At 57.6% G+C, this 140,980-nt stretch overlaps 1 protein-coding gene across 3 annotated transcripts; it reads right to left on the bottom strand.

The window, feature by feature from the left end:
- Positions 1–33,999: 33,999 nt before the first annotated feature.
- On the bottom strand, positions 34,000–123,751 carry RASA3 (RAS p21 protein activator 3). Of its 3 annotated transcripts, none has more exons than XM_057532598.1 (24): positions 123,597–123,751; positions 87,622–87,739; positions 76,010–76,113; positions 67,330–67,424; positions 60,819–60,895; positions 57,127–57,207; positions 56,726–56,798; positions 56,065–56,141; positions 55,194–55,298; positions 53,852–54,008; positions 53,415–53,563; positions 52,777–52,891; positions 51,974–52,048; positions 51,237–51,360; positions 50,800–50,906; positions 49,930–50,007; positions 48,394–48,471; positions 47,860–47,933; positions 46,952–47,058; positions 46,483–46,565; positions 41,426–41,634; positions 41,186–41,289; positions 37,365–37,548; positions 34,000–35,416 (listed from the first exon to the last, which is right to left on the bottom strand). In XM_057532598.1, exons 1-24 carry the CDS (start codon positions 123,649–123,651, stop codon positions 35,341–35,343), a joined length of 2,505 nt encoding a protein of 834 aa, XP_057388581.1. In that variant the 5' UTR covers positions 123,652–123,751; the 3' UTR covers positions 34,000–35,340. The 3 variants fall into 3 exon arrangements, with proteins under 3 accessions (XP_057388581.1, XP_057388582.1, XP_057388583.1); XM_057532599.1 differs by having other exon boundaries at positions 37,377–37,548; XM_057532600.1 differs by lacking the exon at positions 123,597–123,751 and adding an exon at positions 121,328–121,577.
- Positions 123,752–140,980: the final 17,229 nt, after the last annotated feature.

Genomic DNA, 140,980 nt, shown 5'->3' with positions numbered 1-140,980 from the left:
GATTCGTCATGAAATAAGTATGTAATTTCAGCCTATCTTCTCCAGTCAAGTTCAGAACATCTTATCGAACTTGCTCTGACGATCAGGAACTGGGTTCTCCGGAGGCGAGTTACTAACCTGTGGGAAACAAATGAATTCTTTCACAGCCTCTGGTGGCCACTCCTGGGAGCAGTGAAAGGGCTAATTTCCTAAATGGATGCTGGCAGGATTAACACCCTTAATTCCTTCAGGGACACTGGGCTCTCTGTTCCTGGGGTTCTTCCTGCTGTCATTACTCACCCACCCCGACTCTAAGTGGCTCTGCAGTTACAACCCACCATTTGTCCAAGCGCACGTCTCCATCCACACGACGAAGATGCTCGCTGACCGTGAATCAGGTGTGTCCAGGACTTGGAGGCCCGTGGCTTGCTGCCCTCCCCGCTGCCGGTGGGTGGGGGGGGGGAACTAAAGATGGGCCCAGCTCTGAAGCCGGGAGATCGGGGAGCCAAGGAGACTGAGCAGCAGTGCGTCCAAGGAATGGCAGAGAGGGGCCCCGAGTCAGTGGAGAGCCCCTCGGAGGACACGCGTGCCGGCTGTGCTTCCACCTCTGCCGAGCGTGACAGCCCTGCCGCCCGCCCACATCCCCCGCCGTCTTGAGTCCAGAGCGGGCAGCTCTGATCAGGGACAAGCTGCTGTCCCCAGGAAGCCTGCAGTCATCCGGAACTGCTTCCGGGGTTTTCTTTGTCTCTCGCCCTGGGAAGATGCTGAGTGGCCAAGAGCAAGTGGGAGCAGCTGGGGCCTGGGCCAGGCTTGCTGCCCCCGCGGCTGCCTTTCCCTGCGCAGCTGGTACACCCCGTGCACCGTCTCCCTCTTACCGGCGCGGAGGGCATCCTCGAGGCCCGTGCAGGCCTCCGCGTCCTCAGCTGGATCTGCCCACGGCCGAATAAACGATACCCCACTTGGGTTTGAAAGTTCTTTAAGCCCGCAGTGCTAGTTACCGGCAGCTCTCTTGACAGCACTCGGGATCTTATGCCTTGTTGTATGGTTACCGGTAGACAGGTCTCCTCTACCCGGCTAGCCTGAGCAATAGGCCATCCATTTTTATATTTCCTGCACAATATACTGTGGGCAACAACAGGTATTGCTACAGAAATGAATCAGTAGTTGGTCTCTGAATGTTGCATTGACCATACATGGAACTCACTGTGAGTTCATTTACTGGGTTGATAACTATTTGCTGAACAAGCATTTATTAAATAGATGAAAAAGAGTATTATGTCCTCACTTTCAGTAATAGAACATCAAAAAAGGATCAAGAAGGCAATAGAGGACTTCAACCACACTGTAAACCAGTTAGACCAGACTATAAAGAACACTCAGAAAACCAGCAGAACACACATTCTGCACGTGAAATAGTTCGTCCTCAGGAAAGACCGCATGTTAGGCCACAAAACGATTCTCAGTACATTTTTTAAAAAATTGAACTCATACACACTATCTTCTCTCATCACAACAGAATGAAACTAGAAATCAATATCAGAAGGAAAGCAGGAATATTTGCAAATACATAGAAATAACATACTCAAACAAACAATGGATCAAAGAAGAAATCACTACGGAAATTAGAAAATTTATCTAAGAAAATACTTAGAGAAGAATGAAAATGGAAACACAATATAGCAAAACTTATGGGATGCCGCAAAAACAGTGCTCAGAGGGAAATATATAGCTGTAAATACCTACATTTAAAAAATAAAATTAATTTGAAAGAAACACCATGTTCATCGCAGCATATTTAAAATAGCCAATACGTGAAAACAACCTAAATGTCCATCAATAGATGAATGGATAAAGAAATGCAGTGTGTATGTGTGTGTGTGTGTGTGTGTGTGTGTGTGTATTTACAGCTCTTCCTCGACTTACAGTGGGGGTTATGTCCCAATAAACCCATCCTGAGTTGAAAATATTGTAAGTCGAAAATGCATTTAATACACCTAACTACACCATAGCTTAGCCTGGCCTACCTTAAACATGGTCAGAACGCTTACATTAGCCTACAGTTGGGCAAAATCATCTAACACAAAGCCTATTTTATAATAAAGTGTTGAATATCTCATATAATTTATTGAATACTGTACTGAAAGTGAAAAACAGAATGGATAGAAAGAAGTGTCTATCGGTTGTTTACCTCGCGACCTTGGGGCTGACTGGGAGCTGCGGCTGCCACCCTTGCCCAGCATCACGAGAGCCTCATCGCCAGCCCAGGAAAAGATCAAAATCCAAAATTCGAAGCACCGTTTCTACGGAATGTGCATGGCTTTCACACCATCATAAGGTAGAAAAATCGTAAGTCGAACATCGTTAAATCAGGCACCCTCTGTACAATGGAATATTATTGAGCCATGAAAAGAATGAAAACTTATCATCTGCAACAACATAGATGGACCTTGAGGTGTTATGCCTAAGTGAAAGAAGTCAGACAAACACCGTCTGATCTCACTCGTACGCGGAATCTTAAGAAAAAGAAGCTGACGGATACAGAGGTGGGGTGGGCAAAACGTGTGAAGAGGGCCAAAAGCTACAAACTTCCAGTTATAAAATACATAAGTCATGGGGATGTATTACAGCATGGTGACTGTAGTTAATAATACTGTATTGCATATTTGAAAGTTGCTAAGAGAGTGAAACTTAAAAGTTCTCATCACAAGAAAAAAAATTTTGTAACTACGTTTGGTGATGAATGTTCACTAGGCTTATGGTGGCGACCATTTCTCAATATATACAAATATTGACTCATTATGTTATACACCTGAAACCAATATAATGTTATATGTCCATTATAACTCAATAAAATATTTCTTTCACCAAAAAAATAGATCTCAAATCAACAACCGAACTGTACACCTTAAGGAACTAGAAAAAGAAGAGCTAACTAAACCCAAAGCCAGCAGAAAGGAGGAAACAATGAAATAATTAGAGCAGAGATGAATGAAGTAAGAGTACAAAACAACAGAATCAACAAAACTAAAGTTGGTTCTTTGAAAAGATCAACAAAAGTGATAAACTCTGACCAAGAGTCCAGAAATTAGCTACACCGACTAAGAAAAAAAGAGAGAATACATAAATTACTAAAAACAGAAACGAAAGTGGGTACTTTACTACCAACCTTACAGAAGGTAAAAGAATTATAAGAGAATAATACTAGGAGTAACAGGATACTGACAAATGTGATAATCCAGATGAAAAAGACAAATTCTAGAAACACAAATTACCAACATTGACTAAAGAAGAAATAGAAAATCTCAACAGACCTATACAAAGTAGAGATAGAATCAGTAATCAGAGACCTCCCGGCAAAGAAAAGCGCAGGACCAGATGCTCAGTGGCAAATTGTACACCTTGTAGGAACCCGGAAAACATTATGCTCAGTGAAAGACGGTAGACACGAAGGTCACAAACTGTAGGCTTCCTTTTCCATGAAATGTCCAGGGGAGGCAAATCCTTAGAGACAGGATGCAGACCGGTGGTTGCCTGGGGCTGGCAAGTGGCGGGGTGCAGGGATCACTTAATGGTTTGGGGGCATTTTTCTGGGGTGAGTGTTTTGAACAATGTTTAGAACTGGGGAGAAGTCATGGTTACAGCCGTTGTGCCCTAAACGGCACCGGATTGTACACTGTAAAATAGTTCCATTTATGAGTGACCCCGCCTTCCCATCGTGATGGTAGGTTACTGAGATCATTTCGGTTTATACATCAAACCGCTGTACACTTGCTCCCCCTTCAGCCCCGGCTCCTGTTCTGCTGCCACATCAGGGCCCTCAGGGACCAGATCGGCCCCAGAGGTCGAGGTTGTTGCAGATACTGCCTTTTGAGTCTGTCCCCGGATCTGAAGAGCATCTGGCCGTCTCTACCCGACGGCCTTCGACCTTGGGGCAGGGTCAGAGCTTGGCTCTTGTGTCACACTCGACAAAGCACTGCCCCCTTCACCTGTGGGGTAAAGTGCCCCCGGGGGCCTCACTCCACAAGGAGGCCGTTGAGCCCTTGACTGGGCCACGGAGGCAGCTGCTGGCTGCCCGCTGTCAAAGCTGAGAGACGGAAGGAGGGCTCCGGCCGACAACCCCGCGGCCAGGCCCACGGGACAGAGCGCCGCCCCCCGCCGTGCTTCCCCCAGACCTGCCTCCCCGCTCCACCCACCTGCACCCTCCTTCCCTCCCTGGGTCCGGATTTCTTAAGTCTGGGACTTAGACTTCAGGACAAGCGCTGGGCCTTCTCCACATCCCTCCCCCCATCCCCGGGAGGCCTGCCTGGGAGGAAGCCCTCCACCCGTCCCTCACCCCCAGGTGGCCCTCCTGAGGCAGGATGGTCACCCAGCTTTCAGGAGAGCACGTGTACCCAGTGGCCATTTCTGCTCCAGGGAGACACGCAGTAATGACCGCAATGACTCAGAAGATTTGGTCACATCTGCATTTGCCAGAGTTTCCAGCCCCTGAGGCCAAGCTCAGCACCACACGCCGACACCAGCCAACAGCCCCGTGGGCACCGGCCCTCGGCCCTTGCTTCGTGGCGAGTGGCGCTCCATGGCCCCGCTGCTCGGACCACTTCCATGTCCAGCTTTGTCAGCTTCCTGGGCTGAGTCCCCAGCGAGTGTCCCAGAGCCCGCGTCCTGGCCTGGGGGACTCCCCTGCCGTCGTGTTCACACAGACCTGTTTTCCTGGTAAAAGGATGCTCAACTCTGCAATAAAACCCACAAAACTCTGGAGGTTCCTGGAACAGGAAGCACTGTGTTCCTCCAGATGTTGTGAAACCTTCACTCCAGACGTGGCCCCGAGCAGTGAAAAGGGAATTGGAATTTCTGTTTATCCTTTTAAGTGCTGACTGTGTATCACGTCTTCCCAGCCAGAAGGATGCTTGGAGCAGGGGTCACCTGCGGGGGACGGGGGGTTGTTTCCAAGGGCTCTTTCAGGGGACTGAGCCAGGGAAGGAGGTTTGTGCAGGGGGAGCGGCCGGGGGGTCCGTCCATCTGTGGAGCAGAGGGGGAGCGGGCCTGGGTGAGAATTGAGGCCGGAGCTGAGGGTGGCGCCTGGAACAGAGACCCATGGAGCTGGGGAGGGAGGAGGCCGGGGAGACCGCAGCGGGCCCTGGGCCTCCTCACCTGTGAATGCGAACAAGAGGGCTGCCCCCACCCCGGCGGGGCCGCCACCCCAGGAAGCACTTGTGAGCTCCCATCAGCCGCGTGCCAGGAACACTCTTCCCTCAGGAGCCCTAACACCTCGCTGCCCACGAGGGGTCCTGGTCCACTTCGCTCCACGACCTCTGATGCTGGTGTTGGATGTCGCACTCCCCAGGTCACCGTCCCCCCCACCGCGCCCCCGTTCGCTCCAGGACAGGAAAGGGCCTCATGCCAAGGAGAAGGCAGTGTTTGGTTAGGGACAAGTCCAGGGCCCTACCTTGGGAGGCTGGGATTTAGGCCGAGGTCAGAGGAATCTAAGCCCTGGCCGTACTAGCAGGATGGAAGAGCTCCAACCACCAGACGCAGCCTCCGGCTCAGCCAAGCGAGAGGGTTCAAGTCCCACCCCCGGCCGCCCGCAGAGATGCTGGGGCCTCCAGGCCCTCGGGCTCCGCTCCTCCGCCCTCCCCCGGCTACCTGCCTCTGCTGTCCCCGCAGCTGCCCCTCCCTCCCTGCTCCCTCGTCTGGGGCCAGCACAACCCCCGGTAGCGGGCAGCTCACAGCTCCAGCCGCCCCTGTGTCCCAGGCTGTGACCCCGGGAGGGGGCAAGGCGAGGTGGGGTCTGCCTGAGGTCCCGCCAGAGGCCCGCCTGGGAGCAGCACAGCCCGGCGGGCGGAGGTGGCCTGCTCCTGCCAGGCTGGGGCGTCGCGTCAGCAAAATGGATTTGCAGAACCGACTGTCAGGCCGAAAAGGAATCCTTGGCCGTCCTGAGCCTTCACAAGGATGGAATCAAACTGCATTCTTTGAAGAACGTTCAAGGGAAAAGTAATGTTCAAGGGAAAAGTCTGGCTTTTCCCTTGAACATTACGTCTATGAGACTCACTTTGTAACGTTGATGAGAAACATTAGTCAGTAGCCAATCTAAAAAAGAAATGGAAACATTTATCTGAGCCAACCTGAGGATTATAACCCAGGAGACAGTCTTTCAGAAGCTCTGAGGACTGTTCTGCCGGGCTGAGATCAAAGCACAGTTAGATAAGTTTTTGAGACAAAGGGTCTTACGTCAAAGTCACATATTGACAGTGTGCATCGTCTAGCAAGGCGAGCAGTGGGTCACCGTGGCCCTTACAGGATTGAGGAAGGAATGTTATCTCCTAAGGAGTCACCTTGCTGGCGCCAGGAGGAACTTGCTCTTTTTTTTTTGGAGAGCAGGCATTCCTGCGTCTTCTAAGGGGCTCTAGCGAACGTGCAATGCGCGTGTGCAATGCACACTGAAGGGCAGGGCCAGTGGCTCAAGGGCAGGGAAAGTTTTACGTTAAATTTACTTGTCCTGCCTTAACAATAATTTTATTCCATCAGTAGCTCCTGTGTTGGACAGAACTCCATCGTGCGGGTGGAGCGCAGTTTGTGGCCTGAAGCTGTCCAGGCGAGGCGGGGTGCAGGCCTCTGTTCTGGGAGGGGCGGTGGGGGGGAGGAGCAGCCGCTCAGGAGGGGGATGCCAGGAGCCCCTTAGGTGGGGTGAGGAATGTTCTTTGTAAACTGCAGAGCGCTCCAAGACAGAGATCGTGGCTGTTCTGTTACTTCTATGTCGCTTCCCAGGAGTAACCCCCGGGTCACCGGTGTGACCGGCATCCACTGCTCGTCCTCCAGTCGCATCCGAGCAGGACTCGCGGAGTGCGGTCGTGTCATTGTCCCCGGAGGCCCGTGGCCTCTATTGAAGGATTCTTCCTTCTGCTGACCTAAATCCCTCCCATCACAACAGGACGCTGTTCGTTGTGGGTTTCTGTTCACTTTTCAGCTTTTTTGAGCTATATCTGATATAAAGTGCACATATGTAAGATGCACACCTTGGTAAGTTTTGACATCCAGACACACCCGTAAAATCATCACCATAATCAAGACAATCACGAACGCATCTGTCACCCCAGAGTCCCCCGCCCTTCCTGCTCCTCTTGCCGGGGGGAATCACTAACCTTTCCGTCACTATAGGTTAATTTGCATGTTTTGGATTTTTCTATGAATGGAATTATATGTATGTATGTAGTTACGGCCTGACCTTGTTCACGCTGAGCACCCAGTCAGTCATTCCTTGTTAGTGCTGGGTAGCTTTCCACTGTGTGGATGGCTTAATTTACCCACTCACCCTTTAGTGGACAATTGGGTGGCTTCCAGATTTCGGCTATTAAAAGCTGTAATGGATATACATGCACCAGCCTTTGTGTGGACAAACCTAGAAATGGAATGTCTGGGTTTAATTTTGTTAAGAAACTGCCAAACTATTTTCCAAGAGGGTTTTCCTGTCTTACACCCCTGCCTGCTGTCTACAGAGCCCAGGCATCCCACGCCCTCACCTCCGCTTGGCTGTCAGTCTTTTTAATTTTCACCATCCTAGTGGGTTTGTAGTGGTGTTTAGTTATGGTTTTAATTTGCATTTCCCTAAAGATGTTCGGTGTCTGTTTTGTGCTTCTTTGCCTTCCATATATCTTCTTTGGTGACGTGTTTGTTCAAATCTTTTGCCCGTTTTTAAATTGGATTGTTTGTCCTCTTATTATTGAGTTGTAAGACTTCTTTATATGTTCTAGATAAAAGCCTTTTGTTGGATGTATGTTTTGCAAATATTTTCTCCCACTCTATTGCTTGCCTTTTCATTTTCTTTGGTGTCTTTTGAAGGGAAAAATTCAAGATTGATGAAATTTAATTTATTGATAATTTCCACATAGTTTAAACTTTTGTGTCGTATTTAAGAAATCTTTCCCAAAGGAAAGGTTGCTATGATTTTGTCATATATTTCTTCTAGAAGTTTCATGGTTTTAGCTCATACATTTAGATCTAATATCTCTTTTATGTTAATTTTTGAAATTTGTTAATTTCAGGTGAATTTTGTATAATTTTTTTGGAGTGAGCCAAGGGTTTTGAGGGGTTTTCTCTGCTTTGTTCTGTTGCACATGAATGTCCAGATGATCCAGTGTCATTTCTGGGAAGATGATTCTTTTCCTGCGAATTGCCTCAGCACCTTGTCAAAGTCAACTGACCGCATCTGAGTAGGTTTGTTTCTGGAATCTGTTTTGTCCTGATGATGTGTTGGTCTGTTATAACCATGACATGTCAGTCTTGATTACTGTTGCTTAAAATAATCTTGGGATCACGTAATATAAATTCTCCAACCTTATTCTTTTTCATGCTTGCTCTGGTTACTTTAAGTCTTGTGCATTTCTATACAAATTTTAGAATTAGCTTGAATTTGAATTTCTACCGAAAAACCTGTTAGGATTTTGATTGGGATTGTGTTGATTCTACAGATTAATTTGGGGAGATTGTCATCTTGATGATTCTAATAGTATTGAATTTCCACTCCATGAAGTCAGTGTTTCTTTATTTACTTAGGTCTCCTTTAATCTCTCTCAGCAGTGTTTTTACATTCTCGGTGTATGGGTCATGTGTGTATCTTTTGTCAAATTTATTTCTAAGTCTTTGTATTTCTAACTTTGTCTTTTGAATGAATTACAGCTTCACAAGGAGTTGCAAAACAGTACCGAGAGGTCCCACGTACACACCCCTTGGAGTCCCCAAGTGGTGGAAACTTACATAACGATCGTAAATCATCAAAACCAGGAGCTGGATGTTGGCATAGCACAGTTAACTAGACTATGGAGCTCCCTCGGTTGGGCTGATTTTTGCAGGTTCACATTTTCCTTCGGGTGTGTCCTCGTGCAGGGATTCTGTGACATGTAGATTCCACAACCACGTTCAGGACACAAAACTCCTTGGTCCCCACAGAGGACTCCTTTGTGCTGTTCTTCCCCAACCCCTGGTTTCTTCTCCATTGCGATAATTTGTCATTTCAGGAGCATTGTGTAATTGGAATATGCTTCCTTCCAGGATGGACCAAGGCTCTTTTAACCCGGAAGGACCCCTGGGTGTTTCCAGGCTTTAGCTAACACAGTTAAGCTGCTGTGAACATTTCTGTACAGGTTTTGTGTGAATGTAAATTTTTATTTCTCCAGGATAACTCAGGAGTGCAATTGCTGAGTCATGAGGCAGATCTGTGTTTAACTTTTTAGGAAACTTCGAGGCAAACAATGGATGGAGGTGAGTCAAATGTGGGGAGTGGTAGGACATGGACCAAATTTAGAAGAAAGAGTCTCGAATTTTCCTTCCAAAAATCTGCTTTTAAAAAGAAATAGACCTACCATATATGGTAAATCAATTTTCAACAAAGGTGCCAAGACGACTCAATGGGAAAAGAAAGTTTTTCTAACAAATAGTGTTGGATCCGCTGAACATCCTTATGGGGAGAAAAACATTGACCCTTATCTCATACAACACACATGCACACAAATAATTCAAAATTTAAAATTTTGATTCAAAATTTACTGGTAAATGTAAATTCTAAAACTATAAAACTTCTGCAAGGAAACACAGGAGAAAGATCTTTTGCTTGGGGTAGGCAAAGATTTCTTAGAACACAAAAAGCACGAAACAATTTTAAAAATGGATCAGTTGGACTTCACTGAAATTAAAAACTCGTGCTCTTAAAAAGACACCATTAAGAAAAAGAAAAGATAAATCACAGAAACGTACACAACTCTACAACCATCCCACCCCGAGATGTTTACCCAAGAAAGAAAAACATATGTCCACACCAAGGTGTGAACATGAAGCTTCCTTTGGAGTCACTAAAACATGAACAAACCACATGTCTGTCACCTGGTGGACACACACAGGTCATGGTGCCCTACAACTCAGGGCTATTCAGCAATAAAAAGAAGAAAATACGTGTGATGATGGATGTGTCTCAAAATTATGATGCTGAGTGAAAGAAGCCCACGTGTGTGGTTCCGATCATATAAAATTCATAACCTGAAAACTAGTCTGTTTTGCCCAGAGGTGGATGGCTGGCTTCTGGGGATGGGCTGGAGGGGCTGAGCTGCCACCCTTTGGGGTGATGGAAACGGTGATGGTTTCTGGGCCCAAACACACGCCCAGACCTATCAAATTACACACTTCAGGTACCTACAGTTTATTGCACTTTAATTTTAATTCAATAAAGTTATACCCAAGGAAGAAATACTTTAAAAAACATAATTAGGGGACTTCCCTGGCGGTCCAGTGGTTAGGACTCTGCGCTTCCACTACAGGGGACACAGGTTCCATCCCAGGTCGGGGAACTAAGGTCCCGTGTGCTTTGTGGCACAACCAAAACCAAACCAAACCAAACCTGAAAAACTAAAAAAAACAAAAAACAAAAAAATGTGACTAGATGGCCCAGGGTCAGACCCTCCTGCCCATCTGGTTCTGGGCTCTGCCCGGGAAGGCCAGCGTGGCCCTGGGACCGTAGGCTGGGCGCCTTGGACGTGCAGCGGGCTCTGCCTTCAGACGTTTTCATCCACCACCCAGGCCAGCCCTCCCCACAGCTCACGGGAGGCTCCTGCCCACCTGCCTGCAAGCCGGGGCCAGCCTGGCATTCCAGCCAAATCTCTGTCCGCTCCCTGGGCAGCCCCGAGCACGTCCAGCACCACCTCCTGGGGCCTCGCTGACCTGACCCGCCTCTGGCTGCACTGCCCGGGCCTGGATCCGACCTCCTGTCACAGCACCTGGGCCCGCTTGTCACAAGACCCTGGCTGTGGGCCTGCCCGCTCTGCATAGCGCCCCCGCCTCGGATGACGCAGTCAGACTCACGGCTCCTGACGGGTCACTCGTGAAGTACTGACCAGTTGGTGATGTGGTGGCACCTGCTAGGTGCCCTGGTTGAAGGTCTCCTGCAGCCACCAGGAGGGAATGTACGAGAAGGGGACCCACATCCTACAGTGGGACGCGGGTCACCCGGCCCTGGGCAGAGTGAGGGGCGGTGCGGCCCAGGGCAGCAGCCCAGGCTGTGGGGAAGCGTCCTGGGGGCAGGCCTGGGGCCCAGCTCGCCCGTTCTCCTCTCCCCCGCTCAAAGGAGCCAGCGGTTCTTCCCTCTCCTTCTGACCTCAAACCCCTCTCTGTCTTGCCCGAGATCCTGGGCACGAGGGCGGGGGGGGCCTGTCCTCCTCGCCTCCCTGGGGTCTCGACTCCTGGGTCAGGACCTGGTCCCGCAGGCGTGATGCCCCGTGATGCCTTCGCCCCAGGATCTCCAGCTGCTTGGAGGAAAAGTGGAAAACAGCTCCCCAAAGCCTCCTTTGGCCCCAGGCCATTGTTTTTTCTCCTAGCAGACTTGGCCCCCATGTGCTATTTAACCAATAAAAGTTTGGCCGCTGTCCCCCTGCTGTGAAGTGGGGCCCTGGCTGAGGCCAGAACAAACAGAGCCTTGGGTGGCTGGCCTTCGGCCCAGCTGCCGCCTGATTCCCCAGCCCTCGCTTTTGTTGGGTTGTCCTCTTAAATCTCGCAGAAAATCCAGCTTTTTCCTCTTTAGTGGGGAAAAGGATTGGTAGCCTGGTCCCCCTGACAGCTGTCTCTCAGCCGCCAAACTGGGGGCTGCCGGCCACCGGGCATCCTGTGTTCTGTTGCTGTGGCAACCACTGTTTGGTGTAAACTGCGTCGTAGGCTCGCTCCGGGGCTCCTGGTTGGGCTGTGAGCTGCTGGAGGCCGGGGTGTGTGTTTTCCCAACCCCCCCCCCCATCCCCCCGGGCCCTGGAGAAATGCCGGGAACAGAGGGGGCTGCACCGATGCGTTGTAAGAGGGGAAGCAGCCATGAGCCTCCCCCACGCCAGGCCCAGCGCCAGATGTCGGCTAAAACCCAGCAACTTCGCAAACTGTGATCACAGCCGAAAAAGCCTGGTGCTGCAGGAAATATGCACAAATGAATAGCATCTTAAAATCCAGCAGGGCTGTGTAGGACTGAGCTGGTGAAAGGCAGGATTCCGGCCAGCGTGAAGTTCCTCAGCACTGGCAGAAAAGATGTCCACGCACAATAGGTTTTCATCAAGTTCAAAGGGTTTTTCAAGAGCCCAGCATTAGAAAAGACAGACATGACTTAAGTGCCAGGAAGTGCAGGCCCGTCAGGGACCGGCTGGGGGCGATTGCGGGTTCCGAGCAGCAAGGGTCAGGGGGTGATACGGACCCCCGGTCCTGGGCTCTGGCCCCGCTGCCCGCTGAGCCCGTGCATGTCCAGGCCGAGGCCAGATGTCTGCGTGTCACAGCCCCGAGCCGCTGGGCAGGCTGCAGAGTCCTGGCTCGGACTGCGGCCCCGGCCTCCGTGCAGACTCCTAGTAGACAAGCGGGTCCCCAGGTGACTGCAGCAGCCCCGGGCGAGGGGCCTCTGGCTGCTCAGTAAATGACCACAGGCTTCGCAGTTCAAGATCCTGCCGACTCAGCGCCTTCCCACCTGGAGCTGGGGGTCAGCCGTGGCCTCACTGGCCCTCGCGGGCCGCAAGGTTGTGTCCACCAGACGCTCCGTGAAGGCCGGCCTCCCTTGCCAGCATCAGAGGCCCAGCCTCCGAGTCCAAATCCAGCAGTGCAGCATCTCCCAGCCTCGCCTGTCTCTGGGCCCCGACCTCCCCCTGACCAGGACCCGGTGTGTAGACCGGGCCCACCTGGATACCCTGGGACAGTCTCCCATCGCAGGAACCCCACCTTAATCCCATCTGCCAAGTTCTTTTCACCAGTGAGGCGACGTACCCACCGGTCCCGGGGGTCGGGGCAGGGGGTCACTGCCAGACAGGGTATCTACGTGGCCCACCCTGAACTTTATGTTCCAGGAAAGGTGCTCTCCTCTCCCGTCTCCACATCTTAGCTCAGCCGTCCCCACTGCTCAGCACCCCTTCCCAACGGCCCTCACCTGCTACCTCCCTCCCTTCTGGAAACTCAGCTTAGAGCAGGGCCTTCCTGAGCCCAGGGGGGCCAGCCCCTGCCCTGTGCTCGTGGTCCCCGTGACAGGGTGCAACGCCCAGAACGGGGGTGGGGACACACCTGTGGGCGTGCCGGACCAGGGCCTCCATAGCCCCTCGGTGAGAAGCCTTGAGGCTGCCTCAGTTTCCCCAGCTGTGAATCGGGAACAAGCGCAAGTCCTAACCCCTACAGGAAGGTGGCGGTCAGGCCCTGACTGACCTCTCAGTCTGGAGTCCAGGTTGCCTTATATGTGCTGTGTGGCCTGGGCCAGGGTGCTGACCTCTCTGTGACCCAGCCTGTCACCTGCAAAGCAGAGCTAATGGCAGTCCCTGTTCTAGACATTTTACATGAGGACCAAACAGGTCATCCGCCTGAGGTGCTCATAAGCGTTCCTCCTTGTCGGGGGAAGGAGCCCGGGTCTCAGGGAGCTGGTGTCGGGCAGGGGAGGTCAGCCGGGCGTTCCTCAGGGGGAACGTTTTCACACTCCCAGCGTCAGGGTCTCCTTTCAGGCAAGTGGCTGTGTGTTCTGGACTCACCCAGGGCACCCGAGAGCCGAGGGTGCCCCAGACTCTGGGAGCAGGCCCGGCTCTGCCCCCCTGGGACGTGGGGGTGGCCGTGGGCCCGCGGGGCCTGCCGGAGCCTGCGGGCTGCCTGCCCCTTCCTTCTGCAGGGCCACACCCTCCCCTCAGGCCTCAGTGGAGCCCCCGCGGAGGTGGCCGGGGGCGCACGCATGGTCCCCAAACTGGACCAGCCTCTGCCCGGCCGGCTGGCCTGGAGGACCCCCGGCAGCAACCTGGGTGGAGAGGTTGCCCTTGGGCTCGAGCAGCGTGTCAATTTTCCTATTAGAACGCCCTTTCAGCGTTTCCAATTACGCCTTTAACCTCCCCTTTGAGTGGGGCCCAGGTCCTCGGAAGAGCGGCTGATTCACCACTCCACAGGGGCAGGGAAAACAGTGAGGCGAGCCCGGAACATCTAGTGGGGCCAGAAAGCCAGGAAACGGTCCCGAATTTAGTTAATTAGAGAAGTAAGAGCGTGTCACAGACACAGGGCACACCCTGGAGGCGCTGCCGGTGGCCACAGATGGGACCCTGTGAGCAGCGAATACGTGGTGATGGGTCCTAACCCACAGAGTAACATGTGTGAGAGCCGCGCCGATGGAAATGGCCTCCTGGATAAACAAGTGAGCAGAGACAACGACGGCCCTCCTTTCGGGAGACCTTCCATCGGTAAGTAACGGGGAAAGAGGGACACAGAAAATTAGCTGGGCGAACTCACAGCAGCCGAAGAGAGACCTCAGGGGCGTGAGGACGGACACCCCTCTGGAATCGCTTATGGGGTCGGCGTGGCTCCCATAGCTAGTCCTCGAGTCCACGGTGCAGCCGGGTTGTTCTCTAAGGTGGGCGTCCGAGCACGGGGGGGGCTGGACAGACAGCCCCCTATGGCAAGCAGAACCCTCACCGGGGGGGGGGCCGCTGGTTTAGAGGAGCTGGGCAGGTGGTCAGCTGGGCAGGGAGTCAGCTGGGCAGGGAGTCAGGTGGGTAGGTAGTCAGGTGGGTAGGTAGTCAGATGGGCAGATAGTCAGGTGGGCAGGTAGTCAGGTGGGCAGGTAGTCAGGTGGGCAGGTAGTCAACTGGGCAGGTAGTCAGATGGGTAGGTAGTCAGGTGGGTAGGTAGTCAGATGGGTGGGTAGTCAGATGGTTAGGTAGTTAGCAGGGTAGGTACACAGATGGGTAGGTAGTCATCTGGGCTTAGTAGTCAACTGGGCAAGTGGTCAGATGGGTAGGTAGTTAGCTGGGCAGATAGTGAGCTGGTTCAGTAGTCAGCTGGGTTAAGTAGTTAGCTGGGTTAGGTAGTAGCTAACAAATATGGTCAGCTGGGTTAGATAGTTAGTTGGGCTAAGTAGTAAGGTGGGTTAAGCAGTGAAGGGGGTTAGGTAGTCAGCTGGTTGTGTAGTAAACTGCGTTAGGTTATTAGCTGGGTTAGGTAGCCCGCTGAGTTAGTTAGCTCCGTGTTAACTGAGCACCCCTGCAGGGACAGCCGGTGCCTGAGCTGTTCTCTTTGTCCTGTCCTGTCAGGGCAGAGGTTTAAACCGGAGGCAGGAGTAGAGCTGCTGCTCTAGCAGGAGGGCCACTGGGAAGGGTAGCGTGTGTCAGCAGCTGGGGCTGTGCAGGCCGTCCTGGGACTAGTCAGATGACACACCCAGTGCCCCCTCGCTGCCTGGCTGCTTGGTGACCTCAGTAACACCAGGGCTGCCTCTGTAACACCCTGAACTATCTTGGTGAAAACAGAGAAGCCAGGGTTGGCGCTCCAGGCCAGGGCAGCCCCTGGTTTGGGGGGAGGCAAAGGTGATGGGAGGAGGTGGGACAGGCTGGAGGTCCTGAGGCGGGTGGACACAGCTCAGGGCTATACATGAGTGCACTATATATATATACATATATAGTATATACACCCACAAGGAAGCCGCGGGAAGTGAGGTCAGAGTTCCTTGCTTGGAGGAGGGTCTGTGTGAACCCTGAAACTGAGGGCGTCCTCCGCTCTGGACAAGCGAGAGGCAGGCTTGCTTGTAGGGTTGGGGCCGGTGACCCCGGGGCACCGACCGGGGCTTGCTTACGGCCTCCTGCCTCGTGGGGGGGGGCAGTCAGTCGTGCAGCCCCCAGGGCCCCCGACAAACCCAGAGCCAGCAGCCAGACGGGCTCAGGGAGGCAGGTACCACCGGCCGCCTGAAGAAGCAGGAGGTCTTATTCCCGCCCAGGGCGGTCACCAGGCGCCAGGCAGATGGCTCCTCGGGGAGCGGGGAGCCCAGGTCTGATGGTCTGTCCCTTCACCGCAGCTGATGGAGTCCAGGACGCGTGAGGGCTTGGACAGATGTGAGGGTAGCTGACGGTAGCCCGGGCAGGGCTCGAAGCAGCGTGCAGGGGTTGGGCTCCCGAAGGACCTGCTGGAGGCCAGGCGCTCCCCGGCCCAAGCGCCCGTGCACACGTGGGCTCAAGGACGTCCCGTGTCTCCCGCTGGCTGCACCCTGGCGTCCACGTCTGAGTCTCCAGCTTCTACGTCACGGCCCCGCGGAGCGTGTCTGTGGCTGACAAGAGCAGGCCCCAGACACAGAGCCAAGCGGATGAGCAGGGGGGTGGGGGGGTGGGGGGGCGTCCTCCGCGGCTCTGCTACCCTGGGGCTCCCGGGTCCTTCCCCGCTGCCACAGTCCCCTGGGGGCAGGGCTGCGCCATGCCGTCTCCACGCCTGGGGAGGGACAGCACAGAGCCCCGGGCGGGGGTGATCTGTGCTTTCTTGGCTCGCCGCCTGCTCCGCAAGTCTGGGCTGCCAGCACTGGCCGCTCTTCCTGCCCTTCCCAGGAACCAACGTCAGGTCTTGGGACGCTGGACGCCCCAGAGAGCAGCGCCAGCCCCGGCCGGGCTCAGGATGCTCCGCTGTGGGGTCTGGGGGAACCACTTACTCCCGAGAACTGGCGTGAAGTTCTCAAAAACCTGTCCAGATACATCATAGCTGGAATACCAGGCAGCCCCTCACACCGACCCCGAGAGCAGGCGAAACTTGTGGGTGGCAGGGCCGTCTGGGCCCCCTGGGTGGGATGCGTCCTGACACCGGCCAGGGCTCCCGCCTGTGGGGCAGGACGACTGCCCGGCACCCCTGGAACCTCCGTCCCCGCCTCTGTGAGCCTCAGTGCTCCTGTCTGTAGAATGGGTTCATTCCACTCCCTGGCTTGTCTCAGGCTCCATCAGAGTGGAATCCATCCAAGTGCTGCTGCTGTCGCCCCAGGGCACGCTCCCCGGCTCCCCAACACCCTGCTCCGCACAGGACAGCCTGATCCACAGTCGTGCTTATCAGGACCGGGAAGACCTTTGCCCACAGACTGTCACAGCGAGCCGGGTCCGTGGAGGAAGCGTCCTGCGTCCTGCGTTGTGAGCGCCACACTCCTCTGAAGACCCATCCCAGGTCCAGGCAGATGGAGGGGGACCGAGGCGGAGTCCAGCCAGACCTCGCTGGGCTTCCTGCAGCCCAGCGCACGTAACTGAAGAAGAAGTCAGCGCCTGGAGGAACTCCCCCCACCCCCAAACCCCGCCCAGGACAGGGCTCTCCTCCGCTCCTGCCCTCAGGGCTGCCCCCTGCCCGCCCCTCTCCCAGGCAGCTGGTAGAGTCCTCAGGCAGGTTGCACTCTGGGAAGGGACAACTCATGGGACAGGAGGGGATGCTTTCCCGCTGCACGGCCCGGGCTGGTCCTGACAACCTCTGCGTGTTGCTCTGGTGAGCCTCTCACCTCCAAAGGCCTTAGCAAGTGCCCCCCTCCCCCGGCGGCCAGGCCGTCCTTACTCAGCTCCATCCTCCTACAAGTGGGCCCTCCATGCCGGATGTCACTAGGGACACCAGGGAGTCCAGAGAGACTCAGGGCACCTGGGGACATGGGGATACTGGGGGACATGGGCACCTGGGGACATGGGGACACCTGGGGACACTGGAGGGATTCTGGGCACAAGGGCCTCAGGATGCTGCCGTGTGAGTGACCTTTGCGTTTGTGTTTTGCTGTGTGAAGCACGTCACGGCATCACGGGAAGCATCTATTTGGGGGGTGGGTTTCCACGTGAGCCAAGTGTCGTCCACCCTCGGAGGCGCCCAGGACTCTAGATAGAGGTGCAGGTCTGTCTGTCCTACGGAGCTCGTGGGGTCATGGGTCGCGAGGTCATGGTGCGGGGAGGGCCAGTGGCCAGGACACTTGACCGCCGGGCTGCGTGTAAGCTACATGCCTTAGACTGGAGGGCGTGGCAGCCGTGCACACGGGGCCTGGGTCAGGCCTCACTCTGCCCGACAACAGACGGCCCCCACCGCATTCCCATTCTGGCTGCTGCTTTAGTGAGCAGATGAGAGTTAAAATCTCTAACGGTGATGAAGCATCAGGCCACGGCCGCCTCCTGGTGAAAGGTCTCGGAGGATGACGTCCCCGCTGAAGAACAGAGAGAGGCTGTGAGGGCGCCAGCCCGCCACCAGGGGGCGTGCGGGGCAAGCGCGGCTGCCGTTCGAGGCGGGATCAGGGAGGGCGGGGACGCGTCCCTGTCACGTCCCTGTCCTTGGAGCAGCAGGAAAAGACTAGGAATCAAGGGCAGCAGCAGCAACAGCATACGCTGGTTGGCGCGTGGGCACGGCGGCCTCTGAGGGCAGCAGCCGGTGGGAGGCGCCATGCTAGTGACCCTTCCCCACGCGCAACTCCCGGCCTTCCCGCTGCCAAACTGGGGCGATAATAGGGCCCACCTTGTGGAATCAGTGAAGTGAGACCCGCCGAACGTCTGGAGGTGTCACATGGTCACCGCTGCTCGCCGCGCGCTCCCCGAGCCCCTTCCTCGCCCAGCCCGCCATCCACGTTCCACGTGACTCTGCGCGCTCTTTAGCAGGTGTGCACCGTGCCCTGGGAGGTGTGGCCCCGGAGCATCACTTTTCAGATGATGGAGCTCATTTTCGTGGGGCTGCGTGCAGATCAAGCAAGACGCACCGCACGCCCACTCTCGTTTCCCCCTTGGAATGGAAGCTCCGCGAGGCCAAGGTTCGTTCAACCGTCGCCATGTCCCCAGCACTTGGAACGGTGCCTGGCACGTGGTAGGCTCTCAGCAAACATTTACGATGATGTTGGGGAAAGGGCGTATGACGTAAGGAAAACTTGTAAAAAAAAAAAAACTGGTGCAGTGTGATGCCAATTTTGTAAAAAAGCTTTATTTACCCATCTCCATATATAGCTCTCTCTACATACATCAAGAGAGAGAGGAAACACTCAAGAGAAATAGATGGAAATTCTAACAGTGATAATCTGAAGGTAATCTGACGAGATGACAGGCTGAATGCTTTTTGCTGGTTCCCACATTTCCCACAGTGAAAACGCATATGTGATTTGGGGGAGAATACTAATATTGGGAGAAGCAAGCAGGAGGCACTGACGTGGTGCTCCAGGGCCCAGGCAGGACGGGCGCCAGAGGCATCGGGGCTGTTCCTGCCCTAGGTTGGGGGGGGGCCCTGTAGCCTCTCATTCACTGGTGTCTGAGTAGCTGGGGGGCCAGCGGGGACGGAGGAGGAAGCTGGGTCAGGCGACAGGGGGCCCAGCCTCTGGTGAGCTTGCATAGGCGCCCCTGCAGGCTGAGTCGGGGGACCCTGAGGACCGGGGCCTCCGAGCAGGGGGAGGCTGGGGGGTAACCCTCCCTAAATGTAAACACCCGTCTTCTGCCTGCAGGCCGCAAAGGCCAGGCTGGCCCCCCGCCGAGCTCCAAGCGCCGCGATGGGCAGAAGCAGCTCCGACGGCCACCAGGGCGGCTCAGGCGGGAGACTCCGGCTTCCCTCCTGGTCTGACGTGAGCGCGTTGAGTGGCCAGCGGTGAGCTAATGGTTCTTACTGCCCTAGATTGTACAGCTTCCCTCCAGGTCGTCAGCTCTTTTTAAATCCGCAAGGCCCGCGTCACGCCCTCGTCACCCCTGGGACTGGCGTGCCCCCTGGCGGGATGCAGAGGTGGGCGACGCAGGGCTGTGGTCGGGCTCCACGGGGAGCGCCCGCTCTATGGGCCTCGGCGGGCCTGGGGGCGCCAGAGCGGAGGCCCCCAGGGCCGCGTCCACCCGCCGGGCTGGAGCTTGGCCCGTGGGCAGGAGACAGGAGCCCCCACCTCCACACCTGCGGCCGGCCCTGCAGGTTCCCACGGCGCCGCCCCGACCGGCTCCCCGCAGGTACCCCAGCCGACACGGGAGGTGGAAGGTCACCACCAAGCCAGCCGGGTTGTGCACACATGTGAGGCCGCCCTGCCCCCCGGGGGCCCCTCCATGGCCAGACAGGTGGCACGTGGCTCTGAATGAGGCCAGCTGTCCGTGGTGGCCAGAGATGGACACGGACAGACCAAGGGCGAGGGCTGGCCGGGGGCCGGTCACCCTCCTGGCCTGTTGTGGCTGAACCCTGGGACTCCAGCCCAGAGAGCCGCCTCCTCCGGCAGATTCTCCAGAAGCTCCTCTCGGTGCCCTGCTCGGTGGCCAGGTGCCGGAGCCAGGAGCTGCCACCCAGCGGGCAGGGACAGGGGGCACTTGCTCGGGAGGGTGTGCATGGTGAGAACGCGCAAGTGTGCCTGCTGCTGGGGACCCGTGGGCCACCGCGTCCTTAGTCTTGGGCTGAACCACAGGAATGGCCTGGGACAGGCTGCTGCGCCTCCGCTGGTTGAACAGAGGAGCCTCGAAGCCCGTCGGGTCTCCCTGGTGCGGCTCGCCGGCTCCTGACACCCCTCCCCGCTCCCGCAAGCAGCACCTCCCCGCGGCTTCATCTCCTCCATGGGGCCCTCGGGGCTCCCAGTCCCAGCTGCAAGGACGCCTGCCCCCGGTGCTTGGGGACCAATGCCTGGGGTCCCGCCATGCCCTGGTGGCAGCCCTCGTTGGGGCTGAGTGCGGGGCTGCGCGACCACTGACCTGGGAGGTGCGGCCACCCGTGCCGTCCGTCCCTGAGCTGCATCTCCCCCTTAACTTACATTTCACGGGACACGGTGCGTGGAAAGAAGGGACGGGGCCCCTGGAGAGGGACAACGTCTTCCGTTCGCGCTTTACTGAGCCCTTTTTAAAGGTGGTGTCATCACTTCGCGGTGGTGGGGACGTCACACGTGGGGTGGTCACGGCACCAGGTCTGCGTGGCGTCTCTCAGGGCAGCTGTCTTCGTCCCTCGCCCCTCCCGGCCTGGCCGACCCTAGGAGACAAGTGGAGACCTCGGTTAGACCCCTGGCCAGAGGGGGCGGGGCTAGGGCGGGACCCAGGAGGCGGCCTAGCCCCGCCCCCTCTCTACTTCCTGCCCCTCCAGGCACCCCCTTCGGGCCCAGCCCATCTCCGAGCGTGAATTACCTTCTCCCGGCTGCTATGAGCTCTCCCCCACCTTCTTCCTGGTGAAGTATGGGATGCAGCACACCCAGCTGGTCCCGGTCCTGGAGGCAGAGCGGGGCGGGGTGGGCGGGTGAGAGAGGTACCCCCACCCCATCCTGCCAAGGCCAGGGGGGCCGAGGGCCTGCCAGCCAGAGGCGGCTCCCGGCCGGTGCAGAGCCCGGCTTGCCCTCCCACCGCCACCCCGGTGTCTCCAGCCCAGGAGGGACCCCTTGAGCACAACAGACCTTGAAGGTCAGCGGAGCCGAGCCGCCCCCTCCCTCCACTGCCCAGCTGCGAAGAGGCGCTGCAGGTGGACGGTGCCCAGCCCAGCGTTGCCCGAGCATCGCAGCCCGTGCCTGTCCCTGTGCGTGGGCTCTGGGGGTTCCACTTCCAACCAGGCTCTGGGATGAGGTGGCCCCCTTCCCTTCGCAGGGACCTCCACGGCTCGGTGCCAAAGCCCCCCAGCGGGCAGCTAACGGGCTGCTAGTGCCCGGGTGCCCTAGGGGGCTGGCTGGATAGAGGCGGCTTAGCTCTGAGGGAAACTGAGGCTGCAGGTGAGCAGGGCAGACAGGAGGCCCCGCCCGGCAAACGTCCAGGCCAGGCCCCTGTGGAGCAGACCCTGTCCTGCTGTCCAAGCAGCCTCCAGCAGCTGAGGCTTGGCTCCTGGGCACGGCCCGTCTGCAGGTTCTCTGGGGCAACTGAGCACGGGAGGTGGGGAGCCTGACCAAGAGGCCGAGAGGGTGGGCCTGGGCCCGCCTGGCCTGGGGCAGAAAAGGAGCTGCCAGGCTGCGTCCGGTGTGGCTGAATCCATCACCACGTCCATCAAGAATTGATGAGAAAAACAGACGTCTGCTTAGGAAAGACCTTCCCACGTCAAGCATAGATTTGGTTTAATTTTTTTTTTTTAATTTTTAAATTTAAAAAAAATTTTATTTTTGGCCATGTCACGCAGCTTGCAGGATCTTAGTTCCCCAACCAGGGATTGAACCTGAGCCCTTGGCAGTGAAAGCACGGATACCTAACCGCTGGACCACGAGGGAATTCCCCAAGCATAGATTTGGGAGCGTGCCGGGCAGTCCTGACATCTTGGTGAAAGCCACACGGCCGGCTGTGTGAGCAGAGATCAGGAGAGACGTGGGGTGACACTTCCTAACAGGAACGCTCTCCCCCAAAACACACAACCTGGGGAAAGGCAGTAACAGCAACTGCCAAATAAGCAAAGGGCTGTAACACTATAAACATTCACAGCTGGCAACCCAGGAAAACGGCCCGAAGAAGGCCCTGTTCTCCCGAGGTCCGGCCTCTGCTCCTGATCTTCCTTTGGGGCCACGTGCTCCCATGAAGTCCCCACTGTTTCCGAGAGGTGGCACTTGCATATTTAAAAGTTTTCCTCTGTGTTGTGCTATTTCACATTGTTTCATTTATTCTAAATGACCGCGTATCGGTTTTACAAAGTAAATAGAGAAATTTTTCTTTTAAAAACTGTGCAAGCAAATTAGCCAAGACATTAATGTGGTTGTTAATTCAGAGTGGTGGAAAGTGGATAAATTGCTATTTTCTCCTTTCTGTTTCTCTGTATTGTTTAAAATACTGTAGATCCACGGCCCTGGGCGAGCGTTTCACCTGCTCCCAGGCGGCTCGCAGCCTCACAATCTCTACCCATAGGGTGAAGGCGGTCAGGACAAACGTCTCCCGCCCCCACCCCCAGGTCCCTCTGCCCTGCTGAGCCAGCAGCCACGTGTGACGGGTCTCCCCACTGCCTGCGGGACCAAGGGCTGTGACCTCGGCAGCCAAAACCCCGAGCTGCACGGTGAGGAGACCCTCCCACTCTCACCTCCTCTTCTTCTTTCCACCTTTCCCTCCCTCCTACTCTGGCCCTTTTGTTGGCTGACAGGGTGGGGAGAGGGGTCTAGCTAGGGGTGAGGTGGGACTCACGGGGATCCTGCCTCGCCCCTCCAGCTGCAGTAAATGCCTGGGTCTCTGCGTGTGCCCAGGAGGAATCAAAAGCCCGGGGCTCGCTCTGCCCACCAGAAACCCTGATGGAGGAAAAGCCTCCCACCTTCCCGAGTGTGAACCCCTCACTCACTCGTCCTCTGAAAAATCCCCCATGTCCATCTGGGACCGCTTCTCTTCTTTCATGGCACATGTGATCACCTGTGGGATGTGGTGGGAGTAGTTGAGGGGACAGGGGAGGGGGTCATGACAGGGACCCAGGCCGGACCTGCTGAACCTGCCCAAGGACGAGATGGGGCGTGGAGACTGCCCTGAGCGTCCTCCCACGAGACGGGGCACCGTCAAGTGGGAATTTCTAACTAGGGGACCCTGACCAAGGAACTGTGCCCTTGATGTGAGCTACCATGACCTCTGGACTGTAGGTCAGAAGACCTGGGCCCTAAGTCCCAGCTCTGCCCCTGACTGATTCTTCTTGAGTGCTTGAAGCCTGTGCTGCCCCCGTGGTAGCCTTGTGTGTGGAGGCGGTCAATGACCAGCTCTCTTCATCATACAGCAAGTTCTGAGGGCAGATACAGAAGGTGCAATCTGGAAAAAACCAACCCCCAGGTAGGGGCTTACATTTGCCAGGAGAGAATTTCAAAAAACTTCCAAAGAGATGGCTGCTCACTATAGCAAAGAAATGGAGAGTATTTGTGTTGGAAAGGCCCAATCAGGCCATGGGGTTAACCCCTTCCTTTCACAGAAAATGGTGATGATGATGGTGATGATGTGACAATGGTGCTGGTGATAATGGTGATGATGATGGTGATGGTGGTGCAGGTGGTGACAGTGGTGATGATGATGGTGAAGACGTGATGATGGTGGTGATGATGGTGGTGATGTGACAATGGTGCTGGTGATAATGGTGATGATGGTGATGGTGATGGTGGTGATGTGATGATGGTGATGATGATGGTGGTGATGTGATGATGATGGTGATGATGGTGGTGATGATGGTGGTGTTGATGGTGAAGATGTGATGATGGTGGTGATGTGATGATGATGGTGATGATGGTGGTGTTGATGGTGATGATGGTGATGATGTGATGATGACGGTGATGATGATGGTGGTGATGTGATGATGATGGTGATGATGGTGGTGATGATGGTGAAGATGTGATGATGATGGTGATGATGACCATGGTGGTGCACGTGGTGGTGACGGTGATGATGGTGATGATGGGGATGGTGATGGTGGTGATGACCATGGTGGTGCACGTGGTGATGATGGTGATGATGGGGATGGTGATGGTGGTGATGACCATGGTGGTGCACGTGGTGGTGATGGTGATGATGGTGATGATGATGGTGATGATGGTGGTGATGATGGTGGTGATGATGGTGAAGACGTGATGATGATGGTGATGATGGTGGTGATGTGATGATGATGGTGATGATGATGGTGATGATGGTGGTGATGATGGTGAAGATGTGATGATGGTGGTGATGGTGATGATGGTGATGATGGTGATGATGATGGTGAAGATGTGATGAAGGTGGTGATGATAGTGATGATGACCGTGGTGGTGTAGGTGATGGCAATAGTGATGAAGATTATGGGGATAGTGATGCTGATGGCGATGAAGATGATGATTGGGGTGGTGGTTTTGATGATGTTGATGGTGATGAAAATAGTGATGACGGTGGTGGTGGTGTAGGCAGTGAAGATGATATCTAATGCTGGGACTTTCTGGGTACCAGGCAGTGTTCTGAGGGTGTCACAAAACAACGCTGGGCTGTGGGTGCAACTAAGATCCCCATTTTGCAGATGAGAAAACTGAGGCATGGAGAGGTATGGTGACTTGTTTGAGCATTCACTGGAGAGCTGTGGAGGCCGGGTCTCCCAGCTCCTCAGCTTGTGCCCTTTCACCACCACAGCACAATCTCACAAGAGGTTCTCAGGGCCCCTGGGTACCTCGAGGGTTGACCCAGGCCCTGGAATCTATGGAGGTGCAGGAATGTGTGTGGGTTGGCGTGAGGGAAAATGAGAAAGAAGCGAGGTGCTCTCTGGTCCCCTGGCCAGTCTTCAAACCCTGGGGCCGATCTCTGCCTCAGCCTCCAGCACACCCATGCCCGGGGCAAGCTCCTGGGGTGAGGTGGGAATGCCGCATGGCCCCAAGCAAGGCGTTTCCTGGTGGGTGGTTTGGCTTTGTCAGCTTTGGGTTTTTTACCTCCTCTGCTCGGTCTCCCAGATCAATCTCCACAAACACAGGTGGTTTCTGTGGATGGAAACCAAAGAGGCGTGGATGGTGGGCTTGGGTGAGCCAGGGAGACACACAGATTCCTGGGAGGGAGCGTGGGCTCTGGGCCCGTGGTGGCCAGGGTCTGGGCATTACACTGAGACCACCAGACACTGGCCGTGTGTGGCGGGACCTGCTGGCAGTGTGGTTGATGAGGTGTCCCCTGGCAGAGGGAGGGGACGGATGTGGCCTCCCCTCTCCCTGCTCACCTCCCATCAGGTCCCTGAGAACTCAGAGGGTCTCCCCCACCTTCGCCCCCTGAGAATCAGGGCCAGTGATGCCCAGAGCTGGGTGGACCCTCCAGGCCCACTGCAGGCCTGCTCACCTGGGCAGCGCCCAAGCTCTGCCTCTGCAGACCCCCTGCCCCGCTGCCCGAGCTGCAGAGACACACAGTGAGCCGTAAAGGCCTGAGGGGCTCAGGTGCAGTGGCCCCCAGGTCTCTGACCAGGCACCTTGGCTTGGCCCAGTGGTAGCAGTTTAGTCAACACTGGGAGAAGTGTTTTGGGGAGTGGAGGGGACCCCAGGGGCCCTGGACGCAGGCCAAGCCCAGCTCCCTCCACCCCCGCACGCGGATCGGGAAGGGGAAGGAAAGCTTCTCTCGGACAGGGTCCTGTGAGCACCGCTGCCCCCGGGCTGCGGCGGGCGGGGCTGGGGCTCCCTGACAAGGGCAAGCTGAGGGTCACCTCCCGTCGGGGCCCCCGCCCCCTCAGCAGCTGTGCTGTTTGGCAAGCCGGGGTTAAGGTGCCCCGGCATCAGCCAGGAGCACAGAGCCGGACGCTGAGGCAGCTCAGGCGGGGCCTGGTCCAGCCGGCGCGTCCACGGCAGGACTGAGCCTGACAGGCCTCCCTTTCTGACTTCTGTTACTAAAGTGAAAAGCTCTTGCCTCTTTTTGCAGAAGGTCACCCAGCTGTACGGACTCTGGCTCCCCTTCCTGTAAGAAGACACCAAACAGATAAACAGAGGCAGGACTCCAACGGGCTGGGCCGGCAGCGCATGCACATCAAAGGACCACGGCCTGACCTTGGCCTCCAGGGCGCACTTGTCTGTGCTCTCCCTGCCGTCCGGCTCCTCCTGGCCGCTGGCCTCGGGCTCTGCCTCCTTCCAACCCCCCGGCACCTGCCCAGCGGCGTCCTGGCGCTGCTCCAGCTTGTCTTCCTCCGGGTTTGCCTGGCTGCAGCGGGTGGAAGCGGGGTTTGGAGACGACGCCTTCCTCCCTCCTGGGCACCAGTGCCCCTGGGTCAGCAGGGCGGGGCTGGCGGGCAGTGGGCGAGGCAGACCCAGGTAGAGAGGTGGGCAGAGCGGATAAGGACACGGCAGGGCTGCTGAGCTGGTCTCCCCGAGGAGCCATCACCCCGACCTGCCCCAACATGAGGGATGCCAGCAGCCCCGGCAGGCTCTCGGGCGAGATGCCTTCTGCCCAGAGATCCGAGGGGGAAGGTCTGCAGCGATAGGCGCCGGCCCCAAGATGCTGGGCCGGGGGGATGCCGGTGGGGGGCTGCTTGAGGCCCTGAGAGCCCCCTGGGTCACCGGTCCCCGACCCTCCCATCTGAGCCTCGAGGTCTTTTCCAGACGCCCTGGCCTCCCTCGGGCCCGCCGCCAGGTCTCGACCCTGGCGCCCACTCCCACCCCGGCCTGCCGTGTCCTCCTCACGTCTCTGCACAGCCGCCTCTGCTGGACCAAGGCCACTCACCAGCGGGCATCTTCCGCGTCGCTTCTGAGGTCCTTCCCCTGATCTTCAGACTCTGAGGAGGAAGCAGCGGGTCTGTCGTCAGCCTGCGAGGATGCTGACGGGCCACCTGCGGGGTGTGGGCGCTGCCGCCCCAGTTCTGACCGGCATTCTCGCGCATCCCCGGCCCAGGAGGCCGCCCGCCCCGACTCTTCACATCAGCGCTCTGCAGGCCGGTGCAGGGCATCGAAGGCCCCGAGCTGGGCCAACGCCCCCCCCCCAGGGTCCCTGCCCGCTCCGTGGCACGCGGCGGGAGGCCTTGGCGTTGCCTTTACTGTCACTGTGCCGGGCGCGGGACCCCTTGCGTCCTCCTGGTGGCAGCAGGTGGGGTTGGAAGCAGCAGGAGCTGAGGGCCAGGGCGGGGGCCTCAGCCTGCGGCCAGTGGAGAGGGCGACCCAGCCCCGGAGCTGAGACCTGAGCCACACCATCCCCTCCAGGACGCTCCTCCTGGCTCCTCTGAGGGGCGATGCCGGCGGTGGGAGTCCTCTGGCTGGGAAAGGTCTTTGTCCGGTGAGGAGAAAGGGGCACAGGATCCAGCCCGGCCTCACGCATGGAGCGGTTGTCAGTAAACAATTACGGGGAAGCTGCATTTTGGTGACCTCGGCGGGACAGCGTGAGCCTCGTGAGCTGTGAGCTCTGAGCAAGACACCGGGGTTTCCTGGTGAAACGCAGGCTTCTGCTTCTCAGAGGTCGCAGACCTCAAGGGGGTTTCCTACCCCCTTTGGGACCTAAGAGAAAGCCCCCGAGGGAGGGGTCTCGAGGTCGCAGACGCTCCAGGTCCCGTTTCTGTGCAGTCACCTCTGAGCCCAAGATGCCCGAGATGACGGTGCCCGTAGCTGCTCCAGACTCTCCCTAGAGCGGCCTGGTTTCCACCCCCCACCCTGACACACAGCCTGGACCCCTGGCCCCGATGAAAACACCGCCCCAGGGAGACTCCAAGCTTTAAATAATGTTTTTGACAGGAGACCCAGCAGGGTGCCTCTGCAAGCCGCTATCCTGGAGGATTTCCTACAGAATTTGGTGGCCAGATCAGCTACGCGGGGCCCTTTCAGCTCACAGGCCTCGGGGGAGGGGGAGAGGGCCCGGCTCCTGCAGGTGCCCTGCTTTCTGTTCCTGCTTTGTCGCTGGTCCTCGCTGTCTTGCATGCTGTCCCTCCCCTGGACCGTGTCCCCCGACCCCTGCCATCCTCCAGCGCCATCCTTCATGGGGACCTGGGCCCCCTGCCCAGTGTTAAGCGACCTTCCTTGGAGGGAGCCTTCCGTCACGCCCATTCTCCCTGGCACTCGGCACCGGCCCTGGGCCGGGTCGTCCGCGCACTTTCCTTGTCTCTGGTCTGAGTTCCCTGTGGGTGAGAACTAGGTGCTGTGTGTCCTCCTCAATCCACGGTCCACACACGGGCTCCGGGACGTCTGCTGACCTGCGGCTGTGCCGCCATCCCCAGGCCGGCCCTGGCCACCTGGAAACAAAGCCCTGAAGGCCAAGGGTGGGGCGATCTTGGGTCTTCAGAGAATATTTCAGAACTTGGCAGCTCTCGCTGCATCGACCTCAGATGGAAGGGCCCGAACGGTTCGGCTCAGTGGTTTTCTGGCAGGGATCTACGGTGGACTTCTTCCGGAAAATCTTCAGCAGCCCCTAGCCCGTGCGTGCACACGTGTGTGCTTGTGCATGTCTGTGTATGTGTGCAAGTGTGTCCGTTTTTAGAAGACACAGGGCTGCCCCAGATAGGTCTTCAAACCTGCTCCTTCCTGTAACGTGTATTTGGCAGCAAGGAAAGAATCAGTAAAAAGAGAGCCTGGTTTTTCTTTGCTCCAAAGCAGCTGTGGAATGAGAAACACACACGTGCCCCCAGTGCACTGTTATCCTAATCAGTGTGTTCGTGGGTTCCCCCTTTGTCCGCTTTCGAAGAAGGCCCTGCGTTTGTCGGGGTTCGGGGCGCACCTGCAGGGCTCAGGCGGTAAGGCTCCAGGCAGGGCGCGAGGGCGCAGCTGCGGCTGGGCCTCGCGCGCGGCTCGGGGGAGGAACAGCAGGCCGGGCAGATCTGCCGCCGCACGCGAACAGACTACTTCCTTTGCTGCGTTTCTTCAGCTGGCCTCGCAGGGATCGCCAAGCCACTTACAGGTCACTGTCTGGACCTCGAGCCGCCCCGGAAGTCGGGCTTCGCGCCGCGGGGAGCGGAGGGCGGGACAGGCGCGGGCCGGGGCGGGGCCGACACCGGCGTGAACCCTCTGCCCGATCGGCCTGACGCCACCTCGCGGCCAGGGCGCCCCTCGCCCCCTGCGCGACCGCGAGCGGCCTCCACCCTGCGGATGTCAGCAGGCCCTGTTCGCCGAGGCCTGGGCCCCTCCGGAGCCGCTCCGGGGCACCCCTGCGGGGGGGCGTCGTTGGGGCGCCGGGCCCGGAGGCTCTGCGGCAGAGAGGCCGGCGGCTGCGGCCTAGCGTCCCAGGCAAAGGCTCAGGGCCCGGGCGCGAGCTCAGCCGTGGACCCGCGGGTTCGCGCGGCCCCTCCGGGCGCGGACTCCTCCCCGCCCGGCTGGGGGGCGTGTCCCACAGGCGCTCGGCCCCGCCTCCTGCGTCTACGTCACCTTGGCACCTGCGGCCCCGGCGCCACCAGCGTCCTGGCTCTTGCTTGCAGGTGTGAGCGCCCAGGCCTGGCGCGTGCCCCGCCCTCACTCGGGAGGCCGCACCTCGTCTCCTTTGACCATGTGGACGGCGAGCAGTGCTCCGCGTGGCTCCGGCTCCGGGCGGCTCGTCCCCTCCACGCTGTCCGGGAGCCCCAGCGGGCCCGGCGCCTGGGGCGGGTGTGTGCCCGGGGGCCGGACAGTGCGGCGCTCGGTGCGTCCCTGCCATCCACCCTGTCTCGGCAAACCCAGCGGTGCTGGCTGGGAAGGTCCGTGGCCGGCACTGCTGGGGACACACCGTGGCTACTTGCAATATTTCCTGAGCAGGTTATAGGTTGGTTTCCTCTCTGGGGAGCTCGGCCCTCCCGAGCCTGAGAAGGAGCGGCTGTGCTCGGACTTTGAACGGTCAGAGGTAGTGGAGATGCAGCGGCCCCTGTGCTGTGACCGGCCGGCTCCTCCTTCCCCTATCCTCCAGAAATAACACAGCTTTGGATTTTTAAGCTGAGAGAAGAACAAATATTTTTATACAATGACCTCTTAAAATCGCTCCTAGGGCTTAAACAAGCAAACCGCATTTCCCGCTTACTGTGTTTTGTTTCCTAACAGTCACTTAGACTTCCTAAACGACAGTCTCAGCGAAGGGCACTTGCTGGTGTGAACCACAACTGCTGGGGTCCTGCCGACGACTGGCAGTCACTCCGTTTCTCCGCCAACTCGGGCCCGCTGCCCTGGGGTAGCTGACCTTCCAGGGGCAGGTCCACGTAAGGACCAGGGCGTTTCGGGCACCCGTCCCCACTTCGGCCACACCATGGCCCGCTCGCAGGGTTAGAAACATGCCGGAGTGGGACACGTGGCTGACACAAGGTATAAATGTGCACACTTTACAATGTAAAGGCCACATTAGTGCCGAGCAAACGCGCGGCCCCCAGCCCCGTGGGTTTGCTGCTGCCCCTGGCCGTGAGGTCCCTGGCTCTGGCAGCGGGATTGGGGCTCACCCCAGGGCCTCATCATAAACCTGAGACACTTCGCATGCTGGCCCTCACATGCCAACGGTCTTCCCAATGTCCCCAGTGCCTTCACAGGCCATGGGGCCCAGGTCTCTGTCTGTCCTCACCACCTCCTCCTGCCCTCGACAGAGCTTCCAACTGCCCCCCTGCAGCCCCAGGCTGGCCCTCCGCTGGCCCCCGGGATGTCCCCACAGTCCCAGGCTGGCTCTGCCCCCTCAGACCTCAGTGCCTGACACGCCCCACCCTGGCCTTTAGGATCTTAGGAAGGGGCAGTGGGTCCGGGGCGGGGGTGGGTGTATGGCCCTCGCTGGCCCGGGGAGAGTGGTCTGCCCCGCCCCGCCCTCGGCCCTACCTAGCTCCTTGCACAGCGTCTTGATGCAGCTCGGGGGGTCCCCCTTCTGGTGCAGGCCGCCCACACTCCGGCTCCTCTGGAGCTCAGCCATCTCGCTGGCCGCCTTGAGGTGTCCGGGGCTCACGGCCGAGGGAGGGGCCCCGGGGCCCAGCCGGTGCCTCCTGTGTGCGGCCGTGGTGTCCTTCTCCATCCTCCCTGCCTTCGGGCCACGGGAAAGAAGAAGGAGGCCGGCTCTCACGCAGCCCTCAGACGGAGCGCATGGCTTCCACCCCCTCCACGGGGAGCTGCCCTTGTGTGCCCGGGCCCCGTTGCTAGGTGGCCCCTGTGACATCACTGCAGAGACAGAGGCCAGCCCCCTGGTCCTTTCCGCGGCCCTAGGTCGGAGTGGCCTCCTCCCAGGGCCTCCGGCCTCTCAGCAGAGACGGCAAAGGGCCAGGCGGCCAGGGGTCTTCATGCGGCTCTGCAGGCGCTTCTGGTGTTGGGTCTGCTGAGCCTTCAGGCGAATGTCTTGATTCCTAGCAGGGACGAAGGACTCGGAGGTCACGGCGGTGACTCCACTTGGCGGCCTGGGCCCTGGGTGGCGTCCTGCGTCCTCCCCCCTCCAGACGAGGGGAGATTCACGCAAACGCAGCTTCGGAGGGCAGCCGTCTGCGGACAGGCACCTCTGAACTGTGCCGAGGAAACCCTTCTCTGCACTTTCAGTCGAGCTGTTTGCTGACACTGCCGTGACCAAAGGCTCGCTCGGGCGGCTTCCACAGTAGACATTCGCTTTCTGGGTCAGGAGCCCGGAGGTCTGAGGTCCAGGTGTGGGCAGGGCTGGCCTCCTGAGGCCTCTCTCCTCGGCCTGTAGATGCCCGTCTCCTCCCTGTGTCCTCATGGGGTCGTCCTCTGTGTGTGTCTGTGTCCTGACCTCTTCTTAAAAGGACAGCAGCCAGACTGGGTCAGGGCCACCCTAGCGACCTCATGTAACCTTAATCACCTCTTTAAAGGCCCATCTCCAAAGGCAGTCACTTTCTGAGGTCCTGGGGACCAGAACTTCATACATGAATTTTGGGGTGACACAGTTCAGCCTATAACACAGCCTAACAGAAAGTTTCTGATAATCTATTCAACACAGCTTTTTCTTCTCATCTGGGACCACAGGGAACAAATCATAGCAGGTGTTTCCTGAGCACCCAGCCGACAGCACTAGGTGTGTCATGAATGTTCAGAATGAAGTAAAAGTGACTAACTCCCTTTTTCCACGTGCACTTCCATTCCCTAAACGAGCTCCCAGCTTCTCAGCTCACAGGAGGCCTCGGGTCCGCCAGCCAGGGGCCGGTGCAGGTGCCGCCGTGGGTGCTGCTCGGAGGCTCTGGGCCTCGGGGGGGGGGGGGGGGGGGACGGATGAAGCCAGGACAGCGGGCAGCTGAACCAGCTCCCTCTTCAGGTAACAGGTGGTCTGGACAAAGAGTCAGTGGGCACAGATCGGGGTCGCAAAAGATTGGGGTCCTAGGAGCGGGGCTTTGGGCCCTCATTCTCCCAGGTTTTCTCTTCTCAGTCCTCCCACGTACCCCAACGTGGGCAGAGCTCGTTACCTGCCCCCGCCAGCCCCAACCCTCTCCGCTGGGCCTGGTCCTGCGTGTGAATCTGAGCCGCCCAGGCCCCTGGGAGCCGCCCTGCGGCCCTGCCGTGGACGCTCGTGTTCGGGGCGTCCGAGCCTCTTGGCCCCCACCCGGAGCAGACAGGAGCCGCCGGAGAGCAGCAGGACGGCCCTTCCTCCCCAAGGCCACGTGCACCTGGGAAGCAGGCTCATCACCACTGCCCTCGGCTCAGGGCTGTGGCACCCCGAAGGCCTGACCCGGCTTCTCCGGAGCCAGATCCCACCCCCCTCCCCCCACGACTCTCTCATACCAGGCGACCGGGGCTGGAGTTAAAAAGACAACTGAGCAGAAACCAAATGGAGAAAAGACAGGAAAAAGGAGATGAGAAGAGGCATTTTTCCCGGGGGGCGGGGCGGGTCCCCCATATTGTGCAGCCAGCTCTTCCCCCTCCCCCTTTCGAAGGGGAGCAGCCATATCTGCTCAAAGGCACTGAGCTCCCTCTGTCTCCCCTCAGGCCACCAGCCTCCTGTTCCCCCTCCCTCGGGACACTGACCTGTGTCTGGCCCTCGAGCGCACACCCCGCTGCTGAGTCCTCGGAGACATGAGGGACCCTGCCTTTCCCACCCTCCTTGAGCTTGACACCATCTCTGTCCGCCCTGAGGTCCCCATGGCCCTCACAGGGCCCCACTCCACACCTTTCCATCCCAGAAGCATTGTGGCTTCCAGCACAACCCAAAGCCCCACAACTGGATCTCACCTGTCACCAGAGGGACCTCACCTGTCATCAGAGTCACCTCACGTGTCGTCAGGGGACCATACCTGTTGCCAGAGGGACCACAGCTGTCATCAGCAGCACCTCACCTGTCATCACGGGGACCCCACCTATCATAAAGGGGGACCTCACTTGTCATCAGAGGGGCCTCATCTGTCACCAGGAGATCCAACCTGTCGTCAAATAGACATCTCCTGTCATCAGGGGTACCACACCTGTTGTCAGAGGGAACTCACCTGTTGTTAGGGGGACCTCACCTGTCATAGAGGGACCTCACCTCTCATCAGGCGGATCCCACCTGTCATCAAAGGGACCTCACCTGTCGTCTGAGGGACCTCACCTGTCGTCAGGGGGACCACAGCTATCATCAGGGGGATCACACCTGTCATCAGGGGAACCTTACCTGTTGTCAGGGGGACCACACCTGTCATCAGAGGGACCTCACTTGTCGTTAGGGGGACCTCACCTGTCAGGGGAATCTTACCTGTTGTCAGGTGACCAAACCTGTTGTCAGGTGGATCCCACATGTCGTCAAAGGGACCTCACCTGTCGTCAGGGGGATCACACCTGTCACTAGCGGGACCTCACCTGTCATAGAGGACCTCACCTGTCATCAGAGGGATCACACTTGTTTTAAGGGGGACCTGTCCTATCATCAGGGGGACACCCTCTATCATCAGAGGGACCACGCCTGTCATCAGGGGGACCACATTTGTTGTCAAGGTACCTCACCTGTCATCAGGGGGACCCCACCAGTCATCAGGGGGACCTCACCTGTCATCACAGGTATGTCGTCCAGCTCCCTCCTGCCCCACTCTACCACACACCCACATCTCCACGTGTGCATTATCAGTGGGCGCTCATGTGAAACCAAGCCAGTCTCAAAAAGAATAAAAGGTCTGTTTTAATTGGCCAGTAAAATACATCACAAATCATTAGTATCTTATAAACAGAAACATTAAATTACAAATCCATATGAAAAACTGCAGTTTGGAGCAGCCTAACAGCTGCGTATACGGAGCTTTTTTTTTTTTGCAACATTTTCCTCCACCATTTTTGTGACAACAGGCAATGTTACCATCTGCCATCTAGATCTCAAGTCTGAACAACAGACGGGCACGTGGCACCTGGTCCTAGGGGTCTGAAAGGGCCTTTCCAAAGCCAGGCTGCAGCCGAGGCTTTCGGGGGGGTCAGCAGAAGCTCGTCGGGACCCCCAACCCCAAAAGCACAGCAGCCCTGGCAGTCCCCAGGGCCTCAGAGACAGCGAGCACCGCCCCTGGCCCGGCGTCCGCTCCCAAGCCTCCCAGTGCGGGCCCAGGTTTCTCCCTGCCTCCCTCCCTCCGTTTTCTCTCGGGGACCTTTGCTTGGCTGCCCGGAGACACCACCACTCCCTTTGCTGTCCTATGGAAGCACCTCCCTGGAATGGTAGAGGCCTGGATGTTCTGAGTTACTTTATATCAAAGAGCTAATTAAAAACGGTCCTTTAAAAACATTAAGAAAAACAGCTTGAAAATAATGCACATTTCTATTTTTACAACCTTCCCCAAACTCCCACCAGGCTGGCAAACGTGGATTCTACTTGTAGCCCCACTGACAGCAAACAACACAACTCTGCTCGACGTGGCGGCTGCGTGGGCGCGTATCGGCAGCAGGCAGGGGGGCTCCCACCTCGGGAACGAAGGCTGGGACCCCTAGGAAACCTCTCTGCAGAAGGACCCCGCGTCCCCAGAGAGCGAGGGCATCCTCAAACTGGGAACTCCGTGCGGTTCCGACCCTCTGGCCAGGACCGATACAAACGTCGAAAGCTGGAACCAGGAGGCCTCGTGCTGGCGGCCTCCCGGGCAGCTGGCTCATAGGAACAGAATAACGCTCACAACGTCCCCGCTGAGGCGAAGCAGAACGTTCGTGCCGGAAGGCTCCACGGTGCGGGCGCCACAGACCAGCAGAGACAGACGTGCCCGCGGCACAGGGCCCACGCTCCGCAGGCCGCGGTGTCGCCGGCACCCTGTTCCCGAAAGGCCAGCTCAGGCTGCCTGCCACCGGCGTGATCAGGTGCACAGCCCCCCGGAAATGGCCCGGGAGCCTCAGCAGTTCACAGGCTCGACCCCCGTCGGCTCGCGCGCTGAGCAGCTGCCCTCTGGCCTGGTGTTCGCTCCTTCCTGAACACGGGCTCTCCCGGCGCGGCGCAGGGTGCCGTCCTGGGACAGGGCGTCCCGCGGGCTTCACATGGAATGGGCGGGGGTCTCAGACTGCTGCCCGATGTAGCTTTGGAAGCTCTTGTCTCCGATGGGGTGCTCCCTGCGGGGGTGGAGGGAGAGCAGCGTGAGCGTGGGCCGCCCTGTGGCTGGTGCGCCTCTGAACTGCCATCGCCTGTTGTTGTTTTTTTAAATTTTTATTGGGGTATAATTGCTTTACAATGGTGTGTTAGTTGCTGCTGTATAACAAAGTGAATCAGCTATAGGTATACATATATACCCATAGCCCCTCCCTCTTGCGTCTCCCTCCCACCCTCCCCATCCCACCCCTCTAGGTGGTCACAAAGCACCGAGCTGATCTCCCTGTGCTATGCGGCTGCTTCCCACTAGCTATCTATTTCACATTTGGTAGTGTATATATGTCCATGCCACTCTCTCACCCGGTCACATCTCACCCCTCCCCCTCCCCGTGTCCTCAAGTCCATTCTCTACGTCTGTGTCTTTATTCCTGTCCTGCCCCTAGGTTCTTCAGAACCATTTTTTTTTTTTAAGATTCCATGTATATGTGTTAGCATACAGTATTGTTTTTCTCTTTGTGACTTACTTCACTCTGTAGGGCAGACTCTAGGTCCATCCACCTCACTACAAGTAACTCAATTTCATTTCTCCTTATGGCTGAGTAATATTCCATTGTATATATGTGCCACACCTTCTTTATCCATTCATCTGTCGATGGACACTTAGGTTGCTTCCATGTCCTGGCTACTGTAAATAGTGCTGCAGTGAACATTTTGGTACATGACTCTTTTTGAATTATGGTTTTCTCAGGGTATATGCCCAGTAGTGGGATTGCTGGGTCGTATGGTAGTTCTATTTTTAGTTTTCTAAGGAACCTCCATACTGTTCTCCATAGTGGCTGTATCAGTTTACATTCCCACCCACAGTGCAGGAGGGTTCCCTCTTCTCCACACCCTCTCCGGCTATCGTTTGTAGATTTCTGATGGTGGCCATCCTGACCGCTGTGAGGTGGTACCTCCCTGTGGCTGTGGTTTGCATTTTCTCTCACGATTCGTGATGTTGAGCATCCTTTCATGTGTGTGTTGTTGTCGTCACCTTTTCCTACCTTTGCTTGTGAGGCGTGTTCACCGTAATAAACACGAGAAGCGTGGACTAGCAAAGGAAGAAGTTAGCCCACAACTGCCTACGGAAGCACACACTGTGACCCCGGTCTCAACGTGTGGGGCGCGTGTGCTCATGTGTGGGGAGACCGTGACCTCCTGGAGCGAGCACCGTGCGCTGTGCCCCGTTAGCTGACAGACGCTGGCGCGGCCGTGAGTCACGGGCTCTGCCGTGTTTAAGAAAAGGCGTTTTCAGACGGTCGACGTGGGTTCTGACAGAGGGTGTTAAAGGGTCTAGAATGTGATGTGAACGTCTGTGGAGCTGGCAGCAGACACGGTCGGCGTCCCCAGAGGTGCTGGGCACCCTCGCAGCCTGGCCGAGTCGGGGTCTCTCCCAGAGCGCCCCTTCCCTTCCCAGACCCAAGCCACGTCTCCCCTGGAAGGAAGCAGCCAGCAGGGAGGGGGCTGGGCCCACGCAGGGCTCCTGCCTCAGGTGTTGGGTGGGCTCTGCCGCGGGTCCGTGGGCTCCGAGTGCTCACAGGCTCTCGTCACCCACACCCTTAGAGCAGGAGGAGGGCGCCGCTTGGGTGGCTGCCCGGAGCCGGAGCTGCGGCCCCTGGCACAGAGCGCAGGTGGTCCGGCTGCACCTGCCTCTCTGCGGCCGACCCTCCTCCCAGGACGCGGGGGGCGCGGGGGTCCAGAGCCAGCCCGGAGAGGCAAAAGGTGCTTCCCAGGGGCAGGGACGCTGGCCCACAATGGAAGCCTGATTTCAGAAGCACGTGGGTCGCGAGGCGGGGGCAGGAGGCGCCTCCGGGGACCCGGTCCAGAGGGCCCTGAGGGGGAAGCGAGACAGGGGGCCCGCCCCGCCCCACAGGCAGGTGGCCCCAGGCGGCCCCTCCCTGGCTCCCCACGCCTCCGAGACCCCGGACTCACTGGCTCCCGTACTTGGTCTTCTTGAACTTGTCCCGTTTGTACTGGGCGTGCTCCTGCTCCAGGGCCACGACGCCGGCAATGACCTGCTTCAGCGTCTTGTAGGTCTCCTGCGGGTCGTCGATGATGAACGTGGAGTACTCCTCCCGCTCTGGGCCGTCGTACACAGACCTGCTCCCACAGGCCTCTGCGGCGTCAGGGGCAGGGGGGCCGAGGTCAGCTTCGGGGAGCTGCACAGGCCGCCCCCCAAGCGCATGGGGAAGGGCCGACCGCTCACGCAAACGCACACGAAACAGGAGCCGCTAAGAGTCGGGCCGACCCTGAACCCCGGAGGAGCCTGCGGCGCCGGAAGCTGGGCCGGGAACCGCAGCCCCGAGGGTCCAACGCTGAGCACCAGGGCCCAGCCCCTCTCCAGGGTGACCAGGCTCCCAGACGGCTGCTCCTGGAGCCTGGGCCAGGCTGGTTCAAGGGCCGGTGGGGTCACCCAGGGTCAGTCTGGGGAGATGCGTTCGAGAAGCCCCACCTTAGAAAGGGGTGGCGGGCTCCCTCCCACGTTTACGAGGACGCACCACGCGGGGACCTGCAGGGCGCAGGGTAGGCAAGAAGCCACGCTGGCGGCCGCCGCCTGTCGGCCGGTCTGTGCTAGCAGCTTCTTAGGGCCTCCATCGCCCCACCTGCTCAACAGGTACCTTTCTCATCCGGCCACCTCACTCCTGCTGAAAACCACGCTGTGGCCTCCGGGCCCCCCACCTGCCTACAAACACCCGAGCTGTGTCCTGCACTCCAGGGCCACAGAGAGACCAGGTGCCTGGCCCAGGTGAGCTGGCATCAGGCCCCTTCACCATGGTCTGTGACGTGCTGCTGGTTCGCCATCACAGAAAGCTTTACTGCCTTTACTTCCAACTCAAGGGGAACCTCTTAATTCATACTGAAAAATCACAAGTCTGTGCAAAGGGAACCTGGGAAGATTCAAAATCTCAAAGGAAATGGGAACATGACGCGAGAAAGATAAGGGCTCCACACGCGAGGGATAAAGGAGCGGAGACCGGGGCCGGGAGCACCCAGGGCGAGGGTGAGCCACGCCGGTGACGGCCCTGGAGCCGGGCTGCCTGCATGTCCTCCCCGAGTCCCCTCTGGCTGTAACTGCTTGGCCTTGAGCGAGTCCCTCAAGCTCCCGAGCCGCAGTGAACCCTTCTGGGAAACAGGGCAGCTTAGGAGTAGGATGGGAATCACCGAAGGACCACGATCCCATGCGGGGGGACGGGCGGTGGCGGGGTCGGGACACAGGCAGGGACGCCTGGCCGCCTCAGCTCGGGGGCTGCGTGAACCGCCTCACAGGGGTTGTTCCACGCAGCCCTTGGGCCAGCCTGGCGGGTGGGGCCCGTCGCTGCTGTTTCCCAGAGGAGGGGGTCGTGTGCCCAGTTGGTCTCGCAGCGGATGCCAAAGCAGCTCCGCACTGAGGCCTGTGCGTCGCGGGGAATCCCGTGCTAGGGCACCAAGGAGAGTGGCCAGGGCGGCGGGAGCTGGGACAGACCCGGGAGGAGGTCCCAGGACCAGGCTGGGGAGCAGGTTTTAATTCCGGGCCCAACGTCAGACGCAAGATTCGTGACGGGACCCAGACAGACCCGGAGCACCCACGGGGCCGGGCGGCAAGCTCACCCTGCTCCTCTTTAACGGGGTTCCCCACACCAAGCCTGGGCAACGCTGGAGCGCGTGCTGGTGCCAGCTGGCGGCGGGTACACGTTTCTAAAACAGCCCTGGGAACGAGGAAGAGCACAGGGCAGACGCGGGACAGTCCAAAGGCGGACCTGCTGACCGACAGACAAGCCGCGTCCCAAGGACTGGAGGACGGCGAGCGTGGCCCCTGCCGGTGACAGTGGGGGGCAGATATCAAAGTCGGGAGGACACCCAGTGGCCGGGTGACACAGGACACAGAGGCCCTGCCAGTGAGCCCAATGTCCGTGCCCTGAGATGGGAAGGGCAGGACTGAAAGTGCGCCCTGGTCCCTGCTGAGGGCAGATGGGCCCTTAGCTGATGTGCTGCACCGAGGTGCTGGCTGGGCTGCAGGGGGGTGGGTGGGTGAAAAGGCTTCAGGCTGAATTCACGGTCACGCGTGCAGCGCGGCTCCGTGTCTGTGAAAGTCACCCCGAGACCTTCCCAGGCCCCCTGATCATGCCTGCGGGAAGATGTGGGTGCAGGCTGCCTTCCAGGGCACAGACGGGATGGCCGGCCACCATCACCAAGACCTTGGCCGCGTGATCTCGGTCCAGCAGCCCAGGCCCCACGGCAGCCCTTCAGCACACGATCCCGCCCAGCCCTGCACTGGCCCTGCGCCACCTGAAGCACTGGGCACCGAACTGCAGGGGGACGCTGAGTGGGTGTCCCTGCCGTGAGGGAGGTGGGGGGACAGACTCACAGGCGACCGGAACACAGCCGCCTCCAAGCACGCAAAGGCTGCTGTGCCCGGAGGAGAGGCCTTGGTACGTCGTCAGCCCACGGGCCGAGCGCTCAGGGCAGTTTGGCCGACATAAACGAGGGTCTCAAGGAGGTGAGAGCCCCTGACAGCACAGTATCCGCCTCAAGAAGGCACTGAGGTTCCAGGCAGAGGCTTGAAGACTGTGGAGAGTGACTCAGTGCTTTGGTGCCTCCGGGAAGTGAGCGGTAAGGTCTCCAATCCTGCTGACCTTCTGTGAACCCTTGTTGTTAAGATCACTGCTATCCTGGGCGGGAGGCTGGGTGTTCAAGACCCCTTTCCATTTGATTGTCCATCCATCCACCCATCCATCCACCCACCCACCCATCCATCCATCCATCCATCCACCTATCCACCCATCCACCTATCCACCCATCCATCCACGCATCCAGCAAACAGGTACCGAGTCCCTCCTGTGTGCTAGGCACTGGGATGAACGACACCTGCCTCTCCTCTCAAGGTCATGTGTGTCGCGGGTCTGAACAGATCTGAGAGGGTGTCGTCGTAATGACAGAGATCAGCACAGGCTGCCCGCGGGGGGGCAGGAGAAGCTCGGGAGGGGCCCCCACAGGACACACGGCGTTAGCCAGACGAGGAGCGCATCAGGGGCAAAGGCACGGGTCTGCCGCCTGGTGCTGGGGCGGAGAGGGAGGTGGGGGGTCTGGAGAACATGGGCGGGCAGCTGCGTGCTCACCAAGGCATGGCTAAAGTACCCTCCAGGCTGTGGCCCACAACTGACCAGGAGACGAAAAGGAAAAGAGTCCAACAGGCTTGTTTCCAGGCACCTTCGGAGGGGGCTGCAGGGCCCACCACAGAATCTCTAACAGCAGCTCTGAGAAGCGCCAGCCCCAGTGCAGGGTCAAACAGCTTACCGCCCCCAGCTCGTCTTGCGTCTGCCTCTCCTGCTACAGCCCAAGCGCCCCCCTGGTCTCCTGACTTGCCCCACCTACACTGCTTCATTCTGCAGGGCATGGAGAGCAACGAAATGCAGGAAAACGAAGTTGCATAGATACGCCTGGAGCTGCTGGGCAGGCACAAACACACGCACACTCACACACGGGTCCACACACACACATGTGCACACGTCCCTCTGGAAAACACAGAAGAATGAAATTCCTTGTTTGGAGGCATGGGACGTTATCAAGACACAGGATCTTCTCAAGAATTTGGCAGTTCAGAGGTTGCAAGCTAAATTCCACCTTAAAATTATCCATAGAACCTGTTATCAAAGTAACTGCCCCCCAAATAGCCACTTAACCTGCAGAAACATTTTCCCCATCAGCGCTATAAACGACGACACCGCGCAGCCCTTGGCGGCCCCCAGGGTTCACCCCCATCCGCCCCGCCTCACCTTGCATCTTCTCGAGTTTGCTCATGTACGAGCTGAACAGAGAGTAGATGCGCTCAGTCTCTCGGTCCCCGTCGATGTCCAGCTGGATGTTTGCTGGGAGGCCGCTGCCCAGACACCGCGAGAGCGGGCGGAGAGGAGGAGGGGTCAATTGTGGCGTTGGTTATTTAAAGGTCACTAAAGACGGGGGGCCCCACCCCGCGCTTGTCCCCGACCGGGGCTGGGGCACCAGTCACAGCCTACCTGGTGCAGGGGGAGCAGCCGGCGGCCGTGTCCGAGGAGGCCCTGCAGCACAGCCAGTGGCCGTTCAGGTAGGCGGACGGGTGGTAGACGGCCAGGCGCTTCTGGTTGCACTGGCTCACCTTGGTGAGGATGTCGATCCAGGCCTTGGCCTCCACGCAGTTGTTGGCCTGGATGTACAGTGCCCGCTCGGGCTGGATGACCTGGAACATCTGAGGGGAAGAGCGGGCTCAGGGGGCCCCATGGCAGGGCCTCCTGCCTGAACTGCAGGGGCCGCTCTTGTCCACGCCAACCAGCCTGGGGCCACACAGGAGGCCCGCGTGGCTTGGCTGGGTCAGCCCTGGTCAGCTGGGCCAGGGCGCTGCCTTTCGGGGGCCTTGGGGTCGCCCTGGAAAAGCAAAGGCGCTGCACCACTTGCCTCCCCCAGGACACCTGAAGCGGGACGTGGCCGTTATACAGATGCGTTGGCTTCTCTGGGCCTCCTTCTTCTTTGAGCGAGATGGGCTTTGTACAGACGCCATAGCACACCCTGCCCCCTCTCCCGTCCGCATCCCCAGACTTGCCTCGGGGCCTCTGCATGTGCTGTTGTCCATCTGAAATGTACTCCCCCCCCTCAAGGCTGACGACTCCAGGGACCCCTCCTCCTCCTTCCAAGCAGATGTTACTTCCCCCGTGAGGCTTCTCGGAGCCTCCACTGCCTTTCCTGTTTACTATTCATTCAACAAACATTCCTGAGTACCAGGCACTGCCCTAGGTCCTGGGACACAGTGGCCCAGACATAGTTTCTGCTCTTGTGAGCTCCCAGCCAGCCAGAAAGACAAGAGTGAACACAAAGCACAGGCGCTGTGTGAGGGAGGAGGCCTAACGGAGGGTCAGCAGAGAGCCCTCGCGATAAACGATCCTCCAGCTGCGATCAGACGGCGACCCAGAGTTAATTAAGCTGAGTGGGGAAAGCAGGGAGGTAAAGCAGGCAGCAGGGGACAGTAGGTGCAAAGGCCCTGGGGGCAGCGAGGGTCAGGTGCTCCCAGCAGACGCAGGCCCGGCTGCACACAGAAGGGCAGGGAGGTCGGCAGCCCTGAGCCCTGGGAGGCTGTCAGGCTGGACTTGTCAGAGGGCGTGTGGGAGGCCAGGAGTCGGGACGTCAAAGTCCACGGTGGCCTTTTGCAAGGTGGGGCGGTGTGCCCGGGAGGAGGAACAGGATTCGCAGGATTCTGGGCGGGGTCTGGGTCCAAGTTCCTGAGTGAATAGCCAAGGCCCCCCCAGCCCCACCCTACCCACACATGCACCGTCGCACAGGCCTCAGACTGCGTGATCTGTACGTGGCTGCGCCCCCCGACGGAGGGAAGGCCCTGGCGGAAGCACTCCGCTCTGAGTGCCCTCACAGGCTGGCCCCTCCGCCAGGGCCCGGCAAGCACAGGCCTTCGAAGACGTCTCACAAACGGAGGAGGACGTCGGCCTGGTAGTTAGTGCGTGGAGGCCGCCTCTGGGGAAGGCAGCGGGAAAACACAGGCCGATGAGAAAAGGATTCTGAAATTAGGGACTCACTGTAGCCCTGATGGAACGAAGCAGCTCACGGCTGTTTCCAGGTATTTTCCACGCCGTGCCCCTCTGTGGTCGTCGGGAACGCCACCGGCTGAGAGCGCAGCGTCCCCAGCCCCATCCTGGGGAGGGGTGGGAGGTGCCGTGCAGACACGCGGCAGGACGCGGCCCACCAAGGGGGCAGGACGAGGGTGCTAACCTCCCTCGGGTCCAGAAACCCGCCGCACCTGCCACGGGGCCACTTGCCGGCCCAAAACATGGCCTCGAATTGCCCTGGGGCGGGACCAGGAGCCAAGGTTGGGAGCCGGCGCAGGGCGAGCGCAGCTGCCGTCTCCGACCATCCGTCCAGTGAGCATCCTAACCCTCTGGGGCCGTGGGGCCGGCCTCAGACCAGACGGAGGCCGGACAGACAGACCCAGTGCGGCCGTGGGCACCTACCGAAACCAGACTGCCCCGAGGAGCCGGGAGCGCGAGGCAGACGGACGCGAGGACGGGGAAGGAGGCTGGCAGCCGGTCGGCTCCCGGGGGCAAGCCCGACTCTTCCGGGTCTGTGAGCCAGGAGCGCGTGACCCGCAGAGGCACTGGGGCTCCCGGGGCCTGGAGGGGGCTCGAGGGCGGCAGGTCGGGGGCGGCGACGTGAAGCACAGGAGGGAGGCCGGGTGTGGGGCTGCGCGGAGCGCGCGTCCAGGCTCTGGGGTCGCACGGTCTGGGCCAGGTTCCGCCCCGCGCACGGGTGTGAGCTCCGGGTCGGCATCGTGACCCTTCCTCAGGACGGTCACGGGGAGGAGATGACCCTCAGTGACCTCGGGAGAACGCGGACGCCCCGGGCCGGGACCCCGCTAAGGCCCCCAGCGGCTCTGAGGAGCGAGCGCGGTAATTTGTCTGAATGTTGAAGCGAAGAGCCTTAAACGGAGTCAATCTCCCGAGAATCCCTCCCTCCGCCTTAAAGCAAGGTGTCCCTCTGTGCAAAGGATTCCAGGTTATTACCCTTGGTGGGCTTCTGCAGGGTTCTGCTCGACTGGACCTTCCCCTGAACAATAAAACGTTCCAAGTCAATGCGTCACAAGGGGAATGAATCGTGTGGAGCTTCATCTACCATGTGCCTCGCCCTGCAACCACCCTGGGGACGGCCGTCGTCTGCAGCGGAGGGCTTGAGGGGCTGACCGCCCAGCCACGAGGTTCCCACCTGCTCTGCCTATGTGTGGAAGGGGCGTCCCTGCCACCATGATCCTCAGGGAGACCCCGGCCAGCGGGGCCATCCCTCCAACCGCTCCGGCCTCAGGACAGGAGGGAGAGCCACAGAGAAGAGGTGCCCAGTCTGGGCGCTGGGGAGCTGCCTGCGCTCCTGAGGGAGGCTTCACCCGCGGACCCTGGGTGCGGAGCCCGTGCCGCCAGCCACCCTCGGCCCCGGTCACAGGCTGGGGTCTCTTTGAAGCTGGAAGACTAGGGAATACTTTGTAGGATTTGAAGTTTTAACTCTTAGTTATTATTTACAGCCCCACCTTCCTTCAAAAAAGACTGCATGTGACTTATACAAAATATATCTAATGAAACTGAAAAATATAAAAAATATTTAGAAAATTAGGAACAGGGAAAGAGAAATGGGAACAGACTTGGGAGAAACAGGACCTAAGTGCGCATATTTTCTAATGAAAACAGACAGCCCAGAAAAGCCCTCAGATCGGGCTCCGGGCTGGCGGCCTGGGGAGGTGGGACGCAAGGCCATCGCCCCCCAGTGACCGCGCGAGGCTGCAGGGGACTTCCCCACGAGACCACCCCTTGGAGGGCAGAGGCGTCCTGGCACCCGGTGGGAACCCCGTGCTCCCCCTCGGAGGGGACAGGAGGGGACACGGTGGTGATGGCGGGGGGTGGGCAGGAGTGTTCTCTCCTCCCCAGCGTTCGGAGGTGCTCGGCGACGAGAACTCAGGCACCGTCCCCCCAGCCCCCTCCACCATGGTGCCCACAGTGTCGGGAAGTGAAGGCAAAGTGGGGGTTCCCCAAGCTGTCTGCAAGCATCCGGATGGTCAGCAGAGGCGGACCTGATGGGAGGGTCCCCCAGAGCCTCCGCCCAAAGTCTGACTTTGAAATGACCAAGCTGATTGGTAGCTGCTCGCTCCTGCCGGTCAGGCCACGCGTGGGCTCCTGCAGACGCGGACACCTCCGTGGGGCCCAACTGCGTGGACTGCGTGTGCCCGGAGCGGGGAGCTACAGGGGCAGCAAAAACCGTGCTGTTCCCACGGCCAGATCCGGGCCGCGTGAGCACCCACGTGGTCTCACCAACGAGGGGCTCCGCCCTGAATGAAACAGGGCCCTGCGGGGCCTCACAGCCCAACAAACACCAGGGGGAGAGAAAGGCTCTCGGCAGGAGGAAGCGACAAGATGCAGCGAAGGGACAAGAGAGGCAAAAAACGTGTGGCCGAGAAAGACGGGGCAGAGCTGACGCATCCAGTGGGGCCACGTGTCCCCGACCGACCCCCGGCCGACCCCGGGCCACATATCCCTGACTCACCCTGGGCCACATGTCCCTGACAGACCCCAGGCCACAGGTCCCCGGCCGACCCCAGGCCACATGTCCCTGACTCACCCTGGGCCACATGTCCCCAACAGACCCCAGGCCACAGGTCTCCAGCCGACCCTGGGCCACATGTCCCTGACAGACCCCAGGCCACATGTCCCCGACAGACCCCAGGCCACAGGCCCCCGGCAGACCCCGGGCCATGAGTCCCCAACAGACCCCAGGCCACATGTCCCCGACAGACCCTGGGCCACAGGCCCCCGGCAGACCCTGGGCCACGAGTCCCCAACAGACCCCGGGCCATGGGTCCCTGATACAAGTCACCAGCACTTGTGCCACATCCGAGGGAGTCCCTACAAAACGCATCACCTGAAGCTGCCACACTGACCCCCTGACACACCCAAACCAAGGGCTGTCTCCAAACACTGGCCTTTCTGCTTCAAACATGCCGAGGCCACAAAACACAGAGAAAGGCTGAGGAATGTCCCGGATTAAGGAGACAGCAGAGAACCAAGTACCAGGTGTTGGCCTGGGACAAACAACGGCTTAGAGAATGTCACTGGACAGCTGGATGTTGGGTCAGTAGTAACGCTGCGTGCGGGTTGGGTGTCCTGATTCTGGCAGCTGCACAGAGTTATATAAAGGATGTCCTTGTTTTTAAGAAATACACTGAGGATGCACACGGTTCAGAAAACATATGCACATTTACACGGCGAGAGACGGGAGGAGGCCGGGGACTCGACTCAGCAAACAGGACAAGTGCCAACGACCAACCGCTCGCGGTGAGGGGCTGCAGCCCTTGCTCTATTTTTGGAGCTTGTAGATGCAAGACTCAATCTAAATCAAAAGTCTTAGAGAAACCCCGCGGGTCCTGGCCGACCCGGCAGGCAGGGTCGGGCTCTCTGCCCCGTGGCAGCACCTTGTGGCTGCCAGCCCACAGGGGTCTGGGAGCAGGTGCAGGACGCGGGGCGGCAGCGGGGTCGAGGGGGGATGGGGTGGTACTCACGTTCTTCATCTTGAAGGACTCCTCTTCCAGCGGCTCCACGGCCAGGATGTTCTCGATGGGGATGCCGTAGAGAGGCGGGTCCCCTGTGGCAGAGTGTGCCTGTGAGCCGCCAGGAGGGGCCGGCCTCCCCTCGAAGGCAGGTGACGCTGGCCTCACGCGCTCGCCCCCAACAGGACCCGGGTCCCCGAGAAGCCAACCCCACGTTTCCATGGGGACCTCCTGTGATCTAGATCAGAGCCACCCACACGGGACAAGAGCGTCCACCCCGAGACCCTGATCCCCACACCCACCCCGGAGGTCTGACCCTGCTCCCCAGGATGCCCAGGCCACCCTCTCGGTGCCCCCCTCCCGTGTAAGGACCCGCCCACCCCAGAAAAGCAACCGGTACCTCCACCGGGGCCGAGGCAAGGCTCCGGTCCCTCGTTATAAAATATGTGAAAACAAATAAAAAGCGAACTATTCTTGTTACCTTTGCTTTTCTGGTAGGTAAACTCATGGTTTGTCAGGCGAAACCATCTTTTCTTAAAATTCTTCATCCCAAAGCGTTTTCGCCCTTGTGCCCTCTTAATCATGAACCTGTCGTGAACAGGACAGGCTGGTGGGTGAGCGGCCCAGGGCTGGCGGCATGTCCCCCCTGCCCGCCAGCTCCAGCAGCCCAAAGTCACAAAATCAAAGCCTGCAAAATCACAACAGGTCGCCACTTCCGTACCTGTGATACTCGATGCAGACTGGGGGATTTCAGTATCTTACAATTTTATTTCCAAGTGACAGGACTTAAAAATCAAAAGGCAAAGGTCTCTACTTTTGAAAAGTTTAGCTCCTGTGCTGGCGTCAACTTCAAGTTACGAGTTGGTGATGACCGTGGGGCTATCTGAGCTCCAACAAAGGGCACCCCCGTCACCTCCCACCCTGAAAACATGGACAAGAGATGCTCCCAAAGAAAGTGCCGGCGGCGGGCTTGCAGCCCCGCAGGTGTGCTCTGGAGGCAAAGACAGGAGGCGAGAGGTAGCTGCTCTCTGCGGCGTCCTGTATTCTGAGCCCGACGGGGGACACTTCTGAGCGAGGGGCTGACGGGGGGCAGGGGGGCCTTGCACTCGGGTGAGGGAGCCCCCCGGCCAGAAGCCTCCGACCATTCGGGGGCCGTTCAGTCTCCCCGCCCTTCAAACTCCGCTCCCAGACGGGCACTCCTCCACTCGCAGCCTCGGCAGAGAACAGGCACAGGAGTGAAAACGCGCCATGGCGCAGCCCTGGGGCAGCTCAGGGCGACGGACCAAGGCCCCAGACGGGTCTGGACGCCCTCCGGCCTGTGGGCAGGGATGCCCGCTTGGCGCTGAGCCAGCCTGGGAGCCCCACCCTGCTCTCTCCCGCCAGCCCTACCCTTCCTTAAGCAGGATGGGCTGCTGCACGCTCTTGGGGTCTCTTCTCCCGGAGGATGAGATCAAATCCAAGAACTGAAGTGGGAAAGAAACCGGATGGTTAAAAGGGGAACCTTCGTAGGAACAGTGCCTGGGTGCCCTGCATCTCCTTCTGGGACCAGAGGAGAGAGGAGACTCTGAGAAGCAAGTTGTCGGCCGGGGGTCCCTCTGAGAGGACCATGGGGTCTTGTCTCTGCTGAGACTGAGACGCTTCCAGCCCTACCTGAACCCCCGGCCCCTCCCGGGAAGGGCTGGCCGCACCCACAGCTGTTACCGCTCCTGAGAGGCTGCCAGGCCTCAGGTAACACCTGGAGGTCCACCTGCTCCTCTCGTGGAGCTGGAAGCCATCCCGGCTCCCCTCCCTGGCCCCCGCCCCGAGTTTTGCCCGCACGGGGCCTCCCCGCTCAGTTCAACCACCCACGGCCGTCTGGATCCCTCCCACCGAGTCAGCCGCCTCTGCTGCCGTGAGTCTCTGTTAATCGACGCCGATACTTACGTTTTTCACTGCATCTGCGTACTTCTGCTCGTTGAAAAACTCATAGAATGCAGCCATGTAGGATTCCTTAAAACTGGCCTAAAATGAAACAGGTCACTTAATGAAGGCCTAAGGTCTCCTGGCCTGAACCTGAAAGATCTAGAGTGCAGTCACGGGCGCTGAACAGCGAAACACGCAGGTGTGGGTGCTGTCCGGGGCGCTGAGTACCCCGACCCCAGCCGCAGGGGCTTGCCAAACGCCGCAGGGCGGATTCCACTCAAGCCGTGTTCAAAAAGCGAGCCACACGGGGTCCTTGGTTAGATCTTTGTCATGCACGACTCAACACCTTTCGCGGGCGCGTGGCTCCCAGACGCGGTTGCTGGGATGGGAGGGGTCCTCACCTCCAGGAGCTGGGGCAACGGCAAGAGGGACGCAGGGGGAACCTGTGTCCGCATGAGGGCACTTTGCTACCCTGGGTGTGAAAACGAGCGGGTCTGTGCAGACCTCAGCCCAGCAGGTGCCTGTTTATCTGGGCTTCCAGCCGACAAACGCTGGGGCTGACGGATGGAGGAGAACGTGGGCCCACGGCTTTGTGTCCCTCGGATTCAGAGAAAGCCGAGCGTTTGCCCTGCAGGGGGCTGCTTGTCTGCAGTGCTGAGAGCCTGGTTCACTCCACGCCACAAAGAACAGAATGGGGAGGGCTGGGGTGATCCTGTAGGTCATGGCTCAACCCTTTCCAGACACAGCCTGACAGGCCCGTCCCTGAGGAACAGGCCACGTCACCGCCTGTGTGCGGGGTACCTGGAGCCCACACCGCTGCTGCTGTCACGGGGTGGACCCTCGGGGCTCTGACACATCGTCAGTCTCCAGGAAGCCCCCGTGAAGGGGAGACGCATGTTTGTCACCAAAAGGGGTAAAATGAGCTCAGACCCAGGGAAGGAGGGGGCTATCGCTGGCTCCGTGTAGACGAGCCCTCGGTCACCAGGCAGCACCCCGACTTCCTTAAGGTGCTCAGGCCGAGGACGCCCAGCTGTGTGGCAGGGCTAGGCAGTCCCTACAGCCAAGGAGACACGGTTTGCGGATCCATACATGGCAGCGGGAGCGTTAGCTGCCCATGGGGCACGCACAGGGGACGGTCACTGACCACAGGGGACATCACCGCCCACAGGGGACATCTCCACCCCCAGGGGATGGTCACCACCCACGGGGGATGGTTGCCACCCACAGGGGATGGTCACTGCCCACAGAGGACAGTCATCACCCACAGGGGACATCTCTGCCCACAGGGGACAGTCACTGCTCACAGAGGACAGTCACTGCCCACAGGGATGGTCACTGCCCACAGGGGACATCTCCACCCACAGGGGACGGTCACCGCCCACAGGGGATGGTCACCACCCACAGGGGACGGTCACCACCCACGGGGGACATCTCCACCAAGTGCTGTTGGCCTTTCCCCCCGAAGTGTGGTTTCACAGCCTCTCGCGGGGAGACTGGGCAGCGACTACTCCTTCCTCCTCCTTCGCGTTGAAAAGAGAATTCAAGTCAGCGACTCACAGACTTGGACTTGGACAGGCTGCCGAGGGTCTGAATGGTCTTCGAGACAAGCGTCAGCGTCCTCGACGTCTGCGGGTCCTGCCAGAGACGGGAAGGGGACGGTCTCACAGTTGAGTCGTGAATGAGCCCAGAACCGCCGCCGACAAAACGCACGACACCCCTAAAAGCTGCCCAGAGCGAGCGTCGTCCGTGAGTGAGCAAATGAACTCGCGCACGCAGGATTCTGAGGTCCCTGTGGACCCTCCAACCCGCGTGGTCTGGGAGCTGCTGAAACGCAGGCTCTCAGGCCGCCCGACCCCAGACCCCACGTTTCCAGCAAAGGAGCGGATCCCGCTGGCGACCCTGGGGCTGAGTCTCCTGGGGACCCAGCCTGGGGGCCTCTCACCCTCCACATGGTTCACAGACTTAATTTAAAACCAGCAAAACCAGGAATGGGCCCATCACCCTGGGCTTTCCGCCTAGCACTGTGGCCCCCTGGCACTCTCTCTGCAAGGGCTCGGGCCTCGGGCCTTGCTCACGGTGGGAGCTCAAAAGTCATCTGCTGACCACGTGGCCTGAATGATGACTGAATATCCATGCTCCCTCTTCCTGTGTGTGGGCGTGGGTAGCGTCATGACAAAAGCCCGCAGAGGAAGCCCTGGTCACACCATCCAGCGGTTTTAAAACACAACTTTGATTAAAAAGTCTTGAAACCTTCCTGAGACAAAGACTTAAGGGCATGTGGCACATTCACAACCCAGTCGCCACCTGGGGCTACCTCTGCACCTCCCCGGCTCGGCTCGCGGGAACGGCCCGGGCCACCTGCTGGTCCAGGGGGCCGGAGGGTCAGGAGGGCTGGCTGACTAGTTTACAGGACAGATGCTCACTTACCGTGTGGTGGGGCGTGAGCTGGAAGAGGTTGGGGGACAGGATGGCTGGAGCGAAGAACCTCAGGAAGATGAAGCTGCTCACGGCCGTGTACCTCACGTCCAGGTCATCTGTGGCCAGGACACAGAGACAGCCGACTCACCCGGGCTTCTGGAGCCGCAGGGAATAACCGGGGGCCAGGAAGGAACTGGGAACCACTGGGACAAAGCTCGGCTGTGGCCTCCGGGTGGGGCTGGGGCCCAACTCACACAGGGGCGAGTGCAGACAGGAGCCGGGGGCCCTGTCCGCCGTGCAGCCCCCATGCTGGTGCCTGACCCCGCCCACTGGCTACGGGGTCAGAACCCTCGTTACAGGGCCCTGAACGTCCGTTCTCCGCCTGGAGGCCTCCGTCCAGTGAGGGGTGTGGGCGTCCCCACGGCGTGAGCGCCACGAGCACTCACCTTGGAAGCGCTTGGCGGCCGCTTCTCGCAGGGAGAAGAAGATGTCACACATGACGGTGGGGCAGCTCACCCCCGACTTGGTGATGACGCTGAAGATGCGGTCCACGTACTGCCGCAGGTTCTCCTGCAAAGGGGGGGCTCAGTGCCGTCTGCTCCCGACTCCCCTGGGCGGCCGTGCCCCGCGGCCGCCAGGAGGGGCGAGGGCGGGGCTGGGGCCCCAGAGCAGCAAAGACAGACTTCCCGTCGCGGGTCAGGAGCAGCGCGTTGCAAGCACAGTGACCCATGCAACCAGCCAGGGACGCGGGTGGAGGGAGCACGCCGCGTCCCCCACATCGACCGACAGCCTAGAGGCGGCGCCCGCAGCGATGTGACCTCGCGAATGCCAGGACCGGTCTCTGCTCTTTAGAGGCAAAGACTTGGTGTGATTCGCGTGAAGAAGCCACACGGAAAGATGAAAACAGGGGCTTGGCTGTTTTAAAAATTGGGGCAGAGCTCCGGGAGCAGCCAGAGGTGGCCCAGGTTGGGGACCTGTGTTTGCTGAGCTGAGGGAGATGCCCCCAACCCATGGGAGGGTCCCGGTTATGGGTGGCGGGAGGCGCAGGCCGGGCGCAGAGCAGGGGAGGTGGTGGCTGGCGCCGGGGGGTGGTCCCCCGACGCCGCTGCAGCTCAGGCGCCCGCCACCGCCCGCCATCCGGGGTCGCAGCGTCCAAGGCGCCGGAGGGCGAGCCGGGCCTCACCGTGTTGCTCTCCAGGCTCTCACCGTCCTTCAGCCTCACGGGGTCGATCTCACAGGACTTGTGACTCTGGCAAATCTGCGGAGAGCGTTGAGGACACGCAGTGCGTGAGCCGGGCCGGAGCCCAGGTGGGCGGGGTCACGGCGGGCGAGGCGGGCCTGGTCCAGGAGGGGCAGCGTGAGGCCCGGCCTAGGAGGGGCGGTCCTTCTCGAGACTGCAGCGCGGCGGCTGACGCGGGATGAGGCTTCACCAGTTTATTAGCGTTTTACCTCAAAGTGCTCTCAGGGTTTGGCTCACAGATCAAACCAGAATCTATTCTCAATTCCCTCAAAGGACTGCAAGGACCGCAAAGGACCTGTTTTTTGGTGAAACTGTCTGGGGGAAACAGCCCCTCCCAGGAAGGGGTCAGTAAGAGATGGAGGGTCACTCCTCCCAGGGTGTCTGACCCGGGGCAGGGGTTTGGGGTTGGGGGGGAACAGCAGCAGGGCTGTCTCTCTGCCCTGGCGGATTCGGGGAAGGAGGCGTCCTCGAAGAACCAGCTTTTCTCTTGCGTGTCATTCTGTCTTAGCGGAATGATGGACTTGCTTAAGTATTTTTCTAATTTGAGAAAACAAGGAAGATTCTGGGCTGCTCAGAAGGTCCCCTTGGGAAGCCGGGGAGAAGCTGACGTGGACAGCTTGAGGACACGCAGTGCGTGTCCCCTGTGACGCCCACAGCTCTGGGCTTAGGCGGGGCCCGGGGCTGCGGGCTCTGTGTCGCCTGCCCTTCCCTCGGGACTCTCTGGCCCGCCAGCAGCGCCCCCTCACCTCCTCTATGGTGGGCTTCAGGGTGACGTGCAGGTAGTGCATCCCCGCCAGCTTCATCGTCTCGTCAATGCACTTGGACGTTAGCGAGTTTCCCCGGAAGATGGTATTGGGATCCCTGGAAAACAGTGTCAGATAGAGAGGCATGCAGGGGGCAGGGAGGCCACCTGACCGACGCCTCGCAGTGGGGGCCTGAGCCCTGGGCCTGCCTGCCGTGTAACAAACCCACCGCGGCCACCGCCGGGTCCCCAGGGCGCGCCGGCCAGGCGCCCCCTCGCCTCCTCAGGGCCTGGGGTCAGCACGGGAGGCAAAGCCCAACCTCACGACACCTCCAGCAGGGCATGCTCTGGATCTTTCTGAGCCCACGGTCCCAGGGAGCCACTCCCAGCAGAACCCACCTCCCCGGAAGGGCCGCGGCCCCAGCCTCAGGAATGGAGCTGCCCCCGAGGCACCCGGTGCCCCACTCACCCCTCCGGGCCACGTGCCTCCCCGTTCCCAGGAGAAAAGGCGCATTTTTAAAAGAGCAAGTGTGTCTCTGAAGGAACCCTGACCCGTGTGGCTTCCTCTGGCCGCCCGGACCCCCGTCCAGCCCCTCACCAGGCCGGACCCCCGGAGGGTCTCGGGGCGCGCTCGGCACTCACTGGGTCCTCCGGACCTCGGCGCTGGCGATGGCACTGATGAAGGGCACCACCCGGCCGTAGTGCAGGAAGAGCCGCACCAGCGGGACAGCCGCCTCCTGCTTCTCCCTGCAGACCTCGCCCAGGATGTGGGCCGCGGACGCCGAGACGGGCTGGGGAGACAGGGCGTGAAGGAGGCGAGCCCCAGGCCCAGCCCCCTGCTCCGCGTGCGCCCGGCGGGTCCGCGCCTCCCCCCCCACCCACACACAGCACCGGGGCCGGTGAACAGAGGGCCACAACCCTGGGGTCACAGTCAGAGCGCCAGGCGTGGGCGGCGCCGGGTCCTGTGGCTCTCGCTGCGGGTGCGTGAGGGCTCCCATCCCCAGCAGAGGGAGACCCAGACGGTCCCGAACACACGGCAGGCCCAAGGGGGGGCCACGGTGCGCGGGCCACGCAGGTACCTCCACGTCCGCCGACCGTAGAAGCAGGTCCCGCAGGGGGCTGTAGTAGTCGGAGGAGAAGACGTGGTCTTCGGTGTAAACCACGTTCAAGCGCAGGGACCCCAGGTCTTCCGGCTTCAGGCTCTTACTGCCGTTGTCCCGGGGCTGAAGGAAGTACCTGGTGCAGGACACACGGACCAAACAAGGCAGTATGAGGCAGCAGCTCCCCCGGGGACCCCGCTTGGGTGGTCCTCCCGTCACAGGCTGTGTCGGGGTCTGAGGCAAGGGGACTCGGGAGATTCTGCAGGACACCCCGCTTAGGGCCCTCTGCCTCAGTGGCCCCCACCTGACACCCCCGCAGGGTCCGGGCACCTGGGGGGTCCTCCATCTGATACCCCCGCAGGGTCCCTGCAACTGGGGCGTCCCCCATCTGACACTCCCGCAGGGTTCAGGAAGCTGGGGGGTCCCCTATCTGACACCCCCGCAGGGTCCGGGCACCTGGGGGATCCCCCGTCTGACACCCCCGCAGCGCCTGCACGAGCATCCCCCACAGTTGTGTACTTCGCGCTGATCACACAGAGCCACAGACTCAGACGCTGGGGTGGGGAAGCGGGAGGGTGGGAGCAACAGGTAGGACAGGGGAAGGGGTCGCGAGCAGTTTAGGAAACTGCGGTAAAATAATTCACCCCTGAACACTGACACCCGACAGCGGCCAGCACTGAGCAGAGCCCAGGTGGAATCACTCTCATAAGTGCACGCCGGGGTGGGGGGGGCTTGTGCTGCAGGGCGGGCGGCCCCGGGCACACGGGCACCCAGCGGTGCTCCTGACGGACACTCTCCCTCTCCCGGCGCAGCCGGCGGCCTTGCAGGCACCTGGCTGCTCTGAGCGCACGTGCCGGGCAGCGCGCCGTGGGCTGAGGCACTGGCCACCGGGGGCTGCCCGTCACAGCCCCATCACGAGGCCGGGCTGCTGGCTGAGCAGGGTCGCCTGGGGCACTGAATCAGGAATTCCAGTTTCCCCAGGGCACAACCCAAATTTTACCCACCCGGGTCTGCAGGCATGCAGGGCTCTGGTGTGTGGCGTGGGGTGCGTGCACCTGCCCCCGCCCAAGCGTCTGTTGCGGGGACGTGGGGAGTGAAGCCAGTCTGGGGCCGGAGCGGCCGGGACTGGCATCTGCTCCCTGTCACGCGATGTGATCTGGAAGCCCTGGTGAAAGGGAACCGGGTGCCCTGGAGATGAGAGAGGGAGACGGGGCGCAGGACGCTGGTCTCCGGGACACGCGAGGGTTTTGAGGGCGGTGGGGCACGGCTGGCACGGCCCCCTTCCGTGCGGAGGCTGCTGCGGGGCCCCGGGTGCCCTCACCAGGCCTCGTGGGGGCTGGACTGGCGCAGCACCTTGAGCGGGACCCTCAGCTCCCCCAGAAACTCGTCCCCAAACTTCAGGTTGCTGGCGTTCCAGAGGTCCACCCTGGAAAACAGCAGTTGTGCGGGCCTCTTACCGGGCGGCGAGGAGGGGCGGGGTCCCGGCGCCCCCGAGCTCTCCCCAGAGAACCCGGGGCAGGACGGGACGGGGCCTGAAGGCCACACTGAGCACGGCTGGAGCGTGAGGTGGAGCAGTTCAGGCTCTTGGAGGGACAAGCCCGCCTGCCCGGAGCCCCACCCCCACGGCCTGCCACTGCTCGAGGCCGGGCTCGCGGGAGGGACCCGATTCTGCCCCCTCTGAGCTTCCGAACCTCAGGCGCCTCGGGAAACCCTGACCCACAGGAAAGCAGATTTCAAGTGATGTCAAATCTGGAGAATCCCTACGGTTCTCGTGAGCAGGGCCCATCAGACCTAACGCGGTCACCCCAGCCTCAGGCTTATGATCTGTCCCCTGACATGGGGGCGGTGCTGCGGCCGGCGTGGCAAGAGGGCTGGTGAGTCCCCCAGCGGACGCTGCGACCCGGCACAGCGAGGCCCCCGAAGCAGCGGGACTGCGAGCCAGGCCGGGCCTTGCACACGCAGAGGGGCTCGGAGCCGTCGCCCTTCAGCCCGGAAGACACTGCAAGGCGAACACACACCACCTTTGCCCTTTCGCCACCACCCAACATCCTCACGTTAAAATAACCCAGAAAACTGAAGTTCCTTTCTGTCCACTCCCCAACGTTTAAAGACAAAGCAAAAAGCAAGCAGGAGAGAGGCAAGCAGGCCGCCCCGCCGAGCCGGAATCTCGACCCCGAGGGCCTCCCGCTCACCGGATTTCCAGCTTGTCCACGTCCTCGTCCTCGAAGTCGAAGTGGGACTTGCGGTTGTAGCTGCAGGGCCTGGTCACCTGGGGGACGGAGGGAGACCGTCAGGCCTCTGCTGCCCCTGGCTGCCCGCTCCCCCTGGGAGCAAGGCCCCCTTGTGCTCATCTGGGCCGGCCCTTGCGGGGGAAGAACGGCCACCTGCGCGTCACCGGGGCCGCGGCCGCGGAGCCGGCGGCTGGCGGTTCACATTCTGAGGGGCAGCCGGGGGCTCTCATCTGAATGCACTTCCTCTTCTGCCTCAAGACCCTCACTACTTCCGGTGAGACAAGCCTCCCTCCACTGCTCAGGGAAGACTGGGTGCAGCAGGCAAAAACCAAGAAACCCCAAACCAACCAAACCAAACCAAAAAACATCAATGTCTTGATAATTTGGAAAGTATTAATTTGTCAGCATTCAACTCAAAACCGGGTCATGCTGGAAGCAACAAACAGCCTTTCTGCCCAGGGAAGGAAGGACAGTTCCTAGGAATTCGAGCTGCAGGGCAGGAGGGGGTCTTCACGTGGGGGGACAGCACCCCAGAACTCTCAGAAGTAAGTGACTGAGGGTCTTTTTGCCAAAGACCCTGGGGTGTGCGCTTCAACTGCATTTGTGCCACTGAAACACCAACCTCAAAGTAAAACACTTCATCAAACTGGGGGTTGTTGGTCTTCTTTTTCACTTTTGTCTTCTTTGCTTCCGACCTGTAATCGAGGGGGAAGGATCAGGATGGAAAACAAGCACTGTTGATGACGAATCTCTTGGCTGAGGCTGGGCCACCCAGCACGCACGTCACCACGGCCTACGGGCCTGTCTGTTTGTCTCCAACCCCAGATAGTATGCAAATCAGGGCCCTTTACTGAGCCAAAGATACCCAACGTGAAGATCAGAAAGGCTCTCTTTTTTACAAAGCAACTCTAGGGCAATAAAGGAAACAAAAGGAAGTTAAAATTGCACACCCTCGTCTGGCTCACCTGCTTTCCCGAGTGGGGAATCCGACCTCGCCCCCCTCCCAGCCGAGGCTGTACTTGCCTGCACGGTCCCGCCAGGGTCACCGTGGCGTAGGGGTCACACTGTCCGTTCACGATGGGGAGGCCCTGGCACTCGAGGATGCTGAGGAAAGAAGTGGGAGGTCAGGAGGGGACCCGAGGCCAGCGGGCCATCTCTCAAGGCCACCCTGGGGTCCGGGAGGGCAGCTGTCTCCACAGCTCAGGCCAAGAGCTCCGATGCCCTGCAAAGTGCTTCCCGGGGGCTCCCGTCTAATAAACAGAGATGGACGCGCTGGTAAGCAGTCAGGAGACATCTGGAGGCAGGAGAAGGTGTGTGTGCATCCAGGGAAAAGGGAAAAGCAGCCCGGCTGCGGAGGACACGTTGCTGGTGTCGACTGCAAAAAAACGCACAACAAATAATGTTGAGAATTGTTTTATTTGGTGGACTTTCTGAGGACTCAAGCCCGGGACGCAGCCTCTCAGAAGGCTCGGAGGGACTCCTCTGAAGAGGTCAGGGGGGAACCAGGATATAGAGGAGTTTCTGCAACAAAGACCAGGTAGGCGGAACATCAAAAGATTACTGTTAATGAAAGCAAACCAGACATCTCCAGTTAAGGAATGTAGCGAGGAATGTAGCGCTTCTCTATGTGTGGGAAGGTGCGGGAGTCTGGACTCACTGAAATCGTTCCTTTGATGTGCACCTCAGCTCTCTGGGGCCGGTGTCCTGTGCTTTCCCATCCGGAGTCCCCGCAGGGGCACCGTGGGGGCAGCTGCAGTGGCTGCAGGCTTAGGGGCCACTACACCCTTTGTTTACTGATACGGCAGCTGACATTCTTCGTCCACAGTGGAGATTTTCCCTCCCTTCCTAGGAGCTCGAGAGAGATCCGCCCGGCCCGGTCTGCCAGGTAGGAACTGTGGCGAAGTCTGTGTTATCGGCGGGGACCTGAGGGCCCGGCACTCCAGGGGCTTAGAGCCCTAGGCCGGGCGTTGCCTGCAATGCACTTCTTGGGCCGGGAGACCCCGCCTCAGGCTTCACTCTGTCAACCGCCCCGGCGCCTGGCTCCCTTTGGGTTCTGGACCGCAGTCACTCCCGCTCTTGGACCGCCCTTGTCACTCCTTCGCCTGTCACCCTGGGCTGTCGCTGGACAGCTCCTGCTTCTGGCTGGATGCTGGACGCTGTGAACTTCACGTCGCTGGTGCCCAGATTCTGGGCTCATCCGCGCCGTCAGTGGTTGGGGTCTCTTGTTTGGAGAGCAATTCTCGTCTGTCTGCGGCTCTGCCCGGGAGGTACCAGCAGCCTTGCTCGGGGACAGTGCGGCCCCACCGCCCGGTGTGGCCCCTGGAGTCCGTGCTGAGGGTCGGAGTGAGCGCAGGCTCTCCACTGGGCTGGTGGAAACTCGAATGACCCCCAGCTCTATGGCCCCGTCGCCCCTTTGCCCCCTCGCCTGCCCGGCCCTGAGGGACTCCACCTTGCCCGTTCTCGCAGGTCTGGGGAGTGCCACGAAGTCCCCTCCCCTGCAGAACGTGCCCACCGTGGCCTTGATGCCCCAGCTCCCATCTGTCGCCTCACCCGCCTTGGGCTCTGCTGGGGACGCCTCGCTGGCCATGTCGCCGACGCACCTCCAGGATGAAAGCTGGCCTGCGGCGACCTTTTCTGTTTCCCCACTTGGGGGGCCGATCGCCCTCCGTCTGCACGGCTGGCTCACACGGCGTCAGCTTCTTAGTCCTTTGTGGCGGGAGAGGGGTGAGTCCCTCTGTCCCATCCTGGCTGGAAGCAGAGCCCTAACCCCATACTCGGATGCCGCGGGTCTGAGTGCCCTGCTTCCTCGCTCACTCCTGCACGCCGGGTGGCCTGGGCGGCTTCTGCCCCTCTCGGGAGCCTGGTGGTCCTGATGCTTTACGGGCACTCTTCTCTCCGGGCGAGGGCCCGCCTCCTCCGTTCCTGCTCCCTGGAGCGTGTGGCCCCTTCTCTCTCCATTTCTCCACCACTTTGTTCTGTCCCGCTAGACAGGCTGGCCTTCAGGGACTGGAGTGAATCTTTTCAACTCTTTCTCTTTCCACTCTTCTTTCTGGAATTTCTGCACTTCTCTCCCTGCTACTAACCTGCTCTTGGGTCATCTTCCTCCCTCTGTGAACTAACTCGTCACTAAACAAGTATCTTCAGGCACATTTCCAGGGACAGGCACAGAACCCTGAGCCAGCCAAGAGCTTGTGCAAGGGGCTGACACCCCGAGAAGCCCCCGGGGACTCGGGGGCCTGGCAGCCACAGGGACAGCGGGTGGGTCACACATGGGAGGAACACACAGGGCGACCCGTCGGGTGGGCGGGTGGGAGGAAGTCTCAGGACAAGGGCGACCCTCCCTCAGTCGGGGGGCTGCTGCCTCTGGGGCTGGAAGCATGAGAAGGGGCTCACTCGCCCCCTCCCTGTGCCAAAGCCCAGAGCTCAAGGCAAACGCATTTTTATCACATTCAGCTGTTGATCGGGAAGGTTGGGACAGTGGTGCATTTTGGATCCGCAGAGATAACGGTTTTCCCGGCAGCAGCTCAGATAGGGGAGCAGTCCCTCCCGCAGCTGGCGTCTCGGAGAAGCGCTGCCAGACGCAGGGCAGCAGCCGCCCGTCAATGTCACCCCCACTCCTTACAGAGCACCGTGAGGAAGGCGCTAACCAACACGCTGACTGGCCCCAACTGCAGTTACACATCCCGGAGAAAAAGAAAAACTGACACGCTGACACCTGGATGCAAAACGCACAACAGGAAAACAGGTGTCATGGGCACATTGCACCCCCCTCCCTCAGACGTCACGTCACCAGCTGCACAACCTGGGGGTCACAGCTCAGCTGTATAACCTGGGGGTCACGGCTCAGCTGTACAACCTGGGGGTCACGGCTCAGCTGTATAACCTGGGGGTCACGGCTCAGCTGCACAACCTGGGGGTCACGGCTCAGCTGTACAACCTGGGGGTCACGGCTCAGCTGTACAACCTGGGGGTCACGGCTCTGCTGTACAACCTGGGGGTCACGGCTCTGCTGTACAACCTGGGGGTCACGGCTCTGCTGTACAACCTGGGGGTCACGGCTCAGCTGTACAACCTGGGGGTCACGGCTCAGCTGTACAACCTGGGGGTCACGGCTCAGCTGTACAACCTGGGGGTCACGGCTCAGCTGTACAACCTGGGGGTCACGGCTCAGCTGTACAACCTGGGGGTCACGGCTCAGCTGTACAACCTGGGGGTCACGGCTCTGCTGTATAACCTGGGGGTCACGGCTGCTTGCAGCACATCCGACCAGAGCCTATTTCACTGGAAAAGGTACATTCACACCCCAGGCATTTGTCTAAGCCGATCCCATACACACATGTGCACACTCACACCTACACACCTGCACTCTCACACTCACACCTGCATACACTCACACGTGCACACTCATCAAGCATACAGGGTAGAAGGAGCTCCGATTTCGGGGTTGAGGTCTGAGGTCAGGCCCCAGCTCTGCCCCCATCTCACCGTTTCCACGACCCCAACCCCTTTGCCTAAACGTCGCCCTGAGTAACTGGTTATTTGCAAAAGCCAAATGCGTCACCTCCAGGGTGAGCAAGGATGTGAAGAAAGTCATCTGGGGAATGCCCAAGCCTGGGAATCCTGAGTCATTTGTTTAAAACACATGAGCCAGCCCGCTCCCTGGGGGTTAGACTTAGTCCCGGGCAGACAGGCCGTGGCGCCGTCCCGTGTCTTACCGCGTGGCCAGCTTGTGGCAGACGACACCCGAGTCGGTGATGACCTCACTCAGCCTCAGCTCCAGGTGGACCTTGCCCTGGAAGTGGCAATGACAGGGGTCACAGCGGGGCCACGAGCAGCGGGAGCTCTTGGGCTCCCATCACAGAGTGGTGACACACGACCCTGCGTGGCATCCACGGCGCGTCCAGCCGCCCGGCTCGGGTCCCAGAGAGTTAAAGAAGCTTCCAGCCCACCGGGCACGACGCTGACAGCAGGCACTGTTTCAGAAGAAAGAAAAGGAAAAGGTGCTGGAGGGAGCAGTGTCCCAAATGGGCCTGACGGTCTGCTCTGGGCTGTGTTCACTCACGCGCCGCAGGCCCCGGGCAGGCGTGGGCAGCTCTGCCCAGGCGTCTCGGTGCTTCTGCGTCTGCGGCGGGCAGGGTCGGAGGCCAGCGACCTCAGCCCTGCTCCTTAGGAAGGAAGCGGACGCTCACGCGCGCTCTGGGAGGAGGGGCAGCGCAGCTGGGGTAATGACGCAGCCGAGGCTGTGCTTCCACCCGTCTGTCTGTGCAAAGGGCGCTGGCTGAGGACGGCGAGTGGGCAGGGCGGACACGGCCAGGGCATCATCAGGGCCACGAAGAGAAGCGGGGAGACCAGCTCCCGAAAAGTCCAACAGGCGGATGCATGATGCTCGTGTTTCCGTGAGCGAGCGTTAGTTTAAATTAAACTGACTTTCCTTAGACACGGAGGTGAACTGGATCCACTGTCTCCAAGGTCCTTTCCGACTGAAACCCCTGGACCCCGCGGCCTGGGGAGAGCCTGTGAGGGCCGCCACGTCTCAGGAGAACCCAGGACGCGGTGGGGATGGCTCGCCAGCTGGGGGGTCGATGTGGGGCGCTCAGCCCCGCACGCTCCCGTCACTGCCCCGACAGTCGCCCACTGCAGCGCGGGACCCCGACCCCACGCGGAAGCATCCAGCGCCCCGGCCTGGGCCGTCTGCACGGGGCGTGTGCTGACCTGGCCCGCGGCTCCTGGGCCCGGGGTCCTTGCTGTTCCTCTTCTGCCCCAGGGAAGGCCGCTCCAACAGCGGCCAGACCTTCCCACCTGCTGCTTCTAAGCTTGACCTGAGCCACCAGAGAAGCGTTTCGACAAAACGCCAGCAGCACCGATTATGAGAAAGGGAGAGGCTGGACCGGGACACGCAGCCTGAGGATCGGGGGCGCGGGGAGCACCCCCAGCTAGAGCCCCGCCCGCCAGACAAGAGAAGATAAACAAGAAACCAGGGTCTGGCCGTGAGAAGGGTCAAGGGCGATGCCTCCATCACCCCAGGCCCTCTTGTCTCCTACACACCTCTCGGGCCCCACACTGGTAGGTGACACGAGCTCCCCAGGATAGCCTCTCCCACTCAGAGCAAACCAGCTCCGGGATCGCGAGCTTGGAAGCGAGCAGCTGCCCCGGGCCGCAGCAGCATGGGAGGAGGCCGGCCTCACGCACCAGACGCCTCACCTACGACACTGACACGGGCTCCCGAAGACACGGATGCCTCCCCGTGGGGAGCCCACGCCGCGGGCGGCGCTCACGGCCACAGACGCGTCCAGGCCCCCCAGCTGCGGGCAGGGCTGGGTGCCGGTCTTCCCGGCCTTGCCCTCACCTGCGGGCAGGCAACCCGCGACAAGTCCCGCGAGGTAGGACCAGCCCGCAGGCATCACAGCCGCGCGGCCCGGGCGACACCAGCATCCCGACCCGGAGTCACATCTGAATCTGCGGAGGCTCTGACGGGGGCCGCACTCGCCTAGAGCAGCGGCTCTTCCCACAGCGGCTTGGGGCGTCTGCCCGAGCGCCCTTCACCCGCCAGGCGCGGACACAGGGTCCACCGCGCACCGCGACCCTCGCGCGCGGCAGGCTGGTCCGAGAGCGAATCCTTGGGGCCGGTAACTGGGGCGGGAGTGGCGGGGGGTGGGCGGCCTCCCTGTGCGGGTGGAAAAAACAAAGTCCCCAAAGGCCAGCGGTGCATCCTGAGCCACCCCACCCTCAGCACTGTCCCCAGAGCGGGCACTGCCGTCCTTACAATGAAACAAGAACGCATAGACTGACGGCCTGGAAACCAGCCCAGCAGGAAGCTCAGCTGTCACTGGCGGCCCGGTCAGCCTGGTGTCCTTCGTCGCACCCCAGGTGCACGAGCGCCCGCTCTGAGGCAGACGGTGGACCACGGCCCCTCAGACCGACGCGTCCCCAGTGTTGCTCGATCGGCTTCCGAGAAGCTGCCCCAGCCTCGGGCGCCGGGTGCTGGGCTGAGGCGCCGCCGGCCGTCCGGGCTCCTGCTCCCCATTGGAGGACGGACGCGGACTGTGGCCGCTCGCGCTCCTCTCCTGGGGCAGCGCGTCCTCCAGGAGGGGGCAGATGTTGCCAGCTGATTCGTGCTGTTACATTTCAGGGGGTTTGGGGGAGGCTGATATGAGGTAAATAAAACACACACACACACATCTCGGAGAGAAACCCCTGCAGAACAGCCCAGGATCTGCAGCTCAGAAGCTCACACCCATGCTCACTGCACAAACAATCCCACCGCAAACACCAACGCCCGGGGTGCCGCGGGCCACACCCTGCACAGGGCAGGCAGGAAGTGTGGTTTCCCAGGCTCGGCCTCTGCAGGGCACGCGACCTTCCGTGGATGCACAGCTACACACAAAACTGCCCCCTCTGCTTGTTTTGACCCCAGCGGGAGCCCTCTCCCCAGGGAGGCGGTCACAGGCTCACCTGCCAGGCTGAGGGCAGAGGTGGCCATGCCTCCCATAGGGGCCGGAACCCCGGAGCGGGGGGGGGGTCCAGCTGAATCGTGCTCGTTAACAATTAGCCCAGGCAGGACGTACTGAGACTTGGCCGGAGTCCTCGCATTTATGTTGGTGTATGAGAAGAGAAACCTTAGGACAGAGCATTGAAAATGCTGATTTCATGGTCTTTCCCAGTCTCATTTAAGGAGAATAATGATAAGAAGTTGTTTAAAAAAACAGCTGGGACTGAACTGCATCACCCACCCTCACGGAATATCCACTGGGATAGACCAACCCGGTCTTAAACACGTCAGCAAGTCTAGGAAAATAAAAATCACATCACAGCTGCTCTCAGACCACAGTGGAAATTAAACTAGAACTCAGTGACAGAAAGATAGCTAGAAAATCCCAAAATACGTGGAGGTTAAAGAACACACTTCCAAATAACAAGCAGGCCAAAGAAGAAGTTTCAGGAGAAACTGAAAAATACTTTGAATTCATTTCTTTTCATAAGTGAAAATGAAATAAAACATCAAAATCTGTGAAATGCAGCAAAAGCAATGCTTAGAGGGAAATTTAAAGCAGTGAATGCATATATTGGAAAAGACGAAAGGCAAAAATCAATAATGTAAGTTTCTAACCTTAGGAAACTAGAAAAAGAAGAGCAAATTAAATCCAAAGTGAGCAGAAGAAAAGAAATAATAAAAATTAGAGCAGAAATCAATGAAAATGAAACCTGGAAATCAATACAGAAAATAAACAAACCAAAGCTGTTTTTTTGAAAAGATCAATAAAATTGGTAAAGTTCTAGCCCCGCTAAGAAAAAACAGAAATGAAAGCAGGGCCGTCACTCCTGGCTGCAGAAAACCAGCAGTGGTTCCGACAGGGGATCCGAGACGTCACCCACCTGTCAGCCAGGGGGGCCCAGAGCCCAAGGTGGACCCCACTGTAAGCCGGGGGCTTCAGCGAATATAAGGCGTCAGCCATAGCAAATGCACCCAGGACGCTAGCAATGGTCGGGGGAGGAGTACATGGGGTTCTTCATACACTCCCCTCAACTCTTCTGCAAAGATAAAACTGCTCGAAAAATAAAGTTTATGAATTAAGAGAGAAAAGCACTGGCGGCTCCTGTGCAATTTTCTCAGGAAGGTGTCAGTCTCTGGTCTGCAGCGCCCGTGGCCGCAGGCAGGGGCCCAGCAGCACAGGAGCCATCGCTGCCCCGTCCTCATTATGCACAGGGCCTGTGAGGCCGGGCGGAGGTCAGCGCAGAGCAAACCCGGGCGCCGGCGACTGAGTGCTGGACCTGCAGCCCCGCCGGAGCCGAGAGCATCGGGAAGGGGCAGGGACATGAGGGCGACCAAGAGAAGCAGCCGCGTCCTCGAGGGGAGGCGAGGGCCACCCCCTCCTCTCCTTCTGACACTCCCGAGCCTGAGAAAGACTCTCGGGTCCTTGCAGGTGTATGGCTGCAGGCGCTGATTGTTGGGGAAATCCTCAGACAGGACGGCAGACGCACAGAGGACGTTCCCAGGGCGCCCACTATGAGGCCAGTTACTGCCCTGTCGCTAAAGGTGCAAGAAGAGGCCACGGGCTGGGGGGCTGCGGCTCTGCTGGGGCAGCCCACCTGCCTCTGCCTTTTCGGAACATGTGCTCCAAGAACAAGTCTCACAGGAGCCGCTCAACGCAGAGCTTGCGGCTGCCGGCGTCCTTGGAGGGTCGGGAGGGGCCCTCGCGGACGTGAGCACGCATTCTGGCCACTGCTGCCCAGCGGGGACCACGGGTAGGGCCGTCCCTGCCGACTGCCTCATCCAGAAGGTGCCCAGCCGGGGACAGGGAAGGAGCAGAAGCGACGGGTTCTTTTTAATAAAGTGATTGACCAGAGACCTTTACAAACATCAGCTCCAGAGGGAAGCCAGACGTTCTTTCACTCCTCTTCTTCCCCTAGTTCCGTGACTTGCTGGTCTCTCGTGGGCCCTGGCTTTGTGACACTCCCTTTCTGCTGCCTTTGTGAATCGTGAGCAGATAGTTGGAGAAACCATATGTGTCCCCTGACCTTCGTGGCTGCAGGGACGGTGCGTTAACTGCCCCTTTAAAGGCTGCTGCCCGTGGCACCTGGCAGGTCCCCTCCGGAGAGCACTTGCTCGGTGCCTGGAACTCAGTGGCCGCCACCACCCACAGTCCCGCTTCCGTGGAATCACCAGTGGGTCGGGACCCACGTCACGGGGACCAGCAGGGAATGGCCCGGACGTCCTCAGGCTGCAGGTGGACACACGCGTCATGTTCCCAAGGCTGCGGTGACCCAGCGGCTCTGGATCTGGACAGTGGTAGTTACACAGCCACACGCGTGAGACGCACCCACGGGGACATGCAGGCACACGCGGGGCTGGTGAGACCTGAATGGGGTCGGGGACCCTGTACCAGTTATGCAGATGTCACTGTGCGGGACCCGGAAGGGACATGACCCTGCTTCCTATTTTCAGTCTTTGAGTGTAAACAGGAGAACACACAGCTTGCTAACCATTACTCCCTGTGCAGTATTTCCTGTGGCTTCCTGTGACTCTGTAACCATTTAAAAATTAAAAGTTGTGTTTTTTTTGAAAAGGCAAGAAAAAGGAAAAGCTACACTTGCCAACAAAACAGAACTTAAATCTGGGGACTAAACAGCGGGGTCACTGCGGCCACAGGCGGAATCTCTCAAGCACGACGGTGACGGAGGCAGGCGGGGCCCAGGTGTAAAGCACATACCGCACAGGGGTCCGGAAACTTCTTCCTAAGGAGGCGATTTCCTGGTCACCTGAGCAGCAGCGGCCGCTGTCCTTCTGGCCTTGGGGCTCCGTGACTAGTTCTGAGCAGTCACAGGTCCCCCAATTTCCACAGCACGTGTGGGCCCCTCAGTCGGAATTAACTGAGCGTGAAGCACGCTTACGACGCCCCTTGGGCTAGGCTTCTCAAGGCGTCCCACTGGCTGCCTCTTTGTCGAAGTTTGAGCATCGGCCCCGGTGGCCGCCAGGGGCCTCGGCGGTGGACACCCTGAGCCGCCGGTGTGCAGTTCCGAGCTCGGCCATGGCCCCAGGTCCACGGGGAGGCGCGCTGACGCTGGGCCGGGAGCCCGGGGAAGGCCTCGCGAGGTGCCCACTTGGGGATTCTGTCCGCGACACCTGCTGTTTGACCCTGCTGAGCTCAGAGCAGGCCCGGCTCGGCGCTGGCCCCGGCATTCCAGGCGTGGCCCGGGCTCGGGGACGGGCTTGACCGGAAACTCAGGCCGGGGTCACCAGAGAAGAGAAGATGCAGGCGGCCCCCCCGGCGGGCGTCTCCTGGACCCTGGGCATGGGGAGTGGCCCAGCTGGGGGAGAAACCCCCCGTCCCAGGGTGGGGGCACCTTGCACTGGTCAAGGGGTCACTCCCAGTTAACACATCGCCAGGGTGCTGGGCGAGCCCCAGGGACGCTCAGGCCACGGGGACTTCATCACTCCGGGCACTCCCTTCAGCTCCAGCCCCGCCTTGCTGAGGGCAGGGAGCCCGGAATGCACGCGGGCACCTCCAGTGGGCAAGGCCCACAGCCTTACGTTTTCTCACCTATTCTCTCTTTACCTTCAGTAACCAACGGAACAAACCAAATGCACGAGCCCAGGAGGACATACGCAGGGGACAGCTTGCTAAGCCTCGCTCCCTCTGCAGACCGGAGTCCAGCGTCTATGTCTCTAACCGCCGTCGGGCCCCTCCGCCAAGGCCCCCACGTCCCGCGGGCCCCGCGACGCCTCACCTGCACCTCGGAGTCGGCGTCCACGTGCTGCAGCTGGAACCACGTGTCCCGGTTGTGGTACTTCTGCAGGTCTTCCTTCCGGATGGCCACCTTCCCTGGAGGATCAACGCAGAGGGGACCAGTCACGAGGGCGCCAACCCACCCACCCAGTGGGGCTGGGAGCAGTCGCCACCACTGCCAGTCACTCCAAACGGGAAATCCAGAGCAGATCGTCGGGAAAGAGACGACGCAGTGAGGGCAACAGATGCCACGCTGCATCTCGGAGGTGCCTCGAGGTCACTTCCACGGTGTCCACAGCCTGGGCGTGGACGGGAGCCTCTCCGCCGTCACCCAGGCTGCGGGACATGGGGGCACCCGGCGCAGATCCTACAGGCCAGAGAGCGGCTCCGCCAGGTGCACGGCTCAGGGCCGGAGGGCGGCGTGGGGGATGGGGAGGGAGCAGGCACCCAAGGCAGCCCCGTCACGGCCCCCCCCGCCCCGATGCCCGAGCTGCAGAGGGAGGCAGGGTGGCGTCTGCTGGGAGGGCTCTGCTGCAGAGTCCCTGGACATGCGCGTGTGCCCGTACGAGCTGTAGCTTAGAGTTCACGTGTGTGCACGTCTAGCTCACAGGCAGCGTGCACAGTCGGCTCACACAGAGTGTGCACATGCGTGTGTGTGTGTGTGCACATTTAGCTTAGGCAGCATGTGTGCACACGTGTTCCTGTCGGGCCCGTGGAGTGAGCCGGGTTCTCGCCCGCCTGGGTCTATGAATCAGTGTCTCTCACAGTGTAATCACAGGCCACCTGCATCAAAACAGCTGGAGAGTTTCCTAAATGCAAGTTCCCCGGCCCCACCCTGCGTGAGAAAACAATCTCTGGGGTGGGGCCCTGGAATCTTCGTTTTCACGAGGTCCCCAGGGAACTTCTGTGGGTCCCAAAGTTTAACGACGTCTGCTCTCAATAGTTTTACATTCCTGACATAGGCTTGGTACTTAGGAGCTAGAATTTCAACGAAAATACACACGTAAATATACGTGTGTGATGTACATTACCTGACATAGATTTATAGTATTTAAATATCCATCTACCACCGTCATGCATTGTTCATTCACCTTATTTATTCCAAAGGCATACGTGGCAGCTAGCAAGCACACACCCCACAGCTTGGGGGGACAGAGGGCACCGGGCACTGGGCTGTCCTCCTGTCCCCACATCCCGTGGCCTCGAGCACGGGGACCACGCTGCCCACCAGGGTAGGGGAGTCGGACGCTGGCCCACGTGAGCATCCCTGCGTACACACGTATATGCATGCAATACACACACACACACACACAGTCACACACACGTACACTGTACGTGTACACACACACATACATTGTAAATCACATACAGAAACAGGAACGATAAAGGACAACGTGAAAGTAAACACCTTCTAAGTTCAGTTGTTCCTGGTGTACAGCCCAGGACGCACCGCCTAACTCGGGAGCGCGGTCCAGTTACCAAAGGAGACGCTTTGGGCCCCTGGCGCCGTTTCCCCCTACGTCATCTGCTACTTGGGACGCTCTTCAGGCCACTGCGGAGCCCCGAGCTGGCCGGCCCACCCTGCCCTCACCCAGGACGCAGAGTCCTCTCCGCGAAGGGACTGCTCTCCGTTTCCTGTTTCTTCACAGACTTGTGCTTCTGAGTAGAAGCACCCGGCGGCCTCACGGCGGGGCCTGACGCCCAGCTGGTCCTGCGGTTGCCCACACACGCTGCCCGCCAGCCCCTCGCACTCTCCCCTCGCGTCGCCCTGCAGCAACCCCGGGGCGAGGCGGGGCGCGCTGGTCACAGACGTGGCAGACGTCCGCCCATGGGCTTCGGGCCTCGTCGCTGCGGCTCTGCCCTCCGTGCTTCTCCTACCGCTTCTTCTCCCCAAACGCCCCCGTCCCACGAGGCCCTCTTGCGACGTCACCTCCCCTTCGGCCTCCCCCGGGGCCCGCAGGGCCGTCTCCGTGCTGCGCCCAGAGGCTCACACGAGGCCTCGCTGGGGCCCAGCCACCTGCTGGCCGGTAGGTTTCAGGGAAAGGACGCTGTGCAGTTGGCTCCTGGGGGAGCTCAGGACATCACCCAACGTACACGCGGCGCGTCTCAGAGCGAGAGGCGAGGGCGGCTCGGCCGTGAGGAGGGGGCGTCGGCCCAAGGCCCGTGCGCACACCCCGCCCGGCGGCCTCCACGGTCCCTTCCACCGCTCGGTGCCCCAGCAGCTGCACCTCTCTCCTCTGGCTTGTGCCTCCTCTGGACGTGCCGTCCCTTTGCTAAGATGCACCGCGGGCCCACGTGTCGCCAGCTCCCAGCTACTCGACGCCGAGGTTCCTCCAGAGACGTGCGCTTGAAAGGCGTTAGAAAATGCTTGCTTCTCTCTTGTTAGCCCATCTTCTGCCTAGTTTTGTAGGGGTCCAGCCGGGGAACCCAGGTGGGTGAGAGAAGGGTCTCGCCCTGCAGTCTTCACGCCTGGTCTCCAGACCCGACAGGCGCACCCACCGGGCACAGACGGGAAGCTGGAAACGAAGCAGGGACACGCCGGCCCGAGTGCCGCGGGCTGAGCGCGGCGGGGTCGGGTCTGTTTACCTCCCACCGTCACCTGCCGCAGCCCCGTCTCCCTGCCCACTGTGCCCGCAGCACCTCTGCACGCTCACCTCGGCCCTCCACTCACCTCCCACCGTCACACAGCCTTGGGAAAGGCCAGCCCTCTGTCCACTTGCGAGGTGGACGCAGCACAACTGGCTCCGAGGGTCAACACCACTGCCCACATCGACCTCGCTGGCTCAGCTCTGGCCGCGCAGAACCATCTGCAGCCAAGCCCTGCCCAGCCGCAGGCCTCACAGGGCAGGGAGGCCACGGCATGCAGAGTCCGTAGGCGGAGGGCAGGGGCAGAGGGCAGAAAACACAGAGCACACAGGCTGCAGAAAGAGGGTGTCCCACAGGGATTCAGAGAACTGGAGCTACAGGTCACACAGGCCTCTCTCCAGCCAGCGTCAAGTCCCAAGGACTAACCCCACCCTAACCCCGGCCCATCCCAGGCCCCTCCCCTCCCACCACTCCTGGTCTTGGGGGCATCCCGCCGAGGTCCTGACGTGGGTCCCACCACCTCTAACCACCTGTCACCAGGCAGAGCCCCTGGCTTTCTCTCTGCTTGGCTCCTGCAAAACTCCACCCCTTTCCCCGATGGGAATATAATTTTGAGTCTTGCAGGAATAAAGCCACAAGAAACAAACATTTCTTGGAACTAAATTGGGCAATAATATTCCACTAAAAAGGGATAAAGAAATTTGCAGACTCCACAATTAGTTCAGCTGGATAGGAGGGTTACATTTGAAGTCTGAAATTTTAAGTAACTGCAATGTTTTCATGAGCTTTGATTGGAACAGGGAGGAGACACATATTTAATGCTCATATGACCCCTACAGCTTACACATCATTATTATTCTTTATTTTTGGAAGTACTTAATTTTAAATGGGTAATACCAGAACATAGAACAAAGTCTGAAACATTAGAAAGGATATAAAATACAGCCAAGAATAACTTTCTCCCTCCCCTGCTACACAGGTCCCACCTCAGGGTCACCTCTGTCACCAGCTGCCAGTCTGTCCTTCTAGAGACCGACCACATCAAGAACACATGAACATGCACTCTCTACACGTGAGAGGTAGGTAGTGTTCCCACAGGCTGTCCTGGGGAGCACCTGACCTGCAGACCACAACGCCCACTTAAACGTGCCTGATGTGTCACAATCCACAGCTGTCCCAGTCGATCTGAGTGACATCAGGTCACTATGCCCCCTGGGCCTCACCCTCTGACGAGGACAGAGGTGGTGTGGCAGTCTTTCCACCACTAAAAGCCCTGTGTGTTACTTCCTCTGGTAATGGGTGGGTGCTGTACCTGCCAGGGTCTGTTCAGAAGAGAGAAGCACATCAGGCAGTTCAAGAGGCGGCATGTGACGTGGGGAACCAGGTACGGTAGGTCAGAGGGTGCGGGAAGGTGGGCAGCCAGGGGTGACACCTGCAGGGTGGCGACTAAGGAGGGACAGCCGTATGCCCCCCGCCCCCCGGGCCTGGCAGGGTGCAGAGATGTCATTCTCATCGCTCCTGTTCACCCTGGTGTCCAGCAAGTGCACAGAGGCAAGAGAGAGAAACAAGGGCCTGTAGACTTGAAGGGAAGAAATAAGTCTTTATTCACAGAATCTATAGGAAAAGCTACAAGAAAAGCTGGCAGAGTAGGTGTGTTTAGAATAAAGGTCAATACATAAAATCAATTGTATTTGTGCACACAAGCAATGACAATGGAAACTGAAATTGAAAAGATACCAATAGCACATCCACAAAATGATGCTTTTATGGCTTGAGCTTTTGGTGTACTATCCCAGAAATCTTTGTCTACTCTATCAAAATCATAAAATATAGGGATAAATTATATGTATACACACACACACACACACACACGTGTGTGTGTGTGCTGAAAACACATCACAAAACCCTGATGAGAGAAATTAAAGACCCAAGTACGTGGAGAGACATGCCATGCTGGAGGGTCTGAAGACTCAGTTTTGTTAAGATGCTAATTCTCCCCAAATTAATCTATAGATCAGTGTAATCTCAGTCATTTTGGAAATTGAGAAGATGACTGAAAATGTAAATGACAATTCAAAGGACCTCGAATAGCAAAACAAGTTTGGAAAAGAATAAAGTTGGTGAGCTCACATGACTGATTTAAGACTTGCTGTGAAGATACAGGAATTAAGACAGTTTGGTGTTGGTGTGAGGAAAGGGATACAGGTCGGTGGAACAGAACACAGAAGCCATAAATAGACCATAATAAATAGACCCATGCATATAAAGTCAGTGACTTTCAAAAGGTGCTACGGTAATTCAACTGGACACCTGTAAGGAGAAAAACGAAGCCTGTCATATGTAAAATTCACTTGAAATAGATCGCAACATGAGTGCTAAAACCAAAAGCTTTCTAGAAGAAAATCTTCACAACCCTGTGGTAGGCAAAGATTTCTTAGACATGACATCAAAAATACAAACTATAAAAGAAAAAAATGTTTGATGAATTGGACTTCATCAAAATTAAAAACTTCTGCTCTGCAAAAGACACTCATAAGAAAATGAAAAGACAAGCCACAAGCTAGAAGAAAATATTTGCAAAACATACATCTGATAAAGGACTTGTATCCAGAATATATTTTAAAAACTTTAAAAACTCAATAAGAAAATCCAATTAAAAGGGCAAAAGATTTGAATGATTTACCAAAGAAGAGATACAGATGGTAAATAAACACATGAAAAGATGCCCAACATCATTCTTCATCATGAAAAAGCAGTAAAAGCTACAATAAGATACTACACACATATTAGAAGGGCAAAAATGAATCAAAAATAAAAGTTGATGATACAAGTGCCGGAGAGAATTCAAAATGGTGCACTCAGGAAAGCAGTTTGTCAGTTTCTAATAAAGGTAAACATACACTGCAGGGGAGGAAAAATCTTTTTCCTTCTACTCTTTTAGGTTATCTGGGGCTCTGTAACAAAAGAAAGATTAAGAAGAGAAAAACAAACAGAAGTTTATTAACATATCTCAGATATACATGGGGGAAGCTTGGTGATGAGTATCTCAAGGAGGTGGCTGGAACTCGTAGCATCTTAACCTAAAACAACCACCACCAATTTTCAGAGAAGTGACAAGACCAAGGAAAGGACTCTGAGTTTCAAGGAAGGTAAATGTATGTGGGAGCCAATGGTCCGGAAGGCTCGTTGTGTGGGTTCCTTGGCATAGCCTCTGGGCTGACAAGGGTCTAGGGTCGTCTCGGATTTGGACGAATTTATGTTCTGCTTTTAGGGTAGAGAGATTTCCTTGTGTCTGCTTCTTCCCAACTGCCTTCAGCTCAAACAAATCGCTATGCCACAGTGGCCTATTGGGGATGGCAAATTCTGCTGTCCTTTAAAACCTACAGTACGCCCCAGCAATCTCACTGTTAGGTATTTTCTAAGAGAAATAAAAATATCTGCCAACACAGAGACCTAGGCAAGAATGTGTACGGCCGCTTTGTTCACAACCACTAAAAGCAGGACACAGCCCCACCTCCGTCGAATGACGAGCGGGTAAACAGTGGCACTTCCCCGCAGTGGGCACAGTGTGCAAATTATACCTGGATAACCCTGGCCTATAAACAAAAGGATCAAGGTCTCACTTCACACCCCCCACCCTTTAATAGAGAAACTGCAGGACGCCCCTGCCAGCGGGGCTGGAGGGACAAAGCGGGGAGATGGTGGGATGAGCAGGGCCACAGCCGGAGTTGGGCAGAGGGGGAGGCCTGGCTCCGGGCCCCCAGAGCCCCACCGGCCCACGCCCCGCCCCGGCAGTGGAGCCGGTGGCCCTGACCCAGCACCGCCTCGACCACACCGCACTGCATCTCCACACCCTCCCTGGGACACCCCACCCCTGGACTCGGCCCGCGGGGGGGCCCGCGCGCGGCTGCACCGGGAGAACACATGGCAGATGTGAGAAGCCGGTGACACTATCTATGCTCGTTTCCGTGACACAAATTTATACCCTAGAACTTGGTTTCTCATCCTGGTAACAACATAATTGCTAGTCATAACTTCAAATTATCCCTGGAGATCCAGACAGCCTCTTATTTTTACGGCTGTGAGAACGATGTTGAAAACATCTAAATCTGGTTGCACCCTGACACGTCCCAATTTTAAAGCCACCAGGAATTGCTAAACCATGATTTTGCTGGTTCTCTTTAAAAATAGCGGGTGCCTTAAACAGAATGATTGATAAACATCTTATTTGATTTTTATAAGGGGAAATAACCCCAAAACCAACTATATTTTAAAATATCTTTGCACATCTTAATCACAGATCAGGTTCTGTGATTAAGATGTGCAAAGATATTTTAAAATTCCTTTTTCCTTAGGATTATCACTCAAAAAAGCTCCCATGTGCCTCCAAGGATCAGTCACATTCCTCTTCATTCTGGTATAACCTGAGCCAACGACCCAGCCAGCGCTGCATCTCCCTGTGGGTCTCACCTGTCGCCCAGGTGAGCTCCATCCAGGAACATGTAAACTTCCAACCCACCGCTCTGCTCCTCTCCTTTCCTCCTTGAACAAACCTTGGTGCACCCAGCAGGCGCTAGACGGAGACACCCCCGGGCCCTGCTCCGAGAGCCCCAGGCCACAGGAGGTGCGGTCCAGTGGACACAAAAGAAATGCTGCCACAGGCGACGGTGAGAATAACACACACCGAGGCGCAGCCTCCAGCTGACCAGGGTCTCGGGCCGACAGCGGCAGCCACGTGGGCGTCGGAGAAGGGCCTGAGGTGGGCGTCAGGCTGCGAGGCACCGGGAGAGGGGCCGGGAGGGCCAGAGCCTATGTCTGGGCTGGAGGAGGAATCACCAGAGCTTGATGACAAGCTAAGGGTTCGGGCGCCATCCTGAGGGCAAAGGGAGCAGGCCTGCAGGACGAGCAGCACAGAAGTGGCCCCGCAAACGCGAAAATCCTTCTCGCTTCAGAGTTAAAGCTCTGCTGAGTGGTCCTATCACAGCTCCATCTTAAATGAAGTCAAGTGTGAATGATCTGAGTTGCTGTGTCATCTAGGCCATGTACTTCCTGAACAAACTCTGGTGATGTCTACGTAAAACACAGCAGTTTCCCAGAATGCTATTTGCTGAAAATGCAGACTCTGGGCCCTGCCCCGGACCCAATAACCAGCATCTGCATTTTGACGAGCGTGGGAAGCTCTGATCCACGTGCTGGAAACGCTGCCAGATGCTTCTTCAAAGGACCTCAGCTCCAGAGCTGCCTTCAGACTTTTTTTTGAGGGCTGCAGGCCTGGGCGCAAGCACCCCTGACCAGTCACGTATGGGCAGTGAGTGGAGCTGGTCAGACGCCCCAGGAGCGGGCGGGAGACTGCAGAGTCAGGGGCCTGCCAGATTCAACTGCTCTGTCCAGGAGCAAAGCACCGAGACGCCTCCTGCCAGGAACAGCCAGGCCAGTGACGATCAGCTGGGGTCCCATGGCCACAACTGAGCCCACATGGGGCAGCTCGGGTCTAATTCTGGTGCCACGGGGAACGGATAGGGTTTTCCTGGGACAGAGGTGCACCCACCAAACGGGCAGCTCTGGGCTGCTCCACATCCAAGGTGGGCCTCACTCTCTCCAGGACGCTGGTGGGTGCCTCTGGGACTCTCAATACCTCTGAGACCCCCAGTACCTCTGACAGTATCCCAGTGCCTCTGAGAGCCCCTAATGCTTTTGAGTGCACCCCCAATACCTTGAGGGCACCCCAATACCTCTGAGCACCCCGATACCATCCCAGTCCCCCATACACGGGTGCTGGGTTCACGGATGGGCAAGGCCTGGGGTGGTGGGATGGTTGGAGAAGCCTTCGGGAGTCGTTTGGGGGGACGCCACTCTCGCCTTGAAGGATGGTTTGCCTTTGCCGCGTGTCCCCGTGTCCCCGCGTGAGCTCGTGGGGTGTCACCCCAGAACACAGTGACAGGGCAGCTCCGGGACGGCCAGCAAGGGAGGTGAGATGCTGGCGTGGCTCACCGGCTCAGACGGGGTGCCCGGGAGACGCCCCAATTCTGCCAGAATAAGCCCCGTTCAGAAGAGGCGGAGAAAATGAAGAAAACACCTGGTCGGTCAGTACCTACCTATGATGGAATCCCTCCGGAAAACGTCTCTATCGAAAATGTAAAAGGACAGGTGACGGAAACTCCGCGGAATCTCGCAGTAGAAGTCCTCTCCGTAGAAGGGGCTGGACACAGACAGAGGGGCACCGTTAGATTCTATGAGGCCGTGTCCCCTGTCCTGGGGGCAACCAGTCCTGGGGGGACCCGTCCTGGGGCGAGGATCCGTCCTGGGGGGAATCAGTCCTGAGGGGGGATCCGTCCTGTGGGGGGGGTCAGTCCTGGGGGGTGATCAGTCCTGGGGGGTGATCAGTCCTGAGGGGGGATCCGTCCTGTGGGGGGGATCAGTCCTGGGGGGTGATCAGTCCTGGGGGGATCAGTCCTGGGGGGTCAGTCCTGGGGGGTGATCAGTCCTGAGGGGGGGGTCAGTCCTGGGGGGTGATCAGTCCTGAGGGGGGGGTCAGTCCTGGGGGGTGATCAGTCCTGAGGGGGGGGGTCAGTCCTGGGGTGTCAGTCCTTGGGGGTCAGTCCTGGGGGGTGATCAGTCCTGTGGGGAATCAGTCCTGGGGGGTCAGTCCTGGGGGGTGATCAGTCCTGAGGAGGGGGTCAGTCCTGGGGGGTGATCAGTCCTGAGGGGGGGGGTCAGTCCTGGGGTGACAGTCCTTGGGGGTCAGTCCTGGGGGGTGATCAGTCCTGTGGGGAATCAGTCCTGGGGGGTCAGTCCTGGGGGGTGATCAGTCCTGAGGGGGGGGTCAGTCCTGGGGTGTCAGTCCTTGGGGGTCAGTCCTGGGGGGTGATCAGTCCTGAGGGGGGATCCATCCTGGGGGCAAGATCAGTCCTGGGGGGGATCAGTCCTGGGGGGGGGGTCAGTCCTCGGGGGTGATCAGTCCCGAGGGGGGTCAGTCCTGGGGGGATCCGTCCTGGGGGGTCAGTCCTGAGGGGTGCCGGCTTCCAAGCACCTGCTTCAGGCGTGCACCTGTGACCTCACGTGGGGGACACGAAATTGGGAGCTGGTGGTCCCGGCTGGGCCGAGGGAGGGGAGGGGAGGGGAGGGAGGCGAGGGCAGGTGACAGACATGGAAGGACCTGTACGCAGGAGCTGCATCAGAGCCTCCGCTCGGAGGGGGACGAGCCCACCTGTGGTGCTGCCGTCAGAAGCACCTAACAGGTTTTGCTTGTTTTACTGACCAGCTCAGGTCCAGAGCAGGAAGGGGTACCATGCTGGCCTGAGGTCCAGGTGTGCAGAGAAGGCAGCTGCTCTCCCCCCGCCATGTCCTGGGGGCCAGAGCCCCGAAGGCACGTCCCACAGGGGTCAGAGCTGCTGCCGAGGCCTCGCTAGAAGGCGCACGCGTACGACAGGTGTTTCCAGGGCTGCCCCCGAGACGGCCACACACGCGAGTCCTGACTCCAGTGCCCCTGCCCACGGCCTGGTCCCCATCCCGGCTTTATCTCGGGGGACTGTCCCCACTCTCAGCTGCAAATCAGGATCACCTGGAGAGGTTTCTAGAAAACACACTGCCCAGGCCCCACTCAGAGGGCCCTCATTAGGGGTGGGTCACAGGGTAGCACCTCCAGTCCCACACCTGCCACCTCCTGACACAGAGCCGTGACGCCAGCCGGTTACACGTGGGGGACACAAATCTCACCCCCGGCCCCTGGAGGCACAGGAGCCCCAGGACAGGCGGTGCTGCACCCAGATGGCACTCCCCCCGGTGAGGATGTGGAGAAATTGAACTGCTTGTAGGAATGTAAAATGGGGCCATCACTTTTCCAAAACGGTAAACCCGGAGTAACCATTATAGCCCAACAGCCCACCCCCAGGGGTATGTCCTGGAGCAATGAAAACACATCCACACAAAAACTGGTACGTGCAAGGTTACAGCAGAAACAACCCAAGCGCCCATCAACAGAGGACGGACACACCGAACGGGGCCCCTGACCCACTGACGCCTTCAGCTCTCACGCTGATGCTCAACGAGAGAAGCCAACACAAGAGGCCACACAGGGTGCCGTTCCCTCTACGTGAAATGACCAGAACAGGCTCGTCTGTGGAGACAAAGTGGATCCCTGGTTGCCAGGGGCTGGGGAGCAGGTAAAGGGAACGGGTTTCTCTTTAGGGAGATGAAAAGGTTCTAAAATTGATTGTGGTGATGGCCACACAACTCTGAATATAATAAAAACCACAGAACTGTACATTTTAAATGGGTAAATTATATGGTATGTGAATTGTATCTCAGTGAAGCTATTTTTCAAAAACCAAAAATTTTAAAAATACATAAAGATTTCAGCAACTGAATAACAGAATTAACATTCTAGGGTATATCATGCTTAAGTTATTTTTTCTCTAAAGATATATGGATATAGAAGAAAAATAAAGACACATGTTTTTAAATAAAAGTGGGGTTACATTATTCAACCTGATATACAGTCGGCTTCTTCCTTAACATGAGGCCATGGACCACTTCCCAAGTAAGTAAAGGCCAAACAGCACCTGAGGTGTGAGTGACCACAGCCGCAGGACTCACACCTTCCAACACGCGGACAGCAAGTCCTCCCCCACGTCCACCACCGGGAGCGTCCCTAGCCCTGGTGTCCTCAGGACAGTCCCTGAGGTGGCTTGCTTGGTGGGAGGGCATCCTCCATCCTGGGCTCTGGGACCACGGACCCTCCAGGAAGGTCTCCATCAATGTTTACAAACTCTGCTAAGCTGGTGACCAAAACTACTGCTTTCATTTGACAAGTTTAAATTATTGGTGAGGCTGAATGTCTGTCAAGCGTGTGTGTGAGCACTTTTGTTTCGTTTTGTGTTGAAATGTCTTTGGCTCATTTTCTGTCAAATGACCATCTTTTCACATTCTTTTCAAGTTCAGGATACTAATCCACTGAGAACTTTTAAATTTATGTTGCAAAGTAAAAGACAAGTACCTGACGCCCAACGTACAAGGAATATGTTTGTCGTCCACGAACAGGGACAGGCAGGCGGCCCGGCTGTCCCCACCAGAAGCCCAGGGGTCTCTGCACAAAGGCCTCCTCAGCCCAGTCGTGGCATCTCTCAGGTCGGGGCTGGCATCAGCAGGGCCCACAGGGGCGTGAGGGAGCAAGGCAGGCATCCTGGGGGTGGGACAGGCATGCCCCCTGGTGCCCGCACGCGGCCAGGCCACCCCCTTCTTGGTCGACGGGAAAGCCTGCAGTGTCTCTTCACAGGGGCAGAGTTGGAAGCATATTTCCAAAAGAAAAGGAAGCTGTGGATGGTGGGAAGTGGGGTGAGATCCCCCCACGTGCCTGCAAGACAGACTCTCCTTTCTGGGGGACTCAGAGGGGCTGCACAGCCGGAGCACCCCTGGCTGGCGCCTTTGCCTGGGCATCTCTGCGCACAGGTCAGCAGCAGCAGAGGCAGGATTCATGCCCTGCACGGCTGCAGGCGTGTCCAGATAAAGGGAAAATGCCGCCCAAAGGACTGGATGGCCTTAACTACCACTATCTGACAAGGGGATTAAGACGTGGCCTCTGAGGCCGGCCAGAGCGCTTTCCTCGCTAATTACAGGGAGAAGTTTAAATGCAGTTTCACAGAATTGGGAAAAGAGAAAAAGCCTCCGACAGGGGAAGCTGTTGGCCTCCTGCTCCGCGAGCCCAGATGTGCAGCCGAGAGGTCCCGGCAGGACACCCCCCGCAGGACCGCAGAGTCCTTCCCCGGCCCCCCCAGAGCCCGGCTGGTGCTGCCCTGCCCCCGCCGGGGCCAGACGCGAGGTTCTCCCCGTTTCGTGCTATGTGCTGTGTCCTATGTTGCAAACGCCAGCATCCGTTTCCCAGCATCTGGGGGAGGGGAGCGCGGGGGCCACGGGGACAGCGGGAAGCCTCCCCGCAAGACCCGGATGCACCACAGGGCAGCCCTGGCGGAGCCCAGGCGCCCAGAAGCGGGGACCCGGGGCCCACGCCGAGGCCCAGAGAGAGCTGGAAGCCAGGCAGGCGGGGCCCTTTCTCCGAACAGGGTGCCGGCCGGCTCTGAACAGCCCTGCGCTCGGCTAATAAACGTGCAGGTGGTTAAACCACTCACTAAAACCTGGATTAAAATTCATGAAACCGAATGCTGTATTCAGATGTCCACAGAAGAGCCGGGAAGGGAGGGGACTCGTGCAGCCTGCACCCCGCACGGGCCAGTGCTCGCGGGACCCCAGCACTGGGAGGGCCCGCACCCCAGGCGCGAACCGCCCATGGCTCCCAGAAGCAGGAGAAACCCTGCTTGGTTTCTCCCTCACTTCCTCTAAATGGCGATTTTAAAGCAGCGCGTCCCTCGGCACCTGAGAGCTTGTCTCTGAGGCTTCCAATAAGCTACTGCATCTCACTGGGAGGCCGGGTGCTCAGCCTCTGGTGCTGAAGCCTCCCCCTAAGTCGTGGGGCACGGCCTGAACACAGGGAGAGGCGGCTCCCAGGAGAGAAAGCCGCTCCGTCCACGCGAAGGACGGATGGAGAAACGAGGGCCTGCCCCCCAGCTTCATGCAGATGTGACCGGGGGCCGGAGGGAGGCAGCTGACCCTCCCGGGCAAGGAGGCCTGGAGGTCAGATCACAGTTTTCCTCCAAATGCTGGGGAAGAAGCCTCCCGCCTGGACCCCACCTGGGCCAGTCTTGGCCCGCAGGACAAGGCTGGATCACAGGGCACAAGGGCACCCAGGGCGCCCGCCGACAGGGCCAGCAACACGCTCTTCCAGAAGCACAGGACCCCAGCCAGATGTCTGTGCCAGAGCCCGGCCCTCATGGGTGACCTGCAGCCCAGGGTGGACGGCCACGTGGCCTTGGCGGGTTCCTCACTTCTTCCAGACTCAGTTTCCCCATCTGCTCACATGGGGTGCACCCCACACGGGACTCCCACGTGCGGCCCCTCCCCTCCCCCCCCAAGAGGAATCACGTGTCCTCACCAACAACTCACACCAGGACTGTCCTTTTAAGGCCCGGCCACGCTTCTTAAGGTAACTGAAACCCCCGGACTCCAGAACCTTCAGAAAGGCCCCAAGGGAAGGAGGGTGTCAGGGAGAAGCCTGGGGGCGTGAGGGGGGCAGCAGCCTGGGGAGCTTCTGGGGACCCCAGAGGAACCCATTAACCACAGCATCCCGACACCCAAACTGCCCGGCCCACAGCTCCACGGGGACTGACTGTCTACTCAGGGAGGGTGGACAGGGCAGGCCCAGGGTCTCTCCCTGCAGGGTCCCAGCCTTACCTGGGCCTGGGCACGGCGGTCAGCTGGGCATCTGGGAAGCCCTGTGAGAAGCCCCACATCCTGAGATTCAGGGGCTCAGTGAGGACTGGAGCCCAATGTCGGGGGGATGCTCTGAACTGAAGGCCCACCCTGGACCAGACAGCTCCCCGGGACCGGGGGGAAGGGTCCCCGCCTGGAGCTCCCCGGGACCGGGGGGAAGGGTCCCTGCCTGGAGCTCCCCGGGACTGTTGGGGCGAAGGGTGGTGTGGAACGTCTGGGCCTGAGACCTGCATTTATGTCAAAAAGACTTATTTTTTAAGCTTTAACTTGAGAAATTAGAGAGAAAAGAAACATAAGGAGAGATGATGCTATTTGTACAGTCTCATAATCTCAAAGTTGGTGTTTTCTAGTCAACAACTTGGTTTTCATCAAGAACATCTGAGAAAACGACGTCTTTCTTCCCAAGCCACAGAGCCCCTCTTATGCTGTCACGCCCTAACCCCAAACAACTTCTCCCTCCCGGAGACAAGACCCGAAGACCGCGGACGCCACCACACAAAGCTCTATTTTCTGAGCAATTTGCATCTCTCGGAAGGAACAGAGAGACCCTCTCAAGTCACGACCCACATGCTCCTTCTGATTCCAAACCGGAAGTTCGCGCCCACCCGCGGGGAACAGCCTTTCATTCGGGAAAATTCTTGGCGAGAATGACGGGATTAGAGATTCTGTAATGTCACCCAAATCGATAAGCGTGGTAATGAGCTAGCTCCTTCCTCACTGTGCTCTAGAAAGTGGTTATTTTACTAACTTCTAATTTTATGTAAAAAAAAAAACCTACCAACAAAAGAACAAAAATACTGCCCATAATCCCACTACCCAGAAAAAATAACCACATTGGCGTTTAAGTCCTCACATACCAGACCATTTTTAGAGCTATGCCAGTTTTTTAAACAAAAAGGAATCTTACTGTGAACTCAACTTTGTAACTTGCCTTTGTTGCTTGACAGACACAACCAAACTCTGCGAGAGGCAAGCAGGCTCGGTCGCGGGGTCAGGGCCGTCCGGTCCAGAGGCCCACAGAGGTGGGAGGGAGGGGCTTCTGGGCTGGATATGGGGGGGGGGGGGCGGTCCAGGCAGGAGGCTCAGCACAGCCTCAACAGAGCTGCCCTGGGGGAAAGTGAGGGTCAGAGTAGGAGCCCCTTCCTACCTGTCGTGGGGAGAGGCGGGCGATGTCATCCTCAAAATCATCACTTACATGGACAAAAGGAAATGCAAAACGGGCCCTGCATGGAATATGCCTGCAAACGACTGGACCAACCCAGCTCCTAGGAGCTCTTACGTTCAACTGTAGCACGAACGTGCTCCTTGTACTGGAGAGGACGGCGGCTGTCTCCACAGGCAGCCTCAGCTCCGCTCTGCCCTCCCGGGGGCCCCGGGATGCCCTCCGCAGACGCACTGTAGCCCCAGGCGGGTGGCCGACCCGCCTGGACCCTGACAACCCAGTTTCGTAGAGCCTTTCCGTTTAAACAAACGGTGAAGAAATGATGGCTTGCCGTTTAAATGATTAAACATCATAGCTGTGAAAAGTTAAACGTGAACACCGTCCACTTGCACCATCAGGAAGATACTGTTCTCAGGAGGACAGAACTTTCCCCGAATCACCGTCCTGGAGGAGGGACGGGCCGGAAAAGGCTCCTTCTCCCCGAGGTGTCCGACCCAGGGGGTTCCCCCAGTAAATCCGCATCAGCAGTCCCCTCTCAGTGCCCCCTGTCCCACGCCAGACATGCAGGAAAGGAAGGCAGGGACGGTGACACCTGCTCATGGGTGAGCGGCGTTCTGCAGACCCAGGGTGTGGGGACACCCACAGAGCCAGGCCGCAGCCCGATGCCCGGACCCCTTCGCCCGGAGAAAGGAGGGAAGGGGGCGTGTGTCCGCCCTCTCGCCCTCATGCTCCATCTGCACTCCAGCCTGAGGGAGGACAGACCACGCTGGGTGGCACTGACCCGCTGCGGCCACCGAGGCCCCTCTGACTATGAGCCCCAGGCGGGGCACCAGGTCCTGCCGGCTCTCTCAGGTCCAGAGATCAGACGTAGGCTCTCTGTTTCCTACAGCAACTTTGCCAAACAAATGATCAACCCTCACAGGCGATGCTGAGCCTGGAGGACGATCCGGGAGTTAGGGCCACAACACAGCAAGGCGTGCAGCTGCTCCGTGCGGGCAACACTGAACCCCGACGGCTGCCGGTGCCGGTGGCCTGTCCAGGGCACAATGCCCTCCTTGTCACCCAGGCATGCCCCCTTCCCTCCACCCTCGCAGCTGCCATCTGGGTCTGGGTCTTGTGCCGCTGGGCTCTGCCCCCCAGATTCGGCCCCTCAAGAACTGAGCTGCATTAAGACACCACCTCCCGTGACCTCCACCTGTGGTCTCTGGCCTTAGGAATTCCCACAGGACGTGTTCAAACATCCCTCTACCTTCTGTGTCTCTAAACCTCTCTCACACTTTCCATTCCTTTGTGTCTCTGGGGTAGATTTCTTTTTTTTTTTTTAAGATTTTTTTGATGTGGACCATTTTAAAAATCTTTATTGAATTTGTTACAGTATTGCTTCTGTTTTATGTTTTGGTTTTATGGCCACAAGGCATGTGGGATCTTAACTCCCTGACCAGGGATCGAACCTGCACCTCCTGCATTGGAAGGCAAAGTCTTAACCACTGGACCACCAGGGAAGTCCCTCTGGGGTATATTTCAAATGTACCTTCCACTTTACCAATTTTCCCTTCAGCTATGTCTAATCAACTATTTAATTCATTCACTGAGTTTTCCATCTAAATTCTTGTGATCTGCATTTTTAGAAATTCTATTTGATTCTTTTTCAAATTGGTGCAGGCATTCTTCATCGTTCCTTATCCTGCTCATGTTTTCAATCTTGTCTCATTACTTTTAAGTTCACTAAACTTTGTTAGCTGACATTCTGCAAACATTGCAGGTCTGATTCTGCTGTCTGTTGTTTCTCTTGGAAAATGCACATGATGCTTTATTTCTGTGTTCTTTGTGCATTTTCTCCTCTGAGCTCAAGCTCCCTGAAACGTTATACTGGAGAATCCTGAGACCTAGACTGAAGGAGAGGAGTGGATTTGCTTTCGACTGCCCTGTCATTGCCTCAGCAGGCGTTACAAACTACTAACCCAAGACTGCATTAATGTATGTGTGTGGTTTTGTGGTGCGGATTCCAGCTACACACTCACAAGAGCCAGCTTGTGATTTCAAGTACTCAGCATCAAGTGGAGGCACAATTTTCCTTGCTAACTTCTTTTATGGAGCAGGTTATTTTCTTTTGCCCTTACACTGTAGAGTCAAGGTCTGGGGCTACCAGCTTGCCCCTCACCAGTATAAATAGGGGTTTTGCCTCAATACTAAATGGCCACATACACCCACATTTTAAAATCATTTTTAAAATTGAAGTATAGTTAATTTACAATGTGTATTAGTTTCAGGTGTACAGCAAAGTGATCCAGGAATATATATTCAGAATATATATATATATATATATATATATATATATATTCAGAATATATATATATATTACTTTTCAGATTCTTTTCCATTATAGGTTCTCGCAAGATATTGAATATAGTTCCCTGTGCTATACAGTAGGTCTTTGCTGTTTATCTATTTTATATATAGTATTGTGTATGGTTAATCCCAAACTCCTAATTTATCCCTCTCCCCTCCTCTGCTATGCCCTTTGGTAACCATGTTTGTTTTCTATGTCTGAGTCTGTTTCTGTTTTGTAAATAAGTTCATTTGTATCATTTTTTTAGATTCCACATATAAGCGATATCATATATTTGTCTTTGTCTTACTTCATTTAGTATGATAATCTCTAGGTCCATCTGTGTTGCTGCAAATGGCATTATTTCATCTTTTTTATGGCTAAGTAATATTCCATTATATATATATATGTACCACATCTTCTTTATCCATTCATCTGGTGATGGACATCTAGGTTGCTTCCATGTCTTGGCTATTGTCAATAGTGCTGCTATGAGCATTGGGGTGCATGCATCTTTACGAATTATGGTTTTCTCTGGATATACACCCAGGAATGGGATTACTGGATCATATGGTAGCTCTGTTTTTAGTTTTTTAAGGAAGCTCCATACTGTTCTCCATAGTGGCTGCACCAATTTACATTCCCACCAACACGTAGGAGGGTTCCATTTTCTCCACACCCTCTCCAGCATTTATTATTTGTAGACTTTTTAACGATGGCCATTCTGACCTGTGTAAGGTGGTACCTCATTACAGTGAGGTTTTGATTTGCATTTCTCTAATAATTAGCGATGTTGAACATCTTTTCATGTGTTTGTTGGCCATTTGTACGTCTTCTTTGGAGTAATGTCTATTTAGGTTTTCTGCCCATTTTTTTATTGGGTTGTTTGGTTTTTTGTTATTAAGCTGTATGAGCTGTTTGTATATTTTGGAAATTAATCCCTTGTCAGTAGTATCATTTATAAATACTTTCCCCCATTCTGTAGGTTGTCTTTTCACTTTGTTTACGGTTTCCTTTGCTGTGCAAAGCTTTTAAGTTTAATTAGGTCCCATTTGTTTCTTGTCTCATATTTTTTTAACCTCTTCGAATTATTTTGTGTAGGTTTGTCTCTTTATTTGCTGTCAGCTTTAACTTTCTGTTTACAGCACTCCCTGACTTATCTGGTATATTAGATAAGCACTCAATAAATATTAATTGAGCTAATGAATAAATTAACCTTTCAAAAACTAAGCTTATTAAAACTGTCCGAGGAAAGCAGGAATGGTCTGTGAAGGGTTAGACGCTCTGATGAGTTGGGAGAATCACCGCGGCGTACTCACTAGAGTTAACTGGCTTCTGGTGACAGTGTTTGGGGGCTGCCCCTGATTCTGGCTGTATCACAGGTAGCTGACTTCCCAGAAGAGACAATATTACTACACCACTATTTTTATTTAGCTCTCAGCCTCCCTTCTCTGCTCCAAAAGCACATTTTCTTGTGCCACCAAAACCAGACACTATGATTTCTACTTCTAAACTTGTAAGAAATATTTTCAGGAATGGTCCCTATTTCTCGGCCTCAATTAAAGCAGAGGTTCCCCAATTCCCTTCCCAGAGACCCTCAGCCGGCCGGTCTGCGGGGAGCCCAGCTTTGCAGGGACGGACGCTGATTCTCCAGGTTTACAACCCTCCAACATGGACCCTTCTCCTGGGGAGCTCACGGAAATAACCCTGAGGGCGATGGCAGCACCTTCAACATCAGCCCCAAAGCCACACGCGACTCCTGACAGCCTCCTCAGTCTTCCCGTTCTCCTTCAAGAAATTACTTCAGAGAATCCGGAGGGTGCATTCAAATAACACAGGGCCTCAGGAGCGGCCCTGCCAGTCTGGGCAACAATGGGGCAGACGGAGGAGGGAAGTGTCTCCATGTTTCGGGGGCAGGAGGTCTTAACGGTTTCTAAAAGTTAAATTCATTAAGTCATCAGAACGTGCTGTTTGTTCCCACTTAGAAGCAGCAATATGCAAGGATATAATTCATCTGCTAAAAATGTTCTCAAGCCCAAGATAGCTCTTTGGATGGACCCGTACAACCCGCAATTCTAAGCCCGAGGGTGGGGCCACTGTCAGCACCGGCTCCAGAACCGCTTACTCTGGTTGGGACTCCACCCGGCTTTGCTGTGCTTCACCCAGACTCACGCCACCATCCCTGCCCGCCTGCCTGCCAGGGCGGCAGAGGCCCCCCTCACCTACCCACTCCCTCTCCCGGAGACATGCTGTGACCACAGGTGCCACCACTTCCTACCCCAGGGTGGGGTCCGGGGCCAGCAGGCCTGGAGCTGGTGGGAAATGCAAATCACCGCCCCACCCTCCCCGCCTGGGGCGACACCTGGGCTTTAACAGGCTCTCCGAAGCGTTCCTACACAAGCTGGGGTTGAGGAGCATGGACTTGTTTCTTAGGCTGCAAACCTCTCAGTCTTAAGGCTTAAATGCTTCCCTCTCTCACCTGACCCCTCTCTTCCTCAAATCTAGCAACAATGCTTTCTAGGTCTCTGATCTCTGTGAACAGTTACTTCCACCCCCGTCTTGAGCCTCTTTAGAAAAAGGAAGATGGTAAAAAAAAGCTTCCCAAATATTTATGCTCTGAAATCCTTGATTTGTCCTCTTTTGTTGCACTATATACTGCCCAGCTCATCTCGACTTAAGACAGTCCTCACCCACCTCTCAGCCGACAAATAAGTCTATGTGCTCTGTCATTCCCGCTCTGCCCCGGTCATCATGGGCATTTAGGGACCATGAGCCCGTAACTGGCCCGGGAGCCCGTTCCCCTCTCAGGCCGAGAGAGAGGATAAGGATCGAGCGAGGGCTCCCTCCACACAGAAGCAACTGTCAGCACCAAATAAAGCGGCAGCGGACGTTACCAGAGCGACTTCTCCACGATTTTGGTCCTGAACACCTCCTCCTGGTCTAGGTTCACGGTGCAGTAACAGTCTCGCATCTTGTTTGGCCCCGGGTAAGTGGGAAGGTTTTTGGCTTCACCTAAAAAGCAAATGTAAATCTATCATCAGTTTAGCCTGGAATTATTTAGTCTCCTTGTTAACCGCAGACACCTTTCCCAATGACGGATTCATTTCACAGCAAGCCTCCTGCTCACTTCTGCACGTTCATTAGCTCTTCATCAGGTCTCGGTCTTCTTGCCACCAAAGCGCTGATGAGAAAACCATCTGTGCTGTTACAATGCAAGGTAACATATACATTAACCTCTAAAGCAATGGATTCCTATAAAAGTAGTAATCCATTGGCCTAGGAATTAAGGATTGTTTCGTTTTACCTACATTAGTCCCTTTAATATTTTTAATGTTTAAATTATGGTAAGAGACACAGAAATGAAAATGTACCCTCTCACCCACCTTCACACATATAGCTCAGCAGCACCCACAGTTAAGTCTATTCACACCATGGCACAATCAGTCTCCAGAACTCCTTCACCTCGTAAAACTGAGACTGCACCACTAAACAACACGCCCCGCGCCCCCGCCACCACCCGGCCCCTGCCGCCCACCTTCTGCCCAGGGACCTCACAGAAGTGGAACCGCACACTGCCTGTCCTTCTGCGTCTGGCTTATGCCACTGAGCACAACGCCCTCAAGGCGCTTCCACGTCATGGCCCGAGACAGGATTCACTTCTTTTCCAAGGCTAACGTTTTGCTTATCTATTCAGCCCCCGGGTCCCTTTTTATTTTGAATTTAATTTGATAGTATTAGGTCAAAGTTGGGGCAGTAATTAAGGAGAAGGACTCTTCTTTTACTGATGAGTAAGCTACGAACTCCAGCTGTTCAGAAGCCGGTGAGGAGAAGTCTGGGGGCGGGGAGGACCAGCCACGGGCCATGCTTCCCCGACATGCGCTGGAGAAAAGGGAGGAGCTGCCAACAGCCCCGTGGAATCCTGGACGCCATGTCGTCTTTGATCTTGGGTCTGACGGAAGACCATTAGTGAAGCCGCAGCTGCTGGACCCTCTGCCGGAAGCGGGGAGTGAGCTGGGGCTGCAAGTCCAAGCAGCCCCTTTGCTTGTGGACCGATCGGGAGCAGAGGGGCTTGCAGCCGGGCAGGAGAAGCCCCCTCCCCGGAAGGAACCCCCATTAATGAGCTCCCGCCTCCCAGGGGCCTCCTGTCCCCTGGCTGGGCATTTGCAGGCACCAGACCTGGGGCCAGGAAGGGGGCCGGGGCTGAGCACCCAGCACCCACCAACGCAGCCCAGGCACGGCCGACACCTGTTAGTACCACCCAGGGCCGCACTACCTCCTCTGGTTAAAACTGAAGGAAAAGCAACAACAACAGAAAGCAACCCAAAACCTCAGAGCTCAGCTCCCAGAGGAGCCACGCCCACACCCCACAAACACACTTGACGCCGCTCTCGGGGAAACACGCAGTGGGCAGCTTCCTGCTGCCACCTCCCAAGGGTGGAGGTGAGCTTGACGGGCGCCAAGTCTTTCTCTCACACTTCTCAGTAACCTTCTTGCTCGGGACGGAGGAGAGCAGCAATTAACAGAAGTGGCTCAGTAACTGGGTGGATGTTTTCTGGGCCAATAAATTGAGTGTTTTGAGGCTTCCTAGCAGCCCTAGCTGTGCTCTGCACAGGCGGACCCGCTGCACACGCGGCCGGGACACCGGGCCTCTCCTCTGGGCCTCGGCTTCCCCAACCGTAAAAGCAAGACAGCACACGCCTCCCAGCCTCCTCTAACTCAAAAGGTTCTAGGAATTTTTCTTTTGGGAATCATCAGGGAGTCGTCAGTGACTCTCAGGTGGTGAAGAAAAAGAAATAACAAATGAATGTTTTCCTAGGGGTGCGATTATCCTCATAGCACCTCACGCCGCAAGGCCCCGGGAAGCGCCAGTCCAGGAAGAGTCAGGCACAGAACCACGGACCATCTGAGAAGGGGCGCGTGATCCCTGCCCGGCTTCGAGCCCGTTGTTAAGTGTCCAAAGACAGACTTTCCGATGGCTCCTGGCAGATGTGAGCAGTCACGTGTGCACACACAGGTGCGTGCAGGAGGCGTGATGACCCACGTCCGAAGGGGCCCAGCGGCTTCCCGCCCGCTTTCCAAACTGATTTACGTTCACAAATCTTCCCCCTCAAACAGCCCGGCTCTGCTGACTTTCCAGCTGACACCTCTAGGATGTGACCCTATTTCCTGCTGGAACTTTTTGTGCAACAAATGAGATATTTAGCTGCAAGTTCCTGTGTTTCTTAAAAGTAGAAAAAACCCTTTTTTTTGAAAGTCTTATTGGAGATGGCCATTGGTGGAAAACACAGAACTGGGATTTTTTTTCTGTTTATTCTCAGAAGAACCTCAGAACACAAGCAGCGGCAGCTGACACTTCTCTTCAAGGACAGAAGAGACGGACGCGCTTCCCCTGAACAATCGGGTTAACAGCTGCGAGATGCTGAACTACCTTGTGTGGCCGTGAACGCGGCCTGGCTCCCCGCCTCCGACCCCTGGCCCTGCCCAACCCCCGCTGGTTACAGAAACATCCCGGTTGCTATGACAACGGCGACACCAGAGCACCAGCAGGCAGAGCCGAGCCAACGTTAACAAGTGGCTCAGGCCAGGAGGGCGGGGAGTGGGCCGCCACCCCGTCCTGGCTGCGTCGTCTGCCCAGGGTCCTCCAGCTGGGAACCCCACCGTGGCCCAGGCGGCTGGGCGGGGCGTGTCCCAGCCACACTCAGAGCAGATGACGTCTCTTCCATGCGTGTTACTTGTGCCAAAGGCCGGAGGCCGCTCCCCTCCCTAGATGCAGATTAGGGGCCTTTCGTTTCCCTCAAAGGAGAGCCATGACCCTTTCTCCAGTGTGTGGAGACATTTACCTAAGAAGGTAAAGCCATGCCTCGTATACATTTGTTGAATGACTGGATGGATAAATGCCTGCAAGGAAAAAGGAAAGTAAACTCTGGTTTCAGTCTACGAGCCAAGTCACATTTTCATACGCCTCCCTGCTGTTATCCACGTCTCCAAAACGTACACCGTTCACCCACCAGAACTGTCTGCTGGCGGATTTGATACAGACAGTAAATTGGCGCCCAGTGCCATCTCTGAACACTGAATTTACTAACAGAAGTGAAAGGTAGCACTTAAAAATCGGTAATGAAACAGCACTGAAACAGCAAACCTGTTGCTGATTACAGGCGTCACACTCGGGATGATCACAGCCAGAGAGCCCCAGACCCACAGGCAGCTGGGTCTCCAACCTGACCCGGTGGAGGGAAGAGCCACGTGTGGATGTCCACGCCTCCCGCAGGGCTGTGGGCGGTCTTCGTGGCACCGCTAAGTTCTGCCCTGACGAGGAAGCCCACTGCCCTTGAGGGGTAACAACGCTGTCTGCACCCCAAGAGGGGTGTTGGAGGTCTAACCAGCCTGGGCACCGCACGTCAGCCCGCTCACCTCCGAGGGGCTCTGTCTTGTCCGCTGCCCTCGAGAAGAGGGTCCTCAACCACCCCAAGAGAGACTCCCAGCCGTGAGCCTGGGGCCTCAAGTCTGCCACGTCCACGGAGTGTTGGAACTTTGCTCTTCCCTACTCAGTGTGTTGGTTTTCACCTCAACTACAGGCCAACCTCTGCAATTAACACCTGAACAGGTACTCGAGCCCAGTGCACTAGTCCTGTAAAAGCGACCCTCCCTGGCCCAGGGCCTCTGCGCACAGAGGCAGGACACGTGCAGGAATTACAGCCCCCGATGCTCCCGTCTTTACATGGGCTTTCTGGTCATTCTAAACACCTAACGGGTCTACAAATTCTGGCAGCCAACACAGCTCATTATACCTACATAAAAGCCTATTGGTCTCAAAAGATCAGTTTCATGATTAAAACATTCTATTTCCATGAATATATTTTTGACTGCCTTGCTATTTTACTTTAGCACTTGATATTAAATAGAACAAAAGTCCGTAAAACCTGATGAGATTGGATTTTATAACCAAGTTACCAACAGCCTCCTCTACTGAATGCTGATTTACAAGTCAGGAGAGCTCCAGGCTGAGCTGCCGGACCCCGCAGGGCTCGGCTGATGTCTGCCCCCGGGGAGGGGCATGACCATGACACAGGAAGATTTCCTAACACGCATCGCAGGTTTCCTCCAATTTCCAAAAAGAATAGGTGGCAACATGAAAGACAAGTTTAAAATAAGGCTGTTAAAATGGAAATTAAACGTTTAACATATGGTAAGAGGGAGGAAAATTACACCTATCCAACCCCACCGTGAGTGGTTCCGAGTTTCCCGGTAGCTAAGGAACAAATGGAAATATGGCGGAACACACATTTCTCACGATTTACCTAAAAATGAAACACACCAGCTCTCCAGGAGGAAACACCATGAAAAGAGGGACTGGCATGTCTTCTGAGAAAATTTTACAAAAGATGCAGAAACATGCTCAAGGGTTGCTTCTTTTCTGTCCTCAGCAGGTGGGGACTCGAGTGACGACCTGTGAGAATCGCTTGGCACAGGAGGGGACGCTGACGGGGGCCGAGGACGCTGGGCGGCCAGGAGTCCCAGGAAGAGCCCGGTGAGGCCCCATTCCGCACGCAGACACGACAGGGTCGCACCTCAGGCCCGGGGACTGCGGGGCGGAGGGACCCCGGAGGAGCCTCTGGTCACCCCCTCCTCGCTGTGGACCCCACGCCCGTGCCTGGTCTCGTTTCCTCTCTGCGTCCAGCACCCCAGCAGCGCCGGGCAGATGATGAGCGTCCCTGAAATGTTTGTCCCAGGGACTAAAGGAGAGAGTCTGTGATGAAGTGACCACGCACGGCAGCTTCTGAAGACACTCGCCAGAGACACGACGTGGGGACAGTCACAGCTCCTGTTCTGCTCCTCCGAGGGGGACTCCCGTGTCCCTCCCTTTGGTCTGGGCTGGCCTCAGGGCCCTGACTGACCAGCAGTGACTGCCCGGCTTCCTGGGAGATGTCAGAGCCACGTGCCTCCACCCCGGCCACTGGACACCCTCTGCGCCCTGAGCCGCAGGCCAGGCCCCGAGGCCACCGCTGGGGGGACAATGCAGGTGCCTGGGCAACCCGGGCCAGCCTAACTTCCCAGCGCCCCACACGGGTGACGGACGCGTCTTGTGCCTGTGGGGCAGCCCGCCCACCAGCTGCCCAGCACGGCTCCGTCCAGGCCTCACGTCCAGCCCAAATCCCTGGCCCCAGCGTTGCGAGATGTGAGAGCACAGCTGTGAGACGCTCTCGGGGCTCTCAGCAAAGCAGCTCTCCACCGGGCCCCTCCCTGCACCCGGCGAGGACTGAAAGGCGTGACTAGCCCGGCAGCGGAGAGCCCAGGAGACACCCAGAGTCCCTCCAGGTGAGGAGACCCTGCCCTGCACCCCTGCTGCCTTCTGACCCTGACTCAAAGTTCCTCCGACTCTAATGGGAACAATAATGAAGTGCGGCAGCCGAGCCGCCGGGGGACACCCGGGCTCCGGCAGCACCGTCGACAGCTGGGCGAGTGCGGCTGGGGGCTGGACCGCCAGCGATGACCGAGGGACTTCCGGGCTGGGAGCTGACCCTCAGGTCGCAGCTGGGGGCTGGCGGTGAAGGCAATGCGCTCCCTACACGGTGATTTTTCAATTCTGAATTAGTGGACGCCATTCAAAACTGGTGATTTCACATTTTTCTAATCCAGGACTCCCACTCCTTTAGAAAACTCAGAAGATCCAGCGGTGCTGGGCCACGTCCCCGTTTTAACGGTCCCTGGCCGGGTCGGGGCAGCCCCTCCCAGGGGCACCTGCCCGCCCTCCTCAATGTGCCGTGACTGTCAGATTCTATCTTGTCGCCGCCCAAAAGCCTTGTGGAAAGAAGCGCTGACAGGAGCCCCCGCTGCACGTGGCCTGCTCTTCCTGCCTGAGGCCTCCACCCGCCCTGGAAGCGTCCGTCTCTCCCCATGGCCCAAGCACCGGTCACCTTGAGGGACGGGAATTTCTGGCTGGATGGACGGCCCTGCAGGGCTTGCGGGGGTCCTTTGGGGCACAGATCTGTGGCACCCCTGCAATCACAAAATGCAGGGCTGGTACCACCTGCCGGGCTGCTCGGCCCGGTGCCCCGACACCCGTGGGAAGCCCCCAGCTTCCGAGCCGGCGGAAAATGCCGGGTGTTGCAGGGGTTGGGTGGGCGTCTCCTCCACCCTGGGCTGTCCGCTCGCCCTCAGTGCTCCTTAATGCAGAGCCCGGCAGACCCCCTAAGGCAAGGGGGGTGGAGCACCTTAAACACTTCTCTGCTTGAACTGAGAAGGCCTTACAATCTAAAGAAAAGTGCAGTTTAGGCTTCTGGACAAGAAAGAACGCCTATGGCACGAAGAACAGCGGTGGAAAATCACCCATTTCTCCATGTTCAGCCTGATTTTGTGGACAACAGCACAGCCCCAGAATTATTTAGATCGTCCATCTGAATTGAATTCAACCTATTCAGCACCGAAAAACACACAGAATATTAGCTAATTTTGCTTTTACTTAGAGGCTGGTCTTTTCCCATCGGGAAAAAAAAGCAAGTGCTCTTCTCTTGTGCTTTTCCAATTAAGCTAGAAATGAAAATAGTGTTCTTGGACAGTAACGCAATCCTGAAATAAAAGCTGTAAAATTAAGCCCGGGGAAAAAGAAGCCACTCGTTTCCTTTAATTTTAGAATGCTGTGGTGAATGGGTATTTCTGATTCCTCGGAACCTGAAAATTTGTGCCTCTGTTTAGGACATACTTTTTCACCTAATGCTGCATTTCTAAGGGCTGCTAAGGCCAGAAAAAAGTAAGCAGCACTTACTCTGCCACCCTAACCCTGGGGACACGCCTGAGGGGCCGCGGGGGACGGTGGAAACGGGGCAGCAGGCACCCCAGCAGGCACTCGGGGGCACACGGCCCCCCCTCCAGGGCTCCCCTGGGGGCAGGACGAGAGGGAGGTGCGCTACGTGACACACACGCTCACTCAATCAACAGCACTGTCAAAGGTCCCATGATCGAGACACAGCATCTGACAGACGTGCTGGTCGCCACTGCCCCGTGTGCCGGGTACCCCGAGCAGCTGTGCCTCTGCTCTCGCCCCCGGCCTGCGACCAGCCTCGGGACCCTCCCCACCCGAGCTCCGGGCACCCGCGCCTCGTCCGGGTGGGAATTCCCTCCCCTCTCTCCTCTTGACTGTGAGCCCCTCGAAAACAGGAGCAGAGCCTGAAGAAGCTGGGGTCCTCCCGAGAACCACTGTTTGACAGACTTGAATACGTTTGTAAACTGCAAATCTCCCGATTCATTTTCACACGAGAAGATGTTAGTTAGCTGGTTACTAAGATCAATGAAGAAGCTTCTGGAAAACAAAGTAGGGAAAACACCTAAGAAATAAACAGGGATCAAGAACATCATTATGTGCGACATCACGATGACTAAAACAGCAGCTGAAGACTGTCGGAGCTTCGCCCCAAGTCAAGACCCCCTCCCCCCACCGGCCTGGCTGCACGGCCCCCCGTCCTCTGCTCCTCTGTGCTGTGCTTTTACTAACTGCACAGGAATTTCTAGGAGGTTATCAGTAAAGGCGTGCGGTCAGAATTTCAAGGTAGCTGAGAGGGTGAAGGAGAAAAAAGAAACAGAGATGGCAGGGGTATTACTAGATTTTTTTTTTTTTTAATGAAACAAACTAAGGTGAGGATATTGTGGAAACTTCGGGAAGAGTGAGGACCCCTGCATACGAGCTCCACAAGGGCAGGGAGGCCACCCGCTAGGGTCCCTGCACATGTGGGCAGCGATCAGGAGGTGCCCGTGAGCACAGAACACAACACAGCCCTAAGGACGTTTCTGTGCCACGAGACCTGGATGTGAGGGGTGAGGAAGGGACCCAGAGGAGAGCCAGGAAAGGTGGGGACACCCGGGCCGACGCCTGGCAGTGGACATGGCCAGACAGCCATGCCCGCAGCCGGCCGTTGGCTGCGACAGCCACCCTGCACGTGCCTGGCATGTACAGGTGTGTACGTGCGTGTTTTGATCTTTGTTTTTTAACAGATTTATCGCAATAGGATAGGTGGACCATAAAATTCACCCATTTAAAGTGCACAATTCCATGCTTTCAGCACATTCACAGGGTTGTGCAACTATCACCCCTCACACGCCACACCCCACTCCCAGGTCCTGGCAACTTTGTTCCGCCCAAGGGTCCTCACGGTTTGACCAAGTGTCAATTCAGGGTTCAAGCTGCCTTCCCCTCACGCCTGCAGGGCCCCGTCCCAGCTGTGGGAGCAGCTCGAGTGCATTAAAGGGTCCACATTTCAGTCCCATCCTCAGCCTCCTTCACAGGCTGCAACGTGCCGGGTCCTGCTCCCGCTGGAGATTCGGGGTACACGGGAGCTGGCACGGCACCCAGGCAGCAGCGACCACCAGGCCGCGTGAGCGCCGCCCGTAAGGAGCCGGGCAGAACCCCCTCGGCTGGGGCTGCTCCGCCTCCCACTGACCGACAGGTCCCTTCCTGGGACCGAGAAGGCAGCAACAACAAGTTCTCAGAATTAGCCTTTCTGGCAGAAGGGCAGTTTGTAATTTTCATACACATGTATCGCATTGCCAAACAGCTCTCTGGAGCAGCGATTCACAAGCCTACCACCGCATTTGAAAACGCTCTTTCCCAGATCCTTGCTAGAACTGAGTCATCGAAATCATGCATCTTTGCCAGTCTGAGAGGTAAAAATGCTGTGTGTGCTTTGCCCTCCGTGTGTTAAGAAGGGCTCTTTTTGAAGGACCCGATTCCATTCCATTTATTCGGGAGTTAAAGCCACTCCCAGCCTCTCCTGTCCCTCTTCTCTGTCCTCCGAAGGACAAGGTCCCCCAAACCAGCCGTGACAAGGCCAGCATACCCAGCTCTGACGGAGGCTGTGAAAGCAAGGTTTAGGGAGTTGAGATCTCCTTTGTTGTCAAATTCTGATTTTCCAACTGCGTCTAGATCCACCCTCCTGACTAGCCCTACAATATCCTGTGGTGCACGGACTGGAGGGGCTGAGACCCCCGCACGGCCAGACGCGGCAGGGGGTCCGCCCACCCTCCAGCAGGTCCCGTGGTGAAGGCCAAGGACCGTCACCTCGGGTTAAGGGCTGCCTGGCACCGCTGCAGTCCAGGTTTCTGGATTCTGACAGCAAAACATTCTTCATAGCTTGCATTAGTGTTATTTTGAATTCAAGGAGGAAAGACAATCTGGAAAATATGAATTTGGGGAAAGTCGCCAAGTGCAGTGCAGCCATGAGCCCCGCTGGCCTCAATGAGCAAAGGAAGACGCCTGGCCTCCAAAGACCCCCACTCCACTGGCAGAGGAAAGATCTAGGTTCATTTTTCAGAAACAATCCACATACGACCCCACCCTGTATATTTTGGTACTATTTTGGCTTTTCTTTTTCCCACACCTTTCTCTGAAAGAGTCCTGTCTTGAACTTGAGGAAGAAAACACAAAGCGGTGCAGCCACGGTGGGAAGAAAAACTTAAACACAGAGTCACCAACCAGCCCAGCAATTCCACTGGAAAGAAGTGAAAATAGGTGCTCAAACAAATACTTGGGGACTTCCCTGGTGGCACAGAGGTTAAGAATCCGCCTGCCAATGCAGGGGACACGGGTTCGAGCCGTGGTCTGGGAAGATCCCACATGCCACGGAGCAGCTAAGCCCGTGCGCCACAACTACTGAGCCTGCGCTCTAGAGCCCGTGAGCCACAACTACTGAGCCCACGAGCCACAACTACTGAAGCCCACGTGCCTAGAGCCCGTGCTCCACAACAAGAGAAGCCACCGCAATGAGAAGCCCGTGCACCGCAACGAAGAGTAGCCCCCGCTCGCTGCAACTAGAGAAAGCCCACGCGCAGCAACGAAGACCCAACGCAGCCAAAAATAAATAAATAAATTTGTTTTTTAAAAAACAAAAATACACACGTGTACGTGAATGTTCACAGCAACTCTATTCATGCTGATAACACACGGTGTATCCTCCGTGTTGCCAGGGGGTCGGGATAAGACATGTCCCTATAGGCGACTCAAAAGCTCTAGAACTAGAGCACGTAGTGGCACAACATGTAAACGCACTAAATGCCGCTGAATTGTACACTTAGGAATGGCTAGACTGCTGAATTCTATGTTATGTGCATTTTACCACATTTTAAGCAAAACGAAGAAAAGCTGGCTACAGGTGTGGACAGGGCGGTGGTTGTTGAGTGTCACCGTGTGTCACTCATGGCCACGCACCTCCCCAGACCCTTCTCTGGAGAGAGAACGGGTGGGAATAAATAAATACCTCTTTTGGAGTGTACATTTGATTTCGTTGTTTTTCATTTGTACTTTTTTCTTGGGGTACAATGCACACTCAGCGAACACAGCTCCGTGAGTCTCCCTATGCGCACGGCCGGGTAGACGGGAGCGTTTCCGGCGCTCAGCGTGCGCTCAGGCCCCTCCCCACCCGGAGCCTGGCCCTCATCAGTTTGGCCAACTCTGTACCTCACAGAAATGGAGCCAAACCCACCAACCCGTTAGGGGTTGCAAAGTGGTAATAGTCTTTGATTTTGGTTTATAAGCTGAAGTAATTTTATAAGAGAGCCCCTCTTCTGCCGTTTACTGACCCGCTGGTGAGGTCCACACACCCAGGGTAAACACTCGGTAACTGCCTTTTATTTACCAAGTTTTCAAATAATGAATTACCTCCCTGTTGTCCTCAGGTGGATAATTTGAGTTTTTTGTAATTTTTTTGCGACTATTGCTTTTTATTGAGATGTAATTTATACAGCATAAAATTCAACCTTTTGAAACGTACGATTCAGTGCTTTTTGGTACAGGGTTGCACGGCCGTCAGCACTAATGCCCAAGACCTTCACCACCTGAAACAGCAGCGCAGCCCCGTGAGCGCTCCCGCCCCAGCCCCACGTCCACGCGCCCACCTGGCCTGCCTTCCCCAGACGTCTCGTGCGACGGGAGCGTGGCCTTGGCCGCGTGTTCCAGGCTCCCCCGCGTGTGGCCGGTGTCAGGCGGCATCTCTAGGGTGTGGGCGCAGCCTCACCAGGACATGCGCCAGGTGACCGGCGTGCGGCTGGTTGCCAGGACGAGCGGCTCCCCACGGCTGTCCACCCGGCGGCTCTGGGCCGGGGGCCAGACCAGCAGCAGCGGCATCACCGGGCGCCTGGTTGGAAAAGCAGACTCCCAGGCCCACCGGCCCCGCGGCCTCAGGACGCGGCGCCTGGCTCACGAGCCGGCCCACGTTTGAGAACCGCTTACAGCCCCAAAGCCGGCGCCTCCCTGCCCATGCCTCGCTCTGTATTCCAGAACATTCCACGGCGTTCTAGCTGTCCCAGGAAGCACGCTTCTCCCAGTCACGGAGGCTCAGGGGCCTCCCCGGTGGCTCACACGGGCGTGCGTGTCACCTCCATGACGACCCCTCCCGCCCCACCGCTCCAAAGCGGCCTACTCCCCCTGAACGAGGCACAGCCCTCAGCCGGGCCCTCGAGGCCCCCACGGTCCCCGCCGCCAGTGCGTCCCTGCGTCCAGACCCCTGCGTCGCCCACCTCCCCACCCTGAGGCCCACCCCCACCCCCCGCCCCCAGCGCTCTGCCATTTCCGCGGAGGTCACGGTGTTTCCTTTCCATCCCTCATGGTCCCACAGGAGGGCTGCGCCTGCAGGGCCCAGGCCTCCCCGTTCGAGTTGCTGGGCGGTTCTCGGCAAACGCGGGAACAAGGAGGGTGCCTGGTGCTAACGGGGACCCGCCTGCGGGGAGGACGGCCCTGGCTCCTCACCCGCCTTCTCTCAGCTGAGCAGCAAGCACGCGTCTGACGGCACGCACCACCACGCAGAGGAAGTCAGGGGCAGGCGAGGGCGCCCGGAAGGGCGAAGGGGCGTCGCTGCCGAGCGCAAGTGCCCGAGGGTCCGAGGGGCAGGCCCCCGTGGAGACAGAAAGGCGGGCAGGAGTCTGGAAGGTGGAGGCTGAGGTGACGCCCCTGGGGGTGACAAGGGGACGCGGGAAGGGCAGGCACAGGGGAGGCTGGCTTGAGTCAGAGAAGGCGTGACACCCCGGGAACGTCTGGGAACACAGGCTTCCTTGAGCCTGGGGCCCAGGAGAGAGGCAGCTGGAAGGCACGCGGGTGGGGTGGGGGGAGGCGGGACCCTGCCAGGGGTTCCGAGAATGAAGTAATAAAAGCTTCAAAACTATTTCTAAAGGGCTGTGGGCTGTGCTCTCAGCCGTGATTCATATGCACGAGTGTCTCCGGCGGGAAGGATCTCAGGCCCACCCTGCACGCCAGGACCACGTGTCCCTGGGTGACTCAGGCCTGGGCCGGCAGCCGCTGTGCACTCCCCACCCTCGGGGACTGAATACGCCGCAGACCCAGCCCCATGGCAGCCCCCTGGGCTCCACATCTCAAGAGCTGTTTAAAACTCCAAAGTCCTTTTCAACACCACTGTCGGTCTAAGGAGGCGCGAAACACCGCCAAGTTTACGGTCTCGGCCGCTAGACACACCTCCTACTGTGTGGAGGGGGAGGGAGGGGCCGTCAGGACCAGCGGCAGCAAAGGGCTCGACAGCTGGGCCCCGCCAGGCACAGCCCCCAACACCCACTCCACGGGGAACTGAGGCCCGGAGGCACCGCGCAGAGTCGAACCAGGGGGCGTCTGGGCTGCTCCCCACACTGCGGGCGCGTCTCGGTCAGAGGACACAGGCCGCGTCTGCCTTCACCCGAGCCCGAGGGCTGTGCGCACAGCGTCCTCCCGCCAACAACTGCTGTGCCCCAGGCTTCCCGGCTCGACTCCACCATCTGTGGCAACGGCCTGCTCGCCAGCTGGTGGAGGACCACCCCGAGGAAGAGCCCAGGACCCACCCGGGCACGAGATGCTGCAGAAGTGCGATCCAGAATGGTCCTGATCCTGGCGGCCACGTGGGCGCGGCATCACTGCGGCCCTTGTCCCCGTGGCCACCCCTGACCGGCCAGCGGGGGGACCTCCACGCCAGGACGTGGGCCTCCAGGGTCGGGCTCCTGCCCAGCCATTCCCGCTGCAGACTCACTAGGTCGCAGGGAACAGACGGGCGCCGGCCTGAGTGGGGACCAAAGCAAGCCAGAGATGCTCTTGCTCGTCGCGGCCTCACCCCCCACCTGCAGGGCTCCACGCAGCGCACAGGCCTCGCCCTGGAGGCCTGAGACAGGGACCCACCTCCGCGGGAGCCCCGCTGTCATCCCTTCCAGGTCTGGGGGCAGAGTCCCTGTGAGCGACCAGAGGTCTCGTAGAACAAGCGAACAGCAGAGGGTCGGTCTGAGGACGGGCTTTCCCGGAAGGTGTGCGTGGCTCTGGGTTCTCGAGGGGTAGACGGCCCGGCCCAGAGCAGTGAGCGGCCAAGGCAGGGCCCCTCTGAGCTCGCCAGCTTGGCGGTGCCCACACTGTGCGGGGTCCGGCAGGAGGAGAGGCAGGCTGACCAGCTCAGGCGCGGCAATACCCCGGGCCTCAGATCTCGGCACGCGCACCGTCGCTTGGCGCCAACCGGACTGTGGTCCGCCACTTGAGACCCCTTCAGGGCAATCCCGGTCCCATCAAACCACGAGGGTCTGAGAGACTCGGAGACGCCAACAAACACAGAATCCCAGGATCCCAGGCACGCTGGGTCCGTTCCCAGCACCCCAGACTTCAGCGCCCCAAAGGGAGCCCCGGCTCACGGCGCACGGACCGGGCCTGGGGGGCTCCTGTCACGAGGTGGCCAACTGCCAGGTGCAGCCACGCTGGAAGGTGGGCCCAGGGCCCCCGCACTCCAGCCACGGCGCGGCCCCCGGGTCCGCGAGCACAGGCCGTGAGCCCCACAGAAACGCCTCCTCAGACCTGGTCGTCGGGCGTGGGTGACCGCGGCGACCATCATCCCGCTTCAGTGAACCTGCCGCAGAGACGGTCTCTAATCTGCTGTCCCTGCAGAGAACCGCAAACCTAAAGCCTGCGCTGGCCTCTGGATCTGAGTCTTCGTGGCAACTTTAGGACAGGAGGAAACGGCAAAATTAAGACTTTGGTTTTTCCTTCCTCATTCATTACTGGGAAGAGCGGCCAAGACCGAGATCAGGCTCCATGTCAGAGAGACGGTGGCGTGTTCGTCCCTTCGCTCCTGAGCCACAGCCACGGCAAACCTGCGGCTCACACGGGGCGCACACGGGTGGCCCGCCTTCTGCCACCCCGAGGCTTCCCGCCACCCCGGGGCAGGAGGCCCCGCCCACAGGTGCGCAGCGAGGAGGGAGTGGGCGGTCCTGGCGCGGGGCAGAGGGCCCCCCACCATCTGACAGGCCTGCGCCCCAAGCTGTGTGGACCACGGGGGGCGGGTCCGTTCACAAGAGCAGCAGAAGCTCGGGGCGCAGGGAGCGGGTGTCGGCCCTCCGACGCCCGCGCTGAAGCTCCTCACCCCTGGGTCTGCCCAGCAGCGCGGGCTCCGGGAAGGGCGCCCAGGGCGAGGGCCTGTGGGGAAGGGAGCTCCGGGGCCACCTGGCCGAGGGCAGAGCAGCCCTGCAACCGCGGCCCCTGCGTGGGAACTGCCCCCCACTGGCCACCCACCTCCCCCAAAGCCACTGTCACATCAAGGGGCCACGGCTGACAGAGCAGAAATCCACCTCTGCGTCTTCACCGGCCTGAGGTGGGGACATGGCGCCCACGCCTCACTGCAGAGACCCCGTGTCCAGGAAGCAGCAGACATGCCCGCAGATCCACGGCCTCCCCTGACGCCTGGCTACCATTCCCACAGCCGCCGTTTCTTCTCGAGCTTTCAAAACCATGTTTTAAAGGCCATGAATACATCAACATCTAGGTCTCCTGAGGCAGGGGTCCCCAACCCCCAGGCCACAGACCGGTACCGGTCGGTGGCCTGTTAGGAACTGACCGCACAGCAGGAGGTGAGTGGTGGGCGAGCATCTGCCGCCCCCATCGCTCGCGTTACCGCCTGAACCATCACCCCCACCCCCGTCCGTGGAAAAATTGTCTTCCGCGAAACCGGTCCCTGGTGTCAAAAAGGTCGGGGACCGCTGTCCTAATGAAATAATCCATAAAACAAAGATTTATGAAGGATCAATGTTTATTATAACGATATTTATGTTGGCCAAAAGAAAGGGAACAGTTAAGTGTCCCAAAACAGGAGATTCCAACAGCCTGGGCCCGGCCTCCAGAGCCGACGGCAGGACCCCCGGCGTACAGAGCACAGGACAGGCGAGGGCCAGGGGCTGCAGGAGGGAAGGGGGCTGCGACACGGCAACCAGAGTGGAGTTTACCAAGAACTTCCAGTAACGCACAGAAATGTTTGAAGGGAAAATTTAAGGGGCATACGTAATACACATGTATATATGTGTGTATTTAATACCTAATAAGTATATGTGCACACACAACATATCTCCATATGAAAAACAAAAATGGAGAGGAAATAAATGAACAGAAGGACCAACATGTTAACAGTGGCAAAGCTTTCAGCGGGGAAATGAGTCACTTTTTTCTCAACCCTGAAAACTTAAGAACTAGGTTTTCTAAAATGTCTATAGAGCATGCACTATGTTTGAATAGAAATGCTTATAAATTTAAGAGCATCTGAGATTTATTTTAAATATAAATTTTAGGTCTAATCTCTCTTTTGCCAGCTATTCCTTCCTTTTACATTAAACACTGACAGAGTCAATTTATTATGTGTAATGATAACAGCCATTTCTGATAAGTAAGTTTAAATGTAAAATGACAGAGTATAATTCAGGGCTTTGTGAACAAATGCCCCCATTTATTAACTCTAAACTAGAAATTCACTCACAAATCCCACTGAGGCCGAGAGCTTCCAGCTCCAGAGGCTGAGTCCCTGGCAGATGGTAAATTAACCACTTAATCTTATTAAGTGTTTTCTGCTTAAGTCCTGAACCAGCTGGGTCCAAACTGTGACACATGCCAGGAAGTCACCTGTCCCGTCTCAGGGCACACGGGCACGTGTCCACGGCCACCGAAGGACAGGCACAGGCTCTTTTAGAAGCTCTATGTCTGAAACTGAGTTTTATAGAGAAACTCTTTTTTCGTCCTCTTTTCGAACACTTTTTAGTACAAAAGAAATACATATTCATTGTAACCAGTAACGCTGCGTAAGCACCTACAGAAAAGGTTCGTCACCAGCCTCCCTCTGCCGGCCCCGCAGCCCTGAGCTACACCAGCCCTGCTGGTTCGCTTCCAGGCCCTGCACTGCAACCTCACAGCCCCACAGGGAGGAAATGTCGGAGGTGGGGGGAGAGCCTTAACTTGGCCACTGAAACAGGATCACTGATCACGGCTCGGCGAGAGCGGTTTTCTCTTTACCACGAGGCACGTCTGCTTCCACCCATGGATCCAGGGACGACCCGGCCGTCCTCAGGACGTGGCACCAACACGGAGTGTCCACCCCGCTACCGCGTGCAGGCAGGGCTGAGGGCGAGGCTGAGCCACCAGGGGAAAGTGTCTGCGAGCACGTGGCCCGGGCCCCGCTCGCCTGTCCCCCCCTTCCCGGCTGGCCTGTCCCAGGCATGAGTGCTTGGCCGCTGTGAGGTTATCACTTAGACAGAAATCTTTATTCTTCTATAATCAGATCGGTCTATCTTTTTAGTTTACTGACTGCTTAGTTCTCCCACATTCCAGAGGTTATTCACAATATTCTCCAAAATGTTTCTGATATCTTGCTTTAGTTTTTCACTTTGTAACCTTTAATCCATTCGGCATTTGTTTTATATGGTGTGAGTTAGGATGTAACTTTTTTCAAGCCGGATGCCAAAGAAGGCAACTCCCACATTCTCCAGGGAACTAAAATACGTCTTCATTTTGGATTAGGTGCCCGTATACGTTTTGATCTGCTTCTGTATCCTCTGTGATATTTTCTGTCTATTAGGAATCTAAGAATATCTACCTAACGTTTTAAAGAGTCGACCATGTCTGTCTACTAACAGGTGACATGTGCAAGTGGACAACCCCGTCACTTGTCATCCTCCAAGTGATAATCACATTTCCACACACTAACTTGTACACCAGCTAATAAACCAACACTGAACGCTCCACACATACTCTTTAATTTATTCTAATCTGAATTTAACCATCCACTTCCCGCTTAACAGTCTACGGTGCCTGAGCAAAACACAAAACTCTACAGAAACTTCTCCGGCCGCGTGCCGTCTGGGCCCCAGCACCTCACCTGCGGACACTCGCCCTCCCCAGAGCCGCTCCTGCTCTCAGCACTTCTATTTCAGCACCCAGAATCTGAGCCCTTGGCCGGCCTGGCCTAGCCTGCCCGTTCGTTAATCAACCAAGGGCCAATTCGCCATTTTCCATGAATTAAAATAAACTGCACTCATAGAAGAGCCCTGTCCTAACGCCACCACCACCTCTAAGTAATGAAAAGTGCTTCCAGCTGCAGAAGCCGTCTGGCGGCCCCTCCCCAGGGCAGTGACGGAGGAGCAGCCCCGATGGCCGGGTCAGAGGACCGGGGCGAGAGGACCGGAGAGGGCGGAGGTCAGGCAGGGAGACGGGGATGAAGGCCAAAGGGCAGGGCGGGGCGTCAGGGAAGGTGGAGGCCCAAGGGCAGAGGGAATGCTCCCTGAATTAGCAACACAGGAAGCAGCTACCACTGTGTGTGTTGTTACAATAGTGGGACAACGGCCCAGGACATCTGAAACCCAGAAAAAAGGAGCGAAGAGAAGCAGAAGCCTATGGCCCTCGCACATCCCGAGTGCCCTGGATTTTTTCCCGCATTTTCTGTTCCACTGGCTGGTGATCGGCAGATGTAACGTTTTGTCCCCACCTCCCTCAAGCGCGGCCCAGCGGTGCCACTTCCCACCCCCGTTACCCGCCCTTCGAAGGTCTGCGGTCCTGCCCCTCACGCCCCACTCCCAACGCGGGCGTCCCCCCATCTTCCCGGGAAGCTCCAGGCCTCCGGGGTCAGGGCTCCCAGCGTGGCTGTGCTTCCCAGGACAGAGCCAGCACAACGCTCCGCACCAGCGGCCTCCCCGCTGTCACCTGAGACCAGCAGCAGCCTGTGTCCCCGTCGGTAAAGAGGGGACATAACCGCCTGCGAGATGCCTGGTTCCTGGCACTCTCACAGGGCAGGCGCTCCACCGGGACCATCCGAGCCCTCCTCCTCCCGCTCCCGCCACAACACAGGGGCCGTGGCTGTCATCACCTTGCTCGGCCCTCTTGGTGCCAGACCAGCAGGGAGAGGCTCCTGCTGTGTGTCCGGACCCACCGGGTCCACAACCCCACACTGGAGGTGGGTCCACGGGGGGTGTCACGACCCCTGATCACACCGACAGCACTTCGGCTTGCGTGTTTCTGAGCCGAGCCACACGTGCCGTGTAAGTCAGAGTCCTTCCACAGAACTCTGGTTCCACAGTTATCACCGTGAAGGTCCAGTTCATCACAGAGAGGCGTCCAGAATAACAGAAGCAGCAGCGAACAGACGGGTGACCCCTCACTTCAGAGCTGCAGGAAGGAGGCTCGGGGCTGCGTGGACGGTCAGGGCAGATCCAGATCCAGACGCAGGCGCGCGGTGCCCACAACCTTCAACGGGGTCAGAATCCCAGGCGTTTCCCAGGGACACTCTTCTGCGGAGCCCTCGGGTCAGAACACAGGCCACGCGGGCCGGCCAGGCTCCTGGGCCCTGAGAGCCTCCCCACGACCACAGGACATTCGGCCGCCTATTGCGGTCCAAACCTCTGGTGCCGCGATCTTGTCTAGAGAAAAGCTTTGGGTAGACAGCAGGCGCCCTGCAGCACTGGGCACCTTGCTCGTGGTCCCTTCACGGTTCTGCTTTGTCACAGGGCTCTCCCCGCCAACCCAGAAGCCCAGCCAGGCCCTCGGGGCCCGTTCCCGGCCGCCTCTCTCTCGACGTCCCTCCAGAGCTTGGCCCAGGTACACCCGGCTCTCGCCACCGACTCCCAACCACCGACAGCTCCAGGCGCAGGGCCGGCCACTGCGCGGCACAGGCTGAGAGGCCGAGTCACGTTCTCCCAAGCTGAGGCCGCCTCTAAACCTGCCCCACTCACCGGGCCCCAGGGTCGCGCGCCCACGCGGGTGAAACAAAGGCCCTCAGCCTCTACCCGCCACCCGCAGACCCCTCTCCGCTCCGGCTCCCAGAGCAGAGGCTGCAGCCGGCCCCGGGCGCGGGGGTGCCCTTTGATTCGGGGGTCTCCCAGCTTTGAAACGGGCCGACAGGTCGGAACCCACACGGACGTGCACACGCGGAGCGCAAACGTGCCCCGCTTCGCGGATGCCGGCTGACGGGGTGGGGCGACCCAGGCCCAAGGCACCCGACGTGGAATTACAGCTGTTCACGTTCTCACTTTGCTTTTCTATGTTCCCCACACCTTCTTCAGGGAAGATGTTTACTTTTGAACACACACACACACACACACACACACACATACACACACACGGCATCCAGAGGGCACTTGCTTCAGTCCTCAGGGGACGAGCGTGGGGAGTGGGTAGGCGAGACCCCGAGACGGAAACGCGAGGGGAGAGGGGAGGGCGACGCAGCAGGAGCCCCTCCGCCCCTCAGCCCTCGCTGCCCTCCTCCTCCTCCTTCTCCTTCTCCAGCCCACGGAAGCAGGTCCTCGGGGTGGGGGGGGGGACCCGGCACTGCTGTTGTCCTAAAGCTCTCTAGGGCAGCCTGGGTACAGCTGCCTGACTGCCCGTGGGCGTCAGGGGGACACAGAGGCAGGCCCCGGCCCCGTGGGCATCTCCTGTGGGTCGGGGGACGCATCCCCCGACTCGGTCATCAGCCCGCATGCACCTCACCGCACAGGGACGCACTGCTCTGGAAACTAAGAAGCTGAGCCCTGGCTCACGCCTGTCTGGGGCCCGTGGAGACTGGTCAGCACGCGGGACGGCACTGAGACCCTGACCTGGGCCTGCAAGCTGCCGGCGTGACAGCCCAGAGGACGTGGGACCAGCACCGCCACCACTCAGGGCTGCTCCAGGCGAACCAGGTAAAACTACAGAACGGAACACTGTTGATGCCACAGACGAGCTGAGAGAAAATTCCAGGGGGCTGGCGGCTCCAGGAAAGAAGCACCAGGTCCCACACCCCACGCTTGCACGCAGGGCCAGCCTCTCAACAGCACCATAAAAAGCCTCGGTGTTCCAAGTACATTCATGACCATCTCCTTCCAGAATAGTCTCTAGCCACACGAGCTGTTCAAAGCACCTCAGGAGTAAGAGCAGAGCGTGTGGAGCCTCCGTCCACGGCCGGTAATCGCGGCCTCCCTGATGCAGTCTGAGCAAAACCGGCGCTTCTGGGGGCTGTCAAACCCCGAGCTTTGGCCGGGGTCACCATGCACAGCAGCACAGAACGCAACCATCCTAAACCTGTCTCGCTGACAGAGTCCACCCTCCCTCTAATCCCAAAGAACGGGGGAGGGGGTGGATTTTAGTGGAAGCAGCAGAAGCCAAAAGCAGATCAGATCGTGGGGTCCCACCCCCTCCTGCAGACGCAGGGCTGGGTGGGGAGGTGGGGGGCGTCCGTCCAGAGCTGCCACAGCCACTGGCCTCCGTGGGAGCCGGAACCTGGCCGCAGGGCAGGGAGGATTTCCCCCCACCCCCCGCCCCGGGAAAGCCGGGCCCAGGGCCAAGCGCAGCCTTCCCGCCGATGACAACGCAGGATGACAAGGCAGGACGCACGCGGGTGCCCAGCTCAGCTGTAAGGGAGCAGACCTTGGACCTGGGCCCTCGGACCCCCTCCGCGTGGGACCCTTAAGCAAGACCACCAGGCCCCGCCCCAGAGGACCCCCCAGGGAGAGCCCTCCGTGGGTCCACAGCGGGTCGAGGGGGAGAAACTCAGGAGGGGGAGGGTCCCGTCCTCTCCCACGTCCCGGTGGGCCTGGCAGCCTCCTCATCGAGCTTATTCATCGTCAGGCCTCTGGTCCCAAGAGGGTCTCTCCCAGGACAGGCCCCGCCCCTGCACACCACACCCTAATCAGCAGCTGTGGCTTGGGGCGTTCCTGCAACCTCCGAACAAACAAAAGGAACATCAAAGAAACATATCTGAAAGGCCCTGCGGATCCCGTCACCCCATCGGGAATAACCACCATTGCTTTCAGCAAACTTCTAAGAAAGAGAGAAATATGCCAGTGAGAAAACCAGACTGGTAGCCTTTGTTACCCGAATTTCAGGACTGAGACTTGTTAGCTTGCACGCAGTTCCTTAATTTACCCCAGTTTACACCGAGGGCCCCGGGGCCCCCGCCCTTTGCTGTGATGTGAGGAGGCCAAACCGCAGTTTATCTGCAGAGCTTAAAAATGAATTTCCCCTTGTCACGTGCTAATGTGTATTCTGGATTTCCTGGGGTTTCCTTTATTAGACTTGAGTCCAAGTCTATCTCAGAAAGGACTCTGGGTCATCTCGGCCTCGCACTTGTAAGGGGGTGAGGAGGACGGTCAACCGGCGGAGAGGCGTGGAAGTGGGTACGTCCCTGCTCTGGGGCCCTCAGGGACCAGCCACAAAACTGCTCAACGCTGCAAAATGGGCCAGGACTTCATCCTCCCTTTGAAAAAATGCCTTATTCTTGGCTGGTCTTTACACTGCATGGGCCAAAATGAGTGGAACATTATTATATATTTGATTTTACTTATAAAAGCAACTTGTTTTTCTTCCTTCTTCACTAACCTTTGTTTACTCTGTTTTTTTTTTGGCTGCGTCAGGTCTTAGTTGCGGCACACAGGATCTTTGTTGAGGCATGCAGGATCTTTCGTTGTGGCATACGGGCTCTTCACTGCAGCGTGTGGGCCTGTAGTTGTGGCGCGCGGGTTCCAGCGCATGTGGGCTCTGTAGTTTGCGGCACGAAGGCTCTCTAGTCGAGGCGCGGGAGCTCAGTAGTTGTGGCTCGCGGGCCTAGTTGCCCCGCGACGTGTGGGATCTTAGTTCCCTGACCAGAGATCGAACCCGCGTCCCCTGCATTGGAAGGCAGATTCTTTACCACTGGACCACCAGGGAAGTCCCAAACCTTTGTTTACTCTTATCCGTTAATAAAATTGGGACAAGTTTTTTGGAAAAGCCTGAGAGTGGGTTAAACACATCCTCCAAACTTGTTTGGTGTTGATTTCTCAGCGGCCTCATGTCCACGTGTGGGGAGAACCAGACTCTCTAAATCACTGGTGAAATGATCCATGTCACCCGAGCAGGGGACACGGGAGCTAGATTCTCCCCCCACCACCCCCCCCCCCCCCGGCTAATGTCTGCGTGCAGAGAGCACCCCCGGCCCATGGAGAGGTCACTGCTGCAGGGGGCACGGCGACAGTGAAGCATGCCCCGCCCACAGAGGCGGGTAAATGTTTACACCCTTGTCCCACTGCGAGAGGCTGAGCATCTCCTGGGCAAGGTCAGCACAGGGGGGTCAGAACAGCTGCCCCTACCCAACTGTGCAAGTCCTGCCCGTAGCGCCTGTGTTTGGGGGCTACAAAGACATCACAAGACAGCACCCTAGATTTACAAAATAGTTAACTGATTCATTAATACCCACTTCCTGTCATAAAAGCATTGTGCCATAGAGATGAAACCACAGAATGATCCAGAAAAAACAGCTACAGAATTCACAACACGGTAAGTAACCAGCTGCCACCTGACGTCCACAGTACGTCCAGGGGGACCGCTCTTCCCACTTCTTCCCAGACCCACGCAGCCCTGGGTGAGCTTTCAGCCAGGCCAGGTGCTCTGTGCCGGCCCGGAAGCCAGAGGCACCTGCTACTCACCCCTCCCCGCCTCCCTCGGGACACACAGCCCCTAGTTACGCCGCTACAGGCCCCTGCTCCTGCAAAACCACACTCGAATGCGAGGTTGCGCTTCTTGGTTAACACTTCGCCTTTAAGTCATCGGCGGCTGCCCGGAGAAGCGCCGACGCTCCGGAGAGAACGCACGGGCTCGGAGGCAGCCCGCGGCTGAGCTGGTGTCATCCCGGGGTCCCCTCGTGGGGTCGGGTAACGCAGCTCCGACCACACGGCCAGGGAGGGTGCCGCCAGACCCCGGGGCGGCCACACAAGCCCACGCCCTCCCGGCGCAGCCCTTCCGCACACAGCCACGTGCTCCCCAGGAGTCCGCGGCCGGTCCTGCCTCCCACCGCTCATGAACACAGCTTTGGCTCACGGACCCGACCTGGCGACTCGAGCAGGGCCAGACCCTTCTGAGCCTCACTCTCCTCCAGCGTGAAGTGAGGGAGCTGGAAGGACGGTGACAGTTACACTCAACCCTCTAACCCTGCGAAGTAGCTATTAGTATCCTCATTTTTCAGACACTGAAACTAAGGCACAGAGAGGTTAAGTGACTTGCCACAAGCTGCAGAGCGGGAGTGTCACCAGCAGACTGGCCACAGTGCCGCTGCCCCAGGGTCTTGCCGGCCTCGTCCACACCCTGAACCGTCAGGCAGTGTGGCGGGTCCACACCGCAGGCGTCTCTCCCCCAGGCGAGCCTGGGATCTAGCTGCTCCCTGCCCGCACGCTCCTGAGGAGAGGCAGAGAGCACAGAGGACACACGCGCGGTTTTCACCGATGCCGCTCTCACAGCCCCCTCTCCCGGGCACGCCCCGGGCACAGTCAGGCACTGAGCTGCGGTGGGGGGGGCGAGGGGGTTCCGCCCACTAGGTCCACACTCCCCGACCCCCAGCGTGACAAACAACAAGTCCCCGAGCATGGCCACCTGTCCCCGGGGGGCGGTTCCCTGGCTAGAACCGGGGCACTGGAGGAAAGTGGCGACGCTTTCCGCGTGGCCGGGAGTTCAGGACGGGTCTCTCGGGGCCCGATGGGGAGACTGTCCCCCCCCACCACCGCAGGACGTCTGCTCTCAAGGCAGGAACCACGCTCACTGGTCACCCAGGAACAAGCGCATCTTGGAGAACCCGCGGGTCGTCCTGCTGGTTTTCGCTCTGCTCCTCGGGGGCAGAGCCCAGCAAGCTCCCTGGAGACAGGAGACCCCGGGGCCAGGGGGACCTTGCAGAAGGGGGCCTGCTGCGCCCTCACTTCACCTGCAACTCGTGTTCTCAACGGTGCTTCTCTTCTGTGCCCCGCTCCACACCCTCTCTACAGGGACCCCACAGGTTACAAAAACCCTGAAAAGGAAGAGACAGAGGACCAGACCGCGAGCTGGGGCACAGCCCAAAAGCCTGGCCAAGGGGGCGGCCGGGTCCCCTGAGCAGGCCCGCCCTGCCCAGGGCCCTACTTTACCTAAGGTGGTTTGCGACCCAGAAATTCAGACACACTAAAACAGACGTACAGTGTCCTGTCCGCCACCCTCCCGGCCTCTGCTTTCCAAGGAAGACGGCACGTTTCAAGGACCCCAAGACGCCTTCATAACAAGACAGACTATTGTCGTCTGCTACTAAGAGCGGGAAGCAGTGACTATCAAGGGGCCACTGAAGAGGCGTCCCCTCCCAGAGCTGTTAACCAGGGGGCAGGTACACCTTCAGACAGACTAAGCCTTAGAACAGAAAACGATAAGTTAACGTTTAGTTTAGTTTTTTTTTTTTTTTTGTCTTTGATTGTAACCATTTGTTTATTTACCGTTCTCCCAACTACATAGTGAGCAGTTTACAAAGGTACTCAATAAACACTTTTTTTTTAAATTAATTAATTAATTTATTTATTTTTGGCTGTGTTGGGTCTTCATTTCTGTGCGATGGCTTCCTCTAGTTGCGGCAAGCAGGGGCCACTCTTCATCGCGGTGCGTGGGCCTTTCACTGTCGCGGCCTCTCTTGTTGCGGAGCACAGGCTCCAGACACACAGGCTCAGTAGTTGTGGCTCACGGGCGTAGTTGCTCCGTGGCATGTGGGATCTTCCCAGACCAGGGCTCGAACCCGTGTCCCCTGCATTGGCAGGCAGATTCTCAACCACTGCGCCACCAGGGAAGCCCTAGTTTAGTTTTAATGATAAAAGTAAGCGCTGCCCTTGTTCAACGGGGGTCCCTTTATATATTTAGAAATTAATTCTGCACATACAGTTTCTATTACTTCTAAGAATTCTCCAGGTTTGAAAAATACATCGTGTGCGGAGTGTGTGCGTGCGCACGTCTGCACGCGTGTGCATGTGTGTGCATGTGTGTGCGGGCATGTATCTGTGTGTTCTCCTGGGAGAATAGGAAGAGCAGGGAGACCGCTTCCAGTCTTCCTTAGCGCCTCCCCAAGACCTGAAAATCCCAGGTATTATTATTCCCATAAATGCGCAACTAGGTTGATGGGTTTGTCTTATTTATCCTTTGATCTGTAAAGTCTTGGAAGGCAAGGCCAACATTTCCCTCGCATCCTGTGAAATGCCCAATTTATGGCCCCACGGGCCCACGTGCAGCATCTGCAGGTGGCGTCCAACTGCCGTGGGACAACCAGGGAGGCAAAGGTCACCCCCCCACCCCAGCCCCGGGGCCGACTTCACCTAAAGGTCAGCCCGTGCCATGCAGAATCGCCCCCTAGACGATCCCTGAGCACTTTTTGCAAGGAGGAGAGCTTTTGGAAACTAGCTTTTCCCAACCAGTCTTTGTGATTCACACGTTAGGTCAGGCTCAAAGTTCCCGCTGCTGCCTCAGGGTGGCCCTTACACTGTCCTCCACGTGCCCTGATGCACAAAATCAGCACGTGTGTACACGCCCCCAACACGCCCCAGGTCAGATGCACAGAACCCTCCCACACTGTTCTGAAATATTCTGTCCGAAAAGGGTGTCTCCACCTCTTTCAGGCCCCGGTGACAGTAAACCCGGACTGGCCTCCTGCACGTGAAGGGCTGAAGAGATCTGTGTGCTGGGGGCCAACACCCACTGCCCCCCAGCGAGCTCCTTCTGGCCACAAAAATTCCTCCTTAAGAAAACCCAACATTCTTATATTATTCACCAAACTGGTGGGTCCTTGCACAGATACTGATAGGGAAGCGGGCTGGGCTGGGGAGAGGCAGGAGGAGGTCTAGTAACAGTTAGACCTAAATTGCTACTAATTACAGTGAATCGTGTGCAGATGAAAAAGAGGCAGAAGAGCCTCATTCAGGACCCAGGCTCTGCCTGGTCCCTCCTCTTCCCTCCTGACTGGACAGCCTGCCTGTCTGGGAAGGACACAGGCGGAGAGGGAAAGGCCCTCGAAGAGAAGGCCAGAACACCCTCCGCCAAACCAATAAACAGAAAGTCAAGAGACTGAGCGAAACCGTAGCGACCAGGGGTTTTCTGTCCCCGAGACCCTTCCTTCCGGTCAGGATGAGCACAAACACATCCTCGGGTCCAAACGCTGAGAAATCCTTTCTCCAAATACGGAGGCGGAGCTGAGTGGAGCAGGAAATGATGAAGAGAGAAAGGAACGCCACAGACTCCAGATGGACGGGGCCAGCTGGGGCTCAGGAAGCACAGGGTCCTCTGCCCTTCCCCTCCCGACGCCCCAGGAAGCATCGCCCAGGAGCTACAAGGTCTCCGGGAGCACGGCCAGGAGAGCCGGGGGCCATGGGGCATCTGCAGCCCACCGGGCTCGGGCGGCTCGGGTCCCACCAGGCAGGGTGCCCACTTCCAGGGAGTTGGGCTCTCTCACCCGTACAGCCGGGCAGGAAACAAGAGCCTCACACCTCGGGGGGCGAGGAGGCCCCCCGGCAGCCCCCCAGCCACTATGGCTCACGCACCCCCGTCTGAAGTACTTCCCTGTTCACCTTAACATCCTCTCACTTGATCCCAGCATACTCTCCCGGACAGCCCAGCCCGGCCCGGGGTCCTCGGAGCCCCTCAAAGTCTGAGAGCTCCCACCTGAGCGCAGCCAGGAGAGAGAACGGTCCAGAAACGAACAGGAAAAGAAGCTACAGGAAAAACCCGGCTTGTGGGCCTAAAATGTGAAAGGTGTCTGATGCAAATACAAAATATTAAAGAATCAAAAAGTGCAGAAAAGACGCTCGAGTCACAGAAAGCAGAAAGGCAGGCGTCCCAGCAGCGAGGCCCCATAGCAGGCGTGGGGACCTGGCCAAGCCACCCTCAGGGCTCTCAGATGGCAGGTGCCGCCAAACATTCACCCCCAGACCCCCGGGGTCGGGCCCACGCGGGCCCCATGACTCTGCAGCGTGTCTGCAGCCCCCACCGCGTCGGGCAGATGAAAGAACAGCACGAATGCTTGAGAAACAGGAAGCTCTTCTAAACTCCGCACGCCTTGCTGCGCAGACGAGGCCAGTTCCCTGGCACCACGGGTCCCGCCAACGGGAAAGAGCCAGCAGGAGCCGCTGTGGGCCTCCCGGGCCTCCCCCGCCATCACTGCGCGGTGACACGACACCACGCACCTCTGCCCCGAGACAGGCTGGGGACGGGTGTGTGCGTGTGTGCGCACACCCGTACTACGACGTGAGGGGCCCCCGTGAGAAGGTCAAGGCGAACCACCCCTCCCTCAACGGAGCGCTCTGCCTCATGGGGTGCAGGCCTTTCTCAGGGGAGCCCGGGGACACCTCGCTCCTCCAGAAGGTCCTGGACACACCGCACACGGGTGGGGTGTGTCCTCCGTGGGAACATCACGTACACGGTGTCTTCTGCCCTTGAAACTCACCCCTACAAAGTAGATACAACACCCAGTTGTCAGATCCTAAGTTAAAAACTGCTTATGGAAGTCAGCCCCAGGACAGGCCAGCAGGGCCCCCTGAGAAGGGTGAGCTCGCAAGCCGCAGCCCTGAACAATCTGGAATTCCCCAGCCCGCCCTCACCCCAAAGGCCATGGGAAAACCAGCCCCATCACAGCAGCCCACTGCAGACCTCTACAACAAGGCAGCTTGGCCAGGTCCCCTGGGGTCTGCACACTGATGGGATTTCTGGAACCAGCTCGGGTTCCAGGATCTCTGCAAACAGCTCTGTACCACCATCTGAGCCCAGCTCTGGGAAGTCCCCAGGTGGCTGGGTCCAAACAAGCAGAGGCCCAGAGGCTCCGGGCCTGGGGCTGAACCACCTCCGGCTGGAGTTTAACTGCCCCACTTCACCCCTCACCCCTGTTGCCTGCCTGGCCGGGGGGCTTTTCCTGCATCAGGCAACCTCTGGGCCTGGGTCCCAGCCCAGCAGGAGGAAGAGATGGTCAGAAGCCAGAGGGCAGGCGTCAGGAAGACACAGTGCTGCTGCCGCCCCCAGGGCAGCCTGCAGTCTGTCCACGCAGAGGCTGGCCCCCTGTTTAAAGCATGGTCTCAGGTGAAATTGCTCAGGTGTCCAGCAGCTCAAGACTCTCAGGTGGGAGGTGGTCAGCAGGCCCTGAGCCCCGGGCGTCCTGGCCTCTCAGGACCACAGGTTCAGGCGCAGGTGTCACTCTCCTGAGAATATCCCATAAATGCTTGTTCAAAGATTCTCAGGGAAGGAGAGGCCTTGGTGGGAAGTGAGCTGTCTACTGAGGAAGTGACTTGATAACACACCCAAGAAGGCCGTTCCTCACTGACCACAGGAGTGCCTGGGCCTTGGTAATTTCGAGTTCATTACAGGACAACTGAGGCAGTCGCAACCTCTCCTGCTGTGTGACTTTGGGAAAGTGCCCTGGCTTCTCTGAGCCTCGGAGTGGGGGGGCAGTTAAGACACGTGCCTGCACAAAGCGCAGAGTCGATACCAGACTCTGACAGCACCGCGTCCTGCAGGGGCACCTGCTGCTCCCCGGCGTGTCCAGGGCTCCACGGGCAACGACGGATCCGGCATCGTGGAAACGGACAGAGTGCACAAAATCAGACCAGTCCCACAGAGCGAAAAAGGAAAATGACATCTTTTTCCTCAGAGGAAAAACCACACAAGACAAAGCTACAGAGAAGATCCAGGGGCACACGAAGCTGCCCTCAACCACGGGGGGCTCGGCCGTGGGGGCTCCTGGGGGGGTCCAAGGGGCGTCACAGGAAGGAGAGACGGGTCCTGACTCCACACACGGATCACACCCGACGGGACCCACTGTTGAGTCCAAATCAAAGCTCCAGAGAAAGGCAGGCCAGTTATCAGTCCCCCACTCGGTTAAATGTCCCGAAAACCCAGAAGCCCAGGCCCACTCCTGGGCTCCCGTCAGCCCTGGGGGGCGGCCGAACGGGGAGCTGGTCCCAGGAGAGGCCGGCGACCAGGCCCTGGTCCTGGCGCTGCCGCAGGCACCAACGGCACTGGGGGCCGCCAAGCCGAGAGCGAGGTTGTGTCCGGAGCACGAACGGGGCGGCCTGGCTGGGGAAGCACGGCCGCCACCCGAGGCTCCAGGCTCTGAGTCACCCTGAGTCCAAGAGAGACGCGGCGACTTTGCCTGCCTTTGGATTTTATCCCGTTGGCAATGGGGGCCGAGACAGAACACTTCTTTACACTTTGGACATTATTCAGACAACAGGAGGAGGAACTATGCGAAGAGGGAAACAGGCACTGGTCTGACTTAGGAGTGAAGGGCACAGAGTTCGGATCAAACCCTGAGCGGGGGCGGTCCCGCCTCCCCCAGGCCCCCACGGCAGGTCTCAGGCGTAGACACGTGGCCTCACCAACAGGGCCCTCGCCCTGAGGCTGACTGGCCCTGCCACGGGCTGCAGGCTGACTTGAAAACGCAAACGAGCGAGGCCAAACCTCAGGACAGACCGGGCTGGCCCGGGATCTGCCCAGCATGCAGAAACACGCCCCGTGTTTGCAGACGCTCGGAGGACTAGGGTCACGACCTGTGGTCCCACTGTCCACTTGTTGATCCATCAATTCCGGCAAAGAAGCTTCCGATAACAAGCAGCTCTGAGTCCGACCCAAGAGCCGTTGTGTGGAAACGACACGTGGGTCCCGGCCCACGGCGTGAGCAGGGACGCGCATTCGGGAGACACTCGTCTGCTTATTTCTAAGGAGGATCACGAAACGTGCATTTACACCGCAATTTGAATGTGTTCACTGTTGATTTTGGAAGTTGCCTCACACTTAAAGAAAAGCACAGGGTCATTTGTGTGGATGGTGGGACTTTAAATTCCCTCTCATCCGGGTCAGGGTTTCCTGAACACAGGGCTGCAGCCCGAGCCGCCCGCGTGTCTGGGTCCGTTCAAGGTCCCCTCCCGGGCCAGCCCTCAGCCCGTTACTCACTCGCTCTTAGACCTGATGGCAGCCCCACACTTTTCCTGCACTGAGTGAGCCTCGTGTAATCTAGGAAATTATTTTATCTTTCTGGGCCTCAGTGTCCTCTACAGACCATTGTTCATTCCATTTTTTAAGTGGTTGTGACTTTTAAACTCTTTATTTACCTATCTGTAGACACAATAGTAATATTCTTGCTTTTTCAAACAGACCTTTTATTCCCTCTTCCTACAGAACCATTTCCACAATCCCCAGCCCTGGGGGTCCAAGTGACAGACGTGTGTGGGTCTCATTTCCACATCTGCACACCCGTATCTGTTGCCTTGCTCTTCTCTGGGACCTTCGGAGACACGCTCTGCATGCTGCTTTCTTTCCAGTCACACCCCACGGGCTTCCTGCATGTCACATGGCCGGGCCGGGCTCCAACTTACTTCTCTGAAAGCTGCATAATATTCCAGGCTGTGGAAGCTCCATAATGTAATTGCCCCTTCAACTGGCATTTATCAACACTCTGTCTCCCCATTTTGCTATCTGAACATCCCACCGCCTGGGCACAGCTGGAACACAGACCCCCATGCTGACACTGGGTGCAGGGGACAGACAACCAGCGAGCCCTCCCCACTCCTGCCTCACCACCTTCTCCTGACTTGCTGAGCTGGATCTCTAACCCGTTACAAGATTAAGAGAACAAGCAGCTTCAAACTGTCCCAGCAGTAACACCTTGCCACCAGGACTGGAGCGATGCGAGTGCCTGTGGTCACACAAGCTCGCTGAGCTGCACAGAAAGGGCTTCACTCTCCCCTATGACAAAGGAAGAAACTGAAGCAGAGTGGGCTCAGATGTGCCTGAAGTTGCAGAGGTAGCGAGAAAGGTGGCCGGGACTCAGTCTCAGGTCCCAGCCTCCCCTCCTGAGCCGCCTGGGCCCAGCATGGACCCTCCTCGCTCGGAAGCAGCTGGGGCACCTGCGGCCTCCACTTTCCAGTGTGACTTGCAAACCTCACTTCTCGGGCTTAGCTGCTCCCACTGTGGTTGTTTCTAAAGCGTGACACTCCGATGTCCTGATTTCCCAAATACTCTCCGGAAGGTGTGAGTGTCGACACACGCAAGTGCCTCGTTAGCTTCAGAGAAACAAATCCAGACGTTTTCTGCCAAATGGTGTTTTGCAGCCCCATGACCCGTCCACAGGGCCCCACCACCTGCAGACCCTTTTCCCTGCGTGCCCGGGGCTACGTGGGCTGCAGGTGGCCCCGCTCAAGGGGTCGGCTCTGGATCCCGTGCCCTGTTGCATCGCACCTTCACGAGTTCTGTCCCCTCCAGCTTCCGCGCAGCACCTGCACTAGGGGCTGTGTGCGCACGCCCCGGTCCTCCCACAGGCGCCAGTGGCCCGTGCCCTCCCCTCAGGGGCACCGGCGGCCCCTCCTGTCCAGGCGCATTACCAGGCAGGAGGACGCACGCGAGGTGAGCTCCCGCCCCCCGCAGGCCAAGACCCTGGGCAGGTGACTCCACGTGGGCTTGTGAGAGCTTAGGTGGAATGAGGGAAGGCGCGCGCCAGACCCTGAAGTCTGCACCCTCCCCACCTCACACGTCAGCACACGCCGCTGCCTGGAGAAGCCCAGACCCACGGGCAGCGCCAGTCTGCACACCGGTCCTCAGGGGCCAAAAATAGCCCGCGAGCTGAGCTCCCAGGTTAATAGAATATCCAGGCTAATTTTAGCATCAGAGAGTTCCAGAGAACATGAAGCCCCTGATGCCAAGAACCGTGCATGGCCGGCGCGGCTCCCCTCCCACCGTGTCACGCACACCCTCACGCGGACACTGGCCATCATGCTCACAGAACGTGTCCTCTAACGAGCCTGTGACGCCTGGCTGCTCACCACCACTGCAGCTTATAAGCTGGACCACCCCGCCCGAGCTCTACAGACCCCGGGACCGGCACACCACTGCTTCCCGCCTTGGAAACTGGGTTAAAAAATCACACTTTCGGCAGCACGGACCCAGAACCCTGAGCTCCCAAGCCCTGTGGTCTGGGGCTTCTTCTCCAGGCCGCCCAGGGTCCCTCCCTGCTCCCCGCTTCCCTGACCTGAGGGGCCTCCTGCTTCTGGGGGGTGATGTTTGCGGTGCGGCGGGCCTACAGCCAGCTGCCGCAGGGCCACGTCTGGCTGAAAGGAGGCACGTTGCTTCCCCTGTGCTCGCGCTGGACCCGGACCACCTTGGCCCTTCTTGGTGACGGGTTCTAATCTGAATGAGAAGGAACAGGAGCAGGTGCTCTGAGCCCGGGGAGAACAGGGGGGCCGCTGCTCTGGGTCCAAGAAGGAAGGTCTGCCCTGTGGCCTCACATGGGACTCACCACGCAGACCCAAGCTGCCCTCAAACCTGACAACGACGAGACCCACTCACAGACCAAGAGGGCTTTTCTCACCCTCAAGTGCAAGGCCAGGATTTTCTCTTTTTTTAGCTTGAGAGAAATACCTTTGTATATTGCTCTTAATTGAACACATTTATCAAGATGACACTTTTAAAAACAAGGAGTAACTATCATGGAAAAGGGAAATATCACTGAAAAGTAAAGCTACGTTGCAAGGCCTAAAGGAGTGCCGAGTCCCAAACGACCCTGCTGGGCAGAGGTGCTCTCGCCGGGAGTCTTCACCCGTCGCCGCCTACAAATCTTCATGTTGCTTCCTTTCCAGGGCTAAAGCCCTGACTCATGGAAAGCCAGAGGAGCACACTTCCTCAAGCAGCCTCATAGGAAGTGTGTTCAGTCTTACATGACATGAGGTACTGCTGTTTCCAAAGATAGACCGCGGCTAAGATTTTCAAGTGTGCAGAAGAACCGTCCAAAATAACTGCGAGATTTAAGTGGGGGAAAGACACAAGTTCTTCAGGACAAGGACTTGAAATAGTTACAATAAAAATACCCTACTTTTATTTGGCACTTTCTTATGTATTATCTCATTTGCAAAAGGTGGAAGGAAAAAGAAAGGGGAAGAGGGAAAAAAGGAAGAGATTCTTCTCATTTTCCCCAGCGTTAGCCTCTCAATGACCACGTACCACCACACGTTCCAGACTTTCTAATGACTAAACGGCCAAGGCCTCCCCACTAAAAACTCTTCAGCCCCCCGAAATGTTCTGCCTTTCCCCTCAGCAACAGGAATGGTGACACTGCTGATGGTATAACTGCAGGGAGAATTTCTCTGTCCCTTTCTGGGATGAGGGGCTCCCACCGGATGCTGCAGACAATGACTGCCGGCATTTCGCAAATGGAAAAACGAGGCCATGAAAGGGGGGGCGGGGGGGCGCCTGCCCTGGGTCTTCCAGCCGGCAGGCCGGCAGGCCACCAGCAGACACGGGCACGCAGCCAGCCGGCCCGGAGACAGGGCTCAGCATGAATGGCCAGCCGGCCAGGGTCTCCCGGAACGAGGAGGCGAGCATGCCTGTGATTCCTGGGCAGCCACCCCTCCTCCAGGTCATCTCTGGTGTCCTTCCTCGTCATTGTACCTTCACGGCTGGGGCACTCAGGCAAGTCAGAGTTAAGACTGGCCACAGAAGAGGACTAAGGAAAGAAACGGAGAGCTCGGGGCACCACCCACCAGGCCCTGTCTACTCACAGTGGAACAAGAATAAGCCCCAGGCCAGTCCCCACAGCTCACCTCTGGGGCCGGCCCCGGCTCTAAGTCGGCAGCACAGCCCAGGACACCTCTTTGCTCCAATGCCTGTGCTGTGCGCAGGCCCTTGCTCCCTGCAAGCCCCAGCAACGAGGGTGGGACACAGATGTCTCCCTCCTGCAGCCCCTAGATGCAGGTGAAGACCCTTGGAAAGGGGAGAAGACAGGGGCTTCTGAGAGCTGCAGCCGCGTCCAGGGAGTTGGACCACTGCACAGACGTTTCTGCTCGTCCTCTCTGCTACAGCCCCCGCATATGGGGGCGGGGCTCCGAAGGTTCTAATAATACCCCGTGCCCACACGGAGTTAGACCAGCAGATGTTCAGTGGCTGCACTAATCCTCAGCTGAGCTGGGCGTTTCTCTCACTTGTTTAAACTGAAGCACAAAAGAGGGAAAGCCTAACCGAGCAGCGTCTTCAAGCCCCTTCCTTCCACACATGGCCCCTGTGTGTGAGGTCCAGAACCTCCCGTGAGGGCGCCCTGCCAGGCCAGCAGATCTCCTCAGTACCATTCTCGAAAGAAGTCAATCCTCTCTGCTTAACAGACCACCGTCCCAGAGCCCTCCTGAGTCGAGTCCAGGCTGGCCGCGCGGGGCCTGAACCCCAAAGTCCCCGGACCCCTTCCTGCCTGCTGCACCCAGAAGCCTGGCACAGCCCTCACAGCCATGCCCCACCCCTTCCTGTACCCTGATTGAGGAAGCACCTCAAGGCCTCTGGGTTGGCATCCCCCTCGTGCTCACTGGACCCTGGCACTGAGAGGCACTTTCCCTGCCACACTTCAGGTGGAGTGCCATGTTGAACCTCTCAGCAGAAAGTGACAGCGGATTTCAACCAAGTAAACAAGAGAAACCCTCTCCAGGCAGGCTCCTCGAGGCTGAAGCGCGGCCACATCCTATCTGCAGTGCTTCTGAGCCAAATATCAACAGCGGCTCAGCGATGATCCATAAACCAAAATAAAGCAGACAGGAAACAACACGCTGATTTGGGGTAGCTGGGATTCCTAAGCGGCATCGAATGTCACCAGCAACTGACGCTCCAGCAGTCACTGGGCGCCTGGCTTGGTTCCCGGAGCCCCTTTTTCACATGGGAATGCGGAGGACCCGGGCATTCAGTGGGCAAGAAGGGCCCGAGGACGGGCAACACACCAGGGTCTCCGGAGCCCTCTCCAACAGGAGCTGTCCTCTCAGCTGGCACATGAACGGCATTAACGTGCAACAGTCACTCCAGGAACCGACCTTGTTTTGGGGGGAAGAAACTTGCACGTCACCCTCCCAAGTTAAGACAGAACTGGGAAAAAGCAAGTCTCTCCAGATAAACCCAGGAAGTCCAGATATAGCCTTCCAGCCCACTCCAGAATCTGCACTTCCCTCCCCCAGCTCTTGGGTCCAGTGAGAAAGGCAGACTGCTCTGGGGACACGACCTGAATGGCAGGCCCTGGTGGCCAAAAGCTCCCGCAGCCAGTTCTCAATGGAAGGGGGAGGGGTGGCTCTTGTGGCGACCTGCCCTGAGGGAGCCCTGGGCCAGAGCGCTCCACAGTCACAGGCAGACACACACACACACACAAACACGCAGGAACACACACATGCCCACACATCCACCTACACAGTCGCGCGCACACCCAGGCTCCAGCCAGCCGCCCGCTCGGCCCCTCGCCCCTGGGGGAACGTGAAAGAGCTTCCACGTCCCTAGCAAAGAAAGGGTCTGGGTGCCGCACTCAGCGAGGCTCGGAACCCCGGGGTTGGTGTTTTTGGCACCTGAAATGCACTCATCCGGAGAGCCCCCGCGCGCGCGCTCATGCACACGCAGATACACACTCCCAGCGGGGACCCGACCCAAGTCCGGCACTGCACCTCCCCCTGCTGCAGGCGACCCCACCTCCGGAGACCTGGGGCCGCTAGTGGCGTGGAGGCAGCGCAGGGAGCTGCGTCCCCCTGAGCCGCCGGCCCGGCGCGGCCCAGCCCGTCCTTGGGGGAGGTGGGGAGAGGGCAGCGGCCGGGCATCTCCTGGAGATGGGGAGGGAGCCGCGGCCCGGCATCTCCCGGTGATGCGGAGGGGGCCGAGGCCCGCGGCCTCCGGGGAGGTGGGGAGGGGCCGCCGCTGGGGATCTCCCGGGGGTGGGGAGGGGGCCGCAACCCGGGAGCGCACATGGCCAGGAGGCGTCAGGGCCTTGGCCCCCAGGGAAGGGGTCGGGGGCCTTGGGGCGCCCGCCGCAAGCCCCCTCAAAGACCCCACCGCCCCCGCCAGCTCCCGGGAGCTCACCGATCTTGATCTTCACGCTCTGGAAGACCCGGAGCCCCTCTTCTTCCACCGCCATGCTGGGTCTGCCCGGAGTTCGCGCGCCGAGCCCCGCGGAGCAGCAGGAGCCCGAGCGGCGGCGCAGTCCCGGCGCTATGCGCCCTACCCGGTGCCCGCGCGTCCGCGGCACCTCCACCTCCGGCTCCGCCCACGCGCCCGCCCATTGGCCGAGGACGCGGGTGGGGGGCGGGGAGGCTCCGCCCACGGCCCTGCCCAGTTCCCGATTGCCCAAGGCCCGCAGAGGGGCGGGAGCGTTACGGTTCCGCCAACAGCGCGCCCCCAGCTGCCCATTGGCTGAGGGCTAGGAGGCGGGAGCAAGACGGCTCCGCCCACATCCCAAGGCCCGCAGAGGGGCGGGGTCGGCCTCCGAGGAGGCATCGAAGGGACACGGAGGGGACGTCTCGCCCCGCAGGGAGGATCCGGCCGGGAGTGCGGGGGTACCTGGTTGGGCGACGGGGGCCACCGGGCGAGATTTGCTGGCGGGGGGGCGACCGGGCTAGGGTAGGTGGTGGGGGGGGACCAGGCGGGGGCGGTGGAACCTGGCCGGGAGGCTTGGGTGGGGGGCACATGCACAGGGTTTTAAGAAACTGAGACCTACAGGTATCAAAGGAAAAGAATTCCCTGGCCCAGCTCAGCCCCCTCAGAGTAGGGGCTGCCGGCCACCTGGGGCCTGGGGGAGTGCGCAGTCCGGGTGAGTTCCCGATCAGGCTCCAAAGCTGCCCAGCCCCTCCGGCTGCCCTCCTGCCCCTGTGCTGTCCCCGGGCCTCCCTCGGGCCACCCTGGCTCCGAGCTTCTCATACAGGCCAAGTGCACTCTTGTCTGCCCTTGCTGACCCGCAGGCTACCATCCTCAGCTCATTTTCTGTGTCTCCTGATTTCCTGTCCACTTCCTGCTCCTCTGGCTTCATAGCGCCCAACACCACTCACTCACACACACACACACACACACACACACACACACACACACACACGCCCCATGTGTAGACCAGACTACAAGCTTAATAAAGAGAAAGGCCTGTTCTTTTCATTGCTTTACCTCACTTCCTAAAAAAAAATGCTTAGGTACACGTTAAAAAAGATTAATGACCCTTCTTTACCCAGACTACCTGCACCTCCTTCCAGGTCCTCAGTCATCTGCTTGAGTTTATCTTCTCAAGACCTTCGTAGGAGGTGTTTACTCAGGTTCAACACGGAGGTTAGGAAAGCAGCCAGTTAGAGCTGCTGTCTCTAAGCCTGGACCTCGGGCGGCTTCGGTAGCGAGTGCTGTCATCCCTCTGCATGACCAAGGCTTTGCCTCCATCGACGTAACTGAAAAGCGCTCCCAGCTCCCGAGCTTCTGAGAGGATCGGCCGGAGCCCCGGTAGCAGCAGCCTTGTTGTCAAGCTGCTTCTCTGTCCAGCCCACCTTCCCTCACACCCTCACAGGACTTCCCTTCTGAGAACATTGCCAGTAAAGGCCCGCACTCAGACTTCTGCTTCGGAGTCAGTTTCCAGAGGAACCCAGCATAAGATGGTTGGGGCCAGGAGTGTTCTAGGAGCAGCCTCTGTGATGCGGTTTGAGAGCGGGGCACCCACTGGTGGCCGCAGGAGTGCTGAGCGTGGGGGGCACACAGTGGGGGGCACACAGTGGGGTGCAGCGTCTCAGGCATGGGGAGGCTGGGAAGCAGGAAGCACCTCGACTTTGGAATCAGGTGGTTCTTGCTGAGGGCAAGGCAGTGAAAAGATCACCCATTTAAAGAAAAGTGTGACAAAAAGGTTTTCTTGGTACCATATAAAGACACCTTCATCTCCTACACCAGAGAACCAAAAAAGGTGCAGATCAGAGCGAGAACTTAATCATGAAGGTAGCGGTGCTGCAGGGCTGCCTGCAGGCTCAACCCAAGGAAGGTCGCTGTAACCCTGAGGCTTGGGGGAGCATCATCTGAATTAATACACTCAAAACCTTGAATCCCAGCTTTCCGTAACTCTTCTGGACGTGAAGAGGTGTCGCCCTTCCCCTGTGCTTGGAGGTGATTGCGGGACGGTACCAGTGCTGCGTCCAGCTCCACTCCCAGCCAGGGAAGCACAGCAACATCACCCAGCCAGGGAAGCGCTGGGTCTGCAAACAGACCCGGGAAGCATGCCAGTGGGGGCTGGGTGAGCAAAGGCAGAAGCAGAGCCAGAGAATGCTGGACCCAGGAGAGGCAGCACGTCAAGGGGGACCAGGTTAGAGTTCACTGGTGCGGCGTCATTCAACCATGATGCAGGATTTCACACGCTGGCCAGGACCCCAGGCCCCTAGTATGGCCTTTGAAAGCTTGTAAAAAGCAGCATCCCACACTAAGTGAAGTGGAAATGCCCTGTGGTCATGGCAGACAGCCGAGGAAGGCATCCCAGTGCTCAGAGAGATGGCACGGGAGAGTAAATAAGCTCCACGAGACCAGGAAACCTAGGCAGTGCCTAGGATGAGGAATGGGCCAGAGAGAGCGCAACCGCGGCTGGACGTGCAGGACTGTTCCAAGGGTGGAGACGCTGCCACAGGGAGCATTGGGCTCCCTAGGAGCAGTGAGGATGATGGGGTGGTGACATGATAGAGGCCAGAAGGTGGCATTTAACATCAGAAGCCAGGCAGGGGCAGTTATTGTGCAGCAAGACTGCAGTGGCAGCCCCGGCGCCCTGACCTGAAGAGGCTGTAGTGATGGTCAGTCAAACGCAATGTCAGGGGCAGGACGGAGAGCCGGCCAGCAGCAGTATAACTCAGTTTATGCTGCCAAAGGAAATCGTAGATAGGGCTCGGGGGGGGCTGAAGAAAGCTGCCTCAATAAAACGTCACAACCCTTTACCCAGTTTCCAGGCGTGAGCCGGTTCTCAGCTCTGGAGCCTGCCGACTGGAGGAGAGGACCCGGCTGCACGTGTGGGCAGTGAGGATTCCCCTGGGATGTCCCCAGAGGGGCCTGGGGCCATTTACTCATGTAATTCTACATGGAAAGGGAAACACCTAGACGTTTGAAGGGCTGCTGGGCTGAGGTCCGAGTCGAGGGGTCGTCACGCCCCTGCTAAAGCGAAACTTATGAGGCCCAAGAAACACATGGAACTCTGCTAGGAGCGGCTCACAGGGAGCCCCCAAGTGATCATTTCTCCTGCCACCACAGGTAAGGGACTGGTAGGGATGCATGTGACAGTTGTCAAAACACCTACCTTGGTTCCTTGGTATGTGGGTTAACAGCCATCCCAGCAGGGAAGGCTCAAAAGCAATGACACATCCTGGAGGAAACATGGAGATCAAGACCTCCCTTAAAGACCTAAAGGGTCACATAATTCACCAGTCCCATGTCTGATGCCGGATAGGTTCTGGAGGATGACACTGAACCACCAAAAACTCAACCACGCAGTAGCGCCCATTGCAGCTGCCATGCCAGAGTTGGTGCCACTTCCAGGCCACATGAGCACGGCCTCTGATCCGTGGTATATGGCCATGGAACTGGGAAATGCCCTCTTCTCCATCCCGCATAAGCAGGAGAATCAGAAGCCGTTTACGTCACGTGGCATAGACTCGAGCACACACTTGGAATCTCACCTCATCCTTAGGCTTCCCCGCCCCCTGTTATAATGCAGCCCAAAGAGACCTGGGCGGTCTGGACAGTCTGCAGAGCGTCAGTTTGGTTTGCCGTATCCATGACATCATTTTAATCAGACCAAGTGAGCGAGAGGTTGGCAGCTCATCAGAGGGTTTGATAAGACACGTGTGCTCAGAGGGTAGGAAATAAGTTTATGAGGATGTGGGGCCGCACATCAGTGGGGCCAGATGTCGGTGAGCACCTCGCTTTCCCTCCACGCAACACGGAGACCCACACAGCAGCCTTCCTCTATTCCTTGCCTAAGAAGACTCACCTCCATAGACCTGTGCAGGCACCATGCCTTCTTAAATCTGTGTTCTGCCCAAAGGGATTGATCCTTCTTTTCTAAATTAGAATCTGTTCCCTTAGAGTTGTGATTATAAGAGACAGGAAGATACTGAGGGATTAAAGGAAAAGGTGATGACTTATAGAAAGCATCTATACTCTCTTTTGTTTATAACTTGCTGTTGTCTTTTTCTCTCTTTGATAGAATCCTCTTCTGCAACCCCCACAAAAAATATTTATTGAGAAGCATCAATCTATCAACCAGTGGATATTTATGTATTGGCTAAAACAGCATAATTAGAGAATTTATTATTCATATCTGCTGAGTCTACTTTCAAAGGATTTGAAGTGACATAAAATAAATGACCAGTATACAATGAATTTTAAAAATTTTTGAAGGAAGAAATCATTGTATCAAACATCTGCAGTGAAAACAGCTACTGCAATGAATGTAGAGCTCAGCTCTGAGTTTCCTGATAGTCAAGGTGAAAAGGGAAATATGGAAACATGTTTCCATATTTCCATATATGTTATATATAACCTAATAAAAGGAAGTGTATCCATTTTTTCAGAAAAGACAATATTTTGGCCAACTAAGCAATAGGAGGAATTTTTTAGATAATTCTTTTCATACGGATATTCAACAAGTCAGGGAAGGATTTTTCCATCTCAAATGACTGACCTTTGCTGCTCTGCTCACAACACTGCCTGGCACATAGTAAAAGTCCAACTAATGTTCGTTGAATGAATGTAGTGGTTTCTCCTACTGTCACATGGAAAAGTTGGGAACGTAATGTTCAATCCTCATTCTCTGATAGTTTACTCAGGCCCTTAGGCGTCAAGGAATGTGGCTCTGGTGACCTGATAGTCTAGGAGAGAAAGCATTTGGAGACTCCAGAGAAATGAGTAATAACACCCTCAAATAATCTTTCTCCAATATTTGTCGTTTGGGCCACACTGGGGAGAAAAGCCGTAGAAGGGAGACGCCTGCACTGAAGTTCCCGTTGGATGCTCGAAGCCCAGGTGTTCTGTGCTGCTGGTGGAAAGGAGGCCCAGCTCGGCCCGCCTACAAGGGGACAGCGCCAGAGCCACTGCCAGCACCAGTAGCTCCTCCTGGGACGGGCTGGAGGGCGGGGGGAATAGGGGCCACGCCGCCTCCCTCCTGGCAGCTCGCCGAGGGACCGGGTGCCTAGGAAGTGAGAGCACCTGGTTGGAAGCTGGGAAAAGCCACCGTGTAGCTTCGTCTCTCTCTTCTCCATCGATGGCGACTGGGAGGCCTCGCTTTAAAACTCAGAGCTAAGTGGACCCCTGAGTCCCTGTGGAAAGGGAGCTGCCCTGGAACCGTCTTGATGAACAAGCGTGAGAAATGGCTCCTGTTGTGTAAAACCGACGAGATGTAGGGCTCACTAGCACAGCCCATGCCTGGCCCAGCCTCACTAACAGAAACCCTAACAGTTGATGTGAGACGCCATTGGTCAATATCAGTATACCTGTCAGTTTGAGTTAAGAGTAAAATATAACCCCAGGTACCTAATGGATTTACCTGTTGAATACACTTGTAAATGCCTTGATTGCTTATTATGAAGAACATTTGCTCAAAATATCTACGTTTTTGTCATAGTAAACTTCAACTTGTTATTTTTGACCATAATTAGCCAAATATCAAGTAGCTCTTTGAAGACACCCCTGAAATCAGCAATTAACTAGGCTCCAAGTCTTGCCTTCTTAGCTATGGACGGATGGTGTGTGTTTTTTCTTCTAAAATCTCCATCGAAGGATCCCAGAAGCTAAAAGGAGCAGAGGAGGTAACTGGTCCACACCACGGGAGATGGGGATTTGCTGTCAGTCAGTCCTCACAACAGAATCACAACACAAGCTGCAAAGGAGAAAACCCAGGAGCTCTGACCACAGACACTTCCTGCCCAGGGAGTCAGGCTCCAGAGACCCAGGGACAAAGGCAGCCATGGTCGCAAACTGCTCGGCAGGTTGTTACAACCGCGCAACAGAGATTTTATCAATGGCCGGTAGGAGCTGCTGCTTTTGTGAAACATTAGGTTGGGAGATGCAACGTAATAGTAAAGAAACTGGAAAAGAGCAAAATGATACCTGTGTGCCCTCCATTATATTTTATTTCCTTCAAGGTTTTATTAATATTTATAGACAATCTTGCACAGCGGCCGTACAAGGTGTTTGAATGAGTATGTACTCTGTTTAGCGATTCATTTACTGAGCACGGGGCACGTGTCCAGAAGCTGCGCGATCCCGTGGGAAGAGCAGGAAATCGCTGTCCGCCCCACGGCCTGCCGTTAGCTCCACCTGGAATGGCGCGGGGAAATAAACAGAGGAGACAACCCCAGAAGCTGACGTGGTCTCGAAGCTATGAACACAGTGGCAGCACTGAGTAAGAATGGAAAGCCCATTTCTTTCTTTTTTTTTTTTAACGTCTTTTTTGGAGCATAATTGCTTTGCAATGGTGGGAAAGCCCATTTCTGAGGTTGGGCTGACTCTGGGGATGGGGGAGCTGCCTCGGGACGGCCCGGCCGGGACTGCCCCTCACCCCTTCACGGGCGCTGTGTGGCCACCACTCCCAGCTTCAGGGCCGTGGGTGGCACAGGAGGGAGTGGATGGTGGCAGCTGGCCAGATTGTACAAGCACAGCACCTGGGGGTGTGAACACGTGGCAATCAACTTTGAGCGTGAGAGTGACGGGCTGACACTGCTTTTACTACAGACGTAGCCCACGACACCCCACTTAAATTACCTCTCTTCCTTCCAGATGGTTTGAGGTGAACAGAACTCTTCCCCCCTGATTGTATCGAAGTTTCTCGTCTGTGAAATGGGCCAGCAGCAGCGCCCACACACCCGGCTACCGTGGGGCCCGTGCGCTGCTGTGCGGCGCTCCGCACCCAGGCCAGCTTGGCGGTTTCATCAGCTCCGGGGTGAGGGCAGGGTGCTTTCCCCTCGCCCCCCCATTGCCCAGGAGACACTGGCTGTCCTTCAGCACCGGCGCCGGGCCTGGGAGACGGGGGCGGGGGGGTAGGTGGGCAGACGGCTGCTGTGCCCTGGGACCTTGGGATGCGGTCCCCGCGGGTCCCTCCAGGCCTCCACCTCCTCCCAGGAGTCAGTCCCGCCCGCCCCCGGTGAGCCTGTAGCCGGTGCAGAGGGAGGCCTTACGCTCACCCCAGACCCTCCCCCTGGAGGAAGAAAGTCTCCTTCGAAAGACAGGACGCTCACAAAACCACGCTGTTCACTGACGCCGCAGACCGGAGGCAACCTCCACCCACCCTTCCGCAGGTAGGAGCCAAGCCGACTCTGCTCTGCAGCAGAAAGGGACAGACGACTGATGCAGTAACCCCCGCGACCTCAAGGCCGAGGAGAGCGTGCCACACTCATGCCTGATGCCATTTACACAACTTCTTTTCTTTCTCCTTCTTTTTGGCCGCGAGGCTTGCGGGATCTCAGTTCCCGGACCAGGGATTGAACCCGGGCCCTGGCAGTGAAAGTCTGGAATCCTAACCACTAGGCCACCAGGAACGCCCTACATAACTTTCTTAGAATGACAAACTGCAGAGACGGGGAAGGGACAGTGCGGGTCAGGGCCCAGGGAAGGGGGAGGCGATGGCTGCGGACGTAACAAGGCAGCAGGAGGGACCCTGTGGGGTGGACGCGTTCTGTGCCCTGACAGTGGTGGTGGCCGCATGCGTGTGCCCGTGTGACAGAATCACGCAGATCTACACACACACGTGTGTGCGTGCATGTGCCCTGGTGCACCCCGAGCGGGCAGCGGGCTGTATCTCTCCCAGCTCCTGCTGAAGTCTGTGCAGTCACCACGGTCACGTAAGACGTCACCACACGAGGCCTTGGGGACGGCGACGCGGGATCTCGGTCCTACTCCTTATAATCGCACGTGAACCTACAGTGATCTCAAAGTAACATAATTTTTTAAAAAAGGACAAGACGGTGGTAGATGAGCACTCACTGGCCCCTCCTGTGCTCCTGCTGCAGCCCCGCCGGACCCAGGGCCCCTCCTGCGGGGAGTCTGAGACCCTGCGCCCCGGGAGGGGTCCCCGCACGACCGCTCACCTTGCCCTGGTGTCATGAGACAGTGACGTGTGGGTCCCCGCCCACACCTAGGACAGCCACTGGCGCCAGCGGTTCAGGGGCCCGAGGACAAACCCGGCTCTGCTGGCTTCTTTCCCCTCCAGGGTCTCCTCTTCCAGAGTCTCCTCAAGCTCTCGGGGCATCTCCCTCAGGCAGCAGGTCATGGTCGCAGCCCTCCTGACGGTCACTCTGAAGCTGGACAGACAGGCAGCTGGAGTCCCGGTTCCAGAATTGCTCACACTTCTTGTTAAAAGACCCACAAAAGTAAATACACTTTAGGTCACGACCTGACACACTCACACAAGTACTTATCCTGACGAGATACAATCTGCTCTAAAATTTCATATTCTATTCCAGCTTCTCTTAACCTCGTCTGGTTTACATAATTTTGAAATTGATTTCAGGACCCTCAATTAGCCAGTGAGCCACGGGTGGCCTGGAGGGAGCGGCTCATGAGATCAACCACTCCATTTTCGGGAGTTCCGCCAGCTTGCTGTTAAACAGAACCGTTATTTTAAATTAAATTACGTAAGCTTGGTAAGTTTATAAAACTGTACAAACCCCTGCTCTTGAAGTCGTCACTGGCTATTCCGCGGCGGAAACACCGCATACGATGGGCCCTTTTCGTCTCTTCCCGCCGGAGCGTTGATGCCATGGAAACCGACAAGCCCTGCACGCACCCCTCTCCCCGCTGCCCGGCAGCTGTCGAGCTCTCACCTGCCCGTTGCTGGTCATGACCCACCGTCTGAAACGCCCTATTCCAGGCAGCTCCCCTCGCCTGCCCAGCTCTGTTTTATGTGAAGGGACTGACGGGGCTGTGGAGGGCCCGGCGCCCAGGACTGGCTGGTGTTTGGGCTGGGGGTGCAGGGCTGTCAGGCCCACGATCCTGCCTCTCGACTCCCGCCCTAGCCTGGAGGTGGGCTTCTTGGTCTGGAGGCTGGTGCTTAGCACGGGGTGGCAGTGGTGCCGTGGAGACCGGGCACCAGCTTCGGGGAGGTGTGGGCCCTGGCTTCCTGCCGTCCTGCTGACTCGGGGGCTGTCTTCACTGTCCCTGTCAAGACACCTTGCGGAGGAGGCGTGGGGAGAGGCCAGTGACGGAGTGAGAACGCCCAGCCTTCCGGAGGGTCGTCCTCCAAGCCGCCCCTCAGGACAGCACACGGCGGGAGCTGCATGTGGCTGTGTGTTGCTTACGCGCTCCGTCCGACTCCAGCGCCCAGAGCACTTCTCTGCATGTCCACTGCCGGTTGCTGTACGAGCAGTGCTACGGGAAACCTGAGAGCCCACGCGTGCCCCCCTCCCGTCTCCAGCAGTCCTGTCCCTGAGCGCCTGTATTTTCACAAGGTCCTGGGCAGCCGGACCCCTGCACCACGCCAGCAGAGCACGCACTGCGGCCCGAGGGTTTCCCTGGCATGGGCGGCGAAACTGGGCTCTGCATGTTGGAAGGGGATGAGGTAAGTGAGGCCACAATTTCACTCTCCCACCACAACTCTCTCCCTGCCTTTTTCAGCTTTAATTAAGAACAGATGCAATTAGCGGGGCCTCTTTTCCTCTGGACGAAGAAAGCGGCAAACGCCGTGTGCCCCTAACGAGATCATGACCCTGGACCCCAACCACCCAAAGGTCCCGCCTTCACTGTCCCTGCCCACCCCCATTGTGTAGAGCAGCTTCCTGAAGCAGAAGGAGGGAGAGGCCCCTGGAAGAGCCCCGGGATAGACGGGGCCTCCGGGCTTAGGTGCTGGGTTTGGGGGCCGGGGCAGCAGGAAGCCTCATGGCTCCCAGCTGGATTGTCTTCGTAATTCCGGCTCACACAGCGGACGGGACTCAGAACGTAAATGTATGAGTCTGCTGGACGGAAGAGCAGGAGGCCGGTGGCCAGAGCAGCGCCTGATCACACGGGGCCTGAGACTCGACGGAGGCCGCCGGCCTGGGGTCTGCACAGAGCGGCAGCGGCTGTCAGGTTCCTGAGGGTCGCTTTCTCGCTGCGAGGCGAGGAAAAGATGTTTATCCCTGTGCTGGCTGGGTCGCAGTGACCGTGCTCTAATTCATCCCAAATTTCTAAGCCAATGAAATAGAAATTTACTTTTAAAAATCTACCACAGTGACGCTGAGGCCCCTCCTGAGACTCGCGTATTTATTTTAAAGGTGATGTCCCAGTGGTAACAGGGCCAGGCCGCATCCCCAGGCGTCAGTTAATCCGTCACCATATGTTTGTGTCAGGCGTTCTGTCTCTAAACCGTGGTGAGTGTACGTCTGAAGACGGGAGGGGCTGAAACTCGGGTGCTCGCGGCCGTCCGGCCTCCAGAGCTAATCAGGGCCTGAACGTTTCGCATGCCCTCACCGGAGGATTCTCAGCCAGAGTCGGTGACTCACGGCCCTCCAGTCACTTCCTTCCTGCTCCCTGGAGGGGGCTTCCTGCCAGGGAGACAAGAAGCATTGCCGCCCTGGCCTCCCGTGGCCCCAGAAGCCTGCGAGCAGGTCTCCCACTGTGTGCGTGGCCTGTGCCCTGGTCTGACCTCCCTCCACACATGTGGTACTCGGCCCAAAGGGAATTTAAACGGTGGATCAAAATGAGAATTAAGATGTGTGGCATCATCATCTTTGTTGTTGTAATTGTTTTCTGATTTAGCAACTGTCTGACCCCCAAGGAGCCAGGAGTTAAGGTTTGGTGGATCCCATCAGGTGTCCAGATGGGAAACCCCCGGCACGATTTCTGGACCGCTGAGCAAACCAGAGCACCTCGCTGGTGGATTTCCCCAAATTCCTTTCTAGTCCTCAATGCTGAGTTTAAAAAGGCAACTGAGAAGTCCCAGGGCCGGAAACACATACAGATTTAATTTCTTTAACTCTTAAGTGGGGTTAAGCCAGAACTGAGAAAAGTAAGCAGAGACAACTGCTCCAGCTCAGGATGAGAATCCGGCATTGACATGCCGTTCCTGGCTCTGTCCTCAGCTGCTGGTGTACGTTCGCTTCCTCTGTGTCTCAGTCTCCCCATAAAATAATCAGAAATACAAAAAAGATGGTTGCATGGTATTTTGAAATTCCTATTCAAAAGGGCTGTATTTGGTTCTTTTTGGAGAGGATCTTGTACTTCTGTTTCATCTTTGTTTTCATTTTTTTTGTTCTCTAAACTGAATGCCAACATCTAAACTATATATAGATAGGCATCATTGTGTAATTACCAGTATGAGACTCTCCTAAGATGGACTTAGATATTCAAAGGCTTTTGTACTAACAGATTTTTAAACAACTCCCAACCATGTTCATAATGCCCTTAACGGCTTGATTTCTGCATGAGACTTTCAGAGCTAGTTGGCAAAGCCCAGCTCAACCCAGAGCGTCAAGGATCGCCAGCCATATTTACCTACTCAACACTGTGCTGAAATGCTTAATCCCTGGTTAAGTTACAAGACTCTCTATTCAAAACTCAGAGAAGCCCATGTCACTGCTGATCTCAAAGCTAACTTTTCTCCCAGAATCTGGCCAGTGATGAGGGCAGCGAGGTTCTGTGCACACCTGTCACTGCGGTTCTCAGCTATGTCTCCACCGTGGCCCCGACGGGCTACTGGGACCTGCCAAGTTTCCTGCACCGGCCGTGGCCGGGCTCGGAGCTCAGGTATCGCGTTGCATCGGCTCTGCTGCTCGCAGCTCACGTCCTGCTCAGAGCAGCCCCGTAATCACGTCCTCTGCTGCCATTGCAGGAGATTCCAACGCCAAGACAGCAGACAGTCACTCGTGGAAGTCAGTCACCGGAAGTCGCTGTGATGTGGGGCGATTTCTCAGGTAACAGAAATAACCTATACTATGTGTTTTTTATTTTAAGCCAACTGTGAAGTAATGGGAATACTACAAAAATTTATAGAGCTACTGTCTTTACTTTGTCTCAAATTTCCTCCTTAAGAAACAAAAAAGAGACTGCATTTTCGGCCACACCCATCACTAAACCACCTTACTTTCTTCTCTGTCCTGGTGAAGGCACCCCATAGATTTTTACCAGGACTGGGCAACATTGGTACGTCACCTACAAAGCAAAGTAAAAGCTAAAATGTGACTGAGTAAACGGGCTGAATTTCAGAATATCATCCTTTATTCTTTTTCCTCAAAAATCTGTGCTTACCAGTCTCAGTCTGACTGGAGCCGAAGAGAGTGTCCTTTGTAATTACACACGACCGCGCTGCAGTGCTAATTACGCCAATTATACGTTCCTCTTCATCACTGCTGATGGCGCGATTGACTGTGCGTGCTTTGCACATAGAGACACCTGATGTTTCAGCAACCAAGTCAACCACTGGGTTTACTCAGATTTCTGACGGGGTGATTAGCACGTGCCACCTGCTGGAAACATTGACAATGTCCCCACGTGAAAAGGAAGCCTGGAAGGTGGCCTGGAGCCAGTCGGGCAAACCCAGCTTCCTGAGTCTTGGCAGGTTAGGGCTGAGAGCTGGTGGTCAGACCACAGGTCTGCCGGCTTGCCCAGCCACTGGGTTCCTGAGGTGCTTCTGTTAAACTCCAGCCCTCCCTGGGCCCCTGCCAGATGAGCCTGGACCCCAGCCCCTCCTGGAGCCAGCGCACAACCCTTAGTTGCATCAGCACGGCCTGAGGTTCTGACTCAGCAGGTCCAAGGCAGGCCCAGAATTGGCATTTCTGTCAGATCCCAAAGGATGCTTCACTGTCGTTTCTGGAAAGGAATGACCAGCAGTCCCAGTCTGCCAGGGACAAAGGGGGCTCTCAGGACATGAGACTTCAGTTTTAAAACTGGGGCATCCTGGGGCAAACCTGGGATGGCACTTTGGGACCCTGACCTAAGCACCCACCCCAGTGATGGAGTTCTACCTCTAGTACCAATGAATGGTCCAGAACGTTGTTGTGTTCATGGCAGATATTCTCCTGAGATATAAATGCACCAGGAGGATAGCAGAACAAGCCCCAACACCTAATCTGGATTTGTTTACAAGAAATTTTCTCTTACAAAGAGGAACTTTGAAAGAGGTAACCATTCAAACAGGGGTAAAAAACCTTTCAGAGACCACTGTGCATCTAAGCTAAAGATGTATTTTATATACTTCACTTCTTTAGGTCTTAGCTCTGCACTTTATAAAGTGTTTTGTTCTTTTCTAATGTCCATGCGTAGAATCATTTCCACCTCTTCATTTTATGCACTAAGCAGCTTTAGCTTCAACCACTAACTTTTTAACAAAATCTCTCTGCCGGTTATAAAACAACCGCCACACATCGTGTGGCTTAAAGTGGCGTCACTCTCTTGTTCTGGGGTTGGTGGGCAGTTCTCCTGGTGGGCAGGCTGGTGGCCTAGGAGGGCCTCACTCACCAGTGCAGGGCCGGCCCCACCATTCGGTCACTCATTCTCAGGCCAGCAAACTGGGCTTGCTAACTCGGTACCAAGGGGTTCCCCACAGCACAAGTGGCAAACCCCAAGATCCATGCATGTTTCAAGCATCTGCTTGTGACCCATTGGTGGAACCAGGTCACCTGGCCGAGCCCAGAAGCAGCATGGAAAGGGACCACCTGTGCTCAGACACAAACCCTTAAGCAGTTTGACACAATCTCTTAACAAAAACTTCAGGGTTTCTGAATTGTATTTCAAAGCAACTTGTGAGAAAGGAGAGGCTCACCAGCAGAGCTCTAACCAGCAGGGCACTAACCAGCAGAGCTTTAACCAGCAGGGCTCTAACCAGCAGGGCTCTAACCAGCAGAGCTTTAACCAGCAGGGCTCTAAACAGCAGAGCTCTAACCAGCAGGGCTCTAAACAGCAGAGCTCTAACCAGCAGGGCTCTAAACAGCAGAGCTCTAACCAGCAGGGCTCTAAACAGCAGAGCTCTAACCAGCAGGGCTCTAACCAGCAGGGCTCTAACCAACAGGGCACTAACATGCAGAGCTCTAACCAGCAGGGCTCTAACCAGCAGGCCTCTAACCAGCAGGGCTCTATCCAGCAGGCCTCTAACCAGCAGGGCTCTAACCAACAGGGCACTAACATGCAGAGCTCTAACCAGCAGGGCTCTAACCAGCAGGCCTCTAACCAGCAGGGCTCTAACCAGCAGAGCTCTAACCAGCAGGCCTCTAACCAGCAGGGCTCTAACCAGCAGGGCTCTAACCAGCAGAGCTCTAACCAGCAGGGCTCTATCCAGCAGGCCTCTAACCAGCAGGGCTCTAACCAGCAGGGCTCTAACCAACAGGGCACTAACATGCAGAGCTCTAACCAGCAGGGCTCTAACCAGCAGGCCTCTAACCAGCAGGGCTCTAACCAGCAGGGCTCTAACCAGCAGGCCTCTAACCAGCAGGGCTCTAACCAGCAGGGCTCTAACCAGCAGGCCTCTAACCAGCAGGCCTCTAACCAGCAGGGCTCTAACCAGCAGAGCTCCAACCAGCAGGGCTCTAACCAGCAGGGCTCTAACCAGCAGGGCTCTAACCAGCAGAGCTCTAACCAGCAGGGCTCTAACCAGCAGAGCTCTAACCAGCAGGGCTCTAACCAGCAGAGCTCTAACCAGCAGAGCTCTAACCAGCAGAACACTAACCAGCAGGGCTCCAACCAGCAGAGCTCTAACTATCAGGGCTCTAACCTGCAGAGCTCTAACCAGCAGCGATCTAACCAGCAGGGCTCCAACCAGCAGAGCTCTAACCAGCAGAGCTCTAACTATCAGGGCTCTAACCTGCAGAGCTCTAACCAGCAGAGATCTAACCAGCAGGGCTCCAACCAGCAGAGCTCTAACCAGCAGAGCTCTAACTATCAGGGCTCTAACCTGCAGAGCTCTAACCAGCAGAGATCTAACCAGCAGGGCTCCAACCAGCAGAGCTCTAACCAGCAGGGTTCTAACCAGCAGAGCTCTAACCAGCAGAGCTCTAACCTGCAGGGTTCTAACCAGCAGAGCTCTAACCAGCAGGGCACTAACCTGCAGGGTTCTAACCAGCAGAGCTCTAACCAGCAGGGCACTAACCAGCAGGGCTCTAACCAGCAGGGCTCTAACCAGCAGGGCACTAACCAGCAGAGATCTAACCAGCAGGGCACTAACCAGCAGAGCTCTAACCAGCAGGGTTCTAACCAGCAGGGCACTAACCAGGCGAGCTCTAACCAGCAGGGTTCTAACCAGCAGAGCTCTAACCAGCAGGGCACTAACCAGCAGGGCACTAACCAGCAGAGCTCTAACCAGAAGGGCTCTAACCAGCAGGGCTCTAACCTGCAGGGCACTAACCAGCAGGGCTCTAACCAGCAGGGCTCTAACCAGCAGGGCACTCACCAGTAGGGCACTCACCAGCAGAGTGCCCCCCAAACCCGTGCTGAGAGGCACGTCCATTTCTAGTTCCTTGGGGCCCATCAGACAGTCCCCCAGCAGAGCCACCATCTAGTGTCCCAGGACACCCCTCAGCCTGGGCAAACTGAGACAGAAGTCACCCTGTAATCAATCACCCTGTGACTCCAAACCCGTTACCCCATCTTGCAGGGGAGGAAATCGAGGCCTGGGGGCACGAAGGGATTGCCCCAGATGCTCTTGTGAGTAAGCCGCAGGCTGAGGTTGGACCCGTCCAGCGGCAGAGCCCAGAGCCGTAGCTGCCACAGCATCTCCTGTAACAACTGGGAGGCACCTTCAACTCTGGGAAGTGCTACTGCCCTGTCCTCATCACTCGCTTCATTTAAAATCATGATTCCAAATTACTTTGGTCTGTGTTGAAAAATAAAATTCACATTTACCTTCAATGACAAAGATTTGCCGTATATAAGGATACTCCAAAGAAGGCACAGCTGGCTCTGAAGAAGTGTAAAAACGCTTTGAGGAACAGAGGCACAGATGCACTCAGCCACGTGCCCAAGCAGGACCACGGCAGACCCCACCCCACACTCCTTGTAACGTTTGTTTGTGTTTCTTGGGGTCATGAATCTTTTCACAGTTTTAACCAATGCATTTCTTTTGCTGTGAAATGTCTGTTCATAGTTATTGCTCACTCTTCTCTTGGGTCTGTGGTCTTTTGTATTGATTTGTTGGTATCCTCATTTGTTAGAGAAATTAACCTTTTGTTTATGCTTGTAGGTTGCAATTTTTGCCTTTGGCTTGTGTTTTGTTGAAGATATATTTTATTTTTATGTAATAAAATTTATTGACATTTTTATTTTATTTAAAAAATTATTTTTTATTAATCTTTATCTTCTGGAGTTTTGTATCATACTTTAGAAAGCAATTCCCCTCTCATATTATTTTAAAAGTCATTCATATTTTCATTTACTACTTTTTCATTTTCTCCAGTTAAATTTTGATTTATCTAGAATTTATTTTGGTGTGGATTGAAGTTAATTTTTCAGATGGCTATTTAGTTGTCTCAGGACCACATGAGGACTAATCCTTTCCCTGATTATTTGAAATGCCATTTTTATCAGTAGATTCTTGTATAAACTTGAGTGTATCTCTGGGTTTTCTAATTTGGACTAGCACTGCCCCACCACCATGATTCTTTTTCCTCAGATATTTTTTGTGGCTATCTTTGATTCTTTACCTTGTCTAGTTAAAAAAATATGCAACCCCGTTTTGATGTTTTTTCCAGGATCGTTTGCCTGGCATGTCTCTGCCTGTCCTCTCACTGCAAACCCTCTGAATCCCTCTGCTTTAGGCAGGTTCCTGCTTTGTGATTTAACCTGACGGTCTTCTTCTTTTAAAAGGCGAGTTGAGCTGAATTAAGGACATTTGTTGATATCAAGGACATGGTTAGTCTTCGTTTTGTCATATTTCTTGTTACAGTTTCTGGTTATAATTAATTCTCCTTAAGAAAATTCACTCTGTGCCTTTCATTTGCTGCGTGTTCTCGTTTGGAAGGGCAATCTTTTTGTTCCCGGAGGGGTGTCTGCTCAGTTTTCACCCCCTTCATGGCCATTTTGTCTGCTCCTTCTGCTGTGTTTTGCCTGCTCTTTTCCCTTTATTTTGCGTGTTTTATTCTCACCGTGTCTTTGCACAGGTCCTGTGCTGGTTCCGTTCTGATGATGACTCGCCTTTGCGTAGCTCGTCCTCCCTGGGTCAGCTGTCTACAGGGGGCTCCTCGGGGGTGGGGCCTGTCCACCTGGCACCACGCCCCCCGGGGCAGGGCTGGGCCCGGGTGATCCCCCAGCCCGCTGGCAGGCTTGAGGCGCAAGGCCTAGTCTGGTGGCTCTAACCGCCTCTTTTTCCCGCCGTGAGCCCCGACGCCCACTCCCTGTTCCTCCCTGGGGGCCTGACGCTCACTCCGAAGCTTTGTGGCCTGCAGTCTCCTGCTCCTCGCATCTCCCCGTCCGCGTAGTCCGGACTCTCGGCTCCTTGTTTCGCTGGAGGTGGAATGTGTCTCTTCTTCTCCTTTTCTTTGTGTATTTTTGTTCCCAGAAGAGGGGGTGGACATCAT

Source organism: Balaenoptera acutorostrata, chromosome 18 (genome assembly GCF_949987535.1).
Source record: "Balaenoptera acutorostrata chromosome 18, mBalAcu1.1, whole genome shotgun sequence".
Lineage (NCBI taxonomy): Eukaryota > Metazoa > Chordata > Mammalia > Artiodactyla > Balaenopteridae > Balaenoptera > Balaenoptera acutorostrata.
This window is presented reverse-complemented; position numbering and strand designations above follow the sequence as displayed.

Bases quoted from the DNA above. Each gene is read 5' to 3' on its own strand.
- RASA3 (XM_057532598.1), bottom strand. From the start codon at position 123,651: ATGGCGGTGGAAGAAGAGGGGCTCCGGGTCTTCCAGAGCGTGAAGATC. The intron at 52,049-52,776 runs GTGAGGGGGCGC...CGCTCTCCGCAG, and splicing joins TGAAGCCCACCATAGAGGAG to ATTTGCCAGAGTCACAAGTC. The intron at 41,290-41,425 runs GTAGGCTGTGAC...GTGTCTGGGCAG, and splicing joins GGCTGCTCCCCCTGCACCAG to CGGCCTCCCAGCAAACATCC.